The sequence below is a fragment of the Dama dama genome, chromosome 5, assembly GCF_033118175.1.
Source record: "Dama dama isolate Ldn47 chromosome 5, ASM3311817v1, whole genome shotgun sequence".
Taxonomy (NCBI): Eukaryota; Metazoa; Chordata; class Mammalia; order Artiodactyla; family Cervidae; genus Dama; species Dama dama.
The window spans coordinates 8,017,309-8,160,657 of NC_083685.1; the positions used below are offsets into that span (position 1 = coordinate 8,017,309).

At 48.3% G+C, this 143,349-nt stretch overlaps 3 protein-coding genes across 4 annotated transcripts; 2 read left to right on the forward strand and 1 right to left on the reverse strand.

The window, feature by feature from the left end:
• Positions 1 to 1,677: 1,677 nt before the first annotated feature.
• On the forward strand, positions 1,678 to 6,255 carry LHFPL7 (LHFPL tetraspan subfamily member 7). Its single transcript, XM_061140690.1, has 3 exons — positions 1,678 to 1,878; positions 3,689 to 3,827; positions 5,993 to 6,255. The coding sequence occupies exons 1-3, from the start codon at positions 1,678 to 1,680 to the stop codon at positions 6,253 to 6,255; spliced, it is 603 nt and encodes a 200-aa protein (XP_060996673.1).
• A 5,060-nt stretch (positions 6,256 to 11,315) lies between these two features.
• Positions 11,316 to 84,799, reverse strand: SGSM1 (small G protein signaling modulator 1). 2 transcript variants are annotated; one of them, XM_061141668.1, is made up of 26 exons: positions 84,714 to 84,799; positions 84,573 to 84,616; positions 60,316 to 60,391; positions 56,300 to 56,462; positions 53,387 to 53,539; positions 50,093 to 50,160; positions 49,683 to 49,828; positions 49,420 to 49,551; positions 47,618 to 47,742; positions 45,408 to 45,475; positions 44,140 to 44,303; positions 43,827 to 43,959; positions 40,136 to 40,300; positions 38,142 to 38,280; positions 35,713 to 35,777; positions 33,676 to 33,821; positions 32,245 to 32,373; positions 30,977 to 31,159; positions 29,706 to 29,774; positions 28,151 to 28,741; positions 24,861 to 24,985; positions 24,058 to 24,140; positions 19,769 to 19,878; positions 17,832 to 17,928; positions 15,987 to 16,154; positions 11,316 to 13,468 (listed from the first exon to the last, which is right to left on the reverse strand). In XM_061141668.1, exons 1-26 carry the CDS (start codon positions 84,730 to 84,732, stop codon positions 13,380 to 13,382), a joined length of 3,450 nt encoding a protein of 1,149 aa, XP_060997651.1. In that variant the 5' UTR covers positions 84,733 to 84,799; the 3' UTR covers positions 11,316 to 13,379. The 2 variants fall into 2 exon arrangements, with proteins under 2 accessions (XP_060997651.1, XP_060997652.1); XM_061141669.1 differs by lacking the exon at positions 40,136 to 40,300 and having other exon boundaries at positions 84,714 to 84,769.
• Positions 84,800 to 99,080: 14,281 nt separating this feature from the next.
• Positions 99,081 to 122,515, forward strand: PIWIL3 (piwi like RNA-mediated gene silencing 3). Its single transcript, XM_061140831.1, has 20 exons — positions 99,081 to 99,239; positions 101,499 to 101,607; positions 102,029 to 102,154; positions 102,782 to 102,996; positions 103,808 to 103,926; positions 104,589 to 104,669; positions 105,294 to 105,491; positions 107,771 to 107,882; positions 110,748 to 110,874; positions 111,092 to 111,209; positions 111,717 to 111,837; positions 112,929 to 113,110; positions 113,543 to 113,615; positions 117,643 to 117,843; positions 117,975 to 118,078; positions 119,027 to 119,097; positions 119,519 to 119,672; positions 120,342 to 120,470; positions 121,536 to 121,689; positions 122,359 to 122,515. Exons 1-20 carry the CDS (start codon positions 99,081 to 99,083, stop codon positions 122,473 to 122,475), a joined length of 2,670 nt encoding a protein of 889 aa, XP_060996814.1. The 3' UTR covers positions 122,476 to 122,515.
• Positions 122,516 to 143,349: the final 20,834 nt, after the last annotated feature.

Here is a 143,349-nt window from a genome sequence, read left to right on the forward strand (position 1 = left end):
ATCCTGCCAACCTCAAAGTTGAGGCTGATTTCAGTGTGGGGGGAAAATAAAAAAAACCCACCCTCCCTCACTTCAAGGCACTGCATCTCATTTGCTGGCTGGCTGCCATGAGGTTTTTCTAAGCTTGGGAATAAAACGTTTGTGCCACCCAACCCCAACCTCCCCTCCCCGGCTTAGCTCAGCCCCCTCTCCCTGCAACACGGCTGCATCTGACCCCCGAGAACCTTCACGACAACGCCGACGGCCCCATTTCCAGAGAGATGAGGTGGCCTCCCTGAGGTCACCCCGGGGAGACGTGGTGCTTCGTGTGTTTCTTCCTACTCATCGTCCTGCCCAGTGATGGAACCCAACACTATCTGCCCCCCGGGAGTTAGAATCTGCTTTTACAGGTGGAGAAACTGAGGCCCAGAGCAACGGGGTAACTTGCTCCAGGTCACACAGCTGGGAAATGCTTAGAGGGACTGGCTGGCCTCCAAGCCCAGGACTCCGGCCAGGTGTAACATGCTGGCCGGGCTTAGGGTCCCGAAGTGAAACCCCAGGCTGAAGAGCCCCGGCCCTGGAAGGTCCGTGTCGATGTCCTTGGTTGGCTCGGTGTGCCCTGACCCTGGGTGCCCCTGGGCTGCCCCAGACCTTCTGGACCTTGCTTCTGACCATCAATGACAACTTTGGCTATTAACAAGCCACCTTCCTGCCTTAGCCTCCTCCTCCAACACTCTATTACTATTTTGGTAAGACCAAACCTCAAAGCGACTCGATTTCTCATTAACATAAATTTAAATGTCAAATAGATAACTAATAAATAGAATAAAACCACTACAACAAATACAAGAAAAGTCCAACCTCATCCCCCAAGTCTCACTAGACTCCATTGCCTCCTCAAGGCTCGCCGTCTTTCAACAGAGGAGAATGACAGATGATTGGGGGGTGTTTAAGACCCTGCAGCTCTTACGGAAACTTTCTCCTTGAAGAGTTGAAGGAGAATTGAAAACTAAGTAACTCTTGGCATCCTATGATTTAGAGACACTTAAGGATGAGTCCAGGTACCACCTGACCTCTGTGGCACCACATAAAACAGCAATATATAAAGCAATGCCATTTAATTAAGTACATGAAAAATATACACAGACTGAACAGTATTGGTTTTGCAAAAATACCTCCAAACAAAAAGATAAACATTAAATAATGGTCAGAGACTGGGAGGAGGTAGCCAATGAGCAGAATGGTTGCTGAAAACACAGCATCTGTGCGTGATTTTGAGAAAAGTCCCCTCTGTGTAGAAGCAGACCTTAGGGACAGTGCAAGGCTTGATAGAGTAGATAGAGTAGAGCGAATGAATGAAGAAAGAAATGAATGAATGAGTGAGACATGAGAGGGGTCTTGCATGGACCAGTGATGTTCATTTCCCAGGAGGACTGGTTGTGTGCCAAAGTCTGTGTAAGCAGTAACATTTATTCTAAAATTTGGATTTTTGACTTCCAGAATGTGTTAGGGAAGAGCTCCACCCCAGTTATGAACACCTCCCAGTGTGTCCGAAGCGAAAGCGAGGCTAATGACCTGGGATCCAAAGAGAGGACCAGATGCCTGGCTGGTCGGGAAAATAGGGACATCCTTTCCAGATCCCATTTTCCTCCTTCCACGAATCTTGTCTGTTGACTCCTAGGTCACTGACATGCCCTGATGGTGGGCAGTGTGTGGGCAGCTCTGGGGCTTTCCCTCACCTGCGTCTCGGCCGTCAGCCTTGTCTCCCCTGCCTGGTTCCAGACCACCACCTTCTCCTTCGGGGTCCTCACCTACTGCTCCTGGCCTCAGGGTGACAGCTGGAACCAGAGCTGTGGGACCTTCCAGTCCCTGGATGATATTCCTGACTTCGCCTGGAAGGTGAGGTGTGGACTAGTCAATTTATTGCAGCTTCGAGGGGTTGGGAGCAGGGCATTCTCAAACGTGTCAGCGGGAAAAAAAAAAAAAAAAAGCCAAGTTCTGCCCACCTCCCTTCCAACCTCTGACTCTGTATGACTCTGTAGGTGTGGGGTGGGGTCTGGCTATGTGAATTTTAGCAAACACCCAGGGTGATTCTGAAGGCAGCTGCTGGCCCATGCAGTGCCTTTATACAGATTAGGAAACGGTGCCCCTTCCTCAGGACACTATACTGCCATCTGCTGGAGAGTTACTATAATCAATATGCATTTCTGTGATGACTCCCAAAGGCATCTCCCAGAGTAGTGCAGTGCGCAACCTGTACACACCTACCTGGTCACCCTCTAAGCACTGCTAAGTTTGAAAACCACGGCTAAGATGTCAAAAGTCTCTGTTTTGATGCACATTACCAATTCAGCAATCGGGACAATGGGTCGGGACTCCCAGTTCAGCACCTCTAAGCAAGACTGGGTGTGAGCTTAGTCCAGCCTGACTCTTTGACCCCAGGGATTCTCACGTCACCTGCACTGGCAGGCAGATTCTTTGCCGCTATGCCACCTGGGAAGCCCACCTAAGGAAGATGACACAGCCTTCAAAACCAATACAAAGGTGCCTCTCTTGGTGACCCCGCTGTATAGCTGGTACTCAACAAAGAGAAGGTAAGGTGGTAAATGCAGATCTTAGTTCTATCTCTAAGGCTTAATTAGCTGTTTGCCTTGAGGCAAATGACTCCAACTCTTTGTAATCTGATTTGTTTATATGTAAAACAAAGTACATCTTATATACAGAGTACATCATTCGAATGCCAAGGCTGGATCAATCAAAAGCTGGAATCAAGATTTCCAGGAGAAATATCAACAACCTCAGATATGCAGATGATACCACTCTAATGGCAGAAAATGAAAAGGAGCTAAAGAGCCTCATTAAAGAGGGTGCAAAAGGAGAGTGAAAAAGCTGGCTTAAAACAACATGAGAAAAACTAAGATCATGGCATCCAGTCCCATCACTTCATGGTAAATAGAAGGGGAAAAAGTGGAAGCAGTGACAGGTTTATTTTCTTGGGCTCCAAAATCACTGTGGACTGTGACTGCAGCCATGAAATTAAAAGACACTTGCTCCTTGGAAGGAAAGCTATGACAAACATAAACAGCATATTAAAAAGCAGAGACATCACTGTGCTGCCAAAGGTCCATATAGTCAGAGCTATGGTTTTTCTAGTAGTCATGTACGGATTTGAGAGTTGGACCATAACAAAGGCTGAGCGCTGGAGAATTGATGCTTTTGAGCTGTGGTGCTGGAGACGACTCTTGCGAGTCCCTTAGACAGCAAAGAGATCAAACCAGCCAATCCTAAAGGAAGTCAACCCTGAATATTCTTTAGAAGGACTGGTGCTGAAGCTGAAGCTGCAATACTTTGCCACCTGATGCGAAGAACTGACTCATTGCAAAAGACCCTGATGCTGGGAAAGACTGAGGGCAGGAGGAGAAGGGGGCAACAGAGGATGAGATGGTTGGATGGTATCACTGACTCAATGGACATGAGTTTGAGCAAACTCAGTGAGATAATGAAGGACAGGGAAGCCTGGCGTGCTACAGTCCATAGGGTTGCAAAGAGTCAGACATGACTTAGTGACTGAACAATAACAGCAAAACAGGGATAATAATAGCACAGACCTTGTGGGGTTTTGAGGACTCAGTAGCTGATCAGTTAAGCAGAGGGAGTGCATGACTGCCCCACCCCAGTTGACACTGTCTCTCCTCTGTCTTCCTGGCAGGTTTCAGCTGCAATGCTCCTTGGAGGCTGGCTCCTATTGGCTTTCAATGCAATTCTCCTCCTGTCCTGGGCCCTTGCCCCCAAAGGACGGTGCCCACGGAGGAGCAGTGGTCCAATGCCAGGGGTACAGGCAGCAGCAGGTAAATTTGATGTCACATATAAGTGTTTCAGACATATTTTTGGAATGAATGGATGAATGAATGAGCGAGCCTGTAAGTAGAGACTTGCCTCCTGGTTGAATCTCAGAGATAAACCCTATGACTGCAGACTATTCCTGATCCTTGAACAAGCCAGAAATTGGGGGTAGGGAGTGGTATCCTTAACATCACCCTCTCTTTCCCTTATCCAAATCCAGTCCTAACAGTTGTCCTCCTTTTTTTCTCTCCCGTGCATCCACTTTGCATCATTTTTACCAGGACCAGCGTATTCAGTTGGGCAGGCTGCGCACCGCACAAGGGCATCCAGCTGAGGATGGGAGGGCTGAGAACTGTGTTTGCCCAGAAGAATTGTTGTTGTTACTGTTGTTTAGTCGCTAAGCTGTGTCCAACGCTTCTGTGACCCCATGGGCTGTACTCTGCCAGGTGCCTCTGTCCATGGAATTCTCCAGGCAAGAATACTAGAGTAGGTTGCCATTTTCTTCTCCATGGGACCTTCCCAATCGAGGGATCAAACTCGTATCTCCTGCTTGGCAGGTAGATCATTTATCACTGAGCCACCTTGAAAACCCCCAAGCCCAGAAGGTTGCTTTTCTCTAATTCACACATCGGCTTTGGATGATCTAACTCAGGTCTTGGTGGTAAGCCTCATCCAATTAATTCTCCACCATCTCCCACCTGGATTAGAGGTGACCACCTCACGCATCTCTCTGCTGCCACCCTTGTCCCCTAGAGTCTGTTTGCCACACCTTGGCCAAGTGAGACCTGTTAAAACTGAAATCGGATCAAGCCACCGCATCAATGACTTCCTGTTACTGATGAGGCTCCACCAAGGCGGCCCTCATTCCTTCACTGACCTCATCTCTTAACTGGCTTTGCCAGGCTCAGCACACGCCGGCCACACTGGCTTGCTTTCTGTTGCTCATAAGCACCAAGCTTGTTCCCTCTGCCTGGAATATTCTCTTCTCAGATCTTCACAGCTTGCTCCTCCCACTTTATTAAGGGCACTTCTCAAATCTCTCTCTCAGTGGGGGTCTCCCATGACTTCAAGGTAAGGGAGCTCCCCTCTGCTTAGAGTCTCCTTCCTCTTGCCTTGCTTTCTATTTTTCATAGCCTGAAATATCGCATCTGCCTACCAGATTATCGTGCATCTCTCTCCACAAGAACATCAGCTCTGTGAGGTCAAGGACACGTCTGCCTTGACATCACCAGCATCTGACACAGTGCTCCGCACATAGAGGCGCTCACTAGATATTTGTCGCATCAATGAATGGAGACACAGTCCTTGTCGTTGGCTTGCACAGTGTCTAGTGGGGGTGGCAGTTATAATTCGGTGGATAATTTGGCACAATAGGATGAACACAGGAGGTAAGGAAAAACTCCAAGAGGTACCTGACTCAGTGTTTGGAGGGGGTGTTAAGGAAGGCTTCCTGGAGGAGGCGTCACTGAGATGAATCTGGAAGGATGAGTGGGAAGTTAACCAAATGTGGAAGGGCGATTCAGGTAATGGGAACATCAGGGGCAAAGGCATAGAGAGACAAGAGAGCAAGGCACAGTCAAGGAACTCCAAGTGGACAAGTGTGGCTGAAGGGGGGTTGGAGGTCATGTGACTCTCCTGTGCTGGGACTGCCTCCAAAGTGAGGAGGTGTCTGGTTCATTTGCTTAGTATCACTAGTGCCTTCCACAGAGCCCCTAACAGTTTTGAGGAATGAATACATGGACGGATGAGTGGGTTGGTGGGGTGTGTAAGTAGGTGGATGAGCTGATGGATGGATGGATCAGTAGATATATTACTGAATAGATGGATGAATGGCTAGATGGATGAGGGAAATGGGTGGAGGAATGGATGGATGGGGGGATTGGTTGGGGGCAGGTGGCTAAGTGGGTGGTTGGACAGATGGATGGATGAGTGAATGGATAGGTAGAGGAATGGAGAGCATGAGTGGACTAGAATATGGTTTAAAGGATGGGTGAGTAGGTGGACAGATGGGTGGAAGGCTACTTGAGTGATAGGTGGATACAAAGATAGATGAGCCAATGAATAAGTGAATGGATGATGGATGGTGAGTGAGTGGATGGGAGGACTGGGATGGAAGGTCAGCCCAGAGCCCCATGACCCACACACCGGTTTTCCTTCCTGCTCTCTCTAGCCATCGCCACCATCATGGGCCTGCTGGTTTTCCCCATCGGCTTGGCCTCGCCGTTTGCCAAGGAAGCCTGCGTAGCCTCCTCCATGTACCATGGCGGTCAGTGCCAGCTAGGCTGGGGCTATGTGACTGCCATCTTCAACGCAGGCCTGGCCAGCCTCCTGCCCATGATGAGGCGGCCCCACGTGACCGAGGTCCAGCGGAGGACCATCTTCTTCTCCAGTGATACTGACAGCATCATCCTTGTGCCAGAAACGACCACATAAAAATATCTCAGGAGGAGCAAAAAGAGCCCACGCTAGAGTTGTATGAAATCACCACACACCCAGGTTCAAATCCCACCTCTGCTGCTTGCTTGCTGTGTGGCCTCAGGCAAATCGCTTCATCTCTCTGGACCTCAGTGTATAACTTCTGTAAAATGGGGCGGGGGCGTGTGTTGAAATAATGCCTACCTTGGAGGGCTGTTATGAGAATTAAATTAAGATGCTGTGTATAAATAAAGCCCTTAGCATATGTTAGGCAAACTTTAGGTATTATTATTGTAATCCTGACCCCACAGGAGGATTGTGGTGAGCATAAACCTATTCATGACAAGTGTCTGGGGCAATTCTGGATCCATGGTCGTCACTCAGATACTACACCTTTTAATGGGTATGTGCATATTCTCTCTCTCTTCCCTCCCTTTCTATAACTCCTCCTCTTGGTGAATCTGGAAAGTATTCATTTTCCCATCAATGAGAACGTGTCCCCTTATAAATGACAGCTGGTCCAGTGTTGGGGTGGGGATTCAGCAGGGAGTGGGGTCAGGCGTTAAAGACCTGTCTCACCCTTCATGCAAAGAATCCCATTGATATGAAAACCTCACCGTTACTTGGGGCACACGAGGCCCCTTGAGATGCAGTCCCGACCTCTCTCTTCAGCTTCTTTCTTGTCACCCACCTGACCCTGCTCCTCTCCCTCCAGCCATGCTGACTTCTGAGCCCACAGTGGGTCTCTTCACAGCTCCACACTGCTCTCTCTGCCATGGGGTGCTGGAGTCAGCCTGTCACCTTTGCTGATCATGACCCAGTGCCCTGCTTTGGGAGCAGCACCTTAATCCTCCCTTTGCATGTGACCCTCAGCCACTTTCCGACTGCTCCAGGCTTTAAGATGGACAAATGAGACCTTTTAGCCAATCAGGAATGGTCGGAATGACTGGTTCAGAGATGGGCCTGGGACCTGTATAAACCAGCATGGAGGAGGGCGGAGCCACGAGATGGACACAGATGGAGCTCTAAGGATTTCACTTGACTACATGGATCCAGCCACGCCTGCTTCTCTACCCCCAGGACACATGGTGACGGGCAACTCCAGGCTGGCATCCCTCTAGCTTGTGGCTGCAGTGGAAGAAAGCATGAACCACTCTCTTCCCAAGGAAGGAAGCTGATGGGCCAGGACTGGGTCATGTGTCCCCCTGGGGAGAGGGTGGGGGGGGTCAGCAATCTAGACTAGAAGGCCATAGTTATAATGTACGTAATACAGTTTCCCAGAAGATGGGAGAAATTGCTGGTCCTGGAATGGGGCAAGGAGGCTGAGCAAGCAAAAAACATTCAGTGCCCAACTCCTTTCCTTAAGGGAAACTTTGTTATCCTCATTCCACAGAAGTGAAGACTGCAGCTCAGAGAGGCAGAGTCACTCGCCCAAAGTCACACAGCTGATTGGTGGCAGAGCTGGGATTTGAACCCAGGGCTGTCTGACTCTGTGATAGAGGCAGAATGACATCTCTGCCCTGACCCAGCTCATCAAACTCTTTTGGCTTTAAACATTCAACTAAGACCGTCTGTAAACAACAGGACTATATTATTACAGCAATTCTACAATTTTGAAAAACACATCTGCCACTGAGAATGCAGCCTGCATTCATCTCTCAGAAAATAAGGACTATAATTACTTTTAAAAAGTCACAGAATAATGGATTAAGGTAATAGAAAGCCTAGGAAGCCGCCCCATGGTGTGCAGATGGACTCGAAGACCCCTGGTATGTTTCAAGTGTCATCAGAAGCACGTTGATGGGAGTCAGGCTTGTGTGGGAAGATTTCAGGAACCCTAAGCAGCATCCCCAGTGCAAAAAGCAGCAAGCAGATAGATGCCAACAAGAAGAAGCCCAAACTCAGCCTCAGGTCACCCACCTGTGCTTGAAATGAGCCGTCTCCTCTGTGTAATAATCTTACAACAGTCCCCTGCCCCCACCCCCCACCCCCAAGTTCCTCAATCATCTCTCTTGACCATGCAGTGTGGCTAGGAGGATCTTAGTTCCCTGACCAGGGATTTAACCTGGGCCCTCAGGCACTGTGGCGTCCTAATCACTGGACTGCCAGGGAAGTCCCCTTTTATTTTCTCTCTCAGCAATTTCAGCAGTGCCAAAGGGAGCGATTCTTCAGCCTATGAAGCAGAAGCATTTCCACAGACACCATCCTTATTTGACAAGAGACAGAGGGATCCGTCTCATTTTTCTCTGCATCATAGTAAGAGGCACTCTTTATTTGGGGGAGCCCTGCCCCTACCGAGGCTGGAAACCACTGTGCTCCACAAATCTGAATAAAGAATGCCAGGAAGATACCGGAGGAGTCCTGCCTGATGCCCTGATGTAATGGAAAGTCTCCAGGGTGCTGCAGGGTTCAGAGGGTCATCTGAATTCTGCTAGGCTGACTCTGAGGATCTGATTGTGCTCCCTCTAGAGTCTACACCTGTCCTGGGCTCAAGAGCTCAATGTGTCGGGTGGCTTCAAAGCCAGCAGCACAGAGCCTGGAGAGCCCTTCCCTGAGTCAGCAGAACCCAGTGCAATTTGCAGAGTCGGCGTGGATTTTGCTCCTGCCAAGAACTGATGGCCTCACCATACCCGCCTCCAGCGGCCCTGTCACAGCCCGAGAGGGTGCAGAGTTCATCCCTTCCCCAGTTCTCCTCCAGGAGCTGTATCCTCTCAGGTTTCAAAGTCTCACCTGAGAACCCGAGCAAGAGATGATGGGAACTCAGGGAAACTGAGGTCTCAACCAGGAAACCGTTCCCAGCAATGCTAGGGCCCAGAGGGTCCCAGTGAAAGAGGAGGGCCAGGACTGAATACACAGCCAAAAAAGTCAAAGTGTTGGTCGCCCAGTCGTGTCCAACTCTGTGCAACCCCACAGACTATAGCCCACCAGGCTCCTCTGTCCATGGAATTTTCCGGGCAAGAACACTAAAGTGGGTAGTTGTTCCCTTCTCCAGGGGACCGTCCCAACCCAGGGATCAAACCCGGGTCTCCCGTATGGCAGACGGATTCTTTATCATCTGAGCCACCAGGGAATCCACACCCATCACTACCTCCGGTTTGCAGAAATGAAAACCAAGGCTCAGAGAGGTAAAGTCACTTGCCCAAAATCACACAGCCAGGAGCCGGCAGACTTGGGACCCTAAGTCATCACTCCCCAAACATGTGGACAAAGATACAGAATGTAATTTTAGTTGGTGCAGTGAGAAAGTCATTCCCACGTCAGTCCTCCTTGAAGTCCTCCAAGAAGAAAAGCTCGTCTGGTGCTAGTATGTCTTGAACCTCTCAGACCCTTATTACATCTCTTCTTAACAGCAAGCGAGTAGGCTTCAGGAAAGCCTTCAGTGGGAAACAGTACTTTGGTAAAATAGTAGTATTCATTTTTACAACCATCTCCTGTTTATACAAATTATCCTGGCTTGCTCTTAGCTTGAAGTTTAAAAAGTGAGTTGATTTATGGGATCTCCCTGGTGGTCCAGTGGCTAGGACTCCATGCTCACAATGCAGGGAATCCAGGTTTGATCCCTGGTCAGGGAACTAGATCCTACATGCCGCAACTAAAGATCCCACGTGCGTCAACTAAGACCCGGCACGGCCAAATAAATTAAAAAAAAATTTTTTAAAAGGTGAGTTGATTTAAAGAAAACTAGTGAAGATATAATAGCGCATAGATATGATCCAAATCATAAAGGGGGATGGCAGGTGACTTGAGTTTGGAAGATGCTGTCATAAAACTTGCGGAGAAGACTCATTGACTGACAGATCTAATGTCTCTCAAACTTGAGTATCTGTTTGAAAAAAGAGAAGAGATCTAAACTAGTTCCTCCCACTGCCCTTAGCTGTACCCTCACTTCCCTTCCCTGTCAGGCTGCTGGAACCTCAGGCCTGGGAGAGGAGGAGGAAGATGAAGCAGGATGGCACACATGGGCACCGGCCCTTCCGAAATGGGATGGTCGGGACCTCCTCAACTCTTTGCGCAAGTGCTTCTAACTGTCCCCATGGACTCTCCCAGATGCCAAACAGAAAGCTGGAGGTGCAAAGAGAAGGGATTATGGTTTAGAAGGGAAATGGTAGAGTAGCCAGAGGGGCTAAACCCCGCATGTTGTCCTAGATGGGAATAGCATCATTCAGGCGAAGGCATGGTGATAGACAGTATCCACATGCTCGAGGCTACAAGGAAAGCAGGCAGAAGGAGAGGAGAGGAACCAGAGGTGTGGGGGAAGGAGAAGATAAAGACATGAAGGAAAAGATGGAGGAGGCAGAGGAGGAAGAAGAAAAGGGTGGGAGCGGGACCTCACAGTGACACCTGTGTGTGCCATGCACCTGGCAACAAAGACCCCTTGTCCCACCCAAGGTGAGTCAAGGAAACGTGCCTAGTGGCCCAAGACTCATCTTCTCACATCTATGCAAGCTGTAAACGCCGTGCTTAGGAAAGCTTTTACTAAAGCAAAATATTTTCTTAGAAATTTTTTCCCCTAAAGTATATCATCCATTACCATAAGTCAATAGTGCATGGAGGGACTTCCCTAGTGGTCCAGTGGCTAAGATTCTGAGCTCCCCATGCAGAGGGCTCAGGTTCAATTCCTAGTTGGGGAACCAGACCCCACATGCTGCAACTAACAGTTCCCCGTGCCACAGCTAAAAAAAGATCCAGCACCACAACTGAAGATCCCATGTGCTGCAACTAAGACCCGGCACAGCCAAAGACATGAATAAATAAGTAAATATTAAAAAAGAATCATCACAAGCTAAATAAATGGCTGTCTGAAGCCACTAAGATTTGGGGTGGTTTGTTACACAGCATTGCTTGTGGTAACAACTAACTGATACAAAGGATGAGACCAGTTTCACCAGCCTTGCACTTTCTGGGGACCGATCAGGCAGCGAGCATGAGAATCTGTCCCTCTCTGGGTCTGGGTCAACAGGGGTGGGCTGGGAGGACTGGGGTATGAGGACACACTCTTCAGAAGCAAACATTTCTTTCTTTCAAATTAAAGAGAAAATCCATAAACACAGAAGCAAGAAATAACCCAGGTTCACACAATTCTGTTTATATATATTTTCTCTCTATATAGACATGACTTTTCAGTAAACAGTAACCAGATATGTCGGCAACACTGAGAAAAGGAGAGCACTCCATAGATAAAACGACTCCCACGCATTTGATTCGGGGACGCAAGGACACACACACAACGTACAGAGACCCAAATAAACATAGTAAGCCAAATAAATAAGCACTGTTTCAAATCGCAACCACGACGCTCTCTGGAACACCACGAGAGAAGGCAGAGAAGAGATCTTGTGCTGTACTTTCAGACCAGTCTGTCAAAAAGTAAACAAGAATCGGAAGGTCTAGGACCTGAGTCTTGCTAAAATAACATCCTCTGTAGTGAAGAGTTGAATGGCAAAATAAAACTCTTATCTAGAGGGAAATTTCATACATGATCACCCGTCTCGGGAAGGCAGAGGGCCAAGGCAAGGAGATGAAACTTGCACAGAGTGTTCTTCGGAAGCGAGGTCCATCTCTCATCCATCCCACCCAGGACACCCAACTTGGGCAGAAGTTCAGATGCAGCCGAAAGTGCTGGGTCCAAGGGAAGCGCCTTCACAAGCAGGCCAGGCAAGGACTGCTCCCTTCCTGCTTTGCTCAGGACCGGAGGACTGATGCGCCCCCTCTGTCAAGGTTTCAATGTGCTTGGTGAGTCTCCTCTCCTCTCCAAAATCCTACCTGCCATTCTTGGGAAGAGCATCCTTCTGGGACTCTCTCTGTTTTTCCTGACGCTGGTCCATTCTCCAAAGCAGAGAAGGGCTGGCATGACTGCTCTCCTGGGAGGACATGTAGGCAGGGTAAACTAGCTCGCCTAGGGTCTGTTTGGGGGGTTGGTGACCCTTTGTGTGAAGACATGGAGGGGACCATTTCCAGGCTGGGCTGTGACCTGGATGCCAGTTCATCAGCTGATTTTTTTTTTTTTTTTCCCCCAAGGAGAACACCCGCCACACCCTACCCCGGCCAACCTCTGTCCTCCTCTCTTCCCTTTGTCCTGAGTGAGCAAGGGCACTTAAGGAAATGCCAGCCTCCTTGAACAAGTGGCTTGCACCAACACACACCTTCCAAGCTTCTGGAACTCCGGACCCAATGTAGGAAGGAGAGGCGAGGTCCTCCCTAGGATGAGAGGAAGGGGATGTGGACTCTGCCCTGCCCGGAGCAGGGGCTCTGAGCAGGACCACGAAGTGGCCTGTCTCAAGTTTACAGACCCTTCTCACAGCCTTTTGTTGAAAGAAGAAAAAAGTCTCTCCCGGGGCCAGGGGGAGGAGGAAAAGACGAGAAAACACAACTGAAATCCCTGACCCCAGGAGAGATGTGCAGAGGACCCCATGTGCCTTTTCTAAATGGGAGGGAGTCTCAGGACACAGTTGGCTCAGGTACAAAGAAAGTGGGGAGGGAGAAACACTTGCAGTCCCTCCTGCAAGTCAGCGGTTCTCAAACGGGGGGCTACCTGGCAATGTCCGGAGAAGTTCTGGATGTCATAAGGCCCCGGGAGGGGCGGGCAGCGGTGGGGGGTGGAGGGCGCTACTGGCATCTAGCAGGGACAGGCCAGAGATGCTGCTCAACCCCCAACAGTGCACGGGGAGGCGTCCTTCATAGAAGAATTCCGTGTCAGCAGTGCTCTGCTCCCAGCCACGTTCTGGAACATCTCCAAAGGCCCCCTTCAGAGCTCAGAGGCAGCCCCATAGACCTCTCCTATACCCGTTTCCGAAAAGTTCCCAACCCAAGTCTCATCCGACAAGACAGCTTGGAGGGATGGAAGGGAAAGGGGAGAAGACTATTCTGGAGACCACGAACTAAGATGGTCCTTCTGCCCACCAACAACCCCCAACTCCCGCAAGGGAGAAATCCCAGGCTTGGGCGATCTTTGGTCAAACAGGAAAACGTAAGGCTGAACTGAAGGGGCAACCCCTCCACCCCACCTGCCCAGCGGCCAAAGCTGGGGTGCTTTCCCTTTGCACAGAAGTCCATGCTCGGAACAGACGCCAGGACCTCGCTCCCCGGGCAGCTGGCAGGAGAAGCAGGCAGGACAGGCGGGCGGGCGGGCGCGGGCGCGGCCCTCACTTGTTCTCAATCAGGGTCTGCACCTTGTACACGAGGGCCCGGGCCAGCTTCAGGACCTGTCTGGTGTTGTGTCGCTCGGCCATCTCTGAAAGAGCGGAAGGCAGAATCGCATGAGCCTTCTCTTTGTCTGTCCTTGGGCCACACTTCCAGCAGAGACCCTGAGAGGTCTCTGGGGTACCCCCATCCCCATCATCAACTGGCATCACCCCCAGAGTGGCTCTGGAAGCACATACTTTGGGGACGGCCTGCGACTCCAGACCTCAGTTTCCTCATCTGTGAAATGGGAACCATAACAGTACCTACTTCACAAGGTTACTGTGAGATTAAACAGGATAAAGTGTGTCTGTTTAAAAAATGTTAGGTTTTCTCACCATCCTCCTACAGACACAATCACTGGGCACCTTTTAAGAAAGCAATGTTGGGCACAAGGTGGACGCTTAAAAGTAGAGAGGAAAGCAAGCAACAGAAGGAGATGGGAGGGTGCAGGGGAGAAAGTGCAAATAGCCATTTTGTCAAGAATAACACACAATGATCAGCTCTTTAAAAAATAATAATCCTAAATTTAGACACTTGTCATAAAGAAATCATTTGGTAGAAGAGAAAGACACTAAGACCATGGTTCCCAAATTGGGTGCCCAGGATACCACTGTGAACTCATGGCAATTTGGGGGGAAATACAGCGATCCTCCACATCTGTTGAACACCACATAAACTGCTAATGTGAGTGAGTGAGTTTGCAATTTGCGTTCCTATCAATGGCTTTATAGCTTTGCAAAAAAACTAAGTTTTCAGCAAGCAGTTGCCATGATAAAAGCAAGTATCATGTGAAAATCACTATGGAAAGGATAGCGAAGGTGGTGAGTTCAAACTGATTCCAAGATTTGAGAAGTTGGGCAAAGTCTGACAGGTGAGCACACCCATTAAAAACTACTTATTTAAATATAAAATATATTATTTTCTTTTGACTTACATGTGCTATTTTTTCAAATGGCTACTAAGTTGTTAGGATAGATATACTTATTAGGTGGTTTGGACTTAATTATTCAGTAGTTACTAGATGGTCTGGGATGCCACAAAAATTTCACAGAGACACTAGAGGTGCTATGAACTAAGAAAGTTTGAGAACCTCCAAGCTAAGATATGAATTGCTCTGAGTTCTCAATTACAACCTCAAACCAAAACCAACATAGATGTTAAACCAGAAAGGATGGTTCAGTAAGTGATGAACAGGTGCTTGAGGTATATTCTGCTTTCTCAAAAAATCATTATATGGAAAATGGTTTTAAAAACATCAGTGGAAAAAAGCCTAGATACAATTGGATTCTGTGATTGTTGTTTAGTCGCTAAGTCACATCCGACTCTTTGCGACCCCATGGACTGTAGCCCACCAGGCTTCTCTGTCCGTGGGATTTCTAAGGCAAAAACACAGGAGTGGGTTGCCATTTCCTTCTCTAGGGGATCTTCCCAACCCAGGGATTGTCTCTGGGTATCTCCTGCATTGGCAGGCGGATTCTCTATGGTTTAGCCACCATATACATAATTTTGGAAAAGACTGGATGAAAAAATGAATATTTTTAAATGAACCTATTAAGTGCAACATGGTTTTCTGGACTGGATCCTAGAGCAGAAAAAGGACGTTAGTTAAAAACCAAGTGAAATCAAGTAAGTCTGTAGTTTAGTTGATAGTACTATATCAGTGTTAATTTCTTTGTTGTGACACGTGTACAAGGATCAGGTAACATACTAACATTAGGGGCTGTGGCGTTAAAAGGTACAGGAAACTCTTTGTACTATCTTTGAAATTTTTTTCTAATGATAACTAATAATGTTAATTATAACTATTTATTATTATTATATATTATTTAAATATAAAATATATTAATAATAATAACTAATAATGTTTCCAGTGTAAGGTCATCACTGGTGGCTTTTTTCTTTTTTTGCTTTATCCAAAACCTTTTTTAGTTTAAGAAAATGTTTTAATAGTGATAATAGCAACAGCTTCTATTCAAAGCAACAGCTGTGAGCCAAGTACCATGTGACTGATGGGCCTGACATCCCTGTGGTCTCATTTAATCCTCCTGACATCTCTGTGATGGAGGTGTCAGTACCATTTTATTCCTAAGGAATCTGAAGCCCAGAGATGTGAAGTCACTTGCCCAAGGTCACACAGCTCCTGGGTGGCAAGACTGTGCCTTTTTCATGCCACCTTCCTGTATCTGCTTTCCCTCCACACCTCAACCCTCTGAAGCAGACATCTTCCCTCCTGTTCCCAGGTGAGGAAGCAGATGTTTAGAGAGAGGGGAAGTGACATGTCTATAGCACAGCTCGTTCCCAGCAGAGCCAAGGTTGGCCCCTGAGCCTGATTTCAACACCCAGGCCCCTTTGGCCAGATCCCTGAGAGAAACACACGTGGGTCACTCAGGATTACGAGACATCAACTCATCCACTGGGAAATAGCCAAAGGAGGTGGTCAGAAGCCTCCTCCGTCCTCTTCATCTTAAATCAATCTCAGGGACCCTCCATCCATCCCTCTTCAGGACCCAGGAAGGGGCCCTCCAGAAGCCTGCCCCCTTCGGATGAGACCCTGATCACGTGGGTACCGTTAAAAAATTTGATGATGTCTGTGAAATCCATGTTGTTCTCCAAGATGATGTCACGGTAGACCTCCACCAGCGCCAGCGCGATGAACAGGACGTAGTGGGCGGACGAGACGTGTTTGGCTGCCCAGATGGTCTCCCAGACAGAGAAGACATCATCATAGATGAGTTCTGCCAAGACACCAACACGTACATGTGCGTGGGGAGAGTCCCCCTCGGAGCTCACGGTGCTGCCCGCCCTCGAGGAGCATCCCAGGCCGGCCGTGCTCTGAGCTTCTGTCCTGGGGCGGCAGACAGAGCTCAGGCCAGGGCAGGAGACCTGGGCGCTGTCATCTGACAGCAGCCTGTTTCCCCTTTCTGTGGAAGAGGCTGGGCACACTAGGCGGGTTGCATGTTTCCACCTCCGACATCCTGTGAGTGGAGGAACTGGGCAGGGGCAGCTTTGGTTTTCCTTGACCTGTCCCTGCCCTGACCCTGGGGCCAGGGTCCTGCTCTCTGCCTGCACCCTCCAGCTCCTCTAGCACCCATGGGGTACCTCCCCTTCCCCTTGCACCCAGGCAGAGTCGGCTGCTGCTTCTGGGTCTAGTAAAGAGAGACAGCAGAGTAAGGATGGAGAGTAAGGCTTCCTGTGTCCAATAAACATCAGTCTGAATCCCGGCTCCATCACTTATGAGCAAGGTGACCTTGGGATAATTACTTCCCCTCCATGAGCTCTTTCTTTTCAGCATCTGTAAGTGTGGTGATGTTGGTGGAGGAGGTTGCCATCTCTTTCTCCAGGGGAATCTTCCCAACCCAGGAATCAAATCCGAGTCTCCAGCATTGGGAGGCAGATTCTTTACCACTGAGTCACCAGGGAACTTCACATGGTGTGATACCAATAGTAATAAAGGACTGAAGAGTCTTTTCTGATGGTCCAGTGGTTAGGAGTCTGCTTTGCGATGCAGGGGACACAGGTTCAATCCCTGCTTGGGGAACTAAGATCCCAGAAGCCCATGCACTGCAATGAAGAGCCTGTGCGTGGCAACAAAAGATCCCACGTGTCATAACTAAGACTCAACACATAAATAAATTTTTTTATAAATAAATATTTTTTAAAAATAAAGGGCTAAAGAAATAATACATAGAAATGGCTCAGTACAGTGCCTGGCCCTTAATAAACACCTTTATACAGGTTAGGGGATTCCCAGGTGGCTCAGTGATAAAGAATCAGCCTGCCAATGCAGGAGACTCAGGAGACCTGGGTTGGAGCCCTGCGTCAGGAAGATCCCCTAGAGGAGGAAATGGTAACCCACTCCAGTATTCTTGCTGGGAGAACCCCATGGACAGAGGAGCCTGGCAGGCTACAGTCCATGGGGTCGCAAAGAGTTGGACATGACTGAGCAATTGAGCACACATGTATGCATACAGGCTAGATTTTATTATCAGCATCATCCCAAATTGGCAAGATAGCAACGCACTGTGTCAGACATCATTTCTCAGTTACATGGGAAAGAGACTCCATGGGCTTCAGAGTTCTTGGTCTCTGATAAGTCACTTAACAGAATGGTAGGGAACTGGGCTTGGGTAGACAGACGGGGGCTCAAATCCTGGCTCTGTTATTGCTAGGTCTGAATTTAGTTCTTCTCAGCCTTAGTCTCCTCATCTGTAAAATGGGGATTGTGAGAACACCTACTACAGTGTCTCTGCAAGATACGGTAGGAAAACTGTAGTCAGAACTCAACAAATAGGTGTTACTCTAGTCCAGTGGCTTTGCCCCAACATGTCCCAGCCTCACTGCTGTGGTATCTTTTCCCCCTGGGACTCTGCTACAAAGAGTCTGGGAACAAGGTCCCAGTTGGAGGTGTGTACCTCGCTTGAAATCCAGCAGGAACCAGCGGTAGCAGAAGTAGAAATGAGTGTAGTCCCCATTCTGATGCATCAACTCGAAGAGCTCTGAGTCCAGGATCTGTCAGAGGAAGGAAAGAAAGGCATCAGCCTCCTCGGCAAAGGCTGGGCCAGAGGGGACAGTCGAATAAATGATGCTACATCCCCATACCAGACACCGCACAGCCCTTAACAACCGGGTGGAGCTTAAAAATGGCCAAAGAATTTGAAGTGGAAATCAATCTGACGCAACCTAACCCAGTCTTTCACTAAAGAAGATATGAAAATAACCAATATGCACAGGAACCATGCTTACCATCATTAGTAATTAGGAAAATGCAAGTCAAAACCATAATGAGCTACTATTTCATATCCACTAGGGTGGCTATAATAAAAATGACAGACAACAAAGGGCTGGGAGGATGTAGAGAAAATGGAACCTCGTGTGTTGCTGGTGGGAATGGAGAATGGTACAGCTGTAGTTTTACTCGTAGGTATATCCCCAACAAAAATGAAAACCCACGTCCATATAGAAACTTACACATGAATATACACCACGGCGTTATTCATAATAGCCAAAAAGTGTAAACAACCCAAGTATCCATCAGAGGATGAATGGGTATACAAAATGTGGTCTATCTATGCAATGGAATATTCAACAATAGAAGGAATGACATGTCGATACATGCTGCAACGTAGACGGACCTTGTAAACATCATGCTACATGAAAAAAGCCAGACACAAAAAGCCACATATTGTGTGACTCCGTTTACGTGAAATGTCCAGAAGAGGTAAATCTACAGAGACAGAAAGTAGACTAGTGGCTGCCAGGAGCAGGGGAGAGGCATTGCTGTCAATGGTGGTGGTGTTTGCTGTTGTTTGGTTGCTAAGCCACGTCAACTCTTTGGTGGCACGACGGACTGCAGCCCACCAGGCTTTTCAGTCTACGGGACTTCCCAGGCAAGGACACTGGAAAGTGAAAGTCGCTCAGTCATGTCCGACTCTTTGCGACCCCATGGACTATACAGTTCACGGGATTCTCCCGGCAAGAATACTGGAGTGGGTAGCTGTTCCCTTCTCCAGGGGATCATTCCAACCCAGGGATGGAACCCAGGTCTCCCGCATTGCAGGCGGATTCTTTATCAGACGATTTCCTTCTCTAGGGGATCTTCCCGGCCCAGGGATCAAACCTGCGTCTCCTGTGTTGGTGGGTGGATTCTCTACCACTGAACCACCAGGGAAGCTCAGGGGATAGAGATTCTTTCTCAAGGTGATGAGAGTGTTCTGAAATTAGACAGTGATGATGATTTCACACCTGTGACTATTCTAAGAGCCAATGACTCCAACGTTTCAAAAAGGCAAATTTTACAATATATGAATTTATCTCAATAAAGCTCTGTGTGTGTGTGTGTGTGTGTGTGTGTGTTTGTGTGTGACAGAAAGAGAGCGAGAGAAATATACTCAAATATTTCTTTGCAGTCCAGAGGAGGAAATGGCAACCCACTCCAGTATTCTTGCCTGGGAAATCCCATGGACGGAGGAGCCTGGTGAGCTACAGTCCGTGGGGTCGCAAAGAGTCGGACTGCTTAGCGACAAACCCACCACCGCCACCACCTTTCTCTGCAGAAAAGGACCAATACAATCAAATATCCTGTTAAGGGCAAGGACCGTGTCTTGTTCATCATTGTAGACACAGTGCCTGGGCCAAGTAAATGCTCAGTAAGAATGAATCCAGTGGAGTCGACTTGAGCTGTTGAGTGAAGGTTAAGTTGAATTGAGTTTTTCAGTTTAACTTAACTGGGCTGAGTGAAGTAGCACTGAGTTACTGAGTTAATTTAAACTAGGCGTGGCTATTAAGTCAGTTTGTGGTCCATTGGGTTGAGCTGGAATAAGTTATATTACTGAGAAGCACAAGGTCATACCTGGATTAGCGACCTCATGTTGGCAAAGTGTGTGTCCATGGCGCCCCCGTGGGGGAAGTTCTGGTTCATCCTCTTCATGAGCTCGGTGAAGCAGCTGAAGGCAAGGGCCTCTGGGGAAAGAGTACAGGAGAAAGTGTCAACTCTGCCACTGCCCAAGGTCCCAGAGCGATGGTCCGAGGGTCCGAGCCGGTTCATTAAGTCCACAGCCAAATAAGAAATGTAAGGACATGGAGTATACCCATGCACATCATTTCAAGGGATGCTCTCCAATCTTTCATTATGCACTTCCCCCCTGAGAGGTGTGAAAATAGAGTACCCTTTCTTTTAGGAAACAATGGTGACAGCAAACACTGTGTTTTAAAGATCCCTATTTGCTCTAATAAAAAGTTGACAATATTTGGTCCCAAATGTCTTGAAAAAAATTCTGTGGGGCTCATGAAACTCTCCTGTCTGAGAACCACTGTATTAAAATAACAAGTGTCAATACTGGAAGGGTGTTTGCAGGTGTTACGCAAAGCAAAGGTCAAGCAACTTTGGGAAATGCTACTTAGAGAGTGACTATATATACTAAGGGAAAAAAAGGCTCTGAGTATTTATGGAATTTAAAAGATCTATGTTGGGAATTCCCTGGTGGTTCAGTGGTTAGGACACCACACTTTCACCGCTGAGGGCATGGGTTCAATCCCTGGTCCAGTGGTTAGGACTCCACACTTGCACTGATGAGGGCATGGATTCAATCCCTGATCGGGGAACTGCTAAGATCCTGCAAGCTGCATGGCACAGCCAAAAAAAAAAAAAAAAAATCCGTTTCATACTCTTCAACCCAGTGTTTAAAGAATAATTTGAAAACAGTACCTATTTTCTCTTAACACCAAGTAGCTTTAGAGAAAGTTATAAGAAGGTTACCCAAGTCACCACAGAATCTTGTTCATTTTCTTTATTTTTCAGAACAGTTTAGATTTACAGAAAAATTGAGAAGAGTGTAGAGTTTCCATATACCTCACACCTAGTTCCTCCCATTACTAACATCTCCCATTAATTTGTACATTTGTTACAATTAATGACCTACTTCAGTTCAGTTCAGCTCAGTTCAGTCACTCAGTCGTGTCCAACTCCTTGCGACCCCATGAACCACAGCACGCCAGGCCTCCCTGTCCATCACCAGCTCCCAGAGTTCACCCAAACCCATGTCCATTGAGTCGGTGATGCCATCCAACCATCTCATCCCTGTTGTCCCCTTCTCCTCCTGCACTCAATCTTTCCCAGCATCAGGGTCTTTTTAAATGAGTCAGCTCTTTGCATCAGGTGGCCAAAGTATTGGAGTTTCAGCTTCAAAATCAGTCCTACCAATGAACACCCAGGACTGATCTCCTTTAGGATGGACTGGTTGGATCTCCTTGCAGTCCAAGGGACTCTCAAGAGTTTTCTCCAACACCATAGTTTAAAAGCATCAATTCTTCGGCCCTCAGCTTTCTTTATAGTCCAACTCTCACATCCATACATGATCACTGGAAAAACCATAGCCTTGACTAGACGGACCTTCGTTGACAAAGTAATGTCTCTGCTTTTTAATATGCTGTCTAGGTTGGTCATAACTTTCCTTCCAAGGAGTAAGCGTCTTTTAATTTCATGGCTGCAATCACCTGATACATAATTAACTCAAGTCCATAGTTTTTTTTACCTTATGTCCTTTTGCTATTCCAAGAACTCATCTAAGAATTACATTATTTACAGCTGTCATCTCTCCTTAGGCTCCTCTTGGCTCTACCTGTGACTCAGACCTTCCTTGTTGTTGGTGACCTGATGGTTATGAAGAGTGCATGCCAGGTGTTCTATGGGATGCCTCTCTAGTGGAATTTGTCTGATGTCTTTCTCATGATAAGACTGGGGTTATGGGTTATTGTGAGAAAGACCATGTAGGTGAGGTTCCGCTTGACTCACATCATATCAAGTGTGTACAGTACTGATGTGACTGAGGACGGAGGATGACCTTGGCCACCTGACAGGGGCAGTGTTTTCCAGTTTCTCCACTGCATAGCTTCTCTTTCACCTCCCACCCTCTTCTTCAGTGAACTTTCTGGAAAGACGTCACTATGCTCAGCTCTAAGAGTTGCGACTTATACTTCTCATTTTTAAACAACTTTATTGAGGCTTGCACACCATAAAATTCACTCTTTTAAATGTACTGGGTTGGCCAAAAAGTTTGCTTGGGTTTTTCTGTACAATGTTCTGTATGATGTTACAGAAAAATCCGGGCAAACTTCTTGGCCAACCCAATATAATTCAGTGGTTTTAGTATATTCAGAGTTGAGAACCATCATCTCTATCTAATTTTAGAACATTATCATCACCCCCAAAAGACACTACATATTGGCAGTCATCACCTATTTCCCTCTCCTCACAGTCCCTGTCAACCACGAGTCTATTTTCTGTCTCTACAGATTTGCCCTTTCTGGAAGCACCCTACCTTGATGTTGCTAACATGCCCAGCAACTCAAATGTGCCTGAAGCCAGTTTTTGTACCTGACTGGTTTCCTCATTAATACACTGAATAAAATCTTTGTTCATTTTATTTGTATGTGAGAGTCATGTAACCTTTTGAAAATTACATTTTATCAGTTCTGAAGGTCGTCATCCACTGAGCTCTTTGAGGGGATTAATCCAATGGAGATAAATTAAGTCCATTTGCCGCATCTTCTCTTGGTTTCTGAAGTGAATTTTGGGTGGCAACAGAGTTTTAACGTTTCTAACCCTCTAGTTCTTTTTTTCTATTGATATTATGTATTTGTTTTTATTTCTGGTTTATATACCTTCAACAAATTAATGTGAATTGGTGATAGCAATGGTTGGGGATTTGCTCTTATGGTTAACTATCTGGTGAGTTCTGTTGGGTGTATAATGAAAGTTTGTTCTCTGTTGGGTGAGAAATAACAAAGAATCCAATTTCATGGTCTTCTTTTTTTTTGCTTAGTTCCCTTTTGGGAAGATCTGTTTGTCTATTTGCAACCTCAAATCAAGTAAGAATCACATGCTCACTGGAAGAAAAATGACTCAGTTTTTGTGTTTCTGGCTCACTATATTCAGCAACATTTTAAAGATTTTGGTGTACAAATCTTGCACTTCTGTTAAATTTATTCATAAATATTTTACTCATGAAAGGCTACTGCAAATGGAATTGCTTTTCTATTCTCATTTTTAGATTGTTTATTGCAATAGTATAAAAATATAATTGAATATAATATATCTAAATATAATATAGAACTGTATAAGTTCTATATCCTGCAACCTTGCTGAACTTGTTTATTAGTTCTAATATTTTTTTGACTCCTTAGGATCTTCTGTATGCAAGATCATGCCAACTGCAAATATAGATGGTTTTATTTCCTTTCCAACCTAGACGTCTTTATTCTTTTTTCTTCAGTAATTGTCCAGGATAGGGCCTTTTGTGGCAGAAGTGGACATCTTTGTCATACTCTTGACCTTAGGCGAGAAGTATTCAGAATTTCATCACTGAGTATTAGCTGTGGGTTTTTCAGAGATGTCTTTTATCACGTTGATTAAGTTCTCTTTTGTTCTGAGTTTGCTGAATTTTTTTTTTCACGAAAGGCTGTTGAATTTTGTCTGATGACATGATCATGTGACCTTCATCCTTTATTCTATGAATGTAGTGAATTGCACTGATTGAATGTCATATATTGAGTCAGCCTTGTATTCCTGGGATAGATCCCATTTGATAACGATATATAATCCTTTTTATATCTTGATGGATTCAGTTCGCTAGTGTTTTGTTGAGGATTTTTACCTTGATTTCATAAAGGATATTGGTCTGTAGTTTTCTTTTCTTGTGATGTCTTTATTTGGTATTGCTATCTGGGTACCAATAGGTCCTCATATAAGGACCTGCACCACAGAAGGAGTTGAGAAGCATTCCCTCCTCTTCTATGTTTTAGAAGGGTTTATGAAGTATTGGTATTCATTCTTTGTTAAGTGTTAGGTAGAATTCACCAGTGAAGCCATCTCAGTCTGAGTTTTCCTTTGTTTTCATTCATGTTTATATAACCAGTGGCTAGCAAAAGCTTGGATGGGTGTAGGCACCTGGAAATAAGTGTTGGCCAATGTAGAACAAAAGAACTTTTTATTTCACTAAGACCTTGATGTGTTCACTAGACAGGTCTTCTGAACAGCTGCACCAACCCAGTCTGTAGAGTCGCACAGTAAGGTTACCCTTTCTTCTCTGCCGTGGGAAGGAAACTGCATCCCCAGTCCGGGGGCCGGGAGGGTACACTCACCATCATCCAGGATGACCAGCAGCGGGGCCAGCAGGTCACACATGCCCTGGACGTAGCCGATCTCAATGTGCTGCCAGATGTAGCTGTAAGACACACAGGACGGCCAGTGATGGCACCCACAGTCTGCCTCTCCAACCCACTCCTCCTTTCCTCTCACCCTGCTTCGGTCCCCCACCTCTCACCTGGACCAACTCCCCCAGCCTCCTGCCTGGATTTCCATCCCCAGGCTCATTCTCTTCAAGCAGCCTATGCACAGTCACCAGGATGACCTTCTTAAAGCTCAGGAGCCTTTACAGGCTCTTCACTGCATGACAGGGGCGTCTATTGCTTCCTCCCAACCCCCCTCACAGTCTCACACATCACTTCCCAGGACTTCTTCCCTTCCGGCTACACTGAGATATTTACCTCTGTACAAACAAAGCACACGTTCTTGCCCCTGTGTTTCTGCCAGAGCCGTCCCCTCTGCCTGGAATTCTCCTCTGCTTCTTAATAATCATAACTACTGTTTACTGAGCATTTACTGTATGCTCTGTCCACTACATATGTATTTATCACTGAATTCTCAAACTAATCATATGGAAAATCTATCATTATCCCAGTTCAAAAATAAAGAGAATAAAGCACAGAGAATTAAGTGACACGCACCAAGTCACACACCTCATAATGAACAGTAGAGAAAGGATTTGAATCCAGGGGGCCTCACTCCATCCATTCCCCACCCCCTGCTCCCGACAGCCCCGCCCCCCGTCCCCCGACAACCCCGCCCCATGCTCCCGACAGCCCCGCCCCCGGCCCACGGCCACCTGCACATGATGTTCCGCAGCTTCTCCAGGTTGGCGGGCGTGAAGTACCAGTAGTTGCGGTCACACCTCTGCACGTCCTTCTCGATGCGGTGCAGGTTCACCGTGTACAGATCCAGGAGCTCTGGCTGCGGGCCCCCAGGAGGGGAGGGAAAGAACAGTCACACCCCAGCTCCTCAGAGGGGAGGGAAAGAACAGTCACACCCCAGCTCCTCAGAGGGGAGGGAAAGAACAGTCACACCCCAGCTCCTCACAGGGGAGAGAAAGAACAGTCACACCCCAGCTCCTCAGAGGGGAGGGAAAGAACAGTCACACCCCAGCTCCTCAGAGGGGAGAGAAAGAACAGTCACACCCCAGCTCCTCACAGGGGAGGGAAAGAACAGTCACACCCCAGCTTCTCACAGGGGAGAGAAAGAACAGTCACACCCCAGCTCCTCAGAGGGGAGGGAAAGAACAGTCACACCCCAGCTCCTCAGAGGGGAGGGAAAGAAGAGTCACACCCCAGCTCTTCACAGGGGAGAGAAAGAACAGTCACACCCCAGCTCCTCAGAGGGGAGGGAAAGAACAGTCACACCCCAGCTCCTGACAGGTGAGGGAAAGAACAGTCACACCCCAGCTCCTCACAGGGGAGGGAAAGAACAGTCACACCCCAGCTCCTCACAGGGGAGGGAAAGAACAGTCACACCCCAGCTCCTCACAGGGGAGAGAAAGAACAGTCACACCCCAGCTTCTCACAGGGGAGGGAAAGAACAGTCACACCCCAGCTCCTCACAGGGGAGGGAAAGAACAGTCACACCCCAGCTCCTCACAGGGGAGGGAAAGAACAGTCACACCCCAGCTCCTCAGAGGGGAGAGAAAGAACAGTCACACCCCAGCTTCTCACAGGGGAGAGAAAGAACAGTCACACCCCAGCTCCTCACAGGGGAGAGAAAGAACAGTCATACCCCAGCTTCTCACAGGGGAGAGAAAGAACAGTCACACCCCAGCTCCTCACAGGGGAGAGAAAGAACAGTCACACCCCAGCTCCTCACAGGGGAGAGAAAGAACAGTCACACCCTAGCTCCTCAGAGGGGAGAGAAAGAACAGTCACACCCCAGCTCCTCAGAGGGGAGAGAAAGAACAGTCACACCCAGCTCCTCACAGGGCAGGGGAAAAAACAGTCACACCCCAGCTCCTCAGAGGGGCACTCTTCCACAGAATCTCTCTCCTCCTCTTCCTAGCCCTCTCCTGTCATCACTGAGAAAACTTCCTCTATCTGGACCAATCAGATGTCTGACTTTAATTTTTGTTGATGCCGTTTCCTGAGAAGGCCTCTTTCATTTTGTCTGATGAAAATTTTTTATGTTTTTCCTCACAATCCTATGAGGTATATGCAATTATTATCCTCATTTTATATAAGAAGAAAGTAAGATCAAGATAACTAAGATCATGGCATCCAGTCCCATCACTTCATGGCAAATAGATGGGGAAACAGTGGAAGCAGTGGCTGACTTTATTTTTCTGGGCTCCAAAATCACTGCAGATGGCGATTGCAGCCATGAAATTAAAAGACACTTACTCCTTGGAAGGAAAGTTATGACCAACCTAGACAGCATATTAAAAAGCAGAGACATTACTTTGCCAACAAGGGTCCATCTAGTCAAGGCTGTGGTTTTTCCAGTGGTCATGTATGGATGTGAGAGTTGGACTATAAAGAAAGCTGAGGGCCGAAGAATTGATGCTTTTGAACTGTGGTGTTGGAGAAGACTCTTGAGAGTCCCTTGGACTGCAAGGAGATCCAACCAGTCCATCCTAAAGGAGATCAGTCCTGGGTGTTCACTGAAAGGACTGATGTTGAATCTGAAATTCCAATACTTTGGCCACCTGATGCGGAGAGCTTACTCCTTTGAAAAGACCCTGATGCTGGGAAAGATTGCGGGCAGGAGGAGAAGGGGGCGACAGAGGATGAGACGGTTGGATGGCATCACCAACTCGATGGACATGGGCTTGTGTGGACTCTGGGAGCTGGTGATGGACAGGGAGGCCTGGCGTGCTGCGGTTCACGGGGTCGCAAAGAGTTGGACACAACTGAGCAACTGAACTGAACTGAAGATCAAGATATATACATACATGTGTGTGTGTGTATATATATATACATGCTACAATATACATGTAACAAACAAATAAAAACACTTCTAGGAAGAACAAAATTTTTTACAGGAAAACATGCAATTTAATATGCATTATATTGCTATAACAGTATAAACAGAGAATAATCATTTAACTAAAATTATTGTGACTATAGTGGATGGATGGGGAATGGGTGGTTTCACTTGTGTGGTGAGGGTGTAGGGGTTGGGAAGGAAGAAGACTGAATCCTCTTCCTCCATAATGGGAAGTCAACAGGCAATACCTAAAACTGAAGAAAACTAAAAACATACCAAGCAGTAGCAATAAAGTATATTATTTCCAGACACGAGGGTAAACACCAGATAATTTGGGCAGAATAAGTCACTACTACTGCCTCGGGGGAGAGGCAGAGTTGGGCCAGACAACTTTAGGTTTTTGGATCCAGCCTAGTCTGACTGTTTGACTCTGTGATAGAAATAACAAATTCTTTAAAAGAAAATGGATGTGGGGACTTCCCTGGTGATACAATGGTTATAACTCCTAGCTTCCACTGCAGAGGGCATGAGTTTGGTCCCCGGTCAGGGAACTAAGATTCCCCAAGCCATGCTGCAAGGCCAAAAAAAATTAAATTAAAAAAAGAAAGTGAAGTCGCTCAGTTGTGTCCAACTCTTTGCGACCCCATGGACTGTAGCCCACCAGGCTCCTCTGTCCGTGGGATTCTCCAGGCAAGAATACTGAAGTGGGTAGCCATTCCCTTCTCCAGGGGATCTTCCCAACCCAGGGATCGAATCTGGGTCTCCTGCATTGCAGGCAGACTCTTTACTGTCTGAGCCACCAGGGAAGCCCCCAAAATAAAACAGGTACATGATCCTTGGCTTGGAAAACCTTTTCAGTTGACATTCTTCCCTCTGGGTTTTTATGGCAAGAAAGTAAAATATTCAAGAGATACTGGACCTGAGCATAAACCAAGATGTGCCTAAGCTGGGATCTGGACCCAGCACTGTTTGTCTGCAAAAGCCTGTGTTCTTTAAGTATTAAATTACCTTCTCTTCCAAATGGATTTCTACAGTGAACCCTCCATGATGGGGTAAAGGCAATGAAACAGAGGTCGTTCTGGATAATAGAGGTTTGCCACCCTCCCACGGCTGCAGAAAACAGAGAGGAGGAAAATCCTGGTGACTTACGGAGTAGGTGACGCCACTGGAAGACACAGGGGATGCCTCGCTGTTGGCCGAGGTGGTCACGGCCAGAGAAGCGAGCGCAGGGAAGAGACTCTCCATCTCAGGCTCCTCTGAGAGGTTGTCCTCACTGTCCACCTGGCTCTGCTTTTCCACCTCGCTGCCCCTCCAGCCTTCCATCGCGGGGCCCTCCTTTTCGGGCAGAGCCACGTCCAGGCTGCCAGTGATGGACATGAACTCGTCCATGCTCTCGTTGGCCAGGAGGTCACTCTCCAGGCTGTCCTGCACGGCCAGCTCCTCACGAGTGGCCTCGTCCCGGGACGTGGTGGCCTCACTGCTCTGCCCATCATCCATGCTGCTGTCCCTGGGTCGAAGCACCAGGGGGGCGGTGCGCTGGGCGTCCAGGACGCTGTCTTCCGTGCTCAGGCTGGGTTCTGAATGCTCTGAGAGGCCCGAGGAGAAGTTGTGGGAGGAGGGATGGCCTGAGTCTGGGGAGCAGGTGCCATTCACCAGGTTCCCATTGGGGATCTTGGTCGGTTTCTCCTCAAGCCTGCCTTCTGCCTCCACCTGCTCCACCTCATCCACAGACTCAAAGACCTGCAGACAAGGTGCACAAAGACAGATGGGCTAGGATGTCTGTCATGGTGCTGCTTCCAGCACTGAGCTGAACAGCCATCCACAGGGGGTTGGTTCAAATATGGAACATGCACGCAGGGGAACGCTATGCAGTCAGTAAAAAGATGGAGTCAGAACAAGGTGGGACATATTCTCCCATTTGTAGAAAATTTAAAAGTGCTCCGTATGCAGGAACAGGCATAGAAAAATCCAGAAAGAAACAAGGGAGCATTGCAGTTGGCTCTGAGGAAGAAAACCTTTCATCATACAAAATTATGTGCACAAAAAATTTTTTTAAGTTAACTAATTAGTTAACTGCATAAGGAACAGGCTTAAAATATATCCATGTAGTTAACCATTATGAATCAATTTTCAAGAACACTTAGATGAATATGAAATATTATGGAAAAGTCTCCAGGGTATATATCCAAGATTTATTTGTGGTTATTTGTGTCTTTAGGCCATATCCCATCAATGCAGACTGTATAAGATCATGACCCAAGGTCATTTGAAATATTTCTTTGGTGTGGTTATATCACCCACTTGATTTACTGGTAATTTCATGTGCTTCTGGTTTTAAAAAGATTTCTTTTCGATTAAATTGCTTTCAGTGGTGTTAAAAAAAAGCAAAACATTTTCCTAACTCCAAAGTCAAAACTAGAAAACAAAGTATATTCAGGGAAGATGGCAATGTTATTTCTAGGGAGGGCATGTAGGGGTTAGGGATGGGCAAAACCAAATTTAGTTTTCTCTGCAATATTATTTTAATAGGCAGAAGAGATTCACGTATCACTTGTGTAGGCAGAACTTCAATTTTTAATGGAAGTATAAAAAGTTAAAACAGAGAAATCTTTAGTGATCTGGAGATGAGGGACTTCTGATCCCATTATTCCCAGCTGGAGGGAGGCGGATGGGTGGAGAGGGGGCGGGGCCTCTGGAAGGTCACCTGTGTGCTGCTGCTGGAGTCGCTCTGCAGGCGGATGTTCTGGCGGCCGGAACTGCAACTCTGGGAGGACTGAGAGGAAAAGGGAGCAGGAGGGAGCTCAGGTGAGGCTGCATTTAGGCTCAGGGTCCCTGCTCTGAGCTCAGGATGGTGAGCTAGGCTGGGAATCAGTAAGTGTGGTCTTATCTCTATTCCTGACATGAGCAAGTCCCCTCCCAGGGCCTCAGCTTCCTATCTGTCAAATAAAAGTGGGTGGTGGGGCTCATCCCTCATCCCCAGAGCCCCTTTGGAGGCTATACAAACCACAGGACCTCCAGCTCCCACCTGCAACCAGAGACCGCCGCTTTTAAATGCTCTGCACTTGAGACTTTGAACTCAAAGGACTGGCTATATTAATGCCCATTTTCTGCTCCTTCCCTGTATACATGCTTTTTGCCCTATAACTTCCAGTTTGTGTCTACTCTGAAGCAAAGCTAGGCCATGTGACCTGCTTCAGCCAATGGGTTGTTAGCAAACTCGACAGGGCAGACACATAAAAAAGGCTTGTGCATTTCTGCTTTTTCTCTTAAAGATCTGCTTTCATTGTGAGAAGGTGACCAGGCTAGTCTGCTGGAGGATGAGACATGAGGAGCAGGGTTGAGCCACCCCAGACACGTGAGAACCCAACATAGAACAACAAACCTTTCAGCTGAGCAGAACTGCCCAGCTGACCCACAGACTCATGAGTGAAAAAGAAAGTTATTGTTGGATGTCACTGGCTTTTGGGGGTTGTTTGTTACACAGTATTAGCGTGGCAATTGATGACTGATACATCATTGGTGAAGGGAACTGACTTTCTTTTCACCTCCAGCTTTTGGCTGCTAAACTTGGGGCTCCACCAGGACAGATATGTCTGACCTGTTCACTGGAGCATTCCTGACATTCCAGGACATTGCTGACAGTACCTGGCACATGGTAGGTACTCAACAGCATTTGCTGAATAAGTGAAGGTCTAATGTTGTGCTGGGTACTGTAATATATACTATCTTGTTGGAGCTGCACGCAAATCTCCCCTATACAAACGATCATTTCCATTTCATAGATGAGGTAACTGAGGCCCAGAAGTAAAGCTGCTTGCCTGAGCCCCAGAGCTAAGAAATGAAGGGGCTGGAGTTTGGAGTCAGGTCTGTGCTAAGGCCCCAGACACCCAGCCCTCGCCCTTCCTTCAGCAGCCCCACGAAGCAGAGCCCAGCCTTTGGCCTCCACCTGGCTCCCCGCGGGGAGCCGCCCGTCACCTCATTGCTGATGGTGGAGTCCCGGTGCATCATGCGCTGCAGGTGGCTGTCCAGGCTGGCGCCCGACGAGCACTTGGCCAGGGCGGCTGCGTGGGACTCCCGCTCCCTCTGCCGCACAATTGCCTCGCAGCCCAGCCACTCGGACATGGTCTGTGCGTAGCAGGCGTGAATCTGCTCGTCCACCTGCCAGGGTAGATGCACCGTCAGCCGGAGAGAACAGATCAGTGGTTGTCAGGGGTCAGGGATGGGAGTGAGCGGGAGGGAGGTGGGTGTGGCTGTAAAAGGACATGAGGACCACAGCAGCACCAGAAAATGTTCAGCATGATGACTGTGGTGGTGGTACACAAATCCACTCGTGTGGTAAAACTGTGGAGAACTAAATAGACACGCACACATGAGCACAAGTAAAATGGGAAGTCTGATCAAGACTGACATATATATATATACATGTATATGTGTGTGTGTGTGTGTATAAGGAAATATTATACCGCACATGGAATATACCCAATATTTTATAATGACTATAAACGGACTGTAATTTATAAAAACATTTTTTAATTGTTAAGTCCAGATGTCTGGACTGAGTAAAATATTTATTGAATGTCTACTATATGTCAGGCACTATGTTAATCAGTTAGTTTAAAATAAAATTTTTTTTTAATCTTATTTTTCGACTATGTTGCATGCCATATGGATCTTAGTTCCCAGACCAGGGATTGAACCCGTGCTCCATGCATGGGAAGCACAGAGTCTTAACCACTGCACCACCAAGGAAATCCCTAATTTATAAAAATTTTAAATCAGTATGTTAAATGCCTGAAACTAACAAAATGTTGTAAATAAACTATATCTCAACTAAAAATATAGACATATTTATTATAGACAACAACAAAAAGAAATGCAATAAAATATGGACTTTAAAAATGAAGATTGATATACTGCCAGTATATATCCATGTTGAAGTCAATACCCTGCTTATGATAAATTGTATTACAGTTTTGCAAGAAGTTACCATTGTGGGAAAGCTGGATGAAGGAGATGTCTTCTTACAAGAGCATGTGAATCTATCATTATCTCAAAAAAGCTATTTGAAAGAAACAACATCTGTGGCTTGTGCTGCATTTAATGGAGAGCACTGCTCTCAACCTTCCTGCTCCCCCGTATCTCCCTGTCCCCCTGGTCCACCAGGGAACTAGAGCTCCCCGACCCCCACGGTACCTGGCTCTTCCTGTTGCCAAGGACCCCACTGCCCCTCTAGGGTAACCAACCTCCTTTCTCTCTGTTTCTGTCATCCCGAACTGGTAGTGGCCCAGGAGGAAAGGCCACACGGCTTTGCGGATCTCCGGCTGGATGCCCCCGTAGTAGATGAGACGCAGCAGCTCCTGCTCCTCGTAACTCTGGTAGGTGGGGGAGGCAAAGATTTGGTCAACACAAAACTAGGGCATGGGCTCTGGGACCCAGTAGTCCCAGCTATCGGACCTAGCCCTCAGTGATCATGCTGTGAACAAGCAAAGCCACATGGACACAGATGTCCATGATGGCATAATATTTGAAAAAGCCTAAAAAAAAAAAGCCTAGGAAATCTCCAATTGCTGTTATTAATAAATGAGTAAGAAATACACCTCTATAGTGTCAAGTAACTAAAACAGCAGGGACTACGGTGTTACTGCAGCCCTGATACTACAATGCAACCAAGCAGGTAGTAAATGGTTGCAGAAGTGTTAGATGAAAAATATCCATTTTGACTATTTACTGTTTCAGCCAATTTGTCCTTAGGATAGTGCTTCCCAAACTGGGGAGATCTCTAGGAGCATTTGGGGAACTTTCTTTTCTTTCTTTTTTTTTGGCTGCAACGCATGGCCCGAGAGATCTTAGTTCCCTGACTAGGAATTGAATCTGTGACCTCAGCGATGAAAGCATGGAGTCCTAACCACTGGTCTGCCAGGGAATTCTGTGGGAAACTCCCAAAATATAAATTCTTGGGGTCCACTCTTAGAAGTGCTCAATCAGTAAAGCTGGAGTGGGGCCCAGAAGTCGATAAATCTTTTGCATTCCTTAGGAAACGTGCAATCATGCTCACAGACTGCCAGGGATTATGAACACTTTAACTTTTCCAGAAAGGTAAGCTGTCATATCCATTTAAATTGAAAATAGACATCAAACAGCTTTATTTCTAAGAATCTACCCTTGAAATAAGAAAACTAGTATAGAAAGGTATATGCTTATAAAGATGTTGACTATAGCACTGCTGAAATAATTAAAAAAAAAGAAAAGAAACAGGAACAGCCTAGATGTCCATCATTAGAGGAAGATTTGACTAAATTATGGTCCATGCATATATGAGGGGCTAAGGTTCTAACATGCAGTATTTCACCTAGGATCTGGAAGATGTCCTTCATATAAAAGTAAGTTGATCACTCAAAATGCAAATATAATGTCACCTCATTAAAAAATGAATTTCAGCTTTATCTATATAGACATACCTGTGAATGTATAAGTATAGGAAATGTATAGCAAGCTCTACACCAAACTGATACTAGTCATTAATTTAGGGGATCAGAACTGGGGGGGTGGGTGTAGCAGAGACATAATATCTTAAAACTTTTAAAAAATATGTACACTTGCATTCTTCATTCTTTGAAGAATGATAAGAGGTCCCCATGGTCTCTGTCCCCCCAAAGTCTCTGGCCAAGCCTTACTGTGCTGTCCTGCAGGTACTGCTCCCAGATCCCGGCCGTCAGCCCGTGTCCAGCATCACAGGGCAAGTCAGGGGACACGATCATGTGATTGACCAGGGCTGACAGGTGGGTCCTCACGGTAGACAGGTGTCTGCAGTAGGCAAGCCCTGCGGGGAGGGAGGGAAAGTGTCGCTGCCCAGCATCCAGCACCCCTACCTTGTCTCACAAAGTCTCCGAAGTACTGTCCTCCTCGCAATCTGACCGAACCCTTGTGACCAGCAAATTCTCATCATCCCCTTTTTCCAGGTTGAGGAAGGTGAGGCTCAGAGGGGCAAAATTACTTGCTGGCTTAACTGCTTCATGGCCCTGTGACCCTGGGGAAGTCACGTCACCTCTCTCAGCCTCAACTGGGGTGATGCCCACTACTCTCGGGCTGGAAACCAAGGCATTTAATTCACAGGCTGGAGACGGGAAGGGGCAAGTGACTCTGTGGGCTCATGTGCCTCGGGGTGCCTCCAATGAACACCAAGAGAGAGAATGGGAGAGGAGAGGACTTGCTCCGATTGCAGCTGGATAAAGAAGGCCCTGAGGTCAGTAGCAGGGGAGATGCTGAAGGCACTGGTTTGCTTTCAAAGATGGCTCTGCACTCTTAAGAGGATTACCCGCCAACCTTCATCAGCTCCACCCTGGGTGCCTGGGGGCCACAGCGCCTGGCCCACATACAGGATTCAGCAAACGCTGGCCTGTGTTTGCTCTGACCATGCTCTTTCCTTCTGGTTACTCCCGACCCCCAATTCATCCTCAAGTCCCAGAGAGGAGACCCTGGACCAGCTGGAGCCTGAGGACTCAACCCACCAACAATCGGGCTAATCACGATGATTATGACGACGACGGTGTGATAGCTGACACTTACCCAGCACACACTCTGTCCCAGGGTGCCGCTCCCAGAGCTTAGATAACTTAGTTGATTCTCACTACGACCCTATGAAGCAGGTCCTCTTACTATGCCCATCTTACAGATGGGGATACCGAGGCACAGTCTGCATGTATCACTTGCCCAGGTCACGGTGCTAGGTGTGGAGCTGGGATATGAACGCAGACCATCTGCTCCAGAATCTGGGCTCTCAACCACCATCAGGGAGGAGCCACATCATGTGAGGGCATCAAGCCCACCTTGACTCCCACCCCTTCCACCAGGAAGCTCCTCCACTGTGGTTTCATAAATACTTGCCCAGCGCCTCCTCCATGCCAGGCCCTGCATTAGGCACTGCGGATGGATGGTAACAGAACAGGCAAAAAGCTTGACCTTGGGGAGCTCACGCTTTCCCCGTCTCTCCAGGCTGATACGATCTGCACTATTTTTTTCACAGGCCCATGCAGGATGTAGTAACACTTTCCTAGATTTCCTGAAAATATACACATGTTTTATCTTCCCCATCTAGGCTGTGAGGTTGGGGAAATAAAACCTGCTAAAGAATCAAAATAGGAGAGTGGAAAAACAGTCCTTGCAGGCCTGGGTTTGAGAGCCCCAGCGCTGTCACTTTCGCTGTGTGACCTTCGGCAAGTCCTTGTGCCTCTCTGTGCCTCAGTTTCCTCATCTGTTAACTGGAAACCATCAGAGCACCTGTGTGATTAACTTAGTTTTTAAGTTATTGGAAAGGGATTAGGCCATCTTACTCTTCTGCTCCTGCCTATAGGAAGAAAGAACTGACATCTATTGAGCACCAACTGCAAGCAATGTTAGGTGCCTTATGTATGTTTCCATTTAATCCTGAAAACACACCCTCTAAGGTGGGAAACAAGAGATGCAATGGTAATTAAACCTTGCTCCTTCCAGCAAGGAGCCCCATTGTTCACTGCCTTCTCTTAGAACCACGGGAGAAATTTCATGCCCAATCTGTAAAAGAGGAAATTCAGGCTCAGGGAGGTAAATGTAACTTAACCAACACTAGACACCTAGGAAACAGCCAGGCTCACTCCCCTGATACTGCTGATATGCAGTAGGCACTGAATAAATGCTCCCTGGAGACCATGATGGCAAATAAGGCCAATACGCACATCCATAGAAGGCTCTGGAAAGGATCTGGTACTTCATATTGTCACAGAGAAGCTTCAAGGGAGCCCTGCAGGTGGAGCAAAAGGAAGATATTTAGTACAGATCCACACATAGCCTGGGCTTGCTGGAGAGGAACATTAACTCATTAACTCTGGAGAGCAGATGAGAACCAGCCAGTCAAAGAGACCAGGGATACTGTTGTTTCCACCTGCGTAGCATCACTGCCCCTTCTTTTTGGAAGTTTCCTCCTTCCCAATTCTGTTCCTATGCTTTGGGTGGAGCTGATTCTACCCAGTACATGACTCAGCTTAGAGGCACAGTGCTTGGGTCAGGGGGGCATCACATGATTCAACCTGGGCCAATGAGAATCAACCCTGGCACATCTACTAGAAAAATGACACTCTTCTTTACTTGAGCTCCTAAGCCAGTGGGATACAGGGCAGCAGCTGCCAGGATCCATTTTTATTGCTGCATAGGAAGGGCCTGCCTGAGAATGAAACCATCTTAGAGATAAGCAGAGCTGAGCGCTAAAGAAACACATTCCTGTGTGGCACATCTGGATCCAGCCATGCCTAAAGCCCCCATGCTGCTGGAGGTCTCAGTTCTATCAATACATTTTATTTTCCATTTGCACCAGTTGGAAGTGGGTTTCCATTACCAGCAGAAAATGTTCTGACTTCTAAGGTGACCCAGCTGAACCAGAGAGGAGACAGTCTGGGATTCAGAGTCTGGTTAATTGCAAAGCAGGTAATGCCTCAGAGATTCTCCTTGCACGGGAATTTGAGACGGGGATGCTGTTTTAGGTGAAAGAGGAGAGAGAAATATGGCCTCAGAACTGATGGGGAAAATAGGACTGCTGAAAAAAGTGTGGTCCATTCTTGGAGAGAACAGAGTAGAAGAATATCACAGCCATTAAAAACCCAGGGAGACTGGGAAGGAGGCATGGCTGAAGTCCTCCGGGCATGCACAGGGAGGCGTTAAACACTAAAGACACCCTCTTGTGCCCTTAGGCTGGTGAGGCTCAGGCAGCCTCAGGTTACATAAGGGCAGCATCACACTGGTTGCTGCTCCCTAAAGCGGCCTTGGCTGTCCGTAAGGTGGTGAGTTCCCCACCACTGCAGCTGTGGAGCGGATGCCATGAGTGGGAGTACTGGGTTAGAGCAGCATTTGTCAATGGTCCAGGGACCATCAGTCACAGAATCACTTGGGGTTTCTCCAGCATGTGGATTCCTAGGTCCTGCACAGATCTACTCAATCAGGATCTCCAGGAAGTGGTCGAGGAAGCAGTATGTGATCCCCAAGGTGATTCTGATGGATATTAAAACGTGAGAATCTCTAGTCATTTCAGTGCTTCTCAAGCTTACAAGCACACACTTCGTCTTGGGACCCTAGGTGATGTATTAAACGCAGATTCGGCTTCAGTAGTTCTGGGGCGAGGGGCAGAGAATCTGCTCAGGTGATGATGCTGCTGGCCCACAGACCACACTGACAGCCAGGAGTTCTGTGGCTTCACAGATTGGATGTTGGCCCCCACTTATATTCCTACGACTGAAGAATGGGCCATGCACTGGGACAGAGGCCCAGCAAGGAAAAAAGGATTCCACTCTCCCAGGCCAGGCCAGGCTGGGTCAGTGGGAAATAGGACCAGTCTCGTGAATAGGCTGAGTAGTCCGGAGAAGACAGAGCTCTGTGGACAAGGAGAGAGACCATTTGGGGATTTAACTTTATGCAATAAATTTAAGAAGTGTCATTTACTGAATATCACCATGTGCCCGGTACACGGACTGGCCGCTTTTAAACCATTATTTGTCCTTAAGACAGCTAAATAAAGCAAGCATTTCCTTTAGTCACTGGTATTCGCAATATTCAAGATGGTGGTAACTCCATCTGCCAGGCCCGTGAATGTAGAAAAAGCAAAAATCCCTGCCGATGCATGGTAGACACATAGCATGCATGATAAGCCATTTTTTGTTGTAATAAATCACTGAGATTTTAGGACTGTTTGTTCCAGTGACAGTACCTTGTTGATCCTGACTGATATATGTAAGGAAGCTAGGACTTCACAAGGCCAGGATTTAACCAAGATCTGAATGATTCTATGTTGTTGTTGTTGTTTAGTCGCTCAGTCGTGTCCGACTCTGCGACCCCATGGACCAGCCCAGCCAGGCTCCTCTGTCCATGGGATTTCCCAGGCAGGAATACTGGAGTGGGTTGCCATTTCCTTCTCCAGGGGATCTCACCCACCCAGGGGTCAAACCCACCTCTGCTGTATTGACCGGCGGGCTGTTCGCCGCTGGACCACTAGGGAAGCCCTGGATGCTGCTATAGCCTGTGTTAACTCCCCTGACTTCAGCGCAGGACAAGAAATGGGCGCCTGCATACCTCCAGTCCACGCTTGCATTTCTTCGTGCACAGCCCAAGCCCCTCATACCTCTCGTGGCTGCAGCCGTTGGCCGAGCCACCATCAGCCGAGCCGCTCTGCAAACAGGAGGAACAGGAGGACTGCCGGGGGCTGGGCTGCCACAGGGATGGCAGGCTGCTCACAGAGACATCCATTAGGTCCTGGGGAACTGTGGTGGTAGCAAGGGCAGAGGAAGAGCCCTGGTAAAGCTTTTGCGGGTCCCAGAAACCTCACCCCAAAGCAAGCAGCTCACCCCCACACCAGCGCAGGGACAGGGAAAGACCCTGAATGGCACAGTAGGAAACAGCGACCTCAATCACCGTCTGACCCAGGTCCTTGAGCCCATCCAAGTCAATGAAGGCCACCACCAAGATTGCGGGTCCCCAGGGTGATAGGAAGGGCTGATGGCAGTTGAAGAGACAGAGAGAGATCAGAGCCAGACAAACAGGCCCAGTCGCAGAGCATGAGGCCAACCCCCACCATGTTGTCCTTCAGCTGTCCTCATGGGAGGCTGGCAGGAAGGCAGGAGAGCCCGCTGGGGAATCCTGGGGAGGACTGATGGCCTCGAGTCCCCAGAGGTAGGTCTCATGGGGAGCCCTTGGTGGTGAGATGTAAGGGAGCCTGGCTCAACAGGGGAGGCAGGACACTCAATAGCAAGGGGACCCAGAGGAGTCCCCACTGATGAAGATGCCTGCAGGGTCCATGGTCCTGCTCCTATAGCCGCTCTACCAAGAGAGCCTCAAACAGGTTGGCAACTCCCCCAGAATCACGTGGGGTGCTTGTTTAAAAGCCATATGCCTGTATCCCACCCGTATGCCTGACCTACTGGACTAAAGTCTCCTGGTGATACAGCCCTCGGGTCTGTCTTTCAAAAAGAGTTCTGAGGTAGCAGCCATGTCTGAGAACTAAGGGGCACAAATGGTCTTCTAACTCTTGGACACTGGTGGTTCCTGATCAACTGCTCCCAAGGATGTACCACTCATAGTTTCCCATATTGTTTTCTTTCCCGGCTCCATGGAAGCCACAGCATTTGCAACCCTGCAGAACAAACACACCGGTGACCCAGGCATTACCATTTCTATGGTTAATTTCCCGGCCTCTTGGTGCAAAAAATGGTATTTTCTCTAGGACAGGACTTGCTGACTATCTCCTGTAAAGGGCCAGGTAGACAATATTTGAGGGTTTGCAAGACATTTGGTCACTATCATAACCATTCTACTCTGCCATCCTAGAACAAAAGTAGCCAAAAAAATTGCAAACAAATGAGGATGGGTTATGTTCTAATAAAATTTCATTCAGGGACACTAAAATGTGAATTTCATATCATTTTCACCTGTCACAAAATATTGGTTTTTTTTTTTTTCAATTATTTAAAAATGTCTACACCAACCTCAGTTCATGAGCGAAATAGAGGATTTGGATTTTGGCCTTAGCTTGCCAAGCCCTGCTTTAGGAACTTAAAGGGGCACACACTTGCCTGATGAGCAGCGCCTCCTTAAGGATGGCTGGCAATACCTGGCCTCTCCACTTGGGCTCTAAGGAGAGGAGGAGCTGTGGACCTGGCCCCCCCAGTCATCACAGTGCCCTTGGTGACAGTGTCTGCCCACCCACGGACAGAACGGAAAGCCGCTAACAGAATGAGGTTCTGGGGTCCATCAAAAGTGGCTCTGTAGCAGACTCACCAATGAACTGGCCAAGAAACACCAGTCAGCCCCTATAAAATGTTCTGGAAAACATCCCAGTTCTCAGCCAACCTCCAGGAAGCACTGGCCAGGAGACTGGCCCCGGTGTGGCAAGCATGCCCCCAGCCCCAGCCTCTCGCCCCCTGCAGACATCATCAGTGGACCCCTCTGCTGCTGAACCCACAACACTCCAAGTTGTGTCTTGTAGCACAGAGGCAAGACCGTGTAAGGGCATCAATTTTTCCCCTGCCTCCATCTCCCGCTGAGGACCAAGACTCAAATGACAACATGGCAGAGGTGGCCAGCGCCCAGTCCCAGGGGTGAGGGGAGCCCAAACATTACTGAGGGGCTGCGGCTTCAGGCGTGACATGGGGAGGGTCGTGTCCCATCTGGCTTGCGCCCACCGGCTGCCCCTGGCCACCACTAACACGGACCGGCCTGCAGGAACCACCATCCAGGCAGGGCCCGCGGAGATGGGGGGAGGGCTGCCCAGGGGGCCGGATGCAACTTAAGAGACAAAAATAAAAGCACCAGTGAAATGGAAGGTCTGCGGTGGGTGGGACAGGGCACTGAAAAGGCGGAGGAACCAATTCCCCGGGGGTTGAACCTTTCCCCGTCCTGCTCCACACAGTTCCCGTGGCTTGTGTTTGTTAGAGGAAGAAAGAACGCCGACATCTATAAAGAGCCTACTATGTGCTGGATGCCATACCATAAAGGGAACCGCCTCACCTCTGATGAGCCTGTAAGGCAGTGATCCCCAGCCTTCTCAGCTCCAGGGACTGGATTTGGGGAAGACAACTTTTCCACGGACCGGGGTTGGGGTGGATGGTTTGGGCATGATTCAAGCACATGACATTTACTGTGCACTTTATTTCTGTTACTATTGCATCAGCTCCACCTCAGACCAGCAGGCATTGGATCCCGGAGGGTGCGGACCCCTGCTGCAAGGGATGTGTTTTGTGTCCTATTTTGCATGAGAGAAAACAGACGCTCAGACCGATGAGACAACTTACTCACCCAAAGCCTCACCAGGTCGTCACTGGGGTATCTGGTCTTTTTGGCTAAAGTCCCTTCTTCTCTTCCCACTAACAACAGCTGTCGCTTTCTGAGCTCAAGTCCTACCATTATCCCCTTTTACAGATTAGAAGACTAAGGCACAGTGAGTTTAAGCAGCATGCCCAAGACCACCCAGCTAATAAGTGGTGAAGCTGGGATTCCAACCCAGAGGATCAGACCCCGAGATCCTATTCATACTCTCTCAGCTGTTCTCCTGTTGGCTGTTGACTCCCTAACCCATCCTTGCCCTAGATCAGCGGGTCTCAACTTGGGTGCTGCTGGCTTTCCAAGGGACACTTGGTGATGTCTGGAGACATTTCTGGCTGTCACATGTGTTGGTGGTGGGGATGGATTCACTACTTGGCATCCCGTGAGTGGAGACCAGGGAAGCTGCTCAACATCCTACAGTGCCTAGGACAGCCCCCACCACAAAGAATTTTTCTTGTTGTTCTGTTGCCAAGTCGTGTCCGACTCTGGACCCCATGGACTGCAGCACTCCAGGCCTCCCTGTCCATCACCATCTCCCGAAGTTTGCCCAAGTTCATGTCCATTGAGTCAATGATGCCATCCAACCATCTCATCCTCTGCTGCCCCCTTCTCCTCCTGCCCTCAATCTTTCCCAGCATCAGGGTCTTTTCCAATGAGTCGGCTCTTTGCATCAGGTGGTCAAGGTATTGGAGCTTCAGCAGCAGTCCTTCCAATGAACATTCAGGGTTGATTTCCTTTAAGATTGACTGGCTTGATCTCCTTGCTGTTCAAGGGACTCTTAAGAGTCTTCTCCAGCACCACAGTTTGAAAGTATCAATTCTTCTGTGCTCAGCCTTCTTTATGGTCCAGTTCTCACATCTGTACATGACTACTGAAAAGACCATAGCCTCAAGTATACAGACTTTTGTTGGCAAAGTGATGTTTGGTTTTAAATACACATCCTACAGTGCATAGGACACCCTCCACTTCAAAGAATTATTCCATCTGAAATGTCAGTGGTGCTAAGATTGAGAAACACAATGTGTGTTTTAAAACACAGTGTGTTTTAAACACACTGACTTGGTTGGGGTTTCCCTGAAGGCAGACAAGGATTTAAGTGCAAGTTGGGAGATGTTTCCAAGAAGCACGGGTAGGGAGAGATAAAGGGACCCAGGAGGAGAAGGGTGAAGAGAGTAGCGAGTTAGTCACCATGTACGTTGCCGTTATGGACTACTGGCACTTGATCTCGTGAGGGGTCTCTTGGACACGTGCAGAACACACGTTTCAGGATGTTCTCACTCGAGGGGTGAGAGAGCTGGGGCGTTTATACACAGCTCCTGCCAGTCACTGGCTGCTCCAGGGAGGCAATGATTGTAGGCCACCCCACCCACGGGCAGAAGGAACCCTGGTGGCTGCAGGCAAGGAGACACGAGGCTGGCAGATGGCAGAGGAGCTGCACGCATAGAGGGTGTGAGTGGGCGCAGCTAGTATCTGTTCCCCTGGCACACCCAGGACCACGACAGGCTGACGCGGATATTCCCCAAAGAGGAAAGACAGTGAGCACCCAGCCTGGCTCCCAGCTAGAGCCTACAAATCATGTGCTGGATGGGTCCCCGCAGAGCGAGCTGCCAGGGAAGGCAGCAGCTGGGCACCTGGCCTTCGGATGAATCAGCTCTCTGGGGGGAAGCTGTACCACAGAGAGAGGCTGGGCCAGCTCCAGACCTTGATCCTGGGCGGGAACAGATGGAGGGATGCACGTCAGGACACTCTATGGCCCTTAATGACACAGGAATGTAAGGTTTTCCTCCTAACGGGCCATAAAGGAACACACAAGAAAACACAGGCTAACCCAAGACCTCAACACCAAGCCTGCCCCCACACCCCAGCTCTGACAGCAGTGGATGTGAGCGAGAGCATTGAGAGGCCTGGCACGATGAGTCCAGCCTCTCCAGGGAGGACGTCTGCTTTAAAAACGCCCTCACTGCCCAGCTGTGGTCCCTTAAACAAAGGGAAGCTCAGAGCCATTATCCATCAAATGGGGACAACAGGGCCACAGAGGGTTAGATAAAATGAAGTTTCCAGAAACAAGCTATAACTTATTACTCACTTGTTTAACAGACACACATACAGTGCCTAACAAATGCCAGGCTTCCTTCTGAGAATTTTTCAAATATTAATTCATTTAATCGCCACCACAGCCCCACTGGAATGGATGATCTTTGTAGCAACCGCAGTTTGCATTCACTAAGCAACTACTTCACAGCAGGCCCCATGCAAACGGCAGGACATAAGTTATAACCTCGTGTGCCAGTGTCTAGGGTCGTCCTTCCCCTCTGCTGTCTTTTATTTATTTTTTTGGCCACGCTGCATGACTTGCTGGATCTCAGTTCCCCAACCAGGGATTGAGCCCGCTCCCTCGGCAGTGAAAATGCAGAGTCCTAACCACTGGACTGCCAGGGAATCACCCCCTCTGCTGTTCTTGACAACCACTTGAGGGCCTACAGTATGTGAGGCCTCATTCTATGGGCTCATGATGACCAGCTTATTATCTCACTGAATCCTTACAACAATCTGTTGAAGTAAAAAAAAATAACAGTAACAACAACATAATAGCATTTGAGTGTTCTTTCTGGGCCAAGTACTTTACCTCATTTGATCCTCATGAGAGTCCTGTGAAATAGGTGCTATGAACATCCCCATTTTACAGATGAGGAAACCAAGGCACAGAGGGGTGAAGGGATTTGCCCAGGTTAAACCAGGATTCCAGAGCCCATGTAACGGCTGCTACCCCATGCCACCTCACACCCAGGGGCATCTAAGTTAGCCAAGTAGAGAGTGGTTATTCATCTGGAAGAAAATCAAGGCTGCCGAGACCCTAATTTCTTGATTCCAAGTCCCCCGGCTAACCCCAGAATTCACATCTCTTGTCCTCTGGTCCCACGTAGCTGAAGTCAATTTCAGGACCAGCTAAACAGATTGACTCCCCGGGCCGAGGGCCAGGGCCGCTTACCGAGTTCGGACTGCGTGCCAGGGTAGATGATCCTGAACACGTAATCTGTGGCCTCGTCATCTTCCTTGTCTGAAGACGTGGACTCGGATGAACCCTGGGGGCTTCGCTTGCGCAGTCTGGGGAACACTTTGCCCTGAAAGAACACACCCCAAGGCCTGGCCCCTGGGACACACCTGTCCCTCAACCTGCACACCCTGAGGGTCCCTGTGGGGCGTGCATGAGCCCACCAGCCACACAGGGCCCGAAGGCAAGAACGGCCACTCCCCATGGCTGACCTCCAGCCCGCCTCCCTGGGCCCCCCATGATCACTCACCTTCCCCCGCTGAGACCAGAGCGGCGGGTCCAGCTGCCCATGAGGGAGCAGCCCGTTCTCCAGGCACGAGAGGAACTGCAGGAGGTGCCCTCCCTTGGGGAAGCGGAAGGGCGGCCTCTGGATCCCGTCCTGGCTGACCAACACCACCGTCCCACCGCTGTCCACTGCCACCGCGACCCGGCCAGAGGAGACCCGGCAGGAAGTCACAATGAGGCATGGGGAGGCCCCCTCCTCCCCAGACATCCCCAGCCAGACCCAGGGGTCCCACTCGGAGGCTCTGGGAAAGGCCTTGGCAGAAGGTCAGGGGCAGTTTTCACCTCCTCTGAGCCTCCCTCATCCCACCCACCATGGTCATCAACTGGAGAATGACAGGACAAGGTCAAGACAAAGGTGGGTGGCCTCCCTGCAGTCACCCAACAAAGGAAGATGATGCCCCCTCAAACACCCTCAGCAGGTTGACCTGACCTATTTCTGTATGGAGGCTGTCAGATAGATCCCTCTGCAGGGCAGTAATTGCCTCTTGCTAGCATGCATTACACGCCTTAAGCACTTACTGTATACACACACAGCACATTAAAGGCACTGTCTTACTGTAATACTCAAAACAGCCCTGTGAGGCATATCTCTTATTGCCTATTTTGCAAATGATAAAACTGAGGCTCAGAGAGGTTATGTCACTTGCCCAAGGTCATGCAGCTGGTGAGTAGCAGAGCCTGGGTTTGAACCCAGGTGTGTTTCATTAAATAGGCTGAAACCACTGTCTTTTGTGCCTTGGTGAGGTGCAGATACCTTGCTTTCTAAAGCAGGATGGCCTTTTGCTTATTCAGAATATACCTTCTTTGAGCTATAAACTCCAGTTATAAATCTTCGATTTTCAGAACACTGACTTTGGAGGGACAAAGGCCTGGGTTTGGCACCAGACTGGGGAGCTTAGAAAGGATGTCTTTGCACCATGCTGCTTTCTCAGCTCTAAGATGGGAATGACGGTGCCTCTAGCAGTGGGTTGTAGCAACGATTAAATAGCAGGCACGTGAATAGTGAGAACCGTACCTGACACATGGCTTTGATGCTGAGCCCTTAACAAATGTCACTTGATCCTCACAACAACCCCATGAGCAGATACTGGTACTATCCCCATTTTACAGATGTGGAAACTGAGGCTCAGAGAGGTGAGGTCACTCGTCTGAGGCTGCACAGGTACTAAGGGGGTGGGGAAGGCAGGGGACCCAGGAGGAACCCCCGGCCCCACGATTACCCGCAGTCCCTACCTTGCTGGTGGCAATGCAGGTAGACAATCTCCTCCAGACGGATGGTCATGGCGTAGTCCCAGTAGACGCTGGAAGGGGAGGGAGGGCCAGGCTTGCAGGATGCCTGTCCCGCTAATCACGGGGACGCCCCACCCACAGGCTCCTCTACCCGCCTCACCAGGGCCACCTAACCCCAACATCCATGTCCCCAGTCTTCCCAGACCCTATCTCCCCTTCTTCTGGCTCCAGTATCCCAGTTTTCCAACTTTCCCCTACACACACATTTCTTTAACCCCAGTCCATGTGGCTGAGGCTGACCTCTCCTACCCTCCCCCTTCAGGACTCCAGGAATGGGCACCTGACCCTGGCTTGGCAGATCATCATATGACACTGTTCTGGACCATGACCCTAGCAGAACCAGTGAGACTCAATTATTAGATCTATGTGAGAAATCTCTGGGAAAGAAGGGCTTTCTGCTAGGAGAGTAGTGGTAAGGACGACAGAAGTCTGGAGACGTAAAGAGCCCTGACGAGAAAAGCCTGCCTGTGAATGGAATCAACAGTCAGGAAAGTAGAGCCAAGAGATGGAAAGGGTTTGGGTCCTCATCTGAGTCCCTGGATCCAGCCACGCCTGAAGCCACCACTCCTGGATTTTTTTTGGTTCATGAGAGCCAATGCTTCAGGCAGCTTGAGTTTGGTTTTCTGTCACCAGCAGATGCTGGGGAGAAGATATGAGCAAGACAGACTCCTTGCCTTCACAGAACTGAGATCTAAAGGGTGAGACAGTCAGAACACAAGTAGGGACAGATTTATTAGGATTTTGTAAATGCTAAGAAGGAGATTCAGGGCTCCGAACTCAGCTGGGAGGTCGTAGAAGGTCTGATACTGAGGTTTCAGATGAGTAAGCTGAGATAAGGTTCATGGGCAAGACTGTTTACTGGCTCCCAGAGGATTTCTCCATCAGAAATTTAGGTGTCAAAAAAAAAAAAAAAAGAAACTTAGGTGTCTGGCTGGAGTTGAATTATCTGGCCCAGCTGAGGACTGACTGTACCTCCCAGTGACCCTCTCTGAGGACAGATGGTAACCTCTGCCCAGGAAGTGATCAGCTTAGAGAATGATATTAATCACACCAAAGCCTGGCGGTAATCGCACTGAGGCTTAACATCACACAGAACACAACAGTGCTCTGTTTATGGCCCTTGAAGAGAGTCCTTATTCTATACATATATATACACACACACACACATGCGCACATACATATGTATATAAATATACATATATATACACATACATATATTTACATTTATATTTACAAGTATGTATATAAACTTCTAGATAAAATCCTATAATCCTATGACATCTGTTTGCTACTGCAGAACAAAACGCAGGGCAGAGGACGCTGAGGGGAAGGTTGTTAGGGCTGTGTGATGGGTACTTCAGTTCTTTCTACTTTTATGTTAGAGAGTGAAAAAGTGAAAAGTCACTCGGTCGTGTCTGACTCTTAGCGATCCCATGGACTATACAGTCCATGGAATTCTCCAGGCCAGAATACTGGAATGGGTAGCCTTTCCCTTCTCCAGGGGATCTTCCCAACCCAGGGATCGAACCCAGGTGTCCTGCATTGCAGGCGGATTCTTTACCAGCTGAGCCACAAGGGAAGCCCAAGAATACTGGAGTGGGTAGCCTATCCCTTCTCCAGAGGATCTTCCCGACCCAGGGATCAAACCGGGGTCTCCTGCATTGCAGGTGGATTCTTTACCAGCCGAGCTATCAGGGAAGCCCTTTATGTTAGAAATTCCCCATAAGCAAAAGTTTTGAGGAAGTCAAGAACATGTCCAATAATAATAGAATCCCCAGCCAGCAGGTCTCTTAGGAGCTTGACTCCAAGGCCTCTGTTGGGTCTTATAACTCACAGGGCATCCAGGAGCCCTAGAGGAGATGCCCACAACCAACACCTCCAGCTTCCTTTTGCATTGAGTGATGGGTAATGGGGCTGGAGACCGGGGAGTATTGTCATTTCTGGGCTTACAAGATCTTTGTTAGTATTTCTCTCTCCCGGTGGTGTTTGCTCAAGGCACTGCCCAATGCCCGTCCCCTAAGACTCTTCCAGTTGGGTCTCAGATCCCATGAACTACCCATGAGGCCACAGGTGCAGGGAGGCTGGGCCACTTGGTCATAACAGATGGGACACGGTGCGGTCGGCCCTGCGCTGAGGGGGAGGGAGGGGCTCACCTCTTCTCATAGTCCAGGTCCCCCACAGACCCATTCATCAGCTGGTTGGGTGTCCACTTCAAGGTCATGACGTCAGCCGTCTGGTGCAGGGACAGATACCCCGGCACGGCCTCCATGTCGTCTCTCTGCAGAGACGGGGGTACTCAGGCCTGGTCGTGGTGCCGGAGCCACAGAGGACATGGGCCCCGACCTGTGGCACTCGCGGGCACACAGCCAGAACCACGAGGTTGGCTCATTCCCTCCAAGGCCGTGTCCGTTTGGAAGCCCCGACCCTCCCTCCAGGTGGCTGCGCTAAGCGAAGCCTTCTGCCACCAACCACCAGGATGGGTTTGGGTCTGCAGGGTCAGCTGTGGAAGCCGCCCGTTCTACCCAGGGCCCTAATGCAAAGGCGGGGTTGTAGGGGGGTGGTCTTTAGAACAAGGAATGGGGCTCTGCCCTTTCAACAATACCTTTTCCAAAACAGAAGGCATTTACTGCCATCACTGTGGCCAGTCTTAAGGGAGAAAGAGAGCGCAGCTGAGCTCTATGACCCAACCCACGGATGTTACCCAGAGGCCCCTCCCCAGACACCCGCTCCACGGTCCCCACCCAGCAGCCCCATCCTCCGCCTTCCCAATTCATCGGCTGAGCTTCTCACTTGCTCCACTTTATTCCAAGTGGGGTGCAGCGGAGGGGGCTCCAAGACTCACACGTAAGAGGCAGCCCTCTTCCCTGCAGACCCACCCCCAAAACACGTGGAGACAGAAGACCACCGATATTTACTGAGCTCTGAGGGTTTACCGAGCCTGTCTCTGCTCCACCAGTATCATCTCAACCACACCACAACCCCGGGAGGTAGCATCCTTGCTGTATTTCATCAACTCTAAGGCACACAATTGTTTTTTCACATTTTAATGCGCCTGAAGTGGGGATGCCTCTTATAATCAGCAGTTATCTCACAACTGTGACCGTCATTCTTGCCCAGTCTCGTGCAGACTCAGTCACAGACGTTTATATTGTTGACCCCTCAATGAGGTTCGGTGTAATGGTTTTTACTCCACATGCAGAGTACGGGGGCTTTTTAAAATGTCTCTGAAAAGATGATAGACTGTGATCTGATTGGAAAAGTGACTGTGTACACAGGAAGACTGCTTCCTTCGTATGTACACACCAGTAGCTGCGCTCCCTAAGTATTGGAGCATCTCTGTGAAGATGTTCACCTTGCTATCCTAAGCACCCCGTGCAGAGCAGGTTCAGCACAAATGAGGGAACTGAGTGAGTGAGTGATGATGACGGAGAATGATAGATAAGACAGCTGAGTGGAAATGTAATGGGTAGATGGACTGGAAAACAAATGAACAAATGGACAGGTGGAGGTTAAAGATGTGTGGATGGATGATTGGTGGGTGGAGCTGATGATGGGTAGAAGGACAGATGGATGTATGGGTGGACGTAATGATGGAGAGAGGGATGGATGAATGGATAGGTGGCTGGGTGGACATAAATACAGGCAGATGGACAAAAAATGGTAAACGTATGCATGAACAGAGGGATGGGTGGATACAGAGGCTGGAAGAGAGTTAACTGGCTGGCTGGGTGGGACACTGACAGATGAATGGATGGATGAATGGATAGAAGGAAATACCATCCTGTGGGTGAACAGATGGAGAGATGGAGATATTGGCAGATGAACGAACAGATGGATCAGTGAGTGGATGGATGGATAGATGGATGAGCAACCTGGGGCCACAGGGACCCCCCTCCTCTGTAACCTGGAGCCAGACCCACAGTGGAAGCCCTGGGCTCAAGATGGGGACCCTCACCGGCTGGACCAGAACGTTGTTCTTGCCGTAGAGCAGGGTGGCGCGGGAGTTCTGATGCAGGGACTCCACATAGTCACGGGCGGAGAGGGAGGGCCGGTCGTCCATGCTGCCACTCGAATGCCTTTTCTGGATCTGGCAACGTGAGGGGAGGCGGCGGGTGAGGCCTGAAGTGACCGTCAAGGCCGCAGTCCACTCCCCACCTCCACGCCGAGTCCAGAACTCAGCCGGCCTGCCCCGGGGGCCCCACCGTCCTCCCCACTCACGCAGAGGGCCGGACGCTTGGTGGGCGAGTCCTGCCTGAGGTGCGAGCTGTGAATGCGGTGCCTCTGGACAAGCTCGTCGGCCGAAGGGTCCGTCCAGAAGTGGTCGGAAGTCTTCATCTTGGTGTACTCCAGGGCGCAGGGCCCCACTGCAGAGCAGACGGGGCTGGGAGACCATCACCCAGGAGAGTCCTCCCGCCCTCCTCCCACCAGAAGGATCACTCCCCTCCGGCAGCTAGGGTACCCCAGGCTCCTGCCAAACAGAGACCAGCGCAGGAGCCTGAAAGTGAGAGGCAGGGAGCAGTTTTGAAGGTGGGAGGCTGGAGGGAGGCGAGACAGGCCCTTAGCAGGTGCCCCCTCGAGCCGAGACCAGAGATCCAGATGAAGCTCAGAGCACTGGCTGGACCACTTACCCAGCAAAGACGCAAGGATGGGGCCGTCCACCGGGTCCATCAGGAGAGCTTCCTTCTCGTAATACTTACTAGCAAGAGAGGAAAGGACATGCAGGGTTGGATGGTGACCAGCAGAGGGCGCAGAGTCGACTACAGCCTGATGGTTGAGAGCCGACAGACTGGGTTCAAAGCCCCTCTGGTCACCCAGTTACCGCTGTGAGCCTCAACTGCCCCATCTGTCAAATGGGCATAATGGTAATATTATGGGCTGCCTAAGGACGTTTGAGAGCGACAACAGATGTCAGGCAGTTAGCACGGCACTTGGCTGTAACTGCTTAACACAAAGGCTGTGGAAAAGCCTTGATGATAATAACAGGAACAATCATTAGAAGGCTGTTGAGGCCTGGCTGATTCTGTCTGCTCCTCTTGCATATTCCATCTCAGACAGGAAGTCACTTAGAGGCTCAGATGACATCTGCCCTTCTAATGTTATCGAGGCAATAAAACACATTTTAGCTGCGGTGTGTCCCCAAAAGCTGTACTAAAAGGCCTTCCCATCTGGGTAACCAACGCAGATGATGCTGGTCTGACATGCTCAGAAATGCCTCCTGGCCTCCGACTCTCCAAAATATCAATGCAATGCTGTCAGTACAGCGTCTGTGCTGAATGGTTTCCGTTTTTGTTCGTCTGACTTGTTGTGTGTGCTCAGTTGCTCAGTTGTGTCCGACTCTTTGTGACCCCATGGACTGTCAGGCTCCTCTGTCCATATAATTCTCCAGGCAAGAATACTGGAGTGGGGAGTCATTCCCTTCTCTAGGGGATCTTTTCGAACCAGGGTCCCCTGTATTGCAGGTGGATTCTTTACCGTCTGAGTCACTGGGGAAGCCCAAATTGTTGTGTACTGGCCTCGGATTCTTTGCAAATTCATACGGTCTAGAAACAGAACTCCAGAATGGGAAGGACCTTGTCCTGACTCCTGAGGGATCTCAGGCCCAGAGAGGGTAAGTGACTTGCCAGAGGCCACACAGTAGGTGGATGTAGGCTACATCCAGCCAGTTCAGCTCTTCTTCCCGTTCAACAACAGGGGGCGCAGAGCCCAGGATCTAGAGTTGGATAGACCAGCTGGGGGCCCAGCCTGGCTCCTCCCTCCCTCTCTGTGTCCCTGGACAGGTGACTACCCTCCCTGAGCTGCAGTGTCCTCAGCTACAAAATGGGAAGAATGACAACTCACCCACCCAGGGCTGCTGGGAGGAACAAATGTCCAACTGCACATATTAAGTTCTGACATCGGAAGAGGGTCTCACTAAATGTGGCAACGCGATTATAATATCACCCCAAAGAAATCTTCAGTCAACCAGAACACCGGCTGGGGCAGAATGACATGCCCTGGACATGCTCAACATCAAGCTTATACATTTCGGTGTCAGATCTGAATCTAATACTTAGAGACACTTTTCACCCCACCACTCAGTTTCTGTTCCCCAAATCAGCACAGTTATGTGACCATAACCTGAAAATAATGCCTTAAAAATCACAGGTATAGATGGGCGCAAGATGTGACTTAGAGGGCAGTCCCAGGGAGACTCTTCAGGGTGATGGGTGCTTTGGTACAGTATTCTGTAGCCTGAGTGTGGTGTTGGTTTTATGAAACTAGGCATGTATTAAACTTTCATAGAACTATATAGCAAAAAAAAGAGTATGTTTGGTTAACGTATTATGCCAACGGCAATTTCTTGGTTTTGAGACTTGTACTATGGTTAGATAGGACGTTAACACTTAGGGTAGGCAAGAATTCTCTGTACTACTGTTTCAATTCTGTGTGGCTCTAAAATCCAAAATGTTTAATGATTGCTAGTGCGTTGGTATTGCTAGTCTATGTCTTAGTTGCTCAGTTGTGTCCGACTCTCTGCGACCTCATGGACTGGGGCCCACCAGGCTCCTCTGTCCATGGAATCCTCCAGGCAGGAATACTGGAGAGGGCAGCCATTTCCTTCTCCAGGGGGTCTTCCTGATCCAGGGATTGAACTCGGGTCTCCTGCATTGCAGGCAGATTCTTTACCATCTGAGCCACCTTGGAAGCCCTAATAAACTACTCTAACAAGTAAATAAATAAGCTACTCGAATAAACTACTAAATAAACCAATTTTTTCAGCAGGAAAACTCAAGTTCACGTGCCAGAGGCAGTAACTACACAGACCCTGGACCCACAGCAAGGCAGAGGGCTGAGAGGTGCTGTAATTTACTAGAAGGTGCCGAGGTTAACTGGAGCTCTGGAGCCTGGATTTCTTTCAGTTCCTCTCTGCCCTCTGGGCCTTTGTGCCTGCTGTTCCCTCCACTGGGAACACTTTTCCCCACACCCTTCTGCTGGGTAACTTGTGTTGGGTAACATGCCCTTCAAATTGAAACGCGACTGTCCCATCTTCCAGGACACTTTCCCTGACTACCCAGAGGAAACTAATCGCCACCCATCATCCATCCTGGCACACTCATCAACGCATTATCACCATTAGCATGGGCCTGTTCTCCCTGCCCAATGCGAGCTCCGGGAGGGGAAGCGCTTTGCTCTGCACTTTCACACGTATTTTCCCAGCAAACAGGCAAAGGAAAGGAGTGCTGCCCATGAGGACTCTTGGATCACAGAGCCGCCAGCAGCTCCTCGCTGCTCTCTTCCAAATATCCAAGTTCCTTGACATGACAGGCAAGACCTGTGTATCCTCAACATCTAGGTTATTGCCTGGCGTCGTAAATGCTCATTAATCATTTAGTGGATGAGTAAACAGATCCATGGATGAATGCGTGCCAAGAGGACTCACACTGTAAAACCTCTACACCAGGCCAATCTGAGCTAGGAGAGAAAATGTAAAAAATACCCCTAGGCCTTTGCAAAATGCTGTGTACTCACTAACTCCTTTTCTTGCCCCTTCTCCAGAGTGGCAGCAATTCCCATCCTGTCCCATTCACCAGAAGAGACAGCAGAGGCACAGAGAAGCTAAATGACTCCCCTAGGATCACACAGCAAATGGACTGTGGGCTTAATTCATGGGAAAAGAAACATCTCTTAAGACTGCAAGATCCTTACACCCCACCCCAATTCAGAAGATCCTGCATTGCTATTAAGCACCCAAATCTTCCCAAGATTCTAAGCTTGGCGAGTTTAGAGTCAAACAACCAGGAGGTCCTTATTAGTCACTTTCAAATCAAGGGTATATCAAAGAGGGCAAAAAGAAAGCAGCTTTGTGAGAGAGGGCGCAATTTCCAAGACGGCCAGCAGGTGGAAGCAGAGTGCACCCAAGTGTTGTACTCCTTCCCACTCACCTGCTGTTTTCTACAAGGTAATGAACAATTTTGTCCAGGACCTTCTCAAACAAGGCCGTGCGGATCCACAGGTGCTTGATGGCAAGTGGGGACAGGTTGGGCAGTTTTGGCAGTTTTCGCACATTCTCCTGGAGGCCCTGGATCTGATTTCGCCTTTGAGACCAGCAAAGAAAGAGAAGAGATGCTCACAAAAGAGGAAATCCAACAGGATCAATACGCAAATAGGAAAGTGTCCAACTTCTCTGAGAAATGAAAGAATGGCAATTAGAGCCCACACTGCTCCTGGAGAATGGGAAAAGAGTTGAAAAAATAACAACACCCAGTGAGTGTGAAGGCACCGTCAAACTGACCCTTTCATACACTGGTGATGGGTAAGCCAGATTCTCACACTGAAATTTCTCTCTTACTTTCTCTCTCTCAGCTGGAAAGGAGTGCTGGCCAAGAAGAGTCTTGGATTCTTCTTTCATTTTGGAGGCTCCCCCATTGCTCTGGAGAAGCTTTTTTTTTTTTTTTAATTTTATTTTATTTATTTATTTTTTTATTAGTTGGAGGCTAATTACTTCACAACATTTCAGTGGGTTTTGTCGTACATTGACATGAATCAGCCATGGAGTTACACGTATTCCCCATCCCGAACCCCCCTCCCACCTCCCTCTCCACCCGATTCCTCTGGGTCTTCCCAGTGCACCAGGCCCGAGCACTTGTCTCATGCATCCCACCTGGGCTGGTGATCTGTTTCACCATAGATAGTATACATGCTGTTCTTTCAAAACATCCCACCCTCACCTTCTCCCACAGAGTTCAAAAGTCTGTTCTGTACTTCTGTGTCTCTTTTTCTGCTTTGCATATAGGGTTATCGTTACCATCTTTCTAATTTCCATATGTATGTGTTAGTATGCTGTAATGTTCTTTATCTTTCTGGCTTACTTCACTCTGTATAAGGGGCTCCAGTTTCATCCATCTCATTAGGACTGGTTCAAATGAATTCTTTTTAGTGGCTGAGTAATATTCCATGGTGTATATGTACCACAGCTTCCTTATCCGTTCGTCTGCTGATGGGCATCTAGGTTGCTTCCATGTCCTGGCTGTTATAAACAGTGCCGCGATGAACACTGGGGTGCACGTGTCTTATAACACGACAAGCAGGGCACTCCATGACCTTGCCCTTCCACCTCCCCAGCCACCTCCTTACCACTCCCTGCCTCTGACCCCACGATCCAGCCAGACAGGGATCTCTGCAGATCCCCAAAGCTGCCAGGCTTTCATCTGAGGACTTTCTGAGAGCTGCTGCTTCTTTCTGGCTTCCCTCCCCACTCTATTATCTGGCTGAACCCTACTCACTCTCGAGGTCTCAGGGAGGGCACCCCCTCCTACGGAAACACTCGAGCACCAGCTGAAGCTGGGGAGGCCCCCCCTTCCCTGGACCTCTGCAGCTTAACTTCTTGCTCACTCCTCTGTCTTCTCCTCCACAATGGGACTTCAAAGGCATGGATTATGCAATTCAACTGCTTTTTAAATAAAACTTGGAGAGTCTACAACATGGCAAGCTTTGGCCCTGTTTCATGCCTGTATCTCCAGGGCCCAGCACAGTGCCTGGCATGTATGGGGGTCTCAGTAAATATGTCCATAAAAGAATGATGGCAAAAATGAGTGAATGGGCCCCTGGAATGGACATCTCTCATTTCTCCATTAGGAAGTTGCTCCCAATGTTATGGAAGGTCCATGGAAATCCGCCCCTTTAAGAAGCTATCAGCAGACACCTGGGAATTCAGCAGATGGACTGGAAGACCCCTAAAGACCAGGTGGCTGAAGAGTCAGGTTCCAAATGGGAACTAGCAATGCCAAGTCCAGAGCGCTGCCCATCATGCAGTTCTGGCCAGCAGCCCTGGGCTGGCAGGGTCTGAAGGGCAAGGAAAGGCCATTTCTCCCGCAGTGAAGTGGAACGGCCACTCATGGCAGCGAGGGCAGACACATGGCATGCCTGTCTCTCTCTCCCTTCTCTTGCCCATAACACATGTGGCCACATGTGTTAATCAATCCACGCACTCTTTCCCACGAAGCCCACTCACAACTCCAGAACTTTCCACAAGACAGTTCTCTGTCGGTCTTTGGGCTCTTGTAAAAGCAATGAGCTCCAGCAGGAAAACCTCACGGCCACCAGCACCAACTGGGGAGGAAACCTATTTGCCACCCCTGACCAGGCTGCAGGTTGGGGGCTTGGCTGTGCAGTTGGGACTCTGGGGGTGGTTCTGGTGGGAGGCACTCATTTACACATTCTCAGGCCACGAGCCACTAAGACAATGCCCCCATAAATGGCTGCTTCGCTGTGAGCATCGGATCCATGCAGACGGAGACCATGTGGTTACATTAAACTTCGATCTGCCTGCATTTGGCACAGGCCTGACTCCTTAGGCACTTACTCATTCAACAATCGTTTCCTGGGCATTTCCCAGGTGCTGGGCGCTGTCCCAGACACTGGTGACCTAATGGGGAGCAGCACATATCCAGATGCCTATCCTCCTGGAGTTCAGAGGCCAGTGGGGGAGACTGATAACAATCAGGTTAACAGTAAATGAATGAATGAAAAATTATAGGTGGTGATAACAACTGGGAAGATAATAAGCAGAGTGATATAAAAGAGAAATGGGGTGAGGGTTAGAATTTACTACTAGTTAGAGGGCGTTACCATCCTTGGGGATGACAAGGAATCCACCACGGAGGATGAGGGGTGTGAACTGGGGGGAGGGTACAGCATGCGCAAAGGGCCTGGGGTATGAGAGAGCCTGGCAGGTCTGAGGAGCAGAATGGAGAGTGGAGAGGGTGCCGGGAGGTACAGGCTCCTGCAGAGCCCAGGCAGGAGCGCCGGCTGTCCTCTGGGGGTGCCCCGGCCCGCACCCCGCGCTCAGCACTCACGCGCCCTCGATCAGCTGCTCCAAGTCCTGCACCTTGCGGCTCAGCTCCTCGGCCGGCGGGAAGCTCTTGCCCACTTTCATGAAGAGAGCTGCGATCTTGTTGCTGCGCAGGAAGCCAGCCGCCCGCCTCCGCAGCCCGTGCAGAACGCAGGCCTCCACGGCCGCTGCAGGGACACCGCGGTCAGCAGGCCCCGCCCATGATCCCCCTCCCCACGCCCACCCTGGCTCTGGGCTTTCTCAGTCACACACAGGTGCCTTGAAGGTCCGGGGCCCCCAAAGTCACAAAATTCATGATAGCATCACTATGATAGCATCATAGTGAAAAGCCTGTATGCCTCTCCACCGTCCAGCCCCTCAAAAGGGAGCAAGAGGGCTTAGTGGTGAACCCACGCTTGCTGCCCCAGGTCAGATCATCTCTGTGCACATCCTCTCCTGGCCCCTTACCAGCTGTGTGACGGGGTGAGGGGAATCACTTCCCCTCCGCATGTCTCAGCTTCCTCATCTGTAAAATGGGATAGTGTGAACAGTAACCTCATAAGGTTGCTGTCAGGATAAGTTGGGAAAAAATGGATGGAAAGCACTTTGCTCAGAGCCTGGCACGTGTGTGTGCTTCATGAAGGCTAGCTATTCCTCCTTTCAATGAAGGAGGGGAGCCTGGACTGCGTGACTGCCTAGCTGTATTTCAGTTAAAAGAATCACACTGTTGTCATTACCATTGTGATTTCAGTAACAGTTAACACTATGGATCTCATTCAATCTCCGCCACGGCCAGGCAGAAAGGAAAACCATCCCCATTTTCCAGATGTAGAAACGGAAGCTCGCAGCGGTGAGCTGAATTGCCAGGGCCACCCGGCAAATAAGTGAAGGAGCTGGGATTCACACCCACGTCTGAGCCAAGGTGTGCTCACATCTGCGCCTCCACAAAGCGCCTTTGAAGAGAGGTTTCAGTCTTAATCTTTTCACTTCTGTGTCTCCCCTGGAGGCTCTGTCCAGCCCTCCTCAAACAAGAGACCCAAGGCATAGCCTGGGTTCTACTAACTTGCTGCGTGACCTCAGGCAAATAACTTTCCCTCTCTGGCCCTCAGTGTTCCCTCCCAAGAAAACAGGCCCTGTGCAAGCCATTCTGATGGCCTCTATCTTACATATCTGACACTTTTAGAAGCCTTAACTTTTTTTAATTTAAAAATTAATATGTATTTATTTGGTTGTGCCGGGATCCTTAGCTGCGACGTGTGTAATGCTTAGCTGTGGCATGAGGGATCTAGTTCCCTGACCGGGGATGGATCCTGGGTCCCCTCTGTTGGCAGTGTGGCATCTGAGCCACTGGCCCACCAGCGAAGTCCCTCAGCAGCCTCCTCTATCTTCTGACTTTCTGTCTTACACAGCAGCCTGGGAATTCACTCTGGTATGCACTAGGAGCATAATCCATGTCTATGGGAAAATGTGAGCTTATTAAGGGCTACTCCTTACTCTTACTAGGCACCTGCTGGGCGTCAGACCAGTGTTAAGGTTCACCTTCCCTAATCCCTGTAGTGAAACTCAAGAGGCCAGTGTTCTAGTTACTGTCGTTTCACAGAGGAGGACCCCAGCACGTGCAGGGTTAAGAGCCTGGCAAAGCCATGCCATGCGTAAGGAGAAATGCTGAGAAGTTTCGGGGTGACTGCTTGTCCAGTTCTTGCTGTTGTCAGCAATGACTTGGCTTTGAAGGACTGTTCACATTCTGCCTGATCTGCTCATCGAATTAAAATATTCTGGGAGATGATCTTTAAAATAGCTTCAATTTTGCTTACATATCTAGGACTTTTCATTTGCTTACACTGATTAAATTCATGATCTAGTACAGCTTGGTAAACATTGTTCCGTGTTTCTCCGACAATGGCTCATAAGGAACAATGGACAAAAGAGACCTCAGGGACATCCTTCAGGCCTCATTTAATGCCGGCATGTTTCTCTCACCCCTGAACTTTGATCGGAGTTAGAGAATTATTATGATTCTTATCACTTGCTAAAATCTTCTAAGTCTTGATCTTCTAAGTCTTTAATTGGTAGGTATGCTAGCAAGCCCTGAAACAGACATGCATATTAAGTTTTTTGCAAATAAAAATGTCCAGGAGAAAAAAGAAAGCCAGAGATCCAGAGATCTATATTTATATAGAGAGATATATATTTCCCTATACATATGTGAGTATATGGGCATGTGTATATGTGTATTTTTACATACATAAAATATTTTTCGGGGAATTCCCTGGTGGGCCAGGAACCAGCGCTTTCACTGTCACGGGCCCAGATTCAATCCCTGCTCAGGGAACTAAGATCCTATGAGCAACGCAGTGTGGCCAAAGGGGAAAAAAAGGAAAAAAATATATATATTTTTAATGTATGTATGTGTATATATATACACTCCTGCATTGGTGGTCTTCCCTGGTGGCTCAGAGGTTAAAGCGTTTGCCCCCAATGCGCGAGACCTGGGTTCAATCCCTGGGTTGAGAAGATCCCCTGGAGAAGGAAATGGCAACCCACTCCAGCATTCTTGCGTGGAGAATCCCATGGACGGAGGAGCTTGGTAGGCTACAGTCCGTGGGGTCGCAAAGAGTCGGACACGACTGAGCAACTTCACTTTCACTTTCACATATATATATATATATACACACACACACATAGGGGACTTTCCTTGTGGCTCAGCCAGTAAAGAATCCATCTGCAATGCAGGAGACCTGGGTTCGATCCCTGGGTTGGGAAGATCCCCTGGAGAAGGTAAAGGCCACCCACTCCAGTATTCGGCCTGGAGAATGCCATGGACTGCATAGTCCATGGGGTCGCAAAGAGTGAGACATGACTGAGCGACTTTCACTTTCACTTTCATGTATATTTATTTACGTAAAGATATATCGGCTAAAAAAATAAGATCTTGCCCAAGGTCAGCCAGCAAAGAAGTGGCAGAGATGGGATTTGAGCAGAGCTGGGCGGCCAAAGAGCAGAACTGACATGAGTGGTTTCACAGGTCGTGGCGTGCGCTCAGCTGGTTGCGGGCCCACGGGTGGTGTCCCCCGCCAGCTGGACGGAAGCTGATGGGTCCCTCCTGGAGCCAAGACCGTGAGAGGGGCATGATCACTTGTCCTTCGTGGAGAGACACTCCACAATCATGAGGTTAGAAGGTCTTCAGGGAGAAAGAGACACTCCCATGTATATGTACACACTGAGTACGCGCTGAATCGTATGTGCTGAATCCTGACTTCAGGGACTTGCAGGGCCCGTGCCTCCAGCCACTGTGAAGGGACAGTAAGAAGCTGGCAGCTAGCCTCACAGGTTCAAGGAGAGGGAGAGGGCTGAGTCACGCTCCGAGCCCCGGGCCTGCCTCCTTTGCTGAGCCAGCTGGCAGCGATCCCTCAGGAAGTGTCCATGGCTTCTTGATTCCTTAAAGTCCCCATCCATCCTGTCTCTCTACCTGGGCGAGGAAAGGACGCGGAGCCCATCCCTCAGAGGCAAGCCCCTCGGTTGCCTGGGGTGGGGTCGGTGTGAACGGAGCCCACGGGAGGGAAGGCACCTCTCCGGGTCGACCGTGATTACCTCTTCCCAGGGCACAGAAAGTGAAAGTGAAGTTGCTCAGTTGTGTCCGACTCTTTGCGACTCCATGGACTGTAGCCTACCAGGTTCCACCATTCATGGGATTTTCCAGGCAAGAATGCTGGAGTGGGTTGCCATTTCCTTCTCCAGGAGATCTTCCGGACCCAGGGATTGAACCCGGGTCTCCCGCATTGTAGGCGGAAGCTCTAGCATCTGAGCCTCCAGGGAAGTCCTCCCAGAGCACAGATGTCATTCTTAACATCTTCTCTAATCTTTTCTCTGCTTCCAAATTCCCTAATGGAGTCCCTTTGGAATTTGAAAAAAAACCTCACAGTTACAAAGCCGCAAAAGCATGACCTTTGGGAACCTTTGCTCAAAGAAAGCTGCCACAGCCCCGAGGCAGCCCACAGAGAGAAAGCTGCTTTTCAAGGCCGCCCCGGGCCACCGACTCACCGCAGAAGGAGATGATGTGGCTGCTGTCTTCATGAACAAACTTGCGTGTGACGGCCTCCTCCATGATCTGCTTCACCTGGAAGGCAGAGGCACCGGAGGGTGAGACCCTACTCTACCTGGGGAGCAGGCACCCCAGGCGGCTGCACTGGCCCCACCCCCCCACCAGCATTCTCTGGTTGCTGGGATGTTTTGGTAACTGCGTTCCCTCCTTGCATTCCCTGTGTTTTCTGTAGGGCTGAGGCCTGTGGATCCTGCTACCCCCACACTTCACACTGAAGTGAATTCTTTTTCAGGCTCTCTGCATAGTGGGCTTCTTTTGAGATGTCACATGAAGTGTCATCTCCTTCCCCGTCTACTCAATCTAAGGCACCCCGCCTACAACTTCTTCCATCCCCTGTTATAGCTCCTTCAGGGTACTTCCTGTCCTATTTCTCTGCTTACTGTCTGTCTCCAACTTCTAGAATATAAGTTCCTCCAGGGCAGGGCCCCATCTGCCTTGTCTACTGTGGTATCCACAGAGCCTAGAACAGGGCCTGGTACATAGTAGGTCTCCACAAATATTTTCTGAGTGGATGAATGAGTGAATGAAATGAGTATATATAAAAAAAAATTGGGGAGGTGCCATATGAAATGTCAGCCCTGAGATCCGGTAGATCATGGTTCAAATTCCTGTTCAGGTGCCTACCGGCTGGATTTGTGGTCTTATTTTGGGAAACTGAGGTCAGCAACATGTAGAAATTCACCCAGAGAAGTAGACAGAGTGGCCCAGAGTGGAGACAGATTTCAAGATGGTTTTCCACACTACATCCACTGAGTCGATAAACGTTCACTGACTGCCTGTGAGGTGCCAGGCACAGGGGACGCGGCACTCAGAGGGCAGCCATGCCTCTGCTCATGCTGGTGACCCTCTGGTGGCCTGAACGCCCTCCTGCTTTGCTGGATTCTGGGCCCCAGAGTCACTGTAGTACTTTAAGCAAAACGTTTCTCCCCCCTGGGTCATCAGTTTTCCCACCTTGAGGAGGTGGGAAGAGATGATATCAAAGCCTGGTCCCAGATCTAACATTAGCAGGGCTTGACGTGGGAGTCTGGAACCCACCCCCATCGACAGGCCCCCTTTCTGGCTGCCCCGAGGGCCGCCCAGGCTCAGCCCGGCCAGCCCATCCACGCACGGGTCTGAGTGCAGTGTCAGGCTCCCAACGCCCTTCCTTTCCCTTCCTTCTGCTTGCCTCCTGGAGAAGAAGACAGAACTCAAAGCATCCTTGGCCGTGTTCTCTGGAAAAACACTTGGCAGTGCCCACCCGCGCAGGTACGCCCCCGCCCCAGCCCAGTCAGCACCCGTCTGTGGACAGCTCCCGACCTCCCGGCCCGGCCAGCCCCAAGCCGGGCTCTGCCAGCGGCATTTCAAAGCCTGACCCCTAGCTAACCAAGCCTGTGGAACTGGCCCCGTTCACAAACGGGAAACCACGGTCAGGAAGATGAGCTAGGCCACCCAAGGCCACACGGCTGGGAAGGAGCAGAGCTGGAATTCCAACCTGTAACAGTGTTTCTCACCTTGGCTCCAGCGGCCATATCCTGGCCCCTCCAGCTACTAGCTGTATTTCCTCAGGCAAATCAAGTCGCCTCTCTGAACATCAGTTTTCTCACTGGGTAAAGGGCTTGTGGGGCTTTCCCAGGTGGCACAAGTGGTAAAGAGCCTGTCTACCAATGCAGGAGATGTAAGAGACGTGGGTTTGACCCCTGGGTTGGGAAGACCCCCTGGAGGAGGGCATGGCGGCCTGCTCCAGTATTCTTGCCTAGAGAATCTCCAAGGACAGAGCAGCCTGGCGGGCTAGAGTCCACAGGGTTGCACATCATCAGACATGGCTGAACCGACTTAGCATGCACATGCAAAGGGTTTGTAGGAACAGTAATAAGGGGCACTGGGAGGACTACACAAGGCAATGCGCACCATGCGCTGAGCACAGAGCCTGCACACAGCGAGCCTCCAACAAACGTGAGCTGCATGCAGGTCACTGCCCTGCCTAGAACCTCGCCTCTGGCCTCCTTCACTGCTAATTCTGATCCCGGCTGAAACCTTATCTGTTTCAGTTAAATCAGCTTGCTTGAGGTCAGACAGTGGCTGCTTTTGTAACACCCATCAGATTTACGGTGATTTTGCTAGCGCCTGTCCCCCCTGCCATGCTCTGGATCCCATGAGGGCAAGCTCTCCATGTCCCCCTGCTTTACAACGGTGGTTCCAGCACACAGCTGGTGCCCAATACAGTTGTGTTTGAGGAATGAACGCCTTGAAGGATCATGACTGACTTTCTGCTTTGGTAGAATATTTTAGTCGAGAGGGAAAAAAGCTTTCTTGTCACTATGTGAAACAGGCTCAGTCGTGTCTGACTCTGCGACCCCGTGGACTCTGTCCATGGAATTCTCCAGTCACTATAATCACAGGTAAACAGGGCAGCAGCTGCTGACCCCTGGAGCAAGCAAAGGCAGAGAGAGGCAGAGAAACCCACCCAGGGTCACACAGCTGGTGAGGAGCGGACTCAAGGCTTGGACCCAGGTTTATCTCACACCAGTGGTTGCGCTCCTTCTACAACATGCCGTCAAGCAGGTAAAACCAAATTAAAAAGAAAAAAAAAAAAATTAACCTCCCAGGGGAAACACAGCCACCAAGGGCAAGCTGCAGGGGGTGTGAAGGAGGGCTGCAAGCAGGTGGACTGAGAGAGCAAGAATTCCTGCGTGCATCACTGCTTCCAAAGTTCTCTCCTGCCTGCCTCGCCTCTCTGGATCAGCACAAGAACTGCACGGTAACACCCTCGCCTCTTATAGAGGAGGCAACGGAGACGGAGGAGGGAGCACACTCCTCTGCAAAGGGCGGTTCAGGGTCCTCCAAAATTCATCCGCTGAAACCCAAACTTGCACTATGATGGGGTTAGGAGCTGGGAACCCTGATCTACCGCTGGTCTGCCAGAAGTAAACGGAACAGCCTGAAATTTGTGATTGGTGCCTTAAATTGGGGGGTGGGGGTCAGTATTATGGGACTGAGCCCTTAACCTGTAGCATCTGATGCCACCCCTGGGTAGACGGTGTCAGAACTGAGTTAACTATAGGACACTCAGATAGTTGTCAGAGAATTGTTGTGTGGAAAACCCACACGTCTGGTGTCTGAGTACTGTGTGGGGGACAGGCGAAAGCAGAGGAGAAACACACAGGAGGGCGTGTTTTTGCAGCTCACCGACTGAGCACAAGAACGTTTGGCTCTGCGGGCCTGGCGTGTTTCTTTTAGCAGCAGGACAGCTCTTGCGGTGGAAGGGCGGGGAGGCGGCGAGCGTCAAAGCCTGACCGCTCCATGCCATGGCAGGCCCCAGCTCCTTCCAGAGAGAGGGCTGGCTCCTTCTTTAGCAGGTCACAGCCCTCCTGCCGACGTCCTCCTGTTCCTTGGAGGTGGCCATCTGCCGGTCACCCTCTGGAGTGGCTCTGACGCGGGACCCTGCGGCCCGCCGCCTCCGCCCCCACGGTGAGCGCAGAGATGACCAGGCCCATTGGCTCCGTCCGCAAAAAGGAGGCTGTGAGCTTCCTGAGGACACGTGAAAAATCCTTCAGCTCTGACTTCTGGTTCAGCCATCAACTAGGAGGTGCCCTAAGCCTGGCACCGCCCCTCAGGGCCGTGGTTCCCCCCTCTCTCTGACCTCAAAGATCGGCTCGGGATGCCTTAAACTCTTTCCCTTCCCTTCGCTTGTCACCTCCTTTCCAGTCCTCTAAACCATCACCTCCCCTAATGTTACAGGCTCAGCTGTGGCCCTCCCGGGCCCCCCACCAAATTCTTGAAATCCTGTCCTTCGGTTCCTCCAAACGTGAGGGTGTTTGGAGATGAGATCTTTACAGAGTGATTAAGTGGAAATCAGGACATTTAGAGCGAGCCCTAGTCTGGATCATCTGGGGTCCTTACACGAAGAGGAAATTTGAACACGGACGGTCACAAAGGAAGAGCATGGGAAGATTCAGGGAGCAGACAGTCATTGACAGCTGAGGGGGGAGACCTCTCAGACCCTTCCCGCGAGGCCCTCAGAAGGAACCCGTCCTGCCGACACCTTGATCTCGGACTTCCAGCCGCCAGAGCTGTGAGAAAATGCATTCCTGCTGTTCAAGCTGCCCAGTGTGTGGTCCCCTGCTGTGGCAGCCTGAGCCGACTCACGCCTCTGCCATCTTCCTCTCTCTCTGGAAGGCCTGGGACATCCCGACCCATGGCACATGGCAGGTAGCACTGATGAAATGCAAGCGGGGTGGGGTCTTGGGCGGGGGGTGCTTTTACTTCTCGGAGCTGCAGGAGGGCCTGGCCGAGCAAAATGAAGATTCAGAGGTCCGCTGGTGGCAAAACTGTGGGCAGGTGTTTTGCTTTGGGGGCAAAAACCTGTGGGGGGGGGCACTCTGTGCTCTTGAGTGCTAGCTAGAGGGCTTTCTGGTTTGGGGCTGGAGAGGAAGGAAGAGTGTGGGGTGCAGGGGCCATGGGCCTCAGGGACAGAGAGAGGAGGGCGGGGAGAGGGGTGGATCGTGAGATGGTTCTGATGATGTGGCAGCTGCCGCAAGGCACCACTCGGATCCCATGAGGACCAGAGGCTGGGAGAGCTTCTGGCCCCTCGGAAGAGGGTCACCTCAGCTGCACAGAGAGCCCTTCCAAAGTCTTGCTCCCTCCCGAGGTCAGCGGGGCAGGTGCCGTCCAGGAAATGATGCATGTGGCTGTGAAAATCCGGCATCCTTGCCCTCACAGGGGACAGCTCACAAGGGCCCTCCCAGTTCCCCACAGGGCTGGTGGGGGCTGCCGGGGGCTTCCGTGGAGGCCAGCTCAGGGCCCAACTTCTCCTTCCACTCACTCCCGCTGCTCTGCCTCACCTCCCCTGGAGTTGACCCCAAGAGCAGGCCCCCGTAAACTTCCTGCATCCTGACCTGCATCTCAGTGCTGACCTCCCATCAACGCGTCTGGACAGCAATCTCCAGGGACAAGTTGCAAATGATACAGATGCAGGGGAACTCATCTGGGCAGGCAGCAGGAGAATCAGCCCTTGGGTACTGAGCTCAAGGTGGGGAAAGCCGTGGGGATGTAGTCGGACAGTCCTGGGCTGGAGGGGCCCTTAGTCCTAAGAGCCACACGCTAAGAGAGGCACCAGGTACGTGCAATGGGGACTGGCAGAGCTGCTCCAGGAGGAGCCTAGAGGTACCAGCACCAGCTGGGTACTGGTTATAGATACAAACGCTCGGCCTCACCCTGGACCTACTGAATCAGAAACCCCAGGGTGGTTATCAAGACCCCCCAGTGATCTTCTGCACGCTCCGACTGCACAGAGGAGCTAAGGAGATGGAGACGGAGGGCGGGAGAGAGTAGGGAAGGGTGGGGGAGGATATAAAACAGGGAACTGCCCCCAAATCCTCAAGGAAGAGACACAGCAGTCATGGCTGTGTCCAGGGACCCTCTCCACACAGCAAGCTCCTCCTGGGAATGACTTTCTCACACCCTGGTCAGGCTGGGGGCGGTGGTGCTTCCTGGCTTCCCAATGTTAATATCACAGAGTGCTGCATGCTTCCTGCGGTCTCTCAGCATCCTTCCCTAGCCGTAGTCAACAGGCTTTTATTAAATTCATCTTAATGTCCTCGGTTTGGGGGAGCCATCTGCTTCCTATCAGCACCCTGACTGCACACATGCCCTGTCTCAAGTTCAAAATCTGCCAGAGAAGACTGTTTGCTTACAGCTGCGGATCCCAAACTCAGATCTTGAGGTCACACAGTCAGGAAGCTGGCTGCAGGGAGGAGCCCCGGGCATGGATCCAGGGTAGGGGGCTGGAGGGGAGAACACAGCATCGAGGTGTTCTCAGCCTGAAGGAGGGGTTCCGGTGAGTAAAGGCCCCTCCCCACTTCTGCTGGCTCCCAGCTGTGGGCTAGCGCATCTCCCCAGAAGTTAATAACGGGCCGACAGCCGGAGGCCAGGGAGGAAATTAAAAGGCAATGCCGTGGGAGCCTGCCCTGAGAATCCTGCAGAAGAGGGCATGGTCTCGCGGCGGGAAGAAAGAAGCTGCTGCCCACTCCTGCGAGTTGGGGGGCACCATCCCCGAGGACTGACCAGCACTGTGGGTGGGGGAAGAGGGCCTGGCAGCCACAGAGGGCCTCTCAAATTCTCAACCACCTTCCCCCTCTCAGGCCGCCAGACATGGTCTTGAGTGTGGTCCACTGTGGAGGCAGACAGCTCGGAAGGGCCGCGGGGTGGTGTGGAGACCGTGGGGGTGGCAGGGTGGCATCCTGGCACCCAGTGTGACTTCCCAAGCCTGGGCCCAGGAGCCACGCCCCGCCTCGGCAGCATGGAGGCCGTGGCCGTGGTTGGCGCTGCTCTGGAGCCGCACAGACCTGCGTTCCCACCCCGGCTCAGTGGTGGGTGTCCTGTGTGGGCGCGATCAGGTCACCCCCCTGCTGCCAACTCTGCTTCCTCAACTGTGAAGTGGAACCCACCAACCCACGGGGCTGCGCTGAGGATTAAACGAGACGTCGCTGGTGAAAGGGCAGGCTGGGGCAGCACACAGTAGGAGCTTTATGGCGCTAAAGCGTACTCTCACTTTTTTGGGGAGCACTCGCTATGTTCTGGGGACTGTTTGTAAACACAACCTTGAGGCCATTTCCCAAGTTATTCCCATTTTATAGATGGGGAAACTGATACACACACACACACAGAATTAGCTAATCTGACCCAGGCCATGAAGAGGCGACAGCATTCAGATCCAGGGCCTGATGGTCACTACACGCCTGTGGATCTGTGGATCATCACTACGTGAACCTGTTCAGTGTTCATCTCTCCCAAGGAAACCTTAAGCCCCTAGGGCAGTGCCTAGGGCAGACCCAGGGCCTTTGTTCTAATAATACTTTGTCTCTCTCTGCAGAAGCCAGAGGCTACTGTGAAGCAAATGCTTTTGTTATTCTCCTTTTGTTTCATTGTTCTGCTTTTGTTATTAAAGAGAATGTTTACTAACAGTACCTACTAAGGGCCAGGTGAGCTGTATAGAAAGTCTGATTTAATCAAAAGCGTTATTATCTTCTATTTTTAAAGGTGGATAAAGTGAGGCATGGAGAGTTTATACAACTTGCCTGAAGGTCACACAGCCGGAACTTGAACCCAGGTCTTCCTGACAGCCTGACCTGGGGCCCTGCCTCCAGCCTTGCCCAGTCGTGGGTCAGGCGCTGAGAAATCTGTGAGGCAGGACTCCTTGGTGTCTCCCAACTTGGGGCTGGAAAGAGGTTCACCCAGATGTGACCCTGCTAACCACTGTGGGGACCCTTCAGAGGCAGGGGGGACCTCAAAGGTCACAGTGGTCAGGAAGCTGCGATCCCTCTCCAGTTCCATTCTCAGGAGTCCTCCAACATCGGCTTGCATTCCTCCAACGATGGGGAGCTCGCTCCTTGTGGAACCAGCCTCGCAGCTCTAAAGATAGGATGTCAGGAGGCAGGTGAGAGAGGCTAAGAGCCTGTGAGGTGGAGTCACTGACCTGGGGTCAAGTCCTTGGCCGCTCACTGCCCGCCTGACGCTGGACAAGCTTCCCCATCTGGAAGACGGTGTGTGTGGGGGTCTTAGCACCCCCCACCTCACAGGGACGTGAGGCGTGAATGAGATCGTGGAGACAGTGCCTAGAACACAGTAGGGATTCTACAAACAGCAGTGACTCCTGAGATGACAGTGCTGGTCAGGTCCACTGCCTGGCCTGGGGTGGATTTTCACGAGGGTTAGTTACTCAGCGAATGGGCAGGTACTAAGAGGCCCTTCAGCTCTATTCGGCCGAGCAACCTCGACTTCCTCTGGCTGTGGCCCGGTCCCGCCCCTCCACGTCAGGCCTCGGAGCGCCGGCCCCTGCACCTCCGGCCTCACCCTGAAACCATTCAGAAACACGCCCCGCCCTCCTTCACCCCAACCTCCCTCCACCTGCAAATATTTAAACAGCATAAAGGGAGGATTCATCTCTGAAGGGAGGCAGGGAAATCCGGGCCAGTCTGCACAGCTGGAAGGGGGGCTCCTGGGCACCCCCACCCCGGCCATCCTGTCACATCCTCCTCACACCTGCCACCTGCTCACACCCAGGCACTCTCACGCTGCCCGCCTGGGGCCCTGCCAGGTTCCAAATCGCCTTGCTCCTCCTCCCTGCCCCCCCACACTGTGCTGGCTTCACCCCCTCTAAGCCCAGTATGCAGGACTGTCATTAAGGGCTGTGGAAAATACAGGCAGGGGGCCTTATGTGGGATCCAGCACACAGCTGCCACCGTATAAAGGGAGGCCCTTTAGTGACGTAAGAACAAGGGCTGGGAGCCACCAGGCTGCGGTCAAACTCCAGCTCTGCTGCCAGCTGGGGGAATCCCAGGCCTCAGTTTCCCCATCTGTGAAATGGGGACGAGGTTTTGCAGCACCTCACAGGGCTATGGGGAGAGTCCAAAGACAAAACAGGCACAGCGCTCAGAACTGCCCTAAAACAGAGCATTGTCCGTGGCACCTTAGAACTCATCGCGGCCTGACCATCACTACACATCTTTGGATTTACGTGCTCAGGGTCCACCTCTCTCAAGTAAACCCTGAGCCCCTAGGACAGTGACTGGACAAGCAGTTCAGTATATATTTGGTGATCGCTCTGATTATATTAATAACACTTATACCAGCATCCAGTGCGTATGGAACTGGGTTCCAGGCAGTGTCCAAAGCCGTTATGATGGATCGTGTTTGCTGTTGTGTAAGGCTGGGGTTGACAAACTTCTTCTATAACGAGTCAGACAGCAAATGTTTCAGGCTTTGGGACAAGGCTGCCATGTAAAACACAGGATGCCCAGTGAAATGTAAATTTCAGATAAATATATATTTAGTATAAGTATGTCCTAAAGAGTGCATGGTGGGTGTTTTACTAAAACATTAATCTTTCCCTGAAATCCAGATTGAATTGGGTGTTCTGAATTTTCATTTGCTAAATCTGGCAAACCTCTTTTCAGCCACCTATGGTCTAAACGAGTCTCCTTCGTTTTTACAGCTCTTTGTAAAACATAGAAAGCCCTCTCAACTCAAGAGCCGTCCATAAACATGGACACCCGGTTTATAGCACCCAGCGCAAGGCCTGCGGCCGACAGGAGGCCTAAATAAACACCCTCGGAGCCGCCACCTGCTCCTCGGAGGCCAGCGGGGAGCGTGCCAACCCCAGCTGGGGTCTCAGGGGGCCGGTGCCTGGCCGTGCAGGCGGGTGGCTAATGCTGAGGCAGCATCAGCTTCTGCGATGAAGGCCCCCAGGCAGCTGACTCTTACAACTCTGCAAGAAACGCACAGTGGCGAGGACTGCTAAATTAGGATGCCTGGAGGGCCTTCGAGGTGGTTTTAAAAATAACTCTCAAAAAAAAAAAAAAAAAAACTCTCAGCATGTGGGGAAATTGGGAAGAAGAGGGGGGTGACACAGAGGCCCCCTCAACGATGACTGGGGTGAGGGGGTGAGTGGTTGATGGGCTGGGCCCCTCTGCAGGCACTCCGGATGCTGACAGCAAGATGCAGACACCGTAAGAGGCCAGTATTTCCAATCCTGCCTGGAATAACTGACTCCTGGATGTGGGTCCTCAAAGGCAACGCGATGGGCTCACCTCCACGCCTTTGCCCACGTGGCACCTTCTGCCAGATGCCCCTCCATGCACACTCCAGCTTGCTAACTGCAAGTTGGGTTTCAGCTCGGGCGTCTCCTCCTCCTGGCAGCCTTCCTGGACTCTCCATATCCCAAGCGGGGATAAGTGCACCTCTTCCATATTCCACTGACAGCTGCCTTCCCAGCCCGGACCACATGAACCAAAACACATTCATTTACTCAACATTCATAGAGCACCTCCTACGCGTCTGGCATCAGGCAGCGAGCAGATTCAGTCTCTGTCCTCACGGAAGTCACAGTCCAGCTGAGTGGAAAGACATTAACTAAATCACACCAACCGGTGTGAAGTGAGACCAATTCTCTGCAGCGAAAAAACTTGGTTCTATGAGAACAAATAGCAAGGAAACTGGGGAAGTGGGGAGGTCAGGGAGGGCTTCCTGGAGGAGGTGATCTTCAAGTTCTGAATACATGTAGAAATGAACTCTCTGGGCTTCAGAGTCACCAACTGGAAAGCAGAGGGGAAAAGCTTCCTCCTGCTACTGTCCCCACAGAGGCGCCCTGGAGCTCAAAGGGAGGAACAGAGTATGGAGTGGCAGGGAAAAGCACTACATGGAAACGGCTGGCGGCTCTGTATTTTTCAATTTGTTATGGGCGAGGCAAGCAGGAGGTGAGAGGTGGGAGGGGCTGGAACAGGCCTGATGGGTGGGGGGAGGGGGAGGGGACGGGAATATTTTGGGAAGCTCCAAAGCACAGACACAGACATGGGGGCTGGACCCGGATGGGACCGCCCTGCAAATCGTGACCGCGTCCATGTGGCCCCCACCTTCCTTTCCAGCCGAATCCTGTCCCTTCCCAGTCACACGTGCACTCCTTCCGGGTGACCCACGTGACTCCCACCAGCTGACCTTCACTTCTGCAGTCCTCTCCACCTGACACCCTACCTCCTACCTCCATCTCCAGCTCTGGAAAACCAGCCCGAGGCTCACACTTGGAACCAAGTACTGTGAGCTTCTCACTCCCTCCTGAGAGGCCCTCAAGCTGATGTGATGCCCTGCCCACCCCCACCTGTTTCCAGGCAAGGAAGCCGCCTGTCAATGCAGGGGACACAAGAGATGCGGATTTGATTCCTGGGTTGGGAAGATCCCCCAGAGGAGGCAAGGGCAACCCACTCCAGTATTCTTGCCTGGGAAACTCCATGGACAGAGGAACCTGGTGGACTACAGGGGTCGCAAAGAGTTGGACACAACTGAGCACACACACAGAATAACACCCACGGCACAGTCGTGAGCGCTGGACTCTGCAATCGAACTTCCAGAACTCAGACCCCAGCTCACACACGCATGATCCCGGGCAGACCGTGTCTCTTCTCTGAGCCTCAGCATTCCCATCTGTACAATGAGTACTATTCACGTTAGTGTTGCATTACTGTTTGTGTTAGTATTGCCTCACGGGCTAAGATAATACATTCCATAGCAGTATCTCTTGGCTCTGCCTCTGAAGGCAAAAGAAACAAAAGCAGAAATAAACAAATGGGGCCTAATTAAACTTAAAAGCTTTTTGCACAGCAAGGGAAACCATCGACAAAACAAAAAGACAATCTAAACAGAATGGGAGAAAATACATGCATATGTTATGACTGATAAAGGGTTAATATCCAAAGTAAACATAAACACTTAGAGAACTCAACATGGAGCACTGAACACAACAGCAGCCACATAGTAGGTGCTTTATGCATCTGTTTTATGTGAGAACCACCCGCATTTACTTATAAGGGCCTCACTGTGTGCCTGGCACTGTGTTTAGGGGTTTATCGCATCCAGTCCTTGTGGCAATTTGGAAAAATGGGTACAGTTACTCTCCCCATGTTACATATGAGGAAACTGAGTCTCGGTGAGACTAAAAGACTTCCCAAGAGCACAAGGTTTTCAAACGGCAGGGCAGGGATTCAAACCCACGACTGTCTGCCCTGCACTGAGCCCGGCACATGGTAGATTCATTCATTCATTCAACATACAGATGCTTCCTGCACGCTCAGTAGGCGCTTTATGAAAGTGAGCCCAGAGATTCACAATGATACAGGTATTATTGTTATTATTCTCATTTTCCCAAGGAAGCGGTGGACCTGGGAGGGACAAAGATCATCTGGCCAGTGAAGAGGCTGGGATCTGTATCCAGGTCTCCTGCTCCACAGTCCCAGGTCACAGTGGGGACCCCAGCAGCCAGGTGGCCAATGCACCTGCTCCCTCAGCCCGGCGAGCCCAATGTCACCGTCACAGCCACGGTCCAGCAGCGCCTGCCGGCTCCACCTCTGCCCCAGCCGTCATCTTTCATTACTCAGCTCTCCCAGCTTACCTCCTAGCACCCTCTCTCTGCCACTCATCGGCTCCCCAAGGTGAATCACAGTCACAAAATGAAACTTCCGGGCTGAAATGCTTATTAGTAAATGAAAGAAGCCAATCTCAAAAGGCAACATACGGCATGACTCCACCTGTAGGACATTCTGGAAAAGGCAAAACTATGCAGACAGTAAGAGGATCGGTGGTTGCCAGGGGAGAGAGAGAGATGAACAGTCAGAGCACGGACAATAGGGTACTAGGAGTATTCTTCCCAGGGGGCTCGGTGGTGAAGAACCTGTAGGCCAGTGCAAGAGACATAAGAGATTCGAGGTTCGATCCCCAGGTCGGGAAGATCCCCTGGAGGAGGGCACGGCGACCCACTCCAAGTCTTGCCTGGAGCACCCTATAGGCAGAGAAGAGCCTGGCGGGCTGCAGTCCAAAGGGTCGGAGAGTTGGACACGACTGAAGAGACTTAGCACGCATGCACGAGAGTATTCTGTGTGATCCTCTAATGGTGGATACCTGTCCTTACGTATTGGTCCAGACCCACAGAATGTACATCACCAAGAGTGAAGCCTAACGTAACTATGAACTTGGGGTGACAATGATGCGTTCGTGTTGGTTCTTCCATTGTTAATAAATGTTCCACTTTGGTGGTGGAGGGTCCATAATAGGGGAAGGCTGTCGATGTGTGGGGGTGGGGAAAGTGAAAGTGAAAGTCGCTTAGTCGTGTCTGACTCTTTGTAACCCCATGGACTAGACAGCCCATAGAATTTTCCAGGCCAGAATACTGGACTGGGAAGCCTATCCATTCTCCAGGGAATCTTCCTAACCCAGGGATCAAACCCAGGTCTCCCACACGGCAGGCGGATTCTTTACCAGCCTCCACCAGGGAAGCTCAGAAGGGAAGTGGGGGTGGGGAGTGTAAGGGAAATCTCTGCACTTTCCACTTAATTTTTACAGGGAACCTAAAACTGCTTTTAAAAATAAAATCTATTCTTTGTTTTTTAATGTCTTTCCCTCACTCTGCCGCTCATGGAGGATGTTGGCAGGGGTTCCAGCTTTTGGGAAGACAGGCTAAGGCACTCCTCTGCGCCCTCAGTCTGCATGGGCCGCGGGGGGCCTTCGGGGTCTCGCAGAGCTGGGGTCCACCCCAGCTAGGACCTCAGCAACCACGGGGAACGGATCAAGGCTTCCTTTGCTGGACTCTCTCTCACCTGCAGTTCCGGGACTGACCCGCCGCACCCTCCCTGCCCACATCCTCCCATCCTGCCCGCCACATCCACAGGTAAGGAAGGCAAAGCCCCAGGGGCGTCCTTCTGCGGGCCCACCTGTGTGATGGGAGTAAGCAGACAAATAAATGATGAGACGGTCGCATGCGAGTCTCCAGGCGGTTAGAAAAACCCTCCCTCCGGTTCCTCACTCCTAACGACCCTAAAGGTGGCTGTGGGCTTGCAGAAGCAAACGCCTCTCCCAGTCTGCTGCCAGGCCGGCCCCAGTTAATGGTTTACCGACGTGCTATAAATAGGCACCTGCATTGTTTCCGAAGAGTCGGAGGACTGGCCAGCCAGCCAGGCCTGGAAGGAGAGGTGTTCTGTGGCTAAGAAGGGGGTTCCCACCAACAGGACACCCCGCATGGGTGCCCTAAACTCCCCTTGACAAGAAGCCTCCCCCAGGGCCTGATCCTAAGAGCATTTGCCAGGGGGCATCTTGGGCAAAAGGTCCTTTCAGCCAATACTCCTACACCCAGCCAATGATGGAGACGGAGGAGCCTCAAAGACAGCTGTCCCAGCTTCCCCCCGTCCCCAGGCCCACGTGTTCCACATTCTCAGCCCACAGCCTGGACGCCCGCCAGCTTTCTCCCAGTGCCCGGCCCGCTGCGTGTGGCGGCTCCCCTGGCAACCCTCCCTGTTTCCGCAGACCCAAGGGCTTCATGGATGAGGAAGGTGCACAGACTCCAGACGCTGCCGAGATTCTCTGGAAGGCTGCCTGAAATTTGGGGGTGTAGGGGCCACAGGAAAGTAAGAAATGGAATTCCCAGATGGTTCACACACAGTGTAGACCAGAAAATGGACCAGTTACCTCCAGCAAACCTTAGGAGGAAAAGCAGTGAGATACTGGGTCTAAGGGTTGGGTTAGAATCCTGGTTTTTTACCACCTCTGTGACCTTGGGCAAGTCACTTCACTTCCTCTGTGCTTTGGTTTACTTATCTGTAAAATGGGATGATAAATAGGACCTAAATAGTCAAAGCTATGGCTTTTCCAGGGGTCACAAATGGATGTAAGCCCTGGGCCGAAGAATTGAGTGCCGAAAAATTGATGCTTTCGGACTGTGGTGTTGGAGAAGACTCTTGACAGTCCCTTGGACAGCAAGAAGATCAAACCAGTGAATCCTAAAGGAAATCAACCCTGAATATATCATTGGAAGGACTCAAGCTCAAGCTGAAGCTCCAATACTTTGGCCACCTGATGTGAAGAGTCTACCCACTGGAAAAGACCTTGATGCTGGGAAAGACTGAAGGCAATAGGAGAAGGGGGCGGCGGGGGATGAGATGGTTAGATAGCATCACTGACTCAGTGGACACAAATCTGTGCAAACTCCGAAGACAGTGCAGGACAGAGGAACCTAGCATGCTGCAGTCCATGGGGTCGCAAAGAGTCGGACATGACTTAGTGACTCAACAACAACACCCCTACCTCTGGGGCAGGTCCTATTCATTAGGGATTTTTTAAAGATTAAATACATCAATGGATATAAAGCACTTAGCACAGTGTCTAGAAGATGACAGAACTTTCTGGACATGCTCCATCCCTGTGTTGTCCCATACGGTATCACTAGCCATGTGGGGCTACTGAGTACCTGAAAGGTACCCAGTGAGGTTGAGGAACAGTATTTTAAATTTAATTTTACTCAATTTAAATGTAAATAGGCACATGTGAATAGTAGTTCACACTGGACAGTACCAGTCTGGAACACAGTAGGTGCCCAATAAATGCTCACCACGGAGAAGGCAACGGCGCCCCACTCCAGGACTCTTGCCTGGACAATCCCATGGACGGAGGAGCCTGGTAGGCTGCAGTCCATGGGGTGGAGAAGAGTCGGACACGACTGAGCGACTTCACTTTCACTTTTCACTTTCACGCACTGGAGAAGGAAATGGCAGCCCACTCCAGTGTTCCTGCCTGGCGAATCCCAGGGACGGCAGAGCCTGCTGGGCTGCCATTTACGGGGTCACACAGAGTTGGACACGACTGAAGCGAAGGAAAAAAAAAAGATTATTATTAGGGGTTGTTATTATTATTGGAAGACTCACTGGTTTAGAAATTAGGAGACACCATTTCATCTCTGAGCACGTGGAGGGCAGAGAACTGTACTGTATTCATCTTTGTATCCCTGCACCTTGCAAGGTGTTTTCTTTTATAAACTCGGTGAAAGCTTTATTTAAAACCACAGTGGAGAACACCTACCGTACTGGAGTGTTTGGGCTGTGGATCCTTTACGGGTCCTGAGGAGAAGGGAGGATACCCTCTCCATACGGCACATACAGACTGTTCGTACAGTCTCAGGGTTTGCACACCCCAGAGGAGAACTATCTGACCGGGCAGACCCCTGCCCGGTGTCGCATCCTGAGACTTCTGCTAGAACCATGGGGAAGGGGAAGCTCGGTTTCTGTTGATGCCAAGCTGACAGATTGTGCCCTGAGAGCGGCTGGGCAACACTCGACCTCCCCATAGAGACAGACAGAGCATAAAGCCTACATAGAGAAAAAGCAGTGCAGAGAGATGGAGAGATGACATCATTGGAACCCCTGGATACAGCCGTACCTAAAGCGGGTCACTCCACAGCTTCCCAAGCTCTTGCACCAATATATCCACTTCTTAGCCTCTCTTCCCCTTTCTGTTTTATATTTGTAGATTTACTTATTCACTGAACTAGTTTTGTTAGCAAGTTATGGTCCAACTTGAAATGGGTGGGGCTGGCTAAAATATGCTGCTCTGCTGCTTCGCAGCTGTGCGACCTTAGTCTGGTTTCTTAACCTCTCTGAGCTTCAGTTTCTTCATCAGTAAAGAGGAGCTGCAATCTGTGCCTACCCTAAAGGAAGACTGCTTTGTGGATTAAATGAGCCAGAGCTAAGCACTTAGTGTTTAATAAATGGTAGTGGTAAAGATGTCTTTATTTCTTTTTTTTTTTAAAGAAAAATAATAGCCACTCTAATTCTAACTTTCTATTTCAACATAATGCATTAAATAATAATTAGAGGAGAATTCACTGAACACTGCAAGTATCACCAAGCCCCTTGAACTCCTGGGGCTTCAGTTATCCGATTTTTGTGTGTGGGTCTACTGCAAAAGGTCCTGTCACTGTCCTTTACAAACACCCAGAAACTGAGTTCCCTGAAGATTTTGCAAAGAAAAAGCACCAAATAAACCCCCAAGCAAAAACTATTCATCTCCTATCTTCTTGCACCACTAAACGAAAGGCAGGGCCAGCAGGCTCACGATGGTTTCCGACCTCCTGAGGCAGAGGGATTACCTCCACTGGGGACCGATGAGTGGCCGGACACAGAGGGACGCTCCAGCTGCCCACCTCAGGGTGGTGATGCCAGACGTCAAGACTCAGCTTCCCGGACTCCGACTCAGGGGCTCCATCCCTCTGGATCCCCAAACACGCCCCTCCCCAGTCCACAGCACCCCTCCTGTGGCCCTGCCCCTGCCCCTCACCCCCTCAGCCCCGGGCTGACCCAAGGAGGGCACGATTCCATGCTGAGGGCACCTGCAAGTTTGGTGTGACCAGAAAGGGCAGCAAAATGTCCTTCTCATGCTGACCTGGGTTCTACCTCACTCTTAAGTGGGTGAGCCGAGTACCGTGCCTGGTCCCTCCACAAACAACCCCCTGGTGATAGCACAACAGAGCGGCAGATGAGGCCCCAGCGGACTGGTACACGTGGGAACTCAAGTCCGAGAGGATCCCGCAGCCCCTAAAGGGCAGGGCTGTGACCTAAACTCAAGGCTGTTTGCTTTCAAAGCTTGGCCTTATCCCCACCTCCACACTCCCGGCGTCACTTACAACCACATGTGGGTCACTGGTTTGGGCTCTGCAGTGATAGAGAGCAGGGTTCGGGACTCAGACCCCCACTCTGTACCACTGACAATCTCCGTGACCGTGGGCAAGGCACTTGTCATCTCTTGTGTCCCAACATCTTTCTCTGTTAGGGAGAATGTTTTATCCACTTCAGGGGTCACTGAGATGCTTAAGTGAGGTCATTCACATAAAAAGCCCAGTAAATGCTGTTTTTTTTTTTCTTTTTTAAATCTTTATTCCTTTAGAATGGCTTTAGTCGAGCCCTGTTTCCCTTGAGTGAAGGCTCCCTAAAAGTCTTATCAGCTACTGAGTTTTTTTTTAATAAGTCTTAAATACAGACTTGGCAAATTCAGAGTAGAGAAAACACGGGGGAGACTTGGCTCTCGGAAAGTGATGGCGGCCAAATCAGATGGTTGGAGGTTCTTAGAATCCCTGAGCTGTCTGACTGCATCCACTTAGAAAGCAGGAGAACAAGACAGGGAGAAGGGACCTGCTAGGAGGCCACAGATTGTTAGGGTCAGCATGGGGACAAGGACTTGGGTGTCCTCACCTCCCATCCTGGGGTCTGCAGCCAACAACTGTGGGCCCAACGTGGTGGGGGGAGGCAGAAATGCCCTTCCCCACGTGCCAACCAGCACCCTCTCCTGAGCCCCCCAGGAGGTTACTGCAGGGGGACCCAGGCAGACTACACTTAAGCAGGAAAGCCAGCATCCCTCCTGACACCCGTCACGTTGTATCCAAGCCCGCCACTATCAAAAGCTCCAGGAAGCCGCACTGCCAGATACAGGAAAGCGAGCATCAAACTGGGCCATGTGCAGATATGGCTGCATTATTCATGAGCATTTCTGCTGTCTTAAGCCTGAAAACACGACACACATAACTGATGTGAGTCAACCCTGCAAGCATCAGAGCGCCCCCAAAATACCCCACCCAGTATTCCTGCTAACATTCCTTCCATCGGTCCAGCGTTTTTGGAACCCGCGCTTGGCCCAGCGGGGGAGTGTGGGGCTGTGATTTCCGGCCCAAGAATGGAAAGCTTGGAAAGAAGAAGACAGGAGTTTCCTCTCTTGCCTAACCACTTTGAATCCTCATTTGTCCCTCCATGTACTGCCCATCTGGCAGCCACGCATCGGTGAATTCACACTCCTCTCGTGATCAACCCCTCCCCGCCCACCCCAGCTTCCATCTCACTCAGAGTAAAAGCCGAAGCTTCCGAGGGCCACAGGCCCTGCATGACCAGCTGCCTATTCCGTCCCCTCCTCCTCCGTTCTTTTTCACTCCGCTTCAGCCTCGTTGGCCTCCCCGCGACTCGCTGGCCCCCTCTCAAAGGCATGGCCCCCTTTGTGCATGCCGTTCCCTCTGTCAGGGACAGCACCCTTGCCGCAGATGTCTGCCCGGCAGGACTCTGCTCAACATCACCCCGTCAGAGAGGCCGCCCTTGAGGGTCACCTCTGGAGCACGCTTCCCACCACGCTCCACCGCCTTTCCTGCTTTATCTTCCTCACAGCTCCTGTCGCTTCTGATACCTATTTATTATGTATTTATTAAGCTTCGCAACAGAGTTTCCCAGGCGGTGCTAGTGGTAAAGAACACACCCGCCAATGCAGGAGACGCAGGTTTGACCCTCGGGTCGGGAAGATCCCCCGGGGGAGGGCATGGCCACCCACTCCAGTATTCCTGCCTGGAGAATCACAGGCGCACAGGAGCCTGGCGGGCTGCAGTCCGTGGGGTCGCACAGAGTTGGACACGACTGAGCACCAGCTTCTCAAGACCAGGTGAGCAGGGGTACTGCTTCTGTTCATTTCTCAATCTTCCTGCAACAGTGCCTGGCACCCAGCAGATGCTCAAGAAATGTTTGTGGAAAGGAGAGAGGAAGTTTTCTTCTAGGAACTGGTAAGAAAGGTCAGTCTCGGCACTTGCTGCCAGTTGAAACCTCCTGAAGTACAACTCCAAGCAAGACCCTGCCCTGCTCACGAATCTTCTAGAGCTCCTCGCTCTCTGAGGGGGCAGACGCTGCAGCGGGGCATTCACCGCGCTGCACAGGCTGGGACTCGTGGACCTGTCCCGACTCATCTCCTTCCCCTACACACATTTGCAACCCCCAGCTGGCTTCTGGGGACTCTGCTGAAGCTTGTGGCTCCCAACCTCTGCCCTCTGGGAATGAGGGGCCATGAGGCCACCCTCCAGATCCTGGCAAAGCGGGATCTGAATCCTGGCTTCTCCACGGGCCGGCTGTGTGACCACCCCTGTGCCTCCAGTTCCTCCTGTATCCAGCAGAGGAGGTGGTGAGTCTCCCTGTTAGGGCTGTCTGTCGTGAGGGGTGAAGGAGCAAGCATCCAGGCACCACTCAGCCCAGCCGGGCCGTTCTGAGCGGGAGGCTTCCTCGTGACGGGGGCTGTGTTGTGCTTTGCGGGATGTTGAGCAGCATTTCTGGTCTCTCCCCACTAGATGCCAGAGCATCCCCAGCTCTGACAACCGAAGACGTCTCCAGACGTTGCCAAATGTCCCAGTGGGTGGGGGGGGTAAGGCTGCCAGATTTACTGATACATATTTATCCCAAAAGATTATTCATTGTTCATGTTAAATTTGAATTTAACTGTGTGACCTGTGTGTTATCTGGCAATCCTACCTGGGAGGCAAAGTTGTCCCGCCTGCTTCATCAAGAGCCCCTGGGTTAGAGGGACACGGCCACGTGGCCCTAGGGCTAGTATCCCTTGTTTCCCCTCTTGACTTCCTCCAGCCTTCTCAGCACGTCCCACCTGCCTGCCCCGAGCGCCCACTCAGGGGCGGGGAGGCTCAGCTCCCCAAACTAGCCCAGCTCAGCTGCTGTGATGACGGCCCCCCACAAGCCCCCACCTCCTCCCCTCCGGTGAGGAGGCCGCCGAGCAGGCCCAGCCAAGAGGCAGGAAAACAACGCAGTTAGTCACTTTGCTTCCGTTATCAACCCGCGTCACGTGGCTGGCTCCTTTAATGGCAGTCGTCATGGCAACGGGAAGCCAGTCCCTGCTGCTCTGGGAACCAAAACAAAATTAAAGGGATGGAGGTGGGGAGGGGCAAGGAGGGGAGGGCTAAGCGAGCCAGGAAGGAGCCAGCAGAGAGTTGGCTGGATTTGACTGGAGGAAATCATGCTGAGGCCATCCTGTCCCCAGCTGTCCCTGGGGAGGGAGACAACTGAAAAAAAGAAAAGGTTCCTGTCCTGGAGAAGCTCAGGCTAACATGGTGGTTTCACACGGTTTATACTGACAGGTGAGTAACTGTCATCCCCATTACGAATAAACTAGAACCCAGACACGTGTGAAGGTAAAGACAGATGCTTGTCCAAGACTGCACAACTGACGAGCAATCGGTTTCAGCTCCACCCTCTTCTTCCCATATTCCTCGTGTCCTCCCCACTCCTTTCCTCTTGCTTTTAGGATAGGACCACATGCTCTGCCCCTCTGAGTGCAGCCCTCTGCCCTCCAGCCATTTCCGAGTCCCAGCCACCACCACCCGCATTCCTCCAAGTTCGTGGTACTCCCTCCCACTACAAGTGTTTGCATGTGCAGTTCCCTCTGCCAGGAACTGTTTTCCCTCTATCTCTCGCTACCTCATCCCTTCACCTAAAAAGCCTACTTATCCTTCACACAGCTTCTTAAAACACCACTTCCTCCAGGAAGCCTTCCTGAACCACCTACATGCAGTTACATCTCCCGGATACACGCTCTTGCAATGCCAAGTGATGCTTGCTTCTCCTCCAGACCTTGGTGCACAGCCTGCAATTATCCTTTTAATTACATTACCCTCGGGATGTCTGTCAGGGTCTGTCCACCATACTGGACTGTCAGCCCCAAGAGGACTCAGCCAATCTAGTTCACCGTGGGATCCGCAGAGCCCAGCCGAGTAAGCACTCGACAGAGCTTCCAGCCTCACAGCCTCTGCCGGCCTATGTGGCTTCAGTGGCTCAGACAAAAGCTTGCAGACCCGCCTGGCTTATCTACAGAAACTTGCTGTTAAGTTGCCCCATTCCAAAAATAAGGATGGGAGGCACCTCTGGGCGAGGCTGCGACAAGGTATATGGCTTTGAACCCAGAGGGTGCAGAGAAGGAAGACTTGACTTGACTCCTAGTTTTCTAAGCAAAGAGCTCCCCTTTGCCTTCCCACTGCTCCCCAAAGAGGTGGCCAGAGGGAGGAAAGGAGAGAGGAGGTCTGCTTTGGGGTGTGTGTGGCTGGATTTGTCTCCATACCCTTGGTGGGAGGGTACCCATGCTGAACAGAGGGCTCAGAGACAGAAAACTGTTCCCCTTTACTGGTTCTGTGTCCCTGAAACACTGCTCACTCTCTCTGGGCCAGTTTTTTCATCTGTAAAATGGAAATTATACCACCCACACACGCTGAGATTGTGGTGCTGTGTAGACGTGGATGGGCATGTTTGTTATTCAGGGGGTAAGAGCCTGGCTCTGATGCCAGACCAGGCTTGGGAGGGTCTGTCCCTTCTGGGCTGCATGCTCGTGAGGAACTCACCCTGTGAGCCTCAGTTTCTGTGTCTGTAAAATGGGGACAACCTCACTGAGCTCATAAAATTGCTGTGCACACAGGACATGGCTTAGAGTAGCCTCCAGGAAGTGGAAGCACTAATTACCAAAATGATGAGCCCTGAGAAATGCAAAATTTAGAAACAGCCATCAGCTTGCAAAGTTCTGCCCTCTGATTGCACTTCAGAGTCAATGGATACTTGAGTTCTTTACCAAACTTGCAAGGTCTGCCTCTGCACCCCCACCCACCCCTGCCCAGGTATCAAGCAGGATGCCAAGAGGTCCCTCAGACCAGGAGATGGCCTCAGCCTCAAGTCAGGCAGAAAGCTCATCCCAATCGCCAAACTCAGCGGCTCACAGGAGAGAAAATGCAGGCCTCAACCACCAGGGGGAAAGTGTCCCCCACGCCCTGGCCAATAGCCCAAACCAGACTGACATGGATGGGACCTCCAAGGACCCTGGACCAATGCTTCCTCCCCCAGACACGGAGAAACTGAGTCCCCGAGAGGGGAAGGAACTCATAAGGGCATTGAGGGAGTTGGTGGCTAAGCTGGGTTCAGGGCCCCAGCTGGAGGCCTGCCCAGAGCCAAAATCACTCCCCACAACATGCTCACAAGCTCTTCTGCTTCTGGCCCTGCCCCAAGCCCCCCACCCCAGCCCCCGACCCTCAGTGGGACCAGTTCCTTAAAAACACAGCGTTCCGGGTGAAAACACCTGGAGAGCACATAGAACACCTGGGTTTACTGAAACAACGAACACAAAAATTGCAGGTTTTTACTCTGAAGGCTTTTGGAGGGGGTGGTCTATACCCACTCTCCCCTGAAACAGTCATCGGAACATGTAGCTTTCGATGGCAAGACGGTCTAGACAGAGCTCTCTTCAGGCCCCCATAGGGGTCTCTGTGAGCATAAAAGTTCTGGGCCTTTCTGAGGGTTCCCATGTGGCCTGTATGTCTCCTTAGTCAGAGACGCTAGAATGTGCAATCAGCCTGGAGCTGCTGCTTTCAGCAACAGCGGGACGTGCCACACACGGAGACACACACACAGACACACGCCCACGCTCCCCGAGGGGGAGGGGCCGCAACAGGTCCCGGCCCGCTGCCGCCCTCGGTGGCTGGCTGGCTGCCACCGTGCGGGGAGGGCCTTTTTGGGGGTCAGCACTGTCCCCAGATGCTGACACCCTCCACACACACGGAGGCACAGGGCCAGGCCAGCCTCCAAGGTCGGCGGCCACTCCTGGCCGAGAGCTGAGTGCTCAGAACGCAGCGGCGAGGCAGGCTTGGCAGCGATGGGGTCCCAGGTGGTGGGGTGCGGGGTGACATGGGGGGGATGCGCACACACACACACATGGCCACAGCCTCACTCATCCATACACAGATTCACGCCATCCCATGCCACTCGCTCAGGCACAGCCACAGGCTCATTCATTCATAGATTCCTGCATCACACAGATACAATCACAATCAGAGAAGCAGATAAACGCACAGATGCACGGACACACAGAGGTACACTTAGATATCTCCAGGGAGACGCGCAGATGTGCTCAGATACACATACTCACAGCTACACGTCCTCACCCCCACAGGCATGTGCGTGTACACACAAACACACAGAGTCCTCACAGGCATGTGCGTGTACACACACACACTGTCCTCACAGGCATGTGCATGTACACACACACACAGTCCTCACAGGCATGTGCGTGTACACACACACACTGTCCTCACAGGCATGTGTGTGTACACACACACACACACACACAGTCCTCACAGGCATGTGCGTGTACACACACACACACACAGTCCTCACAGGCATGTGCGTGTACACACACACACACACTGTCCTCACAGGCATGTGCGTGTACACACACACACACACACTGTCCTCACAGGCATGTGTGTGTACACACACACACACACACACACACACACAGAGTCCAGGTATCCAAGTGCTTCCCTAGGCACCCATCACTCTAGACTCTTGCTCTGTGAAAAGTCATGAACTGTTAACTCTGAAGGCTAGACTGGGCTAACCCCAGGGAGAGTGAAGGGTCAGAGGGGAGCTGAACCCTGACTAATTCTCACCCTCCTGCCAGGGTCGGGTGGGTGGGGGGATCAGGGGACCCTGCCTGCCAGGAGAGCAGGCACGCATGCCTACAAGTGGAGTAACCCACTGGCCTGGCACTCTCAGGGAGGGGGTGCCTTGGCTCCTAGGGGTGGCTCCAAGGACTGAATTTACGGGAGGGGTGTGTGGGAAGCTTTATTTTCCCAAACTGAATTTTCCCCCCTTCAGGAAGTCTGGTCCTCTGCCTGCAGCCCTATCCAGGCCTCCCCGACTCAACAAGCCCTGTCAGCGGCACCCCCCCCCCCACCCCAGGTGCGTTCCTCACCTCGATGAGACCCACCCACCTGCTCCTCCACAAGAGGGGGGTCCTACCGAGACACGTCCAGGTATGCCCCCCACCCGGAGGGCCCTCACGCGGCAGCTGCCCCTGCGCACAGCATATAACCCCCAGGGCCCCCCTACCCCTCTACTGCCACCCCCAAACTCACCTGCTTCTAGCCCTGCGGGAGGTTAGCCCCCACCCAGGCGGGCCCCCCCACCCCAGCTGGCCACGCGCCCTTTGGAGCCGCTTCCCTGGGGGTGGCTGCGGCGACCCCCTCCCCCGGGGGTCGCGCCGCCCGCCTCCGCCCGGCACTCACCTCCTTCTTGACGGTGCGCAGCAGCCTCTGCCGGGTCTCCGCCTCTGTGGGGTGAGACGGGAGGGCGGCCGCTCAGCCCGGGGCTGGGGGCCGTGCTGCGGAGCTGCCCTCCCGCCGCCCCCGCACCCTGCGCCCCCTTACCCGCCAGCCCCGAAGCCATGGCTGCGCGCGGCGATCCGAGTCCGGGCGGCGGCGGCGGCGGCGGCTCCCGGGCGCTCACTCGCCTGCTGCAGCCGCGGCGGGGCGGGGCGAGCGCCGAGTGACGGTCCAGGCGCCAGACGTCAGGCCCGGCCGCGGCCGCCCCACCCTCCCGGGGGCCACGCAGGGCTGCCTAGGTCCTCCCGGAGGCTCCTCCCCGCCCGACACACACCCTCGGGCCCGCGCGTCCCGAGGAGCCGGCGCCTGCACCTCCCTCCCAAGGGGAAACCCATCACCACCACCACTTCCACGTCCACCCTCCTTCTGTGGGGCCGGGAAGGACAGCATCATTTATTCACTGTCTGCTGTGTGCCTGGTTCAGATGTGGCGGTGTGGGGCGGGGTGGGGGGCTCCTACCGACAGTCTCCTAGCCTGTTTTCTCCTCTTTAAAATGGATATAGTATGATCACCTCATAGGAATGATACGAGACTTAAATGACGACCTGAATGTAAAGCGCTTAGCACACATCTAGGGGGAAAAGGCCAGAAACCATAAAGGACAGCTGTGCTGCCATCTATTATTGTCACTACTAGGACCGCTGTCGGCATGCTTCTTTTCATGGCGTTTTGCTTTACTGCACTTTAGGGATATTGTGGGTTTTGCTTTTTACAAATGGAAAGTTTGTGGCAACCCTGTATGCAGCAAGTCTGTCGGTGCCATTTCCCCAGGAGCATCGACTCGCTTTGTGTCTCTGTCACATTTTGGTGGTGCTCATAATATTTCACACCCTCCACCAGCAAAAAGACTGACTCCTCCATGAAGTCGCCGATGACGGGCTCCCCAGGCGGCGCTGGTGGTGAAGAACCCGCCTGCCAATGCAGGAGACATGAGAGACACAGGTTCCAGCCCGAGGTTGGGAAGATCCCCTGGAGAAGGGAATGGCAGCCCACTCCGGCATTCCAGTATTCCACCTCCACTCCAGTACATCCAGCTGTGGATCCAGAGTCCCCTCTTCTCCATTTGTCAGTGTCGGGGGGCCTTTGGCCACAAGCCACAGGCGCTGACTTTGGCTAACTTCGCAAAAGGGAATAGACTGGAAGGATAACAGCCATTCCCAGAGGCCAAGGGAGGCTGGAGGACTCAGAAACAGGGTGAAACCAAGGCAGCGCTGGAAGGACAGCAAGAGAGACTTGAACAATCATCTGACAGAGACAGGGTGTTTAGGGCACCACCACTGAGGTGATACAAACTCCATCTATTTAAGGTCCTGTTGCAGAAAGGGAGCATCTGATTGGTCTGGCCTGGGTCACACCTGCCCCTTGCTGGGGGAGGGAAGCCTCATTCACAGTCCTACCACCCCACCATCTCCAGCGCAGATGTGGTGGGTCCCCTTGGAGCCCAGAGAATAGGAAACAGTTTCTTGTTAGCAAAAATACGTAACAACCAAGTGAACAGCATTCAGAATTCTGACCTCAGGGCCCAAGGGACAGATCCAGGGTTTCTGTCCTTGACTGTGCCCCTAAGATGATGGAGTTAGTTTAGAAAAGCAGGGCACCGAAGCCCCACTTTGGTGTCTGTTTCCTAAAACCCGTGTTTTTCCTTCTCCCGCGTGCGTGTGTGCTAAGTCACTTCAGTCGTGTCCAACTCTTGGCGACCCCATGGACTGCAGCCCGCCAGGCTCCTCTGTCCATGGGATCCTCCAGGCAAGAATACTGGAGTGCGTTGCCATTCTCTCCTCCAGGGGATCTTCCCAATCCAGGGATGGAACCCAGGTCTCTGGTCTCCTGCTCTGGCAGGCGGGTTCTTTACCACTAGCACCACCTGGGAAGTTTTCCTTCTCCTACCAAGCTCAAAGCATGGGAAGGTGATTTGTACTGATCCTTCCTTGAACACCTGGAGCTTTTCTTCCAAAAGGAAGGATTTGATGAAGCTTGCTTTAGTGGCAACAGGAAGATGGGCATCTACGGGACCTGGGTTTGCTCAGGTTTTTGGACCCGGCGCTTGGGTCTCTCTGCTGCAGTTAGACCACTCACCACTAGGGGCGCTGGCACCGAAGGTCAGCTTGTTGAGTCGCAATCTCCCTGAGATCAGAGCAGGAAATCTTTCCTGGGTCCCAAAGCCCTCTTCAGGGTCTGAAAATCCAACCATCTGACTCACTGCTACCTACGCTTTGTCCCATACGTGTGCAGCTGACCACTTGTGCAACTGCCAGAACCAGTGAGGAAGGCCTGTTCCTCCTGCAGTGTCGCTTTAGCGCCCTCTACTGAGAAAACTCAGCATCGTGCTCAGTATAAATGAGACGACACTATCGCAGTCCTGACTATTACCGAGAAGCCTCCGTTGGACTCTAGGAAAACCCATTTTCCCTCCAGTTTATTGCCTTTTGCTTAAGTTAGCCAAAGGCAGCTTCTGTGGCTTATGGCCAGCGATCCATAAACAGTTCCATTTATTACTGAAGAATGAATTTGGAATTGAAAAGCAATACACTGGTTACTGGTACATTGGTATGGCCTCATTGTGAAGTCACCGAACTACAGTTTACTCTTACTTGCAGTTGAAAACATTGTGCTAATAAAATTATTCCGTGTAATGTGTTCGTCTGTTTCTATGAACATGAATCGGAAGAAAAACAAACAAACTGACCTACTTTTCCACTTAGAAAGTGAACATCTCTCTACGTCAATACATGCAGATCTCAATCATTCCAGACACGTGGGAGAGCAGGTGGAAAGGCCCTGGGGTGGGAATGAGCATGTCTAGATGAAGAAGAGAATGGATGTGGTGGAGACTGTAACACGGTCAGCGCTTAAGGCTCCTCCAGTCCATAACTCCTTAAAAAAGCCCAAGAGAGCCTTGATTTTCTTCTTACTTTCTCATCCCACATTCTCTCCACCAGCAAGCCTTTTAAATTTCTGTGGCAACATTCACATGACATTCACCATTGTGACTATTTCAACTGGACAGTCCAGTGGCATTTACTCCCAATGTGGTGAGGCCATCACCACTCTCTAGTTCCAGAACACTTCTTCACCTCAAAAGGAAACCCTGTGCCCATTTAAGCAGCCTCTCCCCATCTTCCTCTTCCCCACAACTTTGGCAACCATGAATCTGCTTTTTGTACCTATGAGTCTGCCTGTTCTGGAGGTTTCATGTAAATTAAATGATGTAGCCCTTATATCCAGCTTCCTTGACATACCATATTTTTGAGATTCATCCATGTTACAGCACAAACTAGTTCTTCATTCCTTTTGATGACTTAAGAATATTCCATTGTGTGGACATACCTACATTTTGTTTCTCCATTCATTAGTTGATGGACATATGGATGGTTTCTACCTCTTGGCTGTTATAAATAGAGTGCTTCTTTGAATAGAGCTGTAAACATTGGCGTAGAAGATTTTATGTGGACAAATGTTTTTAACTTGGGGCATTTGATACCTAGGAGTATAATTTCTGGGTGCTACAGGTTAAGAGTTTATGTTCTCTTCAAATTTACATGTTGATACCTAATCCCCAATGTGACAGTATTTGGAGGTGGGGCCTTTTGGAGGTGATTAGGTCAGGGGGATGGATCCCTCATGAATGGGATTAGTGTCCTTACAAGAGATCCTAGAGAGCTCTTTGGCCTCTTCCACCATGTGAAAACACAGCAAGAAGACAGCCATCTAGAAATCAGGAAGTAGCTCTCATCAGACACTGAATTTGTCAGTGTCTTGGTCATGGACTTTCTAGCCTTCAGAACTGTGAGAAATAAATCTCTGTTGTTTATAAGCCAACCAGTCTATGGTATTTTGTTTTAACAGTCCAGACTGACAAAGACATGGGCCATTCTATGCTCAATGTTTTGAGGATATTCTTTTCCATCGTGACTGTACCATTTTATATTACTACCAGCAGTGTACAAGGATTTCAATTCTTTTCACATCCTTGCCAAAACTATTTTCCTTTTTAAATAGTCATCCCAATGGGTGTGAAGTGGCATCTGATTGTGATTTTGATTTGCATTTTCTTAATGACTAATGATGTTGCACATCTTTTCATATGCCTGTGAGCCATTTGTATAACTTTTCCAGAGAAATTTTATTCTAGTCTTTTGCTCATTTTAAACCGAATTGTCTTTTTGTTGGTGAGCTGCATGAATTCTTTATGTATTCTGGATGCTAGACTCTTATTATACATATAATTTGCAAATATTTTCTCCCATTCTGTGGGCTTTTTTCTTTCTTGACAGTGGCCTATTGAGATAGTGCAAAAAAGTTTTAAATTTTTATGAAGTCAAATTTATGTATTTTTTTTGTGATTTTGTGATTTTGATGCCATATCTAAGAAACCATATCCAAAACCAGGATTATGCCTACTTGCCCCTATGTCTTCTCCTAAGAGTTTTATAGATACAGCTTTTATATTTAAGTCTCCAATCAGAGCATGTGCCTATGAGTGAGGCCTGGAGAGGATGGGAGGGAGTCAAAAGTGTTCCAGATGGTCTCCGAAGGCTCCATGATGCCTGGCTCCTATTTCACAGCCATGGCCTTCTGCACATCAATCCTTATTCTCTAAGTCTGTTTTCTCATCTATAAAATGGGAGAGGTGTTAATTTTACTTGTCTATTCACCTCCCAGTGCACCTGTGGGGCTAAGAATCAAATGACATCGTGTTTATGGAGATTCTTGGTGTACATGGGATCGTTAATTTACCAAAGTGATACAATTAAGTTATCGAGCTGCTAAAGCAGATCTCAGTCAAGGCTTTTGGGAGAGAAAAGACACTCGCTCTGAGTCACCTAAGCTGATGGAAGGACACGGCGGGGGGGTGGATTTGATAGAAAAAAAGGACAAGCCAAACAGCAGTATCTCTGGCTGCGTGAGGCTGATTGATTTTCTCTTGCTGTGTGTGGCTCTCTTCTCTCTGCCGATGGGTCCTGTTCCCTTCACTGACGTAAGGGAAGGGAGACTTACACTGAATTGTGCACTCTTCCCAGCAGTGTGCTTTTTAAAAAGTTATTACAAACATATGTTACCTTTTCACAAAATAGAAAAGAATAAGGATAATAATAAAAAATGATGGGGTAGGATCTCAGCAGGAATTGGAAGTACTGGCCTATTTTGTGAATCGTGCCTCCTTGTGAATCAGCTACTTCTCCAGGAAGGCCTGGTTTCTTTGTTTGGAGCGTGGCTTTTAAAACTGAAATCTGGGCATTAGGTGTCTTCTGTTCCGCCTTATGCTGCCTCCCTCCTTCTCTTCACACTCTCTTTGAGGTCTTGGGATTCCAGTTTCCTGGAGGGATGCACAGATGGGAGATAAGTTTGTGTCAGAAACAAAGACAGACCAGAGGCAAGGTCCAGGATGCAGGAACCTGAGCTCTGGCTGCTTCTGAGCGAACTATTCTTTAGGTCAGCTTTTGCTGCTTAGACCCTGGGAGCGTGGATCCTGAACCAGAGGAAAGTGACCGACAGTTCTGTGTCCAACAAAGCCTGGGTAGGTGACCAGGGGACCCTAGTGACAAGGCTGCTTCTCACTGTGCCTGTGGCAGAATCGGGGCCACCAGCAGTAAAGGCCAGAGCCTACACCTCTGGAGGCGCAGCCTTGCTTTTGGTGTCACTGGGCTGTCTACTGGCAACAGGGGGCTCTGCTTGGATGCACCTCTGGGTCCTGACTTAAGGGAGGGGCAATCGTGCCTGCAAACACAGGGCTATTGTTGGTCCCCAGGTCATCATGGGGGTGTTCTGGCGGGAGAGGGGGTGTTCCAGGTGTTCAGGCCCCTCTTCCCCCACAGCAGAGTGTGGTTCTTGGGGACCCACTTGCTTCTGCTGTAGTGTTGAGTGCTGCAAAGGGGCAGGTCGGCAAAGCAAACACACAAAAAACCGAAAGAAGGACCATCACATGAACAATAATCCCTCCTCACTAGGGGACTCACGCGACTCATACCTGGGTGCACCTCTTTCGTGACTTACTTTTCTGTAAGCCCACCTCCCATTATCTCACAGGAACTGGGGAGTTCTTAAGAATTTGGGGGCCGGAAGCGTTCTCTCAACAACTAAATTTTGAAGTGCAAAAGACAGTTTGGGGAAGCTACCTGGGCCTTAAAAGATCCAACTAATGTGGTTTTTGGAGGCTTAAAGAGGTGACTCTGACCCTATGAAATCAGGAAAGCAAAATATATGGAAATTAAACTCAGACTGAGCAATTATTCCTGGGAAGATGGTCTTACACTTGTACATATGGGTGGTGGTGTACAAAAGTGATTTTACTCTTATTTAGAAGAGGAATCCTATAGTGATACTGTGGAGGCCACAGATATCTACAGGATTAGTTAATTTAAGTAATTTATTTAGGTTGCGCACTGTCCATGTGGGATCCTAGTTCCCCGAATAGGAATAGAACCTGTGCCCCCCACAGTGGAAGCACAGAGCCCCAACCCCTGGCCCACATTTTAATTTTTTTAAATGTCCTAATGCCATGCAAGTGCCTTGCTGTAGCTTGTCATAAACTCCTGATTCTAAAAGGCCTATTTGCTTTCCATACAGATGGAAAAGAATCTGAAAAAAAGAGATGACACATGTATGTGTAACTCAGTCCCCGTGCTATACACTTGAAACTAACATCATATTGTAAATAAACTATAATTTACATTTTAAAAAATAAATATCTAAATAAATGCTAATAACCTATAATGAAAAAGAATCCAAAAAAGAATATATGTGTGTGTATATACATATATTAAATCACTTTATCCCTGAGCTGTACGTTTACTGTACCACTGGACCTCTAGGGAATTTCCAGGAATTTGAAATTTTGGTTACTAAGGACACAAAAACCCACCACAAATCTACTGTCTCCGTATTTCATAGAAGAAAAACCATCTTAACACCTAAAGGGTAGGAAGCATCTAATTTCAGGAAAAAAAGGAAAAAAACATAGCCTTTCCCCAGGCGGGGACAGCTGGTGTTGGTAAGTCTTCCGCCTCTGGCTTATGGGTCTGAACCTTGTCTCTGATACCTCCTAGCTCTGTGACCTTGGGTGAGCAGCTTTGCCTCTCTGTGATTCACTGTCCCCTCTGCGGGTCACTGAGAGGACCCAGTGATGTGAAGGCCTGTGGGAAGGCCTTGTTCGCATTTGTTGCTCAGTCTCAGTCATGTCTGACTCTTTGCGGCCCCCTGGACTGTAGCCCGCCAGTCTCCTCTGTCCATGGAATTCTCCAGGCAAGAATCCTGGAGTAGGTAGCCATTCCTTTCTCTAGGGGATCTTCCCGACCCAAGGATTGAACTTGGGTCTCCCGCATGGCAGCACATTCCGTAATTGTAAGTGAAACCCCATAATTACTCTAATGTAGATTTATCGTCACCGAGATTCACAAGAGACAACAGCGCCACCTCATGGCTGTCTACCCCAGGTACAGACAGCTGCTTGGGTGGAGGCAGCCACATGGGCAGTGAGTGGGAAGCTTGTGTAATGGCCAAGGTTGAGAAAAAAACAGGAAGAAATGCCATAAAGATTCATGGAATTATGAAGTTGGATCCTCACTTTATGCCATATACAAAAGTTAATTCAAAACTGATCAAATATCTAAACTTAAGAGTGAAATCTATAAAACTTGAAGAAAGCAGGGCAAAAGCTACATGACATTGGGTTTGGCAATGCTTTCTTTTTTTTCCTTTTTATGTATTTATGTTTATTGAACTTTTTACTTTGTGTTGGGGTATAGCCGATTTACAAACAATGCTGTGATGGCTTCAGGTCAACAGCAAAGGGACTCAGTCATACGTATACCTGTGTCCACTCTCCCCCAAACTCCCTCCCACCCAGACTGTCACAGAACGTTAAACCGAGTCTCCTGTGCTATAAAGTACGCCCTTAAAGGTCAGCAGTGATTTCCTGGATGTGACACCAAAAGCACAGGCAACAAAATAAAAATATGTAAGTGGACTGCATCAAAATTAACAACTCAGGTGCATCAAAGGACACAACACACAGAATTTTAGAAAAGGCAACTGAGGCAGTGAGAGGATATATTTGAAAATTGTTCATAAGGGGTCGGGCTTCCCTGGTGACTCAGCGGTAAGGAATCTGGCTGCCAATGCGAGAGACTCGGGTTCGACATTTGGGTTGGGAAGATTTCCTGGAGAAGGAAACGGCAACTCACTTCAGTTATTCTTGCCTGGAGAATCCTTTGGACTGAGAAGCCTGGAGGATTACCATCCATAGGGTTGCAAAGAGTTGGACACGACTTAGCGATTAAACAACAACATAAGGAGTTAATACTCAGGATATATAGAAGAAGTGTCAGAATATATAAAGAACTCTTACAAGTTCAATAACAAAAAACTAATGCTACAACTAAAAATGTGCAAAGGAGTTGAACAGACATTATTTCAAAAGTATATACAAGTGGCCAACAAACATGTGAAAAGATGCTCAACATTACTAGTCATTAGCAAACACAAATGGAAAACTACAAGGAAGTGCCACCTCACGTCCATCACAAGGGTTACTATCAAAGAAACAGAAGACAAGTGTTGGTGAGGATGTGGAGAAATTAACTTTGTACACAGTTGGTGGGAATTTAAAATGCTGCAGCCACTAAGGAACACTATGGTGGTTAGTTAAAAACTTAGAATTACCAGCAGCTTCACTTTCAGGTGTATACCTAAAGGAATTGAAAGCAAGATCTCAAAGATATTTGTACACCCATTTTCATAGCAGCATCAATTACTACAGCTAATCCATGGAAGCAATTTATACCTCCACCGGCAGACGAGTGAATAAAGAAAATGTTTATACATGTATATTATTTTTTCCAACATTCTCAGTCATAGCTTTTTAAAACTTATTTCTTATTTTAGTATAGCTGACTTACAATCTGTTAATTTGTGCTGTATAGCAAAGTGATTCCGTTACACATACACATTCTTTTTCATATTCTTTTCCATTACGGGCACAGGATATTGAATGTAGTTCCCTGTGCTATACAGTAGGACCCTGTTGTTTATCCATTCTCTGTATAATAGTCTGCATCTGCTAATCCCAGACTTCTAGTCTGTCCTTTCCCCATCTCCTCACCCCTTGGCGATCACAAGCCTGTTCTCTATGTCTGTGAGCTTGTTTCTGTTTTGTATAGATGGCTCAGTGGTAAGGAGTCCACCCGCCAATGCAGGAGATGCAGGAGATGCAGGAGACGCGGGTTCGATCCCTGGGTCGGGAAGATCCCCTGGAGAAAGAAACGGCAACCCACTCCAGTATTCTTGTCTGGGAAATCCCATGGACAGAGGAGCCTGGCGGGCTATAGTCCATGGGGTTGCAAAATAGTGGGACACAACTGAGCAACTAAGATTTTCACTTTCTTTCATTTGCGTCATATTTTAGATTTAATATATAAGTGATACCATATGGCATTTGTCTTTCTCTTTCTGATTTACTTCACATAGTATGATAATCTCTAGGTCCATCCCTGTAGCTGTAAACGGCATCATTCATTCTTTTTTATGGCTGAGTAGTATTTATATTGGAGAAGGAAATGGCAACCCACTCCAGTGTTCTTGCCTGGAGAATCCCAGGGACGGGCGAGCCTGGTGGGCTGCTGTCTATGGGTTCGCAAAGAGTCGGACACGACTGAAGCGACTTAGCAGCAGCAGCAGCAGTATTTATATATATACATACACACATACACACACATTTTCTTTGTCCATTTAGCTGTCAATGGACATTTAGGCTGTTTCCATGTCATGGCTATTGTGAATGGTGCTGTTATGAACATAGGGTGCATGTATCTTTTGAGTTATAGTTTTGTTGGGTCAGGCTTCATCTTGATGTCCAACTCCAGGTGGTTGGTTCTGGAATTCTGGAGCTCTGTTCAAGAAAATCTGAGGCCACATCCAGGTCTGGCTGGGAAGAGCACAGTAATCAATTAGCAACTGACGGCCCTGGCTTTCTCATCCCACTCCTCCAACAAAAGTCCATCCCATTGGGTGAGGAGGCTTAGGGGCTGGTTCCAGCTCTGTCCCACTTGTTTCAGGAACTGGCAGATCCTAGTGTGGATCTAATTTGTATCTCAAGTCCCACATTCCTTGGTATCTGTTTCTGATTGATCTTTACTCTTCACGGATCTAAACTCCGGGAGCTGGTGATGGACAAGGAGGCCTGGCATGCTGCAGTCCATGGGGTCGCAAAGAGTCGGACACAACTGAGCAACTGAACTGAACATTCTAGTTAAAGCTAAATGATTTCTTGGGACTTCCCTGGGAGTGCAGTGGTTAAGGCTCCGCACTTCCACTGCTGTGTCAATCTCAGCTTCGGTCTCCTCATTTTCCTCATGGATGAAAATCTTTTACTGCCTTATCAGTAAACAAAAGATGCTGCTACCATCAGTCACCGCAGCTGCCCTCTCCTGCCGTGAGCCACGAGGGGACTCAGGATGGAAACTGATGGCTCATTGCCGAGCCCTCAGCCACTGCAGCCACCCCCATCCGTGCACCCAGATGGGGACACCAGGATACCATCAGGACCACCGGGATACACCCAGATGGGAAAGAACAGGACACCAGGCCACGACAGCAAAGGTGCTTATTAAAGGAGTGATTTCAATGAGCCCAGACTCTTGCATCTTCTGATGCATAGAAAAGAGCTAAATTCATTAACCTGAGATGTCTGTATAAAGCGAAAGTGTTAGTCGCTCAGTCGTGTCCGACTTGCTTGCGACCCCATGGACTATAGCTCGCCAGGCTCCTCTGTCCATGGAATTTTGAAGGCAAGCATACTGGAGTGGGTTGCCATTTCCTCCTCCAGGGGATCTTCCCGATCCAGGGATCGAACCCACGTCTCCTGCATTGGCGGGCAGATTCTTTACCACTGAGCCATCTGGGAAGCCTGGACACTAGGATATTCCAGGGAAATCTTAGTGAGGACTCTGCAACTTGGGGGAACTAAATCAACATCTAAATTCAATACAACCTCTAATTAACAGGATGACAGAATTTTTTATAGTCTAGAACTCATTGCAAGGATTCTAAAGTTCATTTGAAAAAATACATTTAAAAGAACAGCCAGAAGGTGAAAAGACAGCCCTCAGATTGGGAGAAAATAATAGCAAATGAAGAAACAGACAAAGGATTAATCTCAAAAATATACAAGCAACTCCTGCAGCTCAATTCCAGAAAAATAAATGACCCAATAAAAAAATGGGCCAAAGAACTAAACAGACATTTCTGCAAAGAAGACATACAGATGGCTAACAAACACATGAAAAGATGCTCAACATCACTCATTATTAGAGAAATGCAAATCAAAACCACAATGAGGTACCATTACACGCCAGTCAGGATGGCTGCCATCTAAAAGTCTACAAGCAATAAATGCTGGAGAGGGTGTGGAGAAAAGGGAACCCTCTTACACTGTTGGTGGGAATGCAAACTAGTACAGCCGCTATGGAGAACAGTGTGGAGATTTCTTAAAAAACTGGAAATAGAACTGCCATATGACCCAGCAATCCCACTTCTGGGCATACACACTGAGGAAACCAGATCTGAAAGAGACACGTGCACCCCAATGTTCATCGCAGCACTGTTTATAATAGCCAGGACATGGAAGCAACCTAGATGCCCATCAGCAGATGAATGGATAAGGAAGCTGTGGTACATATACACCATGGAATATTACTCAGCCGTTAAAAAGAATTCATTTGAACCAGTCCTAATGAGATGGATGAAACTGGAGCCCCTTATACAGAGTGAAGTAAGCCAGAAAGATAAAGAACATTACAGCATACTAACACATATATATGGAATTTAGAAAGATGGTAACGATAACCCTATATGCAAAACAGAAAAAGAGACACAGAAATACAAAACAGACTTTTGAACTCTGTGGGAGAATGTGAGGGTGGGATATTTCAAAAGAACAGCATGTATACTATCTATGGTGAAACAGATCACCAGCCCAGGTGGGATGCATGAGACAAGTGCTCGGGCCTGGTGCACTGGGAAGACCCAGAGGAATCGGGTGGAGAGGGAGGTGGGAGGGGGGATCGGGATGGGGAATACGTGTAAATCTATGGCTGATTCATGTCAATGTATGACAAAACCCACTGAAATGTAGAAAAAAAAAAAAAAAAGAACAGCCAGAAATCTTTGAGCACTTTAAGGCTTTTTTCATCTTTAGGATCATTTCAGAGCTGAGTGTGCACACAGGTTTCTGTTGGATAACAATGGAATTTCAAAGTAGTGAGTAAGGTGAGGGTTGTTATTCAAGTGTCAGTAACTTTCTCGTAATTAAAATGGATGTTCAGTGTGTACATCAAGGAATTAAATGCAGAACAATGCAACTATGAAAATATTAAAAGAAAGAATTCATGATTTTAAAAACTTTATTCCCTTGTGTCTCAACTGGAAAAGAATCTGCCTGCAATGCAGGAGACCTGGGTTTGATCCCTGGGTTGGGAAGATCCCCTGGAGAAGGGAAAGGCTACCCACTCCGGTATTCTGGCCTGGAGAATTCCATGGACTATATAGTGCATGGGGTCGCAAAGAGTCAGACACGACTGAGCGACTTTCACTTTTCTTTTACTTTTTTACTTTAAGTGGCAAAGGCAACGAATGACAAAGCCTGGAAACAATTGGCACATGTTCGCAGTCGTGTCCTACTGTTTGCGACCCCATGGACTGTAGCCTGCCAGGCTCCTGTCTCTATGGGATCTCCTAGGCAAGAATAGGAACGCCTTGCTGTTCCCTCCTCTGGGGGATCTTCCCAACCGAGGGATAGAACCTGTGTCTCCTGCATTGCAGGCAGAATACAACAAACATCATCTGCAAAAACGACCTCCAATACTTGGCTTACAAATCACTGCAGATCCTCTTGTAGGGACGTGTGTGTCAAGGAGATGGTTAGGGAGGAGCCAGTGTTAGAGTCCAAAGATGGTCACAGCAGCTACAACTTAGCTACATTGGCAACAGCAGGGATTTAGTTCAAGTATTAAGTGCGAAGGGCTTCCCAGGTGGCTCAGTGGTAAAGAATCTGCCTGCCAAGCAGGAGAGGTGGGTTCAATCCCTGGATTGGGGATATTCCCTGAAGAAGGAAAGGGCAACCCACTCCAGTATTCTTGCTTGGGAAATCCCATGGACAGACGGTTGGGCTGTAACGGGCCAGGCTTCAGTCCACGGGGTTGGCACAGAAGAGTCAGACATGACTTAGCAGCTTAACAACAACAACAACAATTAAGTGCCAAGGACATAATTTTCTGGAGTTTCAAGTGCACGTCATTTGGTAAAGTCACCTGGCAGGTTAATCGGTGAGTGGCTGAGAGGCAGGATCAGGTGCACCCGAGGGCAGGCAGAGCAGCCCCGCAACCCCTCCCACTGACGCTCAGAGCATCGCTGAACCTTGCCAGGTGCGACTCAGAGCCGGCTGCACTTGGGCCCGGATGCAGGTGGCGCCGGAAGAGGCGGGGCAGCAGGCTTGAAATTGAAATTGGGGCGGGCCCTGCTGGCGGGGGCGGTGAGGCGCATCCCTCAAGGCAGCCAGGCCGGTCCTCTCTCCAGTCCCGCCTCTGCTTGGTGACTGCTTTGGGGGCGCAGGGCTGTGTCCTGGGGAGGGATAACTCTTTTGGAAAGGAGGTCTGCACCTCTAACCCCTCAGAAATCGGTGTTCAGACACCGTGGGGCTGGAGGAGAGGGACCCGAGGGCACAGAACTGTGGGCGCATCACACACAGATCTTCCTAATCCCAGAGGAGGAAAGAGGGAAGGTGAGCTGTGTGGGCCAAGTCCAGAGGACCAAGACCAGAGACAGGTGGGTGGAGTCGCAGTTTAAGGGTGTGTGTGTGTGTGTGTGTGTGTGTGAGCTGCTTAAGGGTGTGTGTGTGTGTGTGTGTGTGTGTGTGTGTGTGTCGGAACTGCTTAAGGGTGTGTGTGTGGGTGTGTGTGTGGGTGGACTAGCAGTTTGTGGGTGTGGGTGTGTGTGTGGTAGCAATTTAAGGGTAGGTGTGTGTGTGTGTGTGTGTTAAAGTCTAGGGGACATTTGGGCTCCTCACTGTGCTATGGGGATGCCTTGTAGGTAAGAACTCAGGACACACCTGACTAATACCAGCAAGCGCTTTGACCATAGTGCCTTGTGAATGCACGTGAGGAAAAGAATCACAATCTACAATCTTCTTAAACTCCCACGAGTCTCTTCCTAGGTCCCCCGTCTTTTATTACAGGACACTCCTCTGACTAATTTGGCGGCAGTCCCTTTCGTTGGTGTGGTGTAAGCATCAGGTGTAACCTGATGCTTACAGTAAAAAAAAAAAAAAAAAAAATTCCCAGGCAACAGTGCAGAGATGTCTAACATAACTGTGTTCTTTAAGGGCCTCCCCCCTTCAGGGCCATCGGATTCAGGACAGTAATGACCGGCAGGGCCAGAGTTCACGCCCGAGGCAGACGGCGGGACACACCACCCTCGGAGCCGGCTCAGCCCGAGGCGGCGAGGGGACCCCCAACGCCTCGAGTGCCCGGAACCGGCCCTCCACTGAGCTTCGCTGAGTTAGTGAAACGAGGCACAGCGGTGAGCTCCCGCACGTTGTTCCCTTTATGCAAAAGATGCTGCCTTTCCAGAGAAGAGGGAGGTTGGTGGCTCAGCTGGAATAGCTCCTCTCCTGCTATGGAGTGCTCTCCTGCTGAGACTACGGCTGGGCTGCCCCGGTGGTAGGCTTTGTCTCCACCGCTTGCTTCCCTTTCTCCTGTGGGTCTTCGCAGATGCACACAGGCTTTCTTCCAAACCTGAGTGGATGGAGAGGCACCCAGATCCCTTGGCCTCAGCCAGTGACTCCTCTTTGGGGAGTGACCTCAAAGTGGGTGATTTTATTCAAGCGTGTGAACAGACTGAGTTGGACAGGATTTCCTGTTTTGTTTAAAACTCGGTATCCCTGCTGTCTCCAGGCATTTCGGTCTTCTCTTATCCCCTATCCTCTTTGTGTGCTGAGGGGGGGGGGGGGGTGGGTCTGGCTTTTACAACCTCTGACTGATCCCGGTGCTGGCCCGGCAGTCCCATGACCCCAGAGGTCCCATTCTTTCTCCTCCAGGACTGTTGACCCCCTGTCCTCTCCCCCTGCTGCCTGCTCTACCCTCCTCTGGCTCCTCCTCCGTCTTCACTTTCAGCCTCCGACATCAGCTTCTATGTCACTGAGACAAATACGGCACCCAAGCAGAACTTCGGTGCTGTCTTCACTGAATCTCCACATCCTGGCCTCGGCCCCTCACCCGAGACCCCAGGGCACTGGCTCTGCTCCTGCCTGAGGTCCCTGAGCCAACTCTCCATCCCCTGAATCTCTCTTGCGGTTCTCCTTTCTCATCTCCCGGGTCCTAGGTCATTCCCATCTGCCTACAGCCAGCTGAGCTGACTTCCACCAACAAGAATCCTCTCCTGGATTCCGCTTTCCCCACAGTTAACTTTCCTTCTCTTTGCTTCTCATCAAAGAAGTCTGGTGTCTACTCTGAAAGCCAGCCCTTATTTCCGTCTTGTCCATTCACTCCAGTCAGGGGTCTCCCCCATCCCTCTGCTGAAAAGGCTCTGGTCAGGCTTCCCCAGTATCCTCCACTTGGTCAGTCCTCCAGGTCAGTCCTCCAAGGCCTTTGCCTATTGCTTATACTTGGAACCGTCGAGCCCTCTTCTCTCCTTGGTCATCTCCTTCTTGTGTGATGGTCCCATCACCACACACCCTTGGCTTTCTGCTGATTTCACTGGCCACTGCTGTAAGCTTCCCTTGGCTGGGTTCTCCCCCTGTGCTGTTGAAATGCCCAGGGCCTAATCCTTGGGCCTCTTCTCCTTGGTCCATGTGCTCACACCCTTGGTCATCTTATCGGTATCATGGCTGTAAGTGTGATCTGGTAAGTGGACAGGTTCCCCTGTTTATATCTCCAGCCAGATCCCTCTCCTGCACAAAGGAATATCCCCATGGGTGTCTCATGTTCCTGATTTGCCCTCCCAGACAATTCTGAACTACTTCACTTGATGAAATCCCCTTCTTACAGTTGTTTAGGCCGAAACCTTCGGATTTATCCTCTTTTGACCTCAGACCCTTCGCAGAAACTTCGCAGAAGTACTTCCGTCCCCCCTGACTTGCAGAAAACAATCCAGTCTTTGATCATTTCTCACCCTCTCTGTTACTACCCTCTGGGCCGAACCACCAGCGTCCCTGGCTGGACCCCACAAACGGCCTCCTAACTCATCTTGCTTTTGCCCTGGCCTCACCCTCAGTCTGTTCCCAGCATCGAACCAGACTACCTTGGGTTCACGTTCAGCCCACAGCCTGTAAGGGCTCCTGTTTTCTCAGAGTCGGAGGCAAATCCCTTTCGCTGGCCGCCCTTCCACTGCTCCTCTGAGTCCTCCTGCGTCTCCCTCCCTCGTTCGTCTCACTCTCGAGCTTTTCTTCCTTAGGAGCTTTGCCATTTCTTCTACCTGAGGTTTGTGTGATTTGTTAACTCGCCGCCTCTGAGTCTTTGTTGCAGTGTCAACTTCTCACTGAGGTTCTGCCCCCCATGAGTCAAGACCACCAGCCTCCTTCACACCCCACCTTTCCAGTATTTTTCATACTTGGCTTCCTCCTATTTTTTTTTTTTTTCTCATTTCCCCAGCAATTATCATATTCATGCCATGTAAGTTAATTGTTGATTTATTTTCTGTCACTGGGATATAAGCTTTTCAAGGAAGTTCCCTTGCCTTCTGCCCTGATACATGCGTTATGGCACATGGCAGGCATATGATAACTTGGGGATGATAGTTGAACATATGGATAACATTACTCCATCTCCCAAAACCATGCAGGCTCAGCAACCTCGTCAGATCCAGCCTAGACTCCAGTCACTGACGGGAGTTAGACACGCGGCTGGGGCTGGGCCACCAGCAGGAGCAGAAGCGGCATCTCAGCCTTCAGGTGAAAGGAGGGAGGAAGAACGATTCCGTGAGGGGCAGAGAATGCTTAATACAAGGCAGCGTTAGTCACTCTGTTGTGTCCGACTCTTTGTGACCCCATGGACTACATAACCCACCAGGCTCCTCTGTCCATGGGATTCTCCAGGCAAGAATATTAGAGTGGGTTGGCGTTTCCTTCTCCAGGGGATCTTCCTGACCCAGGGATTGAACCTGGGTCTCCTGCATTGGCAGGTGGATTCTTTACCACTGCGCCACCAGGGACGCCCTCTTTTCTGATGACCCGTTGCTAAATAATGTTTGGTGCCTTTGCTGTCTTTTCTACCTCAAAAACCCTTAATAGCTGTGGTGTAATATTGTCGTTTCTAGTTACATTCCCCTTTTTGTGTAAATTAACAACTGTCATGCTTGTTTGTACGCTGAAGAACTTCAACCGCCGTCTGGATCACAGGGATCCTTGCTGAGGAAGAAGAGGGATGTTGGTAGAGATTATCAAGACTTTGTGGTAAATACTCGGCAGAATTTGGTCCACGTTAGAGAGTCGACAAAAGGTATGCTGGCCATTAACAATACAATTTTATGGAGTTGTTTAAGTATCTGTGATGCTTTATGCCATCACTTTAAGTGGAGGTACCCTCTCACATTCCTACATTTTTATAATAACTTTCACTTTTGCAGAAATTAAGACTGACTTTAGAGTCCTGGAGATACTCATTTTCCTCTCTTCCTTTTATAGACACTAAGATAGAATGACCCAGTTCTTTGGTTGTGCTGAGACATACTGATTAATAAACTGCACCCTCCCCAAAAAATAAAACATTGTTATATACAGTGGCTCCCCTCTCCCAACCCCTAGCTTTTGGGACATTTGTGCTGCAGAGGTTTTCTTTTGATATTTCTGTTAAATATAGAAATACATCTGTTAAGTACCTGTATTTAAGTACCTCTATTAAATACCTGCCTCCTTGAGCTTCCTAAATGTGGGTTTGCATAAGGACTCACCTAAGCTCATGTGAGGGATTCTGGATGCCAGGCATATATAACTGCTTATGTCGTTTGCTGACCACCTCCCTTGTTGGATCTGACTCTGGTTCTCAATACCATGGTGTCCAGATCGTCTGTTTGGGGTCTGATCAGCCAGACTATCTCATGACTGACACGTGGTTCCATTTTCCCAGGCACGCAAGGTAGCCCGGTAATGCTATTTTCAAATCATGTCCGGCTCAAGTCTTGCTCTCAGAAGCATTTATACAAGTACAACGTCATCTACACACCAGACATAGAGGATGGACGTAAACGGGAAGCTTTACTCTCTGAACTTGAAAAGTTACTGGGAAATCGTTGTATATATGATGGAAAGTCTTTGCTGTTACCTCGCTCGCTAGGGGAAATGGTTAAGTAGTATTCTACATCTTCCTACATTCTTTCTACTTTCTTCTACTACATCTGTAGTAGAATTCTACATTGTTCTTCTCTCCCATTTTTCACTCTGGAGTAGCCAAAGTCTCACCATTCCTGGGCAACAGTTTGTGGAGAAATCCTAAACACTCCTTGCCCACAGGACTTGTAACTGACCCACGTACCATGTTTAATTTTCACTGATAGTATCTAGTGTTTCATCTCACTGCCTAAACTGAATTTATTTGACATAAAGGTAAAATATAACCTTTACCTTTTTTGATGGCACAATATGTTTCAAATGCTGATACTGAAGTTGAATAATGGCAACCCACTCCAGCATTCTTTCCTGGGAAACCCCATCGACTGAGGAGCCCTGGAGGGCTAGAGTCCATGGGGTCACAAAAGAGTCAGATAAAACTGAGCAACTAAACAGCAAAAACAACAATTTTTAAAATTCCCTGTTCCCTCCTTTTCTCTCTCTCTCTCTCTCTTTTTTTAAACAGGAGGAAAAAAAAAACACATTAGGAGAAGGACTTACTGTTTTATCCTATAAACTTCTACGGTAGAGGGTCAAGTAATTCATAGGAACTTGCTTAAATGAAAGTTTGACTTGCACATGTAATTCTGGCTCTTCGCTTTGGTCTTGCCCATCCCATTTTTTGCCTGCGTCTGCCTTTCTGTGGGAGAGACTGCTCCTTGCACTTGTGCCATGCTGGGCAGCCAAGTGACAATTCGATCTGTCACACGGTGAAGCTTAGTTTCCTTGGAAGAACTAAGGGATTTTTTTTTTTTCTTCCTCTCAGAAAAAGGAAGTGGTCAGCAAGTTGAAAAATGAACCTGTGACGATAACCTTCGAGCTCTCCAGAGAACTCCAGAGCACTTCTCCAGACTGCCTCCGCTATTACAACATCCTCTTTAGAAAGTATGTAAGATGGTTTCCTTCGGATTCAGTTGACCCACACTGTGTCAGTGATGCTGAACACAGCCGCATGCTTCCACCGTTTGGTGTTCTTGACAGGTCCCGTGTTCTGAGAGGGTGGAGGATCTTCTGAGATGAAAGGACACTGGGGCTTTTGCTAGGCACGTGCAAATTCCATGGGTTTCTCCAGTATTCCACTTCCTGCCCACCTCTGCCTTCCCTGTCGGGAACCTGTCTAGGAGAAGTAATAGACATCAGCTATGCATACCCATGCTTATTCCTCTCTAGAGCAAATATACTTGTTGTCTGTTCTAGACTCATGGTAATGAACAAATAGTCAAAATTAAAACTTGGAACACATCGACTGCAAAAGATGTTTCGATTCATTTCTAGGAACGAAGGACATACATACTGATGGCCTTTCCATGTAATACTGTCTTATATTATTAAAGAGAAAATTTGAGGTTAAATTAACTTCAGTATTAACCTCAATAATGTATTAATAATTTACTTGTCATTAATAGTCATTATCAGGCATTTTATGTTGTTAGTATAAAGAAAACCACTGACAGATCATCTCCCTCTCTAATGCATCCTTATGTGTGTTAACAAATGCTTACTAATATTCACTGCACTTTCAACAAAACCTGTTCTTCCATTTCTAGAATGTTGGAGAAGATGGATTTGAACCAAATTGGTCGCAACTATTACAATAAAAATAAGAAGACTGAGTTCAATGAGTATAGGTATGTATGAAGCGGTCTATGAAGTGCGAAGTCTCACATTCTGTAGACATAATCATAGAAACCTTTGAGAAAGTTGCTCATCTGCACTGGTGTATGATTTACAAGTGACCTTTTAAATACTCTCCAGTGACTGTGAACAACTAAGTTACAACTGAATTTATAATTTGAACTTAAAAATTTATTTACCCTAAAAATTCCTAGCATGATAGGCATAAACTTTTAAGATGGTCAGTTATTGTATAAACCTTAGGAAATCAATCATCTGAATCTTGGATAATTTCTCTGAAATTATAGTCAGTCTAACACTTGCCTCTATGTACATCTATTACTTATTGGTATATAATTTACATATTATATATCATATATAGTCTTACATGAGTATATACAATAGTTTAAGCCTGCAAGTGGTAATAAAAATGATTTAACAAAGATGTATTACTTCTAACTAGCACATCTGGTAAAAATCTGTATTTGAAGGTCCTTCAAAAGATCAGTGATTATTACAAATAAAAGACTAAAGCTGGCACTAACAGTACCCACTTTGGACAGTGGGTTTAGGGCCCCTACCACTTGGCTTTACGTCCAGAGCCGGGATCTTGACGCCCACACCTAACTTGTTTGCAGGTTGGAAATATGGCCTGGCTATGTTACTTCTATTCTTCCGTATGAAATCGGTCTTACTCTCTGTGCTGATGTGAGCCATAAACTGCTCCGAATGGAAACTGCTTATGATTTAATATCACACACTCATGAAAAAGCCAGAGGAGAAGATGCCAAAGAGAAAATTCTTAGAGAATTAGTTGGGTCGTCTGTTCTTACAAAGTAAGTCTGCTTTTTGAAAACCTATGCAGTCACTTTTACTTTTTTTCATCAGAGATGTTCCTTGGATTTTAAAATGATTAAATGTTGACATTCAGAAGCAGAAATAGCATGAAAATGGTAAGAATCATTAGATACTTTTTCTCGCCGACTTATACAGCATAGAAGTATGTGTCAGTTGTAAACTCTGCAGTCCTTGTATGTCCTACTGCAAATTTGGTCGTTGGCTCTGAACCCTTATTGCACATGAGGGTATGTGTGCTGCTTCCAAATTTATTTTCCTTTCTCTTTGTCTATAGCTATTTTTTAAAAATTTGTGCTTAATTATAATCTAGCCAATTTCCACTTAAAGGAAGTTTTTATTTTTAATCTCCCTCTACACTAGAAATCTTAAATTGATAAGAGGACATTTTGGCTGCTGCTGCTGCTGCTGCTAAGTCACTTCAGTCGTGTCCGACTCTGTGCAACCCCATAGACAGCAGCCCACCAGGCTCCCCCGTCCCTGGGACTCTCCAGGCAAAAACACTGGAGTGGGTTGCCATTTCCTTCTCCAATGCATGAAAGTGAAAAGTGAAAGTGAAGTCGCTCAGTCATGTCCAACTCTTAGCGACCCCACGGACTGCAGCCTACCAGGCTGCTCCCTCCATGGGATTTTCCAGGCAAGATACTGGAGTGGGTGACATTTTGACTAAGTAAGTTTAAATCCAATCTTAAGAAGACCAGAGTTGGAAGACTTGCACTTCCTAATTTCAAACCGTATTATGAAGCTACAGTAATGAAGACAGTGTGATGCAGGTATAAGGATAGACATAAAAATCAGTGAAATAGAATGGGGAATTCATGCGTTTAGCCCTCACTATTAAAGTCAGTTGACTTTTTGACAAGGGTATGGGGACAGTTAAGTCAAGGAAAGAATAGTCTTTTCAACAACTATTGCTGGGATAGCTGTATATTTACCTGCCCCTTCATCACAGGATATAAAAAATTAATTCAAATTTACTAAAAAATTAACTCAAAATAGACCTAAATAAAATTTTTAGAAGAAAACATGAGTAAATTACTTGACTTTGAGTTATGTAAAAACCTTATTAGAAAAGTCACCAAAAGCACAAGTGATGCCAAAACAAACAAATTGGACTTAACCAAATACAAAATGTTCTTTTAAGAACACTGTCATAAAGGTGAACAGACAACTGGCAGAATGAGGGAAATATTTGCAAATCTCACGTAGTAAATAATTTGTGTGTAGCTGCATAAAGAATATTTGCAACTCAGTAACTGAAAGAAACTTAATTTTAAAAAAAGGGCAAAGAGTCTGAATAGACACTTCTCCACCTAGAAATACAAATGGCCAATAAGCACATGAAAAGATGCTCAATATCATTAGCTACCAGGGAAATGCAAATTCAAACCGCAATGAAATGCCACTTCCTATCTAACTAGGTTAGCTAAAATTGAAAAAGGAAGATGTTAACAAGTGTTGGCAAGGATGTGGAAGAATTGGAACCAGCCATCATACACTTGGTGTGGCCTCGCTGAGGAGCCTGTCATTTCCTCAGTGTGTTAAATTCAGCATTACCATGTGACCCAGCAATTCCACTCTACATACCCAAGAGAAATAAAACCATGTCCACCAAAATGGGTATATGATTATCTACCACACCACTATTCACAATAGATTGAGTGTAAACAACCCAAATGTTATGTTGGGTTCATAAACCCAAATGTTTATCCTGGTAAATGGATAAACACAAATGTGGTATATCTATACAATGGTATATTATTTGTCAGTAAAAAGGAAGGAAGTAGCAATACATGCTACAGTGTGACTGAACCCTGAAGAAACCCAGTCAGGGAAGATGCATATTATATAATTCAATTTATATGACGTGTGATGAGTAGCCACACATGGGGCAGTAAGTAACCTAGTGGTGGTTTAAGGGCTGGGTGGAAAGAAGGGGTGACTTATAGTTAAGTATAGTTAAGCTTAACTATACTTAACTATGAGCTTAACCATATACATATAAGCTCATAGTTAAGGTGCTTCTTCTTTGGGTGATGAAAATATTCTAAAATTGCGTTAATGGCTGCATGACTCTGTGAATATACTAAAAACCACTAGATTGCACACTTACAGGGGTGAATTGCATGTTATGTGGATTAATCTTAACAAAGCTGATATATCCTACAATTAAGAGTAGGATTTTAAACCACTTCCTTTTTACATGGTTCGATGCACCAAAGTCAGGAATAATACCATATATTCCATGATTATTCTGCAGGTATAACAACAGAACCTACAGAGTGGATGATATTATTTGGGAGATGTCTCCCAGCTCTACATTTACCAAATCAGATGGCAGTGAAATCTCCTTTGTAGACTACTACAAAGAGGTATGAAATTTTCTTTAAACACATTCGTCTTAAAAAATTTTCCTATTATATAGTGAAGTATATGTCTCAAGTCTTATTTAGATATACATATGTATATATTTGCATATATTCTCCCTTTGGGTCATTGAAGCTTGACTTATTTCAATTATCCATGTGTCCCAGTGCCTTGTGTATAAGGTAAAGTCACATAATTAGAATGGCTCCAAGATGGCCCTCCCTGTCAGGCTTAGATGTAGCTACGGTAGTTTTAAACATGGAGATGGGTTGTTAGGTAGAAAACAAAATATGGTAGAACTTCAGAAATGAGAACGTTACAGAGGAGCTTCAGCCCTACAGAAGTTGGTCCAAAAAGAATGACCAGCTACAATCTGAAACGATGCCTGTTATGTGTTAAATCTAATTCATGGATTCCTCTATTTTTAATTTGAGTGCTCACAAAGACATAAACTCAGGCCAGTTGGTGAGGTTGGTTTTCTAGCTTTGGCTCATAAAAGAAAGATAATTAAAGGAATGGTAGATATATATGACAAACGGAAAGAACTTATAAATGGATGATTTTTTAAAAGTTATAAATTGACACTTAAAAAAGCCTGTATTATATTGGGACCCAAAGCTACGTGGAATTTGTAGGTACAGAGCCCTCTGACATCCCTTCAAGGGGTGGTTATTATGACATCTTCATTTGTCTTTCACACTTACTGCTTGTTCATTTCAAGCCCTAAAGCATTTAGTGAATGCCTATTGTCTATCTTGGGTATACATTAGTAAGACAATTGAGTTCTCAGCTCTCAAGGGACTTGCATTCGCATGGCAGACAGAGAGGTGATGAAAGAAGAAAACTATTCTAGTAGTTACAGGGGACATGGAGACAATTAAAACTGGGTGGTGTTATGGACAGTGTCTGGTGGCTACTGGGTTTGCATATTCTTCAAAAGCTTCTCGGAGAAGCTGATACCTAATGTCAGCAAGGAGCAAGCTGGGTGTGGATGAGGGAGAAGAGATGGTATAAAGACACTGTTTTCAGGATGGGCATGGTGTATCCAGAGCCCAAACAAGGGTGGAGTGTTCTCGAGAGAAATTGGATATTACCATCCAATCATCTTATGCAGATATTTGTAAGACATCTCATCCAATGTACAGAGAATGGGCTGCATGGGGGTAAAAATTGAGGAAGGGAAACCCATGAGAAGGTTATTAAATCAGTTGACTTAAATGGTGGTTGGTCTGCAGTAGGGTGGGAGAAGTAGGTGAAAATGGAGAGGACACAGTGAAGGCTTGGATGTAATAAGTGATGGAAAGGGGTGACTGAAATGTAACCCTTTGGCTTTATCTGAGGAAGTGAGTGGAGGGAGGCATTATTTCCTGAACTGGGGGAATCTGTGGGAGGAGCTGGCTTGGGGACTGCTCTGGGATGAGACAGGCACTGATAGAGTTGCACGCTGAAATATCAGAGAGTTGACTTTAAAAGGTTTACTTCTGGCTTGAAGACTTCTGGCTCTCAAAGGCTCGGAGATCCCATCTGTTACCATTTTGTGGCTCTACCATCTTAACAAGCGGACTCCAAGGTCATGGCGTTAGAAGAGAGGAAGAGGCAGCTTACTGGCTCTTAGGTCCCTTAGGCTGAAAGCTGTAGGCTGACGCCCTACTTCCAGTCATACGTGTTAAAATCCAGTCCTATAGCCTGCACCTAACTCAGTGAACAGTTCTCTTCCGTGTACAGATGTGGTGAGTTCAGTATCATTTCTCTGCCAAAGTGGGTCAGTTAAAGCATGCTCTCTGGGCCTGTCGATGAGTCTGGAGTCACAGGGTGTACAGCCTGGAGTTTTCGTTTTGGGAACAAGCTCCTTTTGAAGTTCCCAGAAGCTTAAATGCCAGTAAGTGAAAGTCAAAGTCTCTTGATTGTGTCTGACTCTTTGTGACCCCATGGACTATACAGTCTATGGAATTCTCCAGGCCAGAATACTGGAGTGGGTAGCCTTTCCCTTCTCCAGGGGATCTTCCCAACCCAGGGATCAAACCCAGGTCGCCTGCATTGCAGGCAGATTCTTTACCATCTGAGCCACAGGGAAGCCCAAGAATACTGGAGTGGGTAGCCTATCCCATCTCTGGCAGATCTTCCTGACCCAGGAATCAACCCGGGGTCTCCTGCACTGCAGGTAGATTCTTTACCAACTGAGCTATCAGGGAAGCCTTTAAATGCCAGATGATACCACAATTCATGTGGCTAACTTATTATTGACAAGGACCTTGCTAACAAGTAGCTTAAGAACAAAATCTATGAAGAATCTCCACTTTGGGTTGGGAGTACAGACACCCTGTTGTACAAGAATTTGCTGCCTTAGGGATAGGAACTTCTGTATGTGAAGTCTTAGAAGATGCCTTTCCTTACTGGAAGCAGGGCTAAGGATTTAGGGCAAATAAACAAGGAGGAATGCTGGGAATAGATGTATAACTGCCCCTCTAAAATGTGGCCAGGGTTGTTTTTGTTCCCTATTAGTAATGGGAATCCTCTTGAAAGTTCTCAATATGTTTTAGAAAGTTTCAAGGCATTACTGTGGTGAGAAATACATATTCTGAGAGTCTCTCACCTATCTACATCTATATTAAAAAGAGTAGCACAATGATTCCATTATGTTTGGTGGGTGTCCTACTCTCCTTGGCCATCTATGTTTATCAGTGATCCCTGGGCATCAAATCAAGAGAACATTTAGAATATTTTTGGTGCTTTCTTGAACTTGGGGAAACTGTATCACCACACCTCTGGGCCTCCAATTGTGATCCGAAAATATACCTTTGCACCTATTTATGTGACGTTACTAAGGTCTTGCTAATAGTCATGCCAGTGTTCGTTCTTCTGTTCAACAGCGGTATGGTACAGTGGTCACTACCTTAAATCAGCCACTTTTGATCACCAAAGGCAAATGGAAAAAGAGCCGACAAGACACATCTCATCAGCCTATCATGCTGGTTCCTGAGCTATGCCACCTGACAGGTACTGCGGATTTATCCCATCTTCATAAAAGACACCCCCCCCCCTTCTTTAAAGTCACCAATATTACTTTATAGGCTTTTTCATAAGATTCCACATGACCCAGACCTGTGTTCTCTCTGATTTCCTCCTTCTTCTGGACGCAACAGTTAAGTCTCCTCTAATACAAATCTATTCTTACTGGTTCAGCATGTTATCTTTCAGATTTTTTTTTTTAAAGGCTTAACGGATGACATGCGTAAAGACTACAGAATGATGAGAGACTTGTCTACCCACACGAGGATGGATCCAGATAGAAGGCAGCATAAACTGCTGACATTTATGGATGCTTTAAGAAAGTAAGTGCTTGGGAATTCCGTGGTGATCCAGTGGTTAGGACTCTGCTTTCACTGTTGAGGACATGGGTTCAGTCCCTGGTTGACAAACTAAGATCTCACAAGCCATGGAGAGTAAGTGCTACTTTTCTGTCTGGGAGTATGAAGTGAAGACCTGTGTGGATCACTTGGCATCTCAGACTTCTTCAATTAAAAAGTGATGATTGGGAAGAAAATTATATTTGGGAGGAGGTTGGGGAGGGAAGGGCAAGTCTATTTTTTTCTGTCATTGCTGTGTTAGAGGAGGCCTAGAGAGGGTAAGACTGAAATAGATTCTAAGTGCCCACACAAATGTGAGAACAAAGACAAGATTGTTTCAGAGTTTAGGGAGTTTATTGGTAGCATCTTGACACAAAGGACAAGCAATGAGAAACTTCAGATGAGAGAAATACTGGCTTGTATTTTGCTCATGGATAATTGTCCTTGCTTATTTTCTGGGGTTTGGTCATGTGGAAATATCTTTTCTTTCAGAAATAATACTGTGCAGAAGGAGCTTCGAGACTGGAATTTGGAACTCGAAGGGGGGTTTTTGTCCTTTTCTGGAAGAACCCTGCAAGATGTAAGAATTCACCAAGGAAGAAGGATGGTAAGAGCTTCAGAATTAGCATGTCAGAGTTGGGTCAAATTAGTAACAACCCAAAGTGGGACTAACTTGGTTGTGTCAATAACTCTTTTCAGACTACCTGTCCTTTCTCTATGAGAGGACAAGTCAGCATTCAATAAAAATGCATGTAACAAGCTTGGCATATAGTAAACTCATATGTATTATATATTATATCTTTGTTATTAATATTATTGTGTACATTCTCTTGTAGCAAAATAATCTTCCAAATGTATCCTTAAGAGTCACAACATCCTTAAAAGTCAAATATCTAAAATCAAAATAACCCAGAATAACCCATGGTAAAACTCCAGTGTTACTAACCTATACCTTAAGGAAAAATAGCTAATACATTAGATCAGCTGCTGAAGTCTACAATGGACAAAGATTTCGAGATTGCTTTTTTAAGTTAATGTTTAATACTCCCAGTATTCTCATCTCAATTGTTTGTGATTTCATAGATCCATACACTTAAATTTTTTTTATTTGGCTGTACGGGATCTTAGTTGCAGCATGAAAAATCTAGTTCCCTGACCTGGGATCAAACCTGAGCCCCTGGCATTGGGAGCACAGAGCCTTGACCACTGGACTACCAGGGAAGTCCCAATCCATGGAGTTTGAATATTTGTCTCATGCAGTATTGTGTTACCTGTTATCCTTCAGCATTTTGAATAAGCATCATAATGACAGCAGAAAGCAAGTGGCTTATTGATTTCTTGATTTGAATGGACCTTTGTTTAGAATATAATGTTTTGGAGCTTTCAAGGATCAAATAATGAGTGAGAATTTCACGTTTAAAACTTGAACTCTGTCCAAGTTCTTATAACTCTGTATCTTGTGGGGATGGGGGAAGTGGGAGGGGGTTACTTTTTTAGAAAACATGTTTGAAAACAGACCAGATTTTATATTAGTTACAATAAACTTATTCTTAAAGTATTTTTAAAAATCCTATCATGACTGAAGTTTAAAATGGTAATGTTCCAATAGGAAACATCACAGCATTTACAATGGAAAGGATCTTAGATGATGTCAGTTTTTCTTTTTTAATGAATTTTATACCATGGCTTGGAATTCTCTTCCAGTTTGACAACCATAAAGCAGACTGGTCAAAAAACACGAGGGAGGTACCATTACTTAGAGCAATGTCACTGGATCATTGGCTAATAGTCTATACTAAGGGAAATTATGAAACAGCCCTGACCTTGCAGCAGAATCTACAGAAAGTGACACCCAAAATGGGCATAACTGTTAGAAATGCAAAACTGTAAGTAGAGCAGAAATTATTTTTTATTTCAAAACTGGTTGCTGGCAATCTGAAAGTGGAAGGACTTTTGAAATTGTAGGACTCTTGTCCTATCAAGGACTCTTGTCATGTTATCCAAACTCTGAAATGTGTGTGAGCAAAAAAGTAAAGCCTGCTCCAGCCTGCATGTATTAAATCAGACTCTTGGGATCTATAGATTTCTGGCTATTGGGCTTCATCTTGAAGACATGAGAATTAGCAAGTGGATGGGGTGGAGGGGGGAAGATGGTAAAAACTAGTTTCCAGTCTTATTTCCAAAAACTGAACTTGGTTTTGTCTTAAAAAGTTTCAGCTGAAATGCTCATCTTGTTTTAATGTGTCATTGGCTGTGTAAAATGTTGTTACATGTTTCACTGTTCATTATTTTTGAAATATGAAATACTTATTTTCTAGGCTCGAAGCAGCTGATACAGTCCAATCTTACATAAGAACCTTGGAAAAACACGCTTCACAAAAAACACAGATGGTAAGTGTCTATGTGATGTGCGCCCCCTCCTTAGTGAGCTGCATTTGCATGTATTAATATCTTTGAATTGAGATGTTGCCATTGGTTTCCCAAATCAGTCAAAAAATAGAAATTTACCCCTGTAATGTAGCTCAATACAGACTTTGGGGTTTTAGCTACTACCTAATATCACTGTGTTATGCTCATTCTTTCAGGCTTGAGGACTTAGACTTAATTTTTAAGTCTCAAACTGAAAGACACCATAAAAATATTGAGTAATATGGATTATGATAGTCACAGGTGTGCTATTTCTCTCTCCAGCTGTAACCTGCAAAGTCTATGATCTGGTCTCTTCCAGTAAGTGTCCTTTCTTTTGTCTGGTATTTCTCTTGGGACTTTTCCTTTTCCCCATCCAGTGTCTTAGACCAAGTTGTCAACAAGTGTGGTACCTAAATTACTAAAGTTACTTCTTTTTCCTTCCTTCTCTGGGTGCTTTGTTCAAACTCATCTCACATTCTTCATCATCCAAAATGCTCTTAAAAGGAACCTTTTGTTTCTTGATCACAAAACCAGGATATTCCTCCTATTGTCTTATCCATAGAGCCTAGACTTCTCTCTCCTTTCAGCTTCTACCTGGGAACCTTTTAGGCTACGCTGAATGCTACCTTCTGTGAGTCACCATGCTAGGGGTAAAGAACGTACCTGCTAATGCAGGAGATGTAAGAGGCTCAGGTTCGACCCCTGGATTGGGAAGATCCCCTTGAGTAGGAAATGGCAACCCACTTCAGTATTCTTGCCTGGAGAACCACCGTGGACAGAGCTACATTCCATAGGGTCACAAAGAGTCGGACACAACTGAAGCGACTTAGCACACATGCGTGATGGCTACTTTCTGCGAGCCATTCTCATACTCAAATGAAATGTCTTACTTTTGAAATCCTGTTCTTAAGTCTTGTGTGCTTGCTTCCTGTCACTGTGAGTGATTAACTCCATGCTTAATTCTTCTCCGGTGTTGTGGCCTTAAACGCTTAGCTAGGACAGGGAAGCCTCTGGTGGGACTCAGCAAAGACTCACATGTTAGAATGGCTTTGAAGAGGCCATGGTGGTGGGTCTGCCTCCCAACTCATGACATGACTTTGTCCACTGAGCATCTGCCTGGAAAGGGAAAGACTGCCTTTCTAATTGTGGGGATGTCTTTTAAGAAAGCTTATCTGTATCTTGAATGGGAACATGTCCTGCTTTTACCCATTTATCCTGGCTTTGCTTTTTGGAACAATATTGCTTATTCAAGGTGCCCCTTAAATATTTTAAGGTATTTTTTTGTTTCAGATGGTGGGGAGAGCATGCCTATAATCTTATACACTCCAAACAACTGGAATGACTGATGAAACAGCAACTGGAAATTATGTGCAAAATATCTTTATGCATAAATGGAAGTCTCCCTAGACCCAGCACAGAGGGGAATTCATGTGTATAAGCAGGGGTGAAGCCACGTGACTCACAAATTTCAAAGTCTGTGTGGCATTGGGTGGGTGGGGGGCCAGAACCAGTCTGTAAAGTAACCCACTGAATGTGATGGGAAGATATCAAGCCATATATTTATATCTAAAATTAAATGTTAACTTCTCAAATATTAAAGTGAATTAGTGGTAATACTAGAAGAGTTCATAAGTACTCACATAGTTTGGGAATATTTTCCTCATGGTAGACAAAAAGATTATAGATCACTATTTTAAACAGGTCATGATGAGGAAGCATAAGTGTTTGAATAATAAATAATTTAATTCCTATAAACGTGTGAGTTGGAGGAGTAAGGCGGAAATACAGGAAATAAAAGCACATTTAACCTATAGATTTTTTTAAACTAGGAAGGAAAAGAAATCTACTACTGAGTTAATAATTTAAGGCAAAAAGAATAAAGTAATCAGCTTATATTAATACATAATACTACCTATTCCTCAAAATCCAGTATTGGCAGTAAAAATGCTAACTATGAACACAGTCCCCATTGTTTTAAATAGAGGATCTTTTATAATTTTTCTGTTTTAAAAATGAGTACACATCAATCCAGTGCAAAACCTCCACTATTTTCGTGAGATTTTAAAAACTTTTTGCTTTTCATATTTTCAGACTTATAGGAAGAGTTGCAAAGACAGTCCAACCCTCTCTACAACCATCATTCAGGTTTCCCAGTCAGTATGTTCTATCACATTTCTATAAACATTCTTCTCCCCTCTCTACACCTACCTGTGTGTGCGCGCTAAGTCACTTCAATCGTGTGCGACTCTTTGTGACCCCATAGGCTGTAGCCCACCAGGCTCCTCTGTCCATGGGGATTCTCCAGGCAAGAAGACAGGAGTGGTTTGCCGTGCCTTCCTCCAGGGGATCTTCCCTACCTGGGGATCAAACCTGCATCTCCAAAGTCTCCTGCACTGGCAGGCAGGCTCTTTACCAGTAGCGCCACCTAGGAAGCCCTCTATTATCTACCGACATATAACCATTCTTTCCTTCTCATTATATATGTAATATGTGTGTATATGTACACATGTGTTGTTATTCATAGCAGCTACAGGTGTGTGTATGGGTTTCCCAGGTGGCTCAGTGGTAAAGAATCACCTGCCAATGCAGGAGGTGAAGAAGACATGGATTCAGTCCCTGGGTAGGGAAGAACCCCTGGAGGAGGAAATGGCAACCCACTCCAGTATTCTTGCCTGGGAAATCCCATGGACAAAGGAGCCTGGTGGGCTATAGTCAGTCCATGGGGTTGCCAAGAGTCGGACACAACTGAGTGGATAAGCACACAGGCACACAGAAGTGTGTATATATGTGTTTTTCCTCAGCCATTTACCTGATCTACACACCTAATTCGAATTCCACCAATTGTCCCCTTTTATGGCAAAATAAATTCCTTTGTTCATCCAGGGTCGTCCCCTGAGGCATCTGACAGGCTTTTTAAAATTTTTTTAGTCTTCTTTTAATCTGGGAAGTATCTTTAATCTGTCTTTGGGTCTTACAGCCTTGATATTTTATATTTTTCCTAAAAATGAACTGGTTAGTGTGGAGAATTATAGTATGGTGAATATTTCTCTTGATCCACACAGGAAATGGATTTAATAAAATCCCATACCCTTTCATGGGCCCTGTGGCTCAGCTGGTAAAGAATCTGCCTGCAATGTGGGAGACCTGGATTCGATCCCTGGGTTGGGAAGATCCCCTGGAAAAGGGAAAGGCTACCCACTCTAGTATTCTGGCCTGGAGAACTGGACAATACAGTCCATGGGGTTGCAAAGAGTCAGACATGACTGAGCCACTTTCACTTCACCCTTTCATGTAAAAAGAAAAACTTGCTAAATCTACGATGAGAAAAGAATTGCCCTAATCTGATAATGTCTGCCAAAAACTTCTATAAGTATCATTATGTTAAAAAGAATATATTGATGATTTTTTCCCATTAGTCAGAAACAAGTTAAGCAGGAACCTCTCTTCCTAACTGCTTAGTATCCTACTAGAGGTCCTGGCGAGAGTTTGGAATCTTGTAAATCAGGCAATTTCTATAACAACTCCCCAAATTTGTTTGCTGGTATTGGGGGGAGGGTAAAATGGGGATAATAGTATTTCTAGGTAGACCGTTGAGATAACTAACCAAATCAAGTAAAATGCTTGGTGAGTGCCCCACACATAGTGATCATCCGTTGATGGTGGCCGTCCTGATGATGGTATAGTTCAGTCCATGTTCTTAACCCACTATGTCAACTTCATGATAAACTCCTGGAAATCAAATGACCAGCATCAAAGGGTTTTGCAGGTTTAAGGGACTGGTGCGTATTTCCAAATAATATCTCACAGCCTGTCTCTTCCATACATTCACACTCACAATTGTTGAATGCAGTGTGATTCTAGACCCTTCGTGCTCATGGACTCAGGTGTCTGTTTAAACAGACCCTACTTTGTCAGTGCTCCGCCTACATAGCTTCCTCAACACAGCATCCGTTTCTCACATCATCGTGTTCTTGCATCTTGGGGAGTTTCATGTTTGCTTCCTTTCAAGGTCCTTTGCCTGCTTCCCACTGACAACAAGGAAATTTACGATGGCATAAAAAGATATCTGTGCATCAATTACCCAATTCCAAGCCAGTGCGTGTTGAAACGGACCTTGGACAGACCTAAGACGCCAGTGACCATAGCTACAAAAATTGCTCTGCAGATGAACTGCAAGCTTGGAGGTGCCCTCTGGAAGGTGGACATAGGAGTGCGTGGAGATTCTGTTGGCTTCTCTTGCTTTCATCTGTCTGTGGCAGAATTTGTTAAGGTCCTATTTAAATTGTAAATTTGCTTTGTGTTCTGTTCTAACTCAATCTCCTACCCTGTTTAAAACTTAAGCTGCAGAATGCAATGTTCATCGGTATCGATTGTTTCCACGATATTGAACATCGACGGAAGTCAGTTGCGGGATTTGTAGCAAGCATCGATCCAGACCTGACGCGGTGAGTTAATCTTTGGGAGTGTTTAATGGGGAGGCCAGATGAGAGAGGTGGCCCTCATGCACATTGCTGGCAAGATCCAGGGACAGGTTCTTAGCGATGTGCTCTCCTGACCTTCTGGCAAAGTTAGGCTCCCAGGACATTCTGTATGGAAGCTTCTGGCCATTCTCTATTGCTGTCTAACCACTGTGACAAATGTGACCACTTAAAGACAATGCCCACATGACCACGGGCAGTCCTGTGGGTCAGATGGTGGTCATGGCAGGGCTCCTGGGGTCTTACAAGCATTTGCTATGTGTAAATCCTGAGAAGGCAGTGAAAATGTAGAGCCAGAATGCCTCACCCCATCCACTGAGTGCAAATTCAGATGACGAGGCAAACATAGGTCATGACCATTTATCAGGTCATCCCAAGACTCTGAAGTGAACAAAAACGCAGTAAGGGGATAGATACTCAAGACAAATAGGTGATTGTCCTTGATACACTGAGAACTGGTCACAGTACCTATTGCTGTTTTGAAGAAAACTGTTCCCTCCAAGCAGATTCATATGGATGAACGGCTGTTTAATCGATTTATATGGATGACTCCTGATCTAGGAGGAGGAGTCTCCAGAAAAACCCAGGGTTTGTACCTAGTGGAATTCCCCAGGAGTAGCAACAGTAGGAGCCAAGTGTATTCAAAGCATGTATAATTTGTAGCTAATGTTAATGGCTGTTTCCATTCTATCTTACTATTTGTGTGCATTCAAAATGTTACAAAATGCCTAAGATATGGGAAGAGACCAATACTTGGATCACTGCAGGGGCATGAATGGTTGGATCTTTAGTTGGATCCTTAGCTACTGACAGTGAATTTTGGCGGGGTGGGGGGAATGGTGTAGATTAACTTCATCATTTTGATTCTGAATTAATCTTGTTTTCCAAGCTAATGGTTTATTTTTCTCCAAACAGGTGGTTCTCTCAGTGTATCATCCAGCAGTCGGGGCAGGAGCTTGTCAAGGGGCTGACGACCTGCTTGTATAGTCAGTGTCTGGTGGAGGTTGGAGGGCCTGAGTCTATACTGGTGGAGATTTTTGTGCCCATCGCCCGCGCCCCCCCCCCCCCCCCCCAGCCCAGGGACATGTGGCAATGAGTGAAGATGCTTTCGGTTTTCACAGGGGGACAGAGGTGCTATTGGCATCTAGTCTAGTGGATAGAGGTTTGAGGAGGCTGTCAAATGTCTTACCAAGCATGGGACAGCAACACTCTCTGCCTCTAACCAATACAAAGAACTATCTGGCTCAAAATGTCCATACTCTTGTTGAGTCTGGACTAGATGGAGGACTTTAGCAGTGTCCTGAAAGCCACCATATTGACAGAAGAATCCAGAAGTTGTCAGAAATAGTGGCCACTTTGTTCTAAAAGTTATGGTTCAATTTATATGTGTTTCTGACTTCCTTTCAGCTGCCCTGAAGCTCTGGTATGAACAAAATTCATCTCTGCCACATTCTATCATTGTGTATCGAGATGGAGTGGGAGACGGACAGCTTCAAGCTCTCATAGATCAGGAAGTAAAACAGATGGAGTCCTACTTAGAGAAAGCTTACAGAGGACAAAAGTAGGTATATACATTATAAACAGCAGATATTTTGGGGGGCAGGAGGCGGGGAGGAGTTCTGTAACTATTGTGGTGTGTAAATTGGAGAGCTGTATACAGCAGCCTTCAGTGGGTGGCTGGGGAGAAAACATACCTTTCCCCAGAAGCCCTGAAGTAGCAGGTTGTGTTGTCCCCACATGGGAACCCATGAATCTTTCTCTTTATCTAACCTCCTGCCAAACCTTGATGGAGGAGGGCTTGTTAACCTCTGATATTTTTAGCATCCATGAATACAGCCTGTCACTAGTTTGCACTTATCCAGTTTCTCGATCCTGGAGTTCTGTACATCCCAGGGCTGGGGATTTCTCACAGATCCCTTCTCTGGCCTCATCTGCTTGTCAGTGAGGCCTGGTGCCCAGCATAGGCAGTACACATAATTCTGACCTTGGGAGGAGAGGACCATTCCCCTAGGATCTGAATGGCTATGAGTTGAAACCTCCTCCTATACTGCCTGAATCAGGCTAGTGGAGCTAAGACAGTAAAACTGGGGCAGGGGGGGCGGGGGGCAGAAAGCCACCTGCCATCTGCAGACTCCCTTTAATGGCTCCTAAGTGTGGGCTGTTTCTGACATTCTGAATGCTTCTGAGATAACACAGAGCAAATAGTGACAAGTGATCATAATCTTTTAAGGGTCAGACTAACTTTCATCGTGGTGAAGAAACGAATAAATACCAGATTTTTTATTGGAAAGGATGGAGGGAGACTTAACAATCCATCTCCAGGAACAGTTATTGACCTAAAGGTGACTAGGACAGAATGGTAAGCCACCTTTCTTTATTTTAAAGGTTCCCTTTTATTTAAATAGTAAGAATTTTTCAAGGTTTGAATGATTTCAATGAGAAAGGAAGAATTGGCCTAAAGAAGGTTAAAAATGATTTGTGTTTTATATGGTAACTTTTTCTATCTTCATTTTGTTTCTCAGAATTTAAAAAAACAGACAAATATATCGATCATTCTAAGATGACCCAGGTGTTAGGTAGAAATGCTAGAACTTCTGGTTAACTTTGAACTTCTCAAGAAATTATGCAAATAAGAAAGTTATGCAAAACACACAGCAAGAAATAAATAGGACATTCATACCACTAGAGAGGGAGAAACGAACACAATTTGAAAAAAGGCAGAAACACCGATTCTTCTAGTAGAAGGCAGGAAAGGACTGAAGAAAACAAAGCCAGCGAAAAATAGGATAAACATGAAGCATAACATAAAATGATATAAACATTCAACACTGACAGTAAATTGGTTAACCTTACCACTTACATAATTTAGGGTGTTTGAATCTATTCTGGTGACTTGAAAGACAGATACTTCTATTTTCCCCTGAATCACATTACCTATGACCACGTCTAATGTGCTGTTTTGAAGTTTGCTGCCTCTGGGCATCAGTACATATGCTTTTCAGTTTAAATCCCATGAGTGTTATTAATCATGCCAATGATTTCACTGTCTTTTGTAGATGTGCACATAATCTAGGGCGTTTGAATCTATTCTGGTGACTTGAAAGACAGATACTTCCTATTTTTTCCTGAATCACATTACCTGTGACCACGTCTAATGTGCTGTTTTGAAGTTTGCTGCCTCTAGGCATCAGTACATATGCTTTTGAGTTTAAATCCCATGAGTGTTATTAATCATACCAATGATTTCCCTGTCTCTTGTAGATGTGCTTTAGCAAACCATTGCTCAACAGTTAGTCGGGCTTCTAAATATAAAGGAAAGTCGGTAGAAGGGACTTCTATAAATTAATGTTACTTCAGAGACTAGGTTTGCTACATCATTTTTCTTCTAAAATAAGTGTGAGACCGACACATTCTATAATTCTAGGTATGATTTTTTCATTGTGAGTCAGTCTGTGCGGGAAGGGACTGGTACTGTCACTCCCACTCATTATAACGTCATCCACGACACGCTTTACTTGAGCCCGGATGCAGTACAGGGTCTCACTTACAAACTCTGCCATATGTACTACAATTTTCCGGTAAGTTTTTTTTTTTCCTCCAGTTTGGTAGTGTGTATCTGTCAACCTCAGACTCCTAATTTATCCCTCTCCCGTGCCCTTTCTCCTTTGGTAGGCATGGATTTGTTTTCTGTGTCTGTGAGTCCATTTCTGCTGGGTAAATAAGTTAATCTGCACCCTGGTTTTTAGATTCTACACATAAATGGTACAGTGTCTCTGTGTGTCTGACTTACTTCAGGTAGCATGGTAATCTCTAGATTCATCCTTGCTCCCACAAATGGCGTCATTTCATTCTTTATGGCTGAGTAAGTATGCTCTCAGAGAAACATACCCATGACTTTGTCCATTCATCTGTTGATGTACACTTAGGCTGCTTCTGTGTCTTGACTATTATAAATAGTGTTGCTGGGGTGCATGCATGTTTCTGAGTTAAAGCTTTCTTCTTTTCTGGATTATTCACCCAGGGGTGGGATTGCTGGATCATGTGGTAACTCTATTTTTGGTTTTAAGGAACCTCCATACCGTTTTCCACAGTGGCTGTGGTATTTTTTGATACTGATTCTCCTTCACATCTGTGAAACTGTACAAAATTGAATCTACTTTTTGAAACTTGGATATCTATAAAAAATTGAAACTTAGGGGAAGTAAACATAAAGGTTAAAAAAAAAATGTTTTTTCTTTCTCCTAAAGGGTATCATCCGAGTTCCTGCTCCTTGCCATTATGCCCATAAACTGGCTTACTTGGTGGGCCAGAGTCTTCAGCAACAACCACACGAATCTCTGTCAAAATACCTCTTTTACCTTTAACCTACAGAAGAAAGCACAATGGGATGCTGAAAAACATAATTTGTACATTTATCTTCTCATTTTGCATCTGTACATCTGAAATATTTTTTCCAGATGCATGATCAGAATTTAAAACCATTCTTGACATGGATGAGATTCAGAGATTTTAAGCTATTTTCAACACAATCACTAACTTAAACATGAGGCTTATCTTCTCCAGGTGGGAGAACTGACAATGAAGGTTTTTTTTTTTTTTTTTGACAATGAAGGTTTTTGACTCACAATTTAACCTCTCAAATGTGTTAGGAAGACTTTATGATTCAATGTGCCTGAATCCTCTCCTCCAAGTAAAGCTGCTATAACTGTAAAGGTTGGGAATTAGTCACATGGAGAATATGTCTATGAACAAGTAAATTCTACTTGGAAAAATCATACCTACTTTATTTTTGAAACAACCTTTTCCTTAAGGACAGCGAAGATTTAACAGTGGCAAAATTAAATGGAAATTTGTGTTTAATATTTTATAAGGAAGAAATAACCTACATGTGAAATAGTTTATCCTTTGTACACATGTAATAATCAATTTTTTTCTGGTGGAGCTGTAGTAAGGATTTGAAAGTTGGCAGCTCAGGAACATAATATTTTGTCATTTTTCCATAAAGAAGGTAAAAAAGGGCTTTGTTAGCATTTGTTTAATTCATTCTCTTGTGCATGTTCTAAATGTGACATTATGTGATAGCTGTACCATCATCAGAAGATAAGCTGTTTCAAGTTGTCATGTTTTTCCTGAAAGCAGAAATTTTTTCTCTCTCCACTTAAACCTACCTTTAAATATACTTAAGAGACAGCATGTGAAACTTTTATTTTCCTATACTCCTAAATGGAGTGGTATTTTTTTTTTTTTTTTGTGGTGGGGTGGTTAGGGAGAATAGACAGGCTTCTAATATATCCAAAATGATATGCTTAAAAATAATATAATTGCTTTGATTATAGGTTAACCATTTAGGTTTGAACCTGTCTTATAAGAAAATGAAAACAAGTTATTTAAATATACTGCAGTCCAGGTAATGTCCTACCTAGCTATATTGCCAATAATGATAAATGTAGGATATGGTCTCCATGATTAAAGATAACATATTCTCTTCTAAAACTAGAATTTGATTTATGATAATACATGTATGATAGCAGGTTTCGAGAGATCTACAGAAATCACTTGGAAGGAACAAATTCAAAGTAGTAAGAACTTTATGTTTTCTATAAATGCAATACAAATATCATTTATTTGTAACACTGTAATTTCTAGACTTATAAATTTAAAATGTGACTCAATAAAGGTATTCATGTTAAAAATTATTGAATTCAGTCTTATTATTAAAAATATTTGCTGGTCTTAGGCTTCTTAATCTACTTATTAGAAAAAAAATTGTTGCTTTTCTAAGATTAATAGAAATATTGTGACCAGGACACTATCTGATTTCATTAGCCTACTAGTCCTTTATAAAATCAGATGAAGGAAACTGGGTATCAAATATTTCTAGGGGAAAGCTGTATTATTCCAAAGGCTTAGCAGATAAACTTTCTCCAATATATCATAGTACTACCTAAGTTTCATGTTGCTGAGTAGGTGTTGAGCAAACCAATTTAAGGTCTTTTAGGAATGAATTTGGTTTAAGTAACAGTGTGTGTGTATGTTTGTGCACATGCACACGTGTGTGTGCTTAGCTGTGTTCAACTCTTTGAGACCCATGGACTGTAGCCCAGCAGGCTCCTCTGATCATAGGATTCTCCAGGCAAGAATACTGGAGTGGGTTGCCATTTCCTCCTCCAGGAGATCTTCCCAACCCCGGGATTGAACCCGTGTTTCTTGTGCCTCCGGCAGGGCAAATTCTGTACCACCGTGCCACCTGGGTAGCTGCAAGTAGCAATAACAATATATAATCTAAGAATAATGAACCTCCTGACTCTGAGTTAGAGGTCTGATGCAGGCCTTACCAGGGTAATCTTAATGTGTCAGCAGGGCTGCTCTCCTTTCCTGCTCCAGGAGTCTGTTTCCTCCACTCCAACTTCTATAGGTTGCCTGCACTCCTTGCCTCCTGGGCCCCACTTCCATCTTCAAAGCCTGCAATGTTCAGTGGAGTCATTCTCATATCACACCGACACTGACTCTTGGCTGCCTCCCACTTCCACTTTTAAAGACCCTTGTGATGATGCTGGGACTGCTTGGATAATCCAGGATATTCTCCCTATATTCATGTTAGCTGATAACCAGCCTAGCTCTGTCTGAAACCTTGATTCTCTTTTCCAAACATATAAGGCAACATGTGGGTAGAATTTAAAGATTAGAATATGGACATCTTAGACGGAAAACTGTCCTGCCAGAAACATTGTCCGGGGCTGAGACTGTCGGGAACAAGGGACATTTGTGAATGCAGGAACTCCTTCCCCCATGGGTGCCTCAGAATGAGACAGGCTTAGGGGAGCCCCTTGCTGGAGTCTCCAGGGGCACAGCTCTTAAGCACCTGCCCCACGACCTGCACACTGCTCTCCTCATCCTCCTCCCTCTCAGCGTATGTGGGGGCTGACCTGCTCTGGGTGCAAGATCTCGGGGGACCCCCTTCTGTTCTGCTGTACCCTCACTCATCTGGTGTTTCCATGTCTTGTCTATTGTAAATAACTGCTGCTATGAACATAATTTAAGTATGTTCACAGAATCAAAGGAAATCATACTTTAAAAACTGAACAGTAGTATGAAAATTATATTCTTTGAAGTACAGAATAGCAATAAAGAAGATAAACTTATAAAAGAGAACCAAATGGACTATCTGGAGTTGAAAAGGATGGAAGTAGCTGAAAACTTCACTGGAGGGGCTTCTATTAGTTTCTCAGAACTGCTGTAACAAATCACTACAAACTACATGGCTTAAAACAACAGAAATGTACTGTTTCACACTTCTGGAGGCTGGAAATCTGGAGTCAAGCTGTAGGCTGGGCTATGCCCCCTATGAAACACTAGAAAATGAATTCTTCCTTGCTTGCTAGCTTTTGGCATTTTCTGGAACTCCATTGTTTTCTTTGCCTTGCAGTTGCATAGTTCTAATCTCTGCCTTCAATATCATGTGGTCTTCTCTGTGTCTGTGTATCCAAACTTGAGACTTTATTGCCAAATAAGGAATTAATCCCTAATTGGGGGTGGGGACACAAAACCACAATAGGGCTGAACAGATTTCAATAGGAGGAAGACAGAAGCAGCAAATTTGAAGATATCAGGATAATTGAGTTCCAGTCTGATGAACAGTTTTTTCTTTTTTAAATAAAAAAGGCAAGGGGATAGGGAAGAAAAATGAACAGAGCCTAATTAGACCTGTGTACTACCACATGCATAAAGAGAGTTCCAAAAAGACATGATAGAGAAAGGGAGACCATGTGAAATACTAGCCAAAATCTCACCAAATTTAATGGAAAACACAACCACAATATTCAGGAAGCCTGATAAACATCAAGTTGAATAAGCTTGGTGGTTTAGTCACTAACTCGTGTCCAACTCTTGTGACCTCATGGGACTGTAGCCTGCCAGGCCCCTCTTCCTCTGTCCGTAGGATTTTCCAAGCAAGAATACTGGAATGGGTGGCCATTTCCTTCTCCAGGGGATCTTCCCAACCCAGGGATTGAATCTGGGTCTCCTGTACTCCAGGCAAATTCTTTACCGACAGAGCTACCAGGGAAGCCCAAAGTGAAAGTGGAACTTGCTTAGTCGTGTCCGACTCTTTGCGACACCATGGACTGTATATACAGTTCTTGGAATTCTCCAGGCCAGAATACTGGAGTGGGTAGCCTTTCCCTTCTCCAGAGAATCTTTCCAACACAGGAATTGAACCCAGGTCTCCTGCATTGCAAGCGGATTCTTTACCACCTGAGCCACAAGGGAAGCCCAAGAATACTGGAGTGGGTAGCCTATCCCTTTCTCCAGTGGATGTTCCTGCCCCAGGAATTGAACTGGGGTCTTCTGCATTGCAGGCGGATTCTTTACCAACTGAGCTATGAGGGAAGCCCTCATACGATGAATAAGCTTGCATCATAATAAAATGATTCAAGGCCAAAGACAAAGAATCATGAAAGCAATAACAAAGAAGTGGCAGATTGCGTGCAAAACCTCCCACTAAGCTTAAGGGCACCATCAGTGGGATGGCGCATTACAAGCGTTGAAAGAAGGAATTCTCTGGCGGTCCAATGGTTAGGACTCACACTTTCACTGCCAAGGGCCTGGGGTTCCATCCCTGGTTGGGAAACTGAGATCCAGCAAGTTACATGCTGTGCAGTCAAAAAAACAAAACAGAACAAACAACTGCTAAAAGTCACTGGATGTCAGCCGAGAATTCTCTAGTAGAGACGCCCTTCAGTAATGGAGATGTGAAGACATTACCAATGAATAAAACCTGAGAGGATCCATGGCTACTTATAAGAGACGTGGAGTCCTTTACGCTGAAAAGACAACAGTGTAAATGGAAGTACAGAAGATGTATATAGGATAAACATATAAAGTGAAAGTGACAGTCACTCAGTTGTTTCCGACTCTTTGTGACTACAGTCCATGAAATTCTTCGGGGCAGACTGCTGGAGTGGGTAGCCTTTCCCTTCTCCAGGGGATCTTCCCAATCCAGGAGTCGAACCGGGGTCTCCAGCATTGCAGGTGGATTCTTTACCAACTGAGCTATGAGGGAAGCCCATATAAACCATGTACTATTTTATTCTATCTGGTTAAAAAGGACACTACAAGAATATTGTAAATCTGTGTTGCTGAACACAAAAAGTATAAAGTGGATAATGAATATAACAACAGCATACGGGAGGGTAATGGAACAGATCCACAGATGAGTCAAGTCTCTGTGAATCACTGAAATTAATTTGGTATTAATCCAAATAAGAATTTTATAAATTAATATGTTAATTGCTCCCAGGGAAACCAGTGAGACTATAACCCAGAATCTATAGGAAAAGAAACAACATGGGAATTAAATTGCTCCACTAGAAAACCACCACCACAAAGAAAGCAGTAATGGAGGAACAGGAGAACAAAAAGATGTAACTCATTCAGAAAACAGACGGCAAAATAACAGGTTTCAATTCTATGTGATTAGGGATTAAACAAAATGTATATGGCTTACACAGTTCACTTAATAGGCAGACACTGGCAGAATGGATAAAAAGCTATGATCTTACCATGTGCTATCTAGAGCTGAACTTTAAATTCAAGATACAAAGGGACTGAGAGTAAAAGGATGAGAAAACGTATACCAAGCAAATATTAACCAAAAGAGACTTTGACTGGCTTTATTATGCAAAACAAAGTTTATGATAATTTTTCCTAGAGACCAGTAAGGACATTTTATAGTGACAAAGGGTCCATTTTTCAAGGAGGAAACATTACTTTTTTTTGCACTTAACAAGATAGCTCCAAAATACATGAAGCAAACTGACAGAATTGAAAAGACTCCTTAATAATAATAGTTGGAAATTTCAATCCTCAGCTGTCAGCAGTGGAGAGAATCTGTTATTTCTTGGGATCAACACTGTAGGGAGGGCAGAGTAGGGGCTCTGACCCATACTTTACTGTTCAGGAGACTGAAATTTAGAGAGACTGAGTAACTTGCCCAGAGTCACAAACACTGATGACTGATGGGTCTGAAGCAAGACAGGGAGATGATTCCCTGGGGATGGAGATTTCTGAACCCCTGGACATGAGATCGTGCCCCGGATACACAAACCAAGAGTTCTTCTCACTCTCTTCCCACATCCTCCTGCCTAAGGATGCTGCAGGGAGACAGCTGGTACCCAGAGAAGGTGCCTGGCCCAAGAGAATGGCTCAAATCTCAGCCCAACTCCTGCTCACCCTGAGCCCAAATACACTGCCTTTCCCCCAAATGAAGACCCCCTGATGGAGCGGGAGATCAGAACATGCATCCCACCCCCCTCCCCTCCCCCTCGGCACATGATTCTATCTGCTGCTGCTTTGCAGTGAGACTTCCTGGTGGTCAGGTGACCGCCCTGAAAGACCAGTAGCCTGTGTGACTCTAACTGGCTCAGAACCCAGGACATTCTAAACCAACTGCCCACGTGACAGTTGCACAGAGAATTCGCATCATCTTCAACTGACCAAACCTGGACAAGGAGCAGGGGATATTCAGTAGCTGGGAACGGGATCTCCTGGGCTGGTGGTGCTTTGGGGGTTTAATGAATGAAGTCTGTGAGCCCCAGTGCCTCACTGACTAAAACCTGACCAACGGTTGGAACAGCCTGGACTGAGGCCTGGTTGAGGGCAGGAAGTGGCTGAACTGGTTCTGAGCGGGCGCCGTCTCTGCGCAGTCCTCGCTCACCCAGATCCAGGCTCTGCTGTATAAACTACAGCCTTACTCTTGAATCTGCTCACTGGTGTTATTTCCGCAGTACCTTCAATGGAGTGGTTAGTGGGGGTGGCACACGTGTGCGCCTGCGCTGTGGTTTGGCCAGAAGTGAGTTGTGACGTGTCTGAACCACGGCTGGGGACGGTGAGCAGACCATCTCGACCGCACATGATATTCTTGTGCGTCCAGTGTCTGAATCCCTCGTGATCCTTTGCTTTCGGTTAACCAGGCCACAATCCCGGAAAATACATTCAAAGCAGAACTATTGACATATTGCTGGGAGAAGACCATGGGGAAATATCAATTCATTCCCAGGTCCCACTTCTGTTCCCCTTGATTGCCAGCTGCCTAGGGGAGTCAGCTGAATCAAAGCTGGGGCTGGGGAGAGGAATGTTGCAATGCGGTGAACAATTAATACACTCACAATATTCAGCACTGATTGCACTGGATCATGACTTTATTCAGATGAGATAATGTAGAAAGGGAGCCCAGCACAGTGACTGAGAGCCTGGGGGCTGGTGCCTGATGGTCTGGGTTCAAATCATACCAGGAGTCACGTGAACCTGGGAAAGTCATGTAGACCCTCTTGTTCTTATTTCTTGCTCTGTGATAGGAAAGCGTTAGTAGGGTCTGCTTACTGCTATTATGAGACTAATTTTAAGTGAATACAGATAAAGCCTGAAGAAAAATTATCAGTACTTCTTAAGTGCCACAGAAGTGTTAAAATATTCCTAGCCTGAAAGAATAAGAAATATGGCAGTGGTTCCTCCAGAGAGGAATGACTACGAGTCAGGAGAGAAGGTTCGTTTTCAGCCTTCACATGGGTTTGGTACTTTACAGCTCATGGGGAATGTCTGTTACCTCCTGTGAACACTACATCGCACTGTGGGGTGGACAGAGAAGGGGCTGTGACCCACATTTTATGATGCAGGGCACTGAAATTGAGGGACTAAGTGACTTGACATCACACTGATGAGGATGAATCCTACACAGGAGTGTAGCTGGCCACCTGGGACACAGATCCCTGAACACCTGAGACCACGAGCTTGTGCCCTGGACCACTGATCCAAGAGTTCCTCTCCTTTTTCCACACCCTCCTGCACCTGCTCCAAGGTTGCTGCAGGGAGACACTTGATGACTTGGACAAGGTGCCTGAGATAGGAAAATGGTACCTTTCTGACCCAGTCTCCTGACTCTACATTTAAATCCCTGACCCCAAATTACACACTTTGTCCCAATCAAAGGGCCCCTCTGATCATCAGGGGTATTCAATCTGTTCCCCTCTTCCCCCAGCACCTTCACCCTATAAACGCTTTCCTGGTGCTCTATCAAATACTCTGAATAGTCAGTAATCATCATGACTCCCTAATAGCTTAGAACCCAGGACATTTCAAACCAATCATCCATATGACAGTATAGCAAAGAATTAGCTTCACCTTAACTGACAACTGTTAATGAGGAATGAATATTCATTAGCTGGGAAAAGGGGCTCCTGAGCTGGTGCCTTGGTGGCTTTAACAGATGAAGTCTAGAGCCCTCCAGGGCTGTCCTGACTAGAGTATGACCGGTCATCTGAGCAGCCTGGACTAAGGCCTGGTCGAGGGCAGGCAGTGGCTGAACTGGCTCTGAGTGGGCACCTGCCTCAGGGGTACCCAATCCTCCCTCTACCTAGATCCAGGCTCTGCTGTATAAACAGCCATTACTCTTGAAACCTACTCACTGGTGTTATTTTCACAGCACCTTCAATGGAGTGGGTGGTCCACGTGTACCCCTACCCTGCTGTGTGGCCAGATGCAGACCCTGAGGTGTCTGAACCACTGCTGGGGGTGGCCAACAGATCCTCTTGACCACACATGGTGGTCATCTGCTTTCTGGGTTTGAATTCCTTATACTCCTCCTTTTCTTATTGTCGTCCTAGTCATAATCATGGGAAACAGAACAAAAACTGAGACAAACGATGGCTACGTTGCTGGGAGAAGACTATGGAGAAGTGTCAGTCCATTCCCAGGACCCACTTCTGTTTTCTTTGATCACCAGTTGTGTAGGGAGGTCAACTGAACCAAAGTTGGGCTTGGGGAGAGGGACGTTGCAATGTAGTGCGCCCTTGAGACAGCCAGCAGGCTGACTGCATGGGGACACGACTTTATTTAGTGAGCTGATATGTTAATAGGAAGGGAGCACAGCGCAGCGACTGGGAGGGTGGGGGCTGGTGCCTGACGGTCTGGGTTCAAATCATACCAGAAGCCGCATGAACCTGAGAAAGTTACTTAACCTCTCTGTCCTCAGTTCCCTGTTCTGTGATACAGAAATGTTAATAGGACCCACTTATTAGTATTACATAATGAAGCTTAATATAAAAAGTCAGGTATACCCTGAAGAAAAATGACTGGTCCTTCATAGGTGCTCACGGCAGGTGCTGTGATCCACATATTATGGTACATGGCATTAAAATGTCTAGATTTTAAGTGACTTCCCTGGAGTCTCGTCTCAAAGCTGATGACAGATGGGTGTGGGACAATGAATGTAGCTGGTTCCCCGGGGACAGAAATCTCTGAACCCCTAAGTCCTCTAGATGGCTCCCTGGATCCCTGAGCCCAGGACTCCGTTCCTTCCAGCCCCCGCCCTCCAGTCCTCCTGCCCCACAGTTGCTCCAAGGACAAGAGGGGTCTTAGCAAACAAGAGGGCATATGCTCAGTCATATCCGACTCTTTGCGACCCTACGGACTATACAGTCCATGGAATTCTCCAGGCCAGAATACTGGAGCGGGTAGTTGTTCCCCTCTCCCAGAAGTGTTCAAACGTTAAATGTCTGGGACATGAGCAAGAAACGTAGAAGTACTGCCTCTTGGGTGCCACAGGGAAGGGGATGGGGGGAGGTTATGGGTGTGATGCTTTGTAACTTGTGAATGTCTATTATCATCTCCTGTGATCTCCACATCAGCCATGGGGGCGGGAACTCTCAGGGCAGGTGCTGTGATCCATATATACATGGCACTACAACGTCTAGATTTTAAGTGACTTTCCCAGAGCCTCAAAGCTGATGACAGATGAATGTGGGACATGAATGTAGCTGGTTCCCTGTGGACAGAAATCTCTGAACCCCTAAATCCTCTAGATGGCGCCCTGGACCCCGGAGCCCAGGACTCCGCTCCCTCCAGCCCTCCAATCCTCCTGCTCCAAGGACAAGAGGGGTCTTAGCCAACAGGAGGACACAGGCCTGACCCAGCTGCCTCCGTGACGTGTTGATCCCTGACTCCAAAGCTGTCCAATATTCTGGAAAGAAGTTCCTTGAAGGATCAGGGGGTCCCATCCCATGTGTCCCTCTTCCCCCAGCATCTTCACACATCAGCCACCTCAAAGGGAGCCCCTCCTGGTGGTCTGACCAGTGGTTGGCTTGTCTCAGAGCCCCACCTCTCCAAGCCAAGTGCCCCGCATGGCACGTCATCTGATGAAACAGCTTGGCCTTCATTCAGCCCTGGATGCCCAGCTGGTGCTGATTCATGAGAGCGACCTGCTGCACTGTGCTTGGCGGTTTAGCGGGTGAAGCTGGTATGCCCCACTGTCTCCAGACTACCGATGTGAGCACTTGTCTGAGCACCCTAGGCTTATGGCCTGGCCAGGGAGGGTCCATGGCTGCACTGGGTCTTAGGGCTCACCCTCCCTGCTCATCTTTCCTCATCACAATCCAGCCCCTGCAGACTCCTCATCCATCCTTCGACCCTGCAGTGGCACGAGAGAGACTCCCGTGTCCTCCCAGAGGGACCCTCCATAGCCATACATAGCCTGGAGACCCCACCCCAAGACTGTCTCTGAGGATGACCCAGGCCCTCCTCACCGCTATCACCGAATGTCCACTCCTCTGACGCGATGGCATTGTCCCTTCCCTCTCCCAGGCAGCACCCAAACACCCAGCAGTCCACATCAAGGAATGGAAATGCTGTCAGGAAGTCCCAGCTTCCTTTCTTTTTGAATACCTCCAGATTCAGATGGCTAATATTTAACTTTGGATTTTGACATCAACATTCAGGGCAGTTTGGCCTGTAATTTCCTTGTTCTTTAATGTCTATTGCTGGGGTGAGACCAGTATTCTCCTGGTCAGATAAAGGCAGTATCAGGTGTATTCTCTCTATCTGTTCTCTGGAAGAGTGTGTTAGGAGATGGGCATCAATTTCTACCTTAAATGTTTGGTAGAAATCAGAGGAAGCCACCTGGGCCTTAAGTCTGTTCTGTGGAAAAACTTTTTTTGCATTTCTTGTTTTTTAATTGATGACAATTTATATAAGGTACCCAAATATTTTTTAAGCATTTTATTCTCTTTAATTGAAATGTGACTCATATATAACACTAGCTTTTGGGTGTACAAGATAATCATTCACTATTTGTATACACATTGTGAAATGCTCACCACAATGCCGAGTTAACACCCATCATATGACATGCTTACAAGAAAAAAACTTTCTTTGATGAGAGCTTTTAAGATCTATTCTCCTAGGCAACTTTCAAATACACAATACAGTATTATTAACTACAGTCACCATGGTGTACTTTCTATGCCTATGATTTAGTTTATAACTGGAAGAGTTCATTCTTTCTGACCCCCTTCACCCATATTTATTCAGCTCTCCTCATTGCCCACCTCTGGCAACCACTAATCTGTTCTCTGTACCAATGAGCCTGTTGTTTTGTTTGCTTAGATTCCACATATAAACGAAACTGTTACCATATTTCTCTGTCATACTTATTTCACTTAGCATAATGCCTTCAAGGTATACCCATGTTGTCACAAATGGCAAGATTTCATTCCTTTTTTTTAATGGCTGAATTATATATGCATATATATCACATTTCTTTGTCACCCATCAATAGACCCTTAGGTTGTTCCCATATCTTGTCAGTGATGCTACAATGAACATGAGGGTGTATATATCTTTTCCAGTTAGTAAATCCAGAAGTAGAATTGCCAGGTCATATGGTAACTCTAGTTTTTAATTTTTTGAGGAACCTCCATACTGTTTTCAATAGTGACTGCACCAATTTATAATCCTACCAATGGTGCACATGAGTTCCCTTTCCTCCACATCCTTGTCAATGCTTATTGTTTCTTGGCTCCTTGATAACAGCTATTCTAACAGATGTGAGGTGTGGTATCTCATTGTGGTTTTGCTAAGGTACCCAAACCATAAGTGCAGAGTTTTATGGTTTCTTGTAAATATAAGGATATCTGTCCAATACCCAGTTCAGTATACAGGATATCCCCAGCATCCTGGCAGCCCTCTGAAGAAGGGAAGAAGAGGAGTTGCTAACTTATCAGGTTATAAGAAGGAAAATCAGTTACTCCGTGCATACTGCAAGCACAAAGATTTACATACAATTAGCTCAAAATTAGTGGGGCAGCACACCTGGAAAGCAGTGCAGGGAGCTGGAGGGCTGGGAGAATGCAATGCCTTTGGGATTTCTGCTGTGGACGTCTGAGGTCAGGGTTAGGAAGCTGTGAGAGGAGCTTTTCAGAAGCAGCTGGGCTTTACAGAGGAAAACACGCCTACTTCCCAGAGTGGGGTGCCCACTGCAGTCCACTGAGCCCTCCCTTTGTTGAGGGTCCTTTTCCTATACTTGTGAGTTATTTTACATACAAATGTTTAAAAAATAAACCCAGCAGGAGCTCAATTTTGCTTGATATTAAAAGGGTTAAATATAAAACGTATATAGGAAACTAATGCTGGACCCACACAGACCATATCGGGGAAAAACGGGTCAGGAGGCGGAGGGAGGCACCTTGCCTCGTGTGTCTCATTTAAGCGCCCAGACACTGTCCAGGCTCCACGCCCTGTGTCTCAGGGTGAGTTCTCCAGTCACGGATCTTCCTTCGCAGGTGTGGCTCCAGGACCTGCCACACACACGCAGGTGCTGGACTCGCTGAGAGGGGGGTGGGCTCCCTGGTCCGTGTGCAGGACCCAGGAGGGCTATTCAGACCTGGGCCCTGGCTCCCCCAGAGCTCAGATCCCCAGGGCGCTGGGGCCTGTTTGCTGCTCTTTACTAAACGTGTTGTCTAGTAGCGGAGAGATGTTCTATAAGTGGTGACTTAACCTGGGCGTTTGGCCAGGCAGTGTTCAAGTGACTGGTCCTTTGAAACAGTGTAAGTGATGCGGAGGAAAGGGCTCCAGGATGAAAAAAAGGCTGGGTCCCTCCGTCTGGGCGCTCTGAGGGAGCGGGAGGTCTGATGACACAGGTGGGCATGGTAAATAGCCCTGTCCCTCCAGCCCTACTCAACCCGACTCATAGGGAGACCTACACAGTGGAAACAGTTAATTCTTAACTTACGTTTTCCTCCCCAATAATCTTTTTCTTAACATTCCCCACCAGTCTTGCTTGCCTCTGTTTTTCAATTTTTAAAAAAGATTATGCAGTGGTAAAAAAAAAAAAAAAAAAAAAAAAACCCAATAAGGTTTATGGCCTAAATACTCCAATGTGAAAAAGCTACAGAAAACACTATTTAAAATAGAATGAAATATGGGGTTCTTTACTTATGAATTTGGAAATTAAAGAAACATAAGCAATTTGTAATCTGCCCCCTTACCCTATCTCAAATGAGAATGGCATTGAGTTTGCTTCAATTTTTTGTTTTGTTTTTACATACATGTGACAAATCTGTAGAAGCTCAGCCTGAAAAATGGTGCTTTGAGGGGACTCGGGCCCCTCACAGGGCTCTGCAGAGTCTGGGTGGGGATGGGGGGCACCCACCAAGGTGGGTGTGAATCCTGGGGTAGTCTTGATGCCAGGACTACTGAGCATGGATAGGGTTCAAAGCTGGCCCGGATGAGCTGCCCTGCTTGCATGAGAAGGGACCCCAGGTGCCTCTGTCTCTGTCTTCATTGTTTTCCCAGGAGGCCTGAAGGAGCGGAGAGGATCAGGGTCACCTGGTGCTCTCTCATCTCATCGTATCCAGTTTCAGTGGATCTAGCATTCAACTGCTGAGTGGGGGATACGCCCCCTGTTGGCATTAGGGGGGTTTGGGGGAGGAGAGTTGGGTCTTGTACTACCAAGATAGTCAATAAACCCTGGGAGACTCTTCCAAACATGTGTGGTGTGAGCAGTGCAGCCTGGAGGTGGGCACGGCTGGCTTTGCAGGAACCTACAGCCCTCCAAACGCAGGAGCCCCTGGAGGGTGTCGCCCAGCAACCTTCGAAGTTTTTGTGGAGTTGGCTGTCGTGTCCAGGAAGATGCCTCAGGGCGCCCTGCATGAGTCTGCATGGACTTTGACCATCCGCATGTGTCTCCTTTGTGTGAAATACTGGCCACCCAGGGTGCTGCTTGGTTTCGCTGGTTCTTCTAAAACTGCCAAGAAGAAAGCAGGCACTGGGGCCCCGGGCCTTATCTGCCTTTCCCCCTGCAGTTTGCTTGCTTCCCACTCCCATTTCCTCTTCCACTTTATCTCTTTCCTTCATCCTAGCAGACTAGGAGAGAGCTTCCTGACAGCTGGAGAGAAGACAATGGCACATGTCCGAGGCACCCAGGGCACTACATACTGGGTGGGTGGCGGTGGGAGGGGGCAGGGCAAAGCCAGACTCCACTGGGGTGGGAGCTGGGAGTGGGGTAGCTCCAGCTGGGTGGGTCCAGGCTTTCTGACTGCCAGCCCTGCCTCCTGCCCCAGGGGAGGGGGGCACTCTGGGTTGCTCAGCACGATTGAGTTGATGCAGACAGGGTGTGGGTGGTGGGGCAGAATCAAGAGCCAGGGTAATGCTAAGGAAGTGGAGGAGGGGGACTGCAGGGAAGACTGTACAGATTTTATAGACCATCCCATGACCTCAAGTACCTGGATGAGACCAGGTCCTCCTGGAGGAGAATCAATAAAAAGAGGGAAGGGGGAGGGGACAGGGAAGAGCTACCTAGAAAAGCTTTATGGATTCGAAAAAGAGAGACAATGAAAAGGTGAAAAGAGCAATAAGTAAATTACATGCAGACTGTCGCCCTCCCATTCAGAGTCTTCGCTGCCAGCAAAGCAGTGTTCTGGGGCCCGAGGGCAGCAGTGGTGTTGGCGGGGGGTGGGCACAGGAGAGGAGAGCTGAAAGTCCACAGTCAGGGTCAGCAGTCAGGGCCCTGACGCTCCCGGGATTATGTAGCCCCGTTTCGGGGCCCCTTCTGTCCCCATCTATCCCAGGACTTAATGGCTTCACCTCTGCGATGAGGGAGAGGGGTCTAGAACCTCTAGGGCTCCCTTTTCGGCCCTCAAACTCTGTAACTATGACCAGGTGCCATGCCTGTGTCACTGGCGCCGCCAACAGGCAGCCACGTCTCCACGCCTTCCCTTCCTCCTCTGCCTCAAGGTCCGTTTCCTCAACAGCCTCCACCAACCGTAGTGTTCTCCAACGTATGGCAACGTTGGAGGCATGATCATGAGTATCCTGCCACCCTCCCCAGTCAATCAATGGATTGATGAACCAATCCATCCAAACTCAGGGGAGCACTTGTCACAGACTAGGGGGTGTGTGATGGGCCCCCTGGGAGAGAACAGAGGCCAATTCCATGGATGACGCACACATCCTGTGCCTGGGGCGACGACCTTAGTTACTTGGGACATACTTAGTCCTCACAACAACCCTGTAAGTTTTCTAGCCCCTTACAGGGGAGGAACACAAAATTAAAGGTAAACTAACTTGTCCAAATTCTCTTGGTCTGCAAGCGATGCAACAGGGGTCGTCCTCCAGCAGGTGTTGGTCACATAAATCCCCAGTCCTGGCCAGGGTTAGTCCCGGAGCCTTGGAAGGACTGGGGATGGGGAGGTGGGGACCTGGGCCTGCCTAGGTGAAGCTCGCAGGGTGGGCAGGGCTGGGGTGTTAGGGGGACAGAAGCGGGCACTGTCTGGAGGGAGCAGGGTCTTCTGAGAAAAACCGTGACCCCCGGCCCCCGCCGCCCAGAGGCGCTGTCCTGGGGCAGGTCACTCCCAGGGGACCGGGTCAGCAGGACCGTGAGGACAGGGGTGTGCAGCCGGCCCCGCAGTCGTTCACAGCGTCCTGGAGAATTCCTGCTGGCTGTGGAGGGGCTCGAGGGGCGGCTGGCCCCAGGATTCGGGATGTGGGTGAGGAGTGGAGGCGAGAAAGGTGCTCCAGGGTGTGCTCCCCTTCAGCTCTGCGGGAGGACCTGGGAGCCCGTGGAGGGAGCTGGGGGGGATGTCATCTCTAACTTCCCCACCCCTGGGAGCAGCGCCCTCAAACCGGGAGGAAGCCTGAGGACAGGACGTGGAGGGGCTGCCAGGAGACCTGCAGGTGCAGAGGGAGAGCGGGAGTCTGCTTCCCCAGCGCCGGGAGCGCGCACACGGGACTGCGTCTCCAGGCTCCCGCGCTGGTGAGGGAGCCGCGTCCCACCAGACGGCCTCATCCCTGCTCAGCCCCCGGACCCCGACCAGTAACGCTTGTACTTTATTCCCAAGAGATGCCAAGCAAACGTAAGCCAAGGCTTTGGTGTCTGGCAGTGGCAAAGGCAGCAAGAATTGGTCTCTTGGAAATGATTATCTTCAATAACAAAGCAGGAAATGGTCATTACAAACACCGTGGAGACCTGTAGACATAATAACCTCTTCCTGTTAAGTCGCTGAAATATGGAAAACACCAAACAAGCCCCTCCGTGGTTTCCTTTTCTTTTTGATTTTACACCCTTCTTCCTTAGTTGAGACTCATTCTTACATGGAGCCTCGGGCTCCACCTTTGCTCCTTGAGTCATACATGCGCTCCACAAGCCCTTCTTTAGAGAGACAAACTGGAGCAATAGAGTTATTAGAGAGAGTGGCCCACTCATTCCTCCTATTCAAGCTGGGGCCATGCTGGCTCACTCAGCATCACTTGCCTCTTTTCTCTGGATTCTCAGCCTTCCCTGGGCTCCCAAGAGCCAGAGTCCTTCTCCAAGATCATAGTTGCAAGTCTTCAGATGAGACAGAGAGAGACAGGATCAGGATCCCTCCTCAACTTCTCACCCCCCCGCCCCCCGACTCCCACCAGATAAGCACCACGCTCCCCTGCAAATTATCAACCTGAAATTACACCTGTGATGGATACGCTTTGAATTAGATGAGTTCCACCAACAGACCCTGGGCCCAGATCAGAGCCGCTGCGGAAGACACACTGTTCCTTGAGGATGGAAATATTCTTTCTGCCTTGTTAAATATAGCAGTTGCTCACACATAACTTCTAAGGCACCTGAGACGTGGCTGGTGTGATGGATGGACTGAATGTTCATTTTATTTATAATTAGCTAGTTATAAATAGACAAATCTGGCTAGGGAGCACCCACATTGGATGATGGCACAGCTCTAGAACCCAAAGATGAAGACACGGTCTCCCCTCCTCTGGGGGTTGCTTGAAAATATAGTTTGCTGGTCTGATCTGACTATGCGTTTGTAGGTTCTGCTAAGACTCACACACATGTGCAGACACTAAAAGAGGCCCTGGGGGCAGAGACAGGAAGAAGGTCAACCCCCAGCTCCCAGTTAGGGGTCCCACCTGTCAGCAGGAGTGAAGAGCGAGGTGTGGGGCACACCTGTGCTAGACAATTTCAGAGAGAGTTGAAACCACCTGGACTCTGGGATCATGCCCCATGTCTCTGGTGAGCTCGCCCGGCACTTTGGGCCGTGCTCCCCACTGCCCCCTCCACTCCCACACCTGGGAATGTTCTACAGTTGCGGGGCAACGCACGGTGAGCCCTCTTCAGTTTAAGTGCTTTTCTGGGTCAGACAGTCCTCGGCTGATGCTGTCTAAAAGAGGAGTCAGGCAACCTCTGGAAGCTGATGAAAAGTAAACACTAGTCCCTCTCTCAACACGAGGCAGAAGAGGTCTCCGAGCCTCCTCTCTCTGCCGGGACCCTGCAGCCCACTCCTGCTGATCCACGCCAGGCCTGACTCCTGCTGCTCTGGTGAAGTGCTTGGTCACGCGTCAACTGTTGGAGAATACCACAAAACCTGCAAAAGAGGCAGGAAGGTCCTTTCTGCAGATACTGAGGCAGATGCCCCTGCCGTTCTCACTGCAGCCTCAGGCCAACATCGCCCTCCTCCTCACCTGGAAGGAGCACAGACTGAAGACTTTGGAGCCCACCACCCCTCTTTTTTCCCATGGCCTGGATACTCTTTGTGTCTTCCTTCTGTCCCTCTCTGTCTTTTCCCTCTTAAGGTGCTGCCTAAGGTTCTTGGATGGCTCCTATGGAACCTACTGGGCAACTGCTCTTGGAATCTCGGTGGAGCCTTTATAATTGCACATGGCCAGGGTCTCACCACGGAGAAGGCAATGGCACCCCACTCCAGTACTCTTGCCTTGAAAATCCCCAAAACGGAGGAGCCTGGTAGGCTACAGTCCATGGGGTCCCTAAGATTTGGACACGACTGAGCGACTTCACTTTCACTTTTCACTTTCATGCATTGGAGGAAGGAAACGGCAACCCACTCCAGTTTTCTTGCCTGGAGGATCCCAGGGATGGGGGAGCCTGGTGGGCTGCCGTCTATGGGGTCGCACAGAGACGGACACGACTGAAGTGACTTAGCAGCAGCAGCAGCAGCAGGGTCTCACCAAGCACCACTGGGAATCTGTGATCTAGAGATGAAGGATTTCTAGGGCAATCTTGTTATGAGAAGCTTGATTCTAAGCAGGGGAAAAAGTGATCTTTTTAAATATAGTGGTCTCTGTTTATTTTATGGGTAAAAATTTCAACACCCCTGCAGGCCAATTAAATTCTATGAAAATGTCATGCATTTCACACAGGAGTCATGAAACAAAAGGATCCTCAGGTCAGGCTTTGCCTCATTTTATATTTGCATGGACTTTAAACCACTCCCTTGACTTGTCACTTGCTAAAGCTTCCGTAGGAACCCCAGACCCTATCTCCTCTGACAGGTGTGACAGGGACGGACGTGAGTGGCAAGGCTGCGGTCCCGCTGCTGGGTTCCCCTGCCTTCACCCCCCTTCACCCTTCACGCACAACCTCCCCTTCACCCTCCCAGGGAAAGGAGCCCAGCGCCCACCCTGATGCTCTCAGTCCCCGAAGGAGATCTCTGAACTGTGTTTTGCACCCAGCACACAGAAATCAGGGCTGGCATAAGTGATGGGAGACTGATTTTCCACACCAGAATGGCTTTTCCTATTCTTGGCAACATTTTCTGAAGGAAAATACTAGACCTTAGTTGGTGAAAGTTGGAGTTAAAAGTCCCCCCACACCCCCCATTTATCCCTGGAGGGTCCTCCTTTCTCAGATTCCTCCAGAACTGGGTATGATGCATGGGTTCACCTGGGGCTTTTGCAAAAGTAAGGAAGGCTGCCCCAGAGCCCCGGCTGAGATGGGAAAGATTAATTCTGAGGCTTCCTATATATATATATGTTTAAAAAAAAAAAAAACACTTTGGAAATGGGGAGAGAGACAGGAAGCGTGCACCCTTGAGAAGGCATCCCTTTAATGTTAGAGTATCTGGGGGAACAAAGGCTGGGGTTACCGGAGTCTCAGACCTGGTGAGCATCCCGCACAAGGAGGATTGGGAATAAGGATTAAAGTCATAATTTATATGCCAGGTTCACAGCAGAAGTTTAGAGTCTGTCCCAAGGAAGCAGAAGCCCCAGAGAAAGTATACAGGACTGGGAACTGAAGGGTTAATCTACAGGACCTGGGTCCCTGTTTGCTGGCTGAACAACTCAGCAGAACTCCCTACCACCGCCCCCACCCCTGCCCCTGCATCGTGTCTCCTTTTTCTCTAAAGTCAAATACAGTTATAGATTCTTGTATCTGATCAACCAAAATACCAAGAGGGGAACATAAAAGCCAGCTCAGAGTGGAGATTTGTCATTGAAACAAAGTGCTTATTGTCCCAGTCACGGGGATTGTGAGATGCAGTTCTGTCCATTTAGAACTCGGTGAACGTTTTCCAGGATGGCAGTGGTCATTTTTCCTGGTTTACTGAGGTGTGCTTAGCATACAGTATACTGCACATACAACGTGATAAATCTGGACATACATACCCTAGTATAATAAAGATGGTGTCTGGCCTCTGTCCCTGATTACTGGTACAAAGGTTCAAAATTCCCTGGAACTTCCTGTGTGCTAAGATAGCCTTTGTTATGCCAAAGAGGTGGCTCACTGTAGATCCCTGAATGGCTGGAGGATGGGAGTGAAAGGCCAGCTGCAGGATTAGATGGTTTTAACTTCAAGCCAAACTGACCTCCAGGCAGAGGGAAGTGGGCTGGAGTTTGACTTCACTTGGCCAATGATTTGATTAATCGTGCCTACATAATCTGGCACATTCACTTGTGTCTGACTCTTTGCGACTCCACGGACTGTAGCCCGCCCTCCAGGCTTCTCTATCCACGGATTCTCCAGACAAGAATATTGGAGTGGGTTGCCATTCCCTTCTCCAGGGGATCTTCTCGATCCAGGGATTGAACCCGGGTCTCCTGCACTGCAGGTAGATTGTTTACCATTTGAGCTACAGGGAAGTTCCTGTCCATAAGCCTACATAATAAAACATCCTATCCTAATAAAACACCAGTAAAATATCTGGACACCTGGGATCAGTGGAACTTCGAAGATGGTGAACACATAGACATGGACATGGCAGGAGGTGGATGTGTGAGGACTCCACAGGAAAGGGCATGAAAGCTCAGCATCCAGAACCCTCTTAGACCTCACCTGTGTGTATCCTTTATAATAAAACTGTAAGTGTAAAGAGGTGGCTTTCCTTAGTTCTAGGAATTATTTCACAGGAATTATTGTACCCCAGGGGTTGTGGGAACCCCTAAATATATAGCCAGCCCATAAGAAGTGTGGGTGGCTAGGAATCCCCAAATTGCATATGGTTTCTGATGGAGGGACCGTCTTGTCGGAACTGTGTCCCCCACTGTGGGGTCTGATGCTAACCCCAGGCAGTGTGGTGAACACCAGATTCGTATTACTGTATGCCCAGAAAAGGGAGCAAACAGAGCATTCCGCCTCAGAAATGAGGGATCTACTACAAGGCCCTGACACACTGAGACATGCGGTTTGGGAAGAGAAAGGATGAGAGGGTGAGGCAGTGAGGAGCCTTTGACCCTTGGGCGGCCACTAGGTCATTCATGGTATGAAGGGGCAGCTGTGCTGCTGTCTCTTACTTAAAAGTAAACCACAGAGTGGAGAGATGATACACCCAGCTCCTGGGGTTTGGGCCTCAATGGAGGTCCAGGAATTGTAGAACAATAAGAAAACAAGTATGCAGCCCCTGGGGCACTGTCAGCTGTGACGGCTAAAACTGAAGTGAGAGGGCTGGGGGCAGGTCTCGGTGCTGACGAGCTCAGCTGTGGGGCGGGAGAGGCGGCCTCTGGTCATCAAAGAGGTCAGCCTGGTGAGGAAGACCCGGCAACACCCAGAAACCGCGGACAACAGGGGGTGGAGTCTGAAGGGTTTCCTTCTTGGGTTGCTTTCATCGGCTTCCTGAAAAACCTGTGCTGAAATGGAACGTGCCAGGGCTAATGTGGGGGATGCATCTTTGGTTTTGAAGGCT

Excerpts from the sequence above, each read along its gene's own strand:
- LHFPL7 (XM_061140690.1), top strand. The coding sequence starts at position 1,678 with ATGGTGGGCAGTGTGTGGGCAGCTCTGGGGCTTTCCCTCACCTGCGTC. Across the intron at positions 1,879-3,688 it reads TTCCTGACTTCGCCTGGAAG|GTTTCAGCTGCAATGCTCCT; the intron begins GTGAGGTGTGGA and ends TCTTCCTGGCAG. Across the intron at positions 3,828-5,992 it reads AGGGGTACAGGCAGCAGCAG|CCATCGCCACCATCATGGGC; the intron begins GTAAATTTGATG and ends TGCTCTCTCTAG.
- SGSM1 (XM_061141668.1), bottom strand. Across the intron at positions 44,304-45,407 it reads CCTGCATTGCCACCAGCAAG|TGGACAGCGGTGGGACGGTG; the intron begins GTAGGGACTGCG and ends TCGCGGTGGCAG. Across the intron at positions 43,960-44,139 it reads TCTGGTCTCAGCGGGGGAAG|GGCAAAGTGTTCCCCAGACT; the intron begins GTGAGTGATCAT and ends GTGTTCTTTCAG.
- PIWIL3 (XM_061140831.1), top strand. The coding sequence starts at position 99,081 with ATGACCGGCAGGGCCAGAGTTCACGCCCGAGGCAGACGGCGGGACACA. Across the intron at positions 101,608-102,028 it reads AGCGGCATCTCAGCCTTCAG|AACTTCAACCGCCGTCTGGA; the intron begins GTGAAAGGAGGG and ends TGTACGCTGAAG. Across the intron at positions 111,210-111,716 it reads TTTATGGATGCTTTAAGAAA|AAATAATACTGTGCAGAAGG; the intron begins GTAAGTGCTTGG and ends CTTTTCTTTCAG.